The sequence below is a fragment of the Gallinula chloropus genome (assembly GCF_964237585.1).
Source record: "Gallinula chloropus genome assembly, chromosome: 6".
NCBI lineage: Eukaryota > Metazoa > Chordata > Aves > Gruiformes > Rallidae > Gallinula > Gallinula chloropus.
Window position 1 is genome coordinate 13,338,895 of NC_140091.1, and position 144,179 is coordinate 13,483,073.

The 144,179-nt window shown below is 39.0% G+C and overlaps 1 protein-coding gene across 1 annotated transcript; it reads right to left on the reverse strand.

Annotated features, from left to right (window-relative positions):
• Positions 1-27,641: 27,641 nt before the first annotated feature.
• On the reverse strand, positions 27,642-103,040 carry ADGRL4 (adhesion G protein-coupled receptor L4; the record flags this gene model as incomplete). The annotated part of the gene is given in 18 exon segments (XM_084265909.1): positions 27,642-28,018; positions 28,530-28,698; positions 30,255-30,346; positions 45,669-45,735; positions 45,830-46,050; positions 47,039-47,242; positions 48,748-48,918; positions 50,183-50,376; positions 51,473-51,589; positions 53,793-53,976; positions 54,064-54,237; positions 55,947-56,017; positions 56,531-56,686; positions 62,978-63,130; positions 100,761-100,910; positions 102,432-102,471; positions 102,475-102,492; positions 102,999-103,040. Coding segments are annotated over 18 exon segments (2,286 nt in total). The 3' UTR covers positions 27,642-27,955.
• Positions 103,041-144,179: the final 41,139 nt, after the last annotated feature.

Consider the following 144,179-nt stretch of genomic DNA (forward strand, 5'->3'; position numbering starts at 1 on the left):
AATAAGGTGCCAATGACCATGGTTGGAGGCAAAACAAGACAACATGCTCCAGAAACAGCAGCAAGAATAGTTGTTGAAGTGGGCCTGAGCTGCCTGCAACGAAAGGTGGTACAAGGGGTGAGGAGGAGACTTTTGAGAACTGTATGAAAGGGCAGGTTCAGGGAAGCAGCCAGGTTTTTCATGAGGGTATTGCCTGGCCATGAGAGATACAGGGAGTGTGCTTTGCTAAGGACTGTGAGGCACACAAGAAGCTGACAACAGCTTCAGATTGATCTGGAGAAAGGGAAGAGACGCCGGACTTCCCAGGGAGTCAGTTGTTCGATTTCTCGTCTTAGCACTTTGCCCTCACTGTCATTCATTATGCTCTGGAGCCTTATAAGATCTTCGACCCAAAACAGGTGTTTTTGTCCTACTAATGATACTTAATTGGAAACCTATTGTTTTTACATAGAGACTCTTAGGTCTCCTCAATAGGCAGACTGAAATAACATGAGGGAAAAAGGGATTTAAACTGAAACACACAGGTGATATTTTGTCCATTTTATTACCTCAGCATTAAGTAGTTTATTTTTGGCTGTCTTGGGGAAATGTGATTTGGATTTGCCTTTGTAAACAAAAGAAAAGAGTGGTTTAAAACAATTTAAATAAAAACACACACAAAATACTCTGGAAACAAATGAGAATAATTTGAAGCTGCATAATAATATATATATATATATAAATTCTACTTTCCCATTTTGAAGGCCATTTAAAATTCTTCAGATGAGAAGGCTGGAAAAAGGTGTCTACTTCACTCTCTTATCTGAAGCCAGGAGCAAGTGTACAATGCAGAAAAAAAGGGAACCAAAAATAAACTTTTTTTTCTCTTTGATCCCTCCCTGGCTCCTTCAGAACAATATAAGAGAGCTTCAGGTATTTTCTTTTTTTTTTTTTCCTCTTAGTCTTGCACTTCTGGAAGACCCCTGAATTTCATATATTCTGTTTTTCCCAGTTGACTTTTCTTTCTCATCTAGAAAAGTTATTCTAACATCTCTTACCATTTTCAGGCTGTCTCTTGCTTTGTGGCACTACAGACACAGAGACTGTCCCAAACTCAAAGCTGAATGAGAAGCATAGTGTAACAATACCCCTCAGATGGTCCCTTGATCTCTTAAACAGCCCATGCTGCAGCTCTCTAAACCTCTCACTAATTTACATTGCTTCACGGGGACTTAAACTCTACTGCCTACAAGTCAGACTGAACAAAACCAGGTACTCTAAACTGTCCAGAGAATGGAAAGGGAGCTCTCACTTAAACCATCCTTGAGGTGCTGCTGCCTCCTCGCGTGGTGCCCGGAATCTGCCAGTGACAGTTTGACATTCATCTTGCCCCTTCCCTCTTGTCTTCCCAAACTGCTTGTGAAACTGGCCTTGCATTTACCATAGGCATTGCTAATAATGAAATGAGCAAAAAAGCCCAACCCAACCCAACCACTCCAGAAGACCAAAGCAGGGTCCTTTGTATAAAATGCGCTCTGTCTTCCTTGTGCGCACGCTATGCTGAGTGCCACGCGTGCTAATGGCTGCCGCAGGGACTCTAAAAGGGGAAAAAGCCCAGCTTCGCCTCAGCATTACAGCACAAGGAAGAAAGAGAAAAGGAGAGACAAGAAACATCTAAGAAGACAGACTAAGGACCTGATTTCCTCACAGCAACTTACTTTGGCAGGAATCCTTGCGCTGTGGTGGGAGAAAGGCACTCCAGCAGGGATGTGAGGGGAGGGGAAGGAGTGCTTATGAGCTCCACTTGTACAAATGAATGTTACTGTTTGCTTGTCAAGTACAAGAGACAACACCACTTAAGTTAGATCTGCTTGAAAGAGGTTAGCAAGAATGCCATCTCTCTCCACATTCCTGTTTCTTTCTCTATTTTATTACGTACGAACTCTCCAGCAACAATTTATCTTAACCTCATTAACAATCTCTGACAAATGCTTTCTCTCCACCTTTGCTTCCCCCAAATTCTCATGATCAAGAAAGTTACAGTTCACAGTTTTCTCTTCCTCGATTTTATTCAGGGTTTTATTTTTTTACTCTTTTTTTTTATGAAAGCCTGCAGTATGTAATGAACGATTGCTGCCAGGAGCACACTGCAAAGTGTCTGTGTGACGATTATGTGAGAGGTTCATAGTCTTTCACGTTCCATAGTATAGAAGTGAGCCTTTGGGGCACCTCAAAAAGTTTTAAAACACTTGATTTCATTCAGGGAAGAATCAAAGAGTTTCACTAGAAGAAATTGTCTTTACACACATAAAAAAATGAAGGTTTCTAAAGGGATCTTTTAGTTAGATGACAGAAAACCTGCATTTTGTAATACCGCAGGGGTTCTTTTAATAAGTCACTGAAAAGTTCCATTTGACAAGTTAAACCTTGAATTTTTTTTCATACTTATTATAGCCAAGGAGGTGCTAACCTAATACAATGGGCAAAGGAGTGTTATCGCAATACAATAGACCAGACAGAGTTAGTACAATACTGGGCAATAAGGGATCTCACTATAATGAGTGAGAGAACCAGTGTCTGCAACATAAGAAGCATGCTTCAGAAAAGAGAAAAGACATCTGTTTGGTTTGTTATCGGTCATTTTATAGCTGCAATTGTAACCCAATGCAATGACCTCAAGATGCTTAAGAGTCTTCTTTAAAAAGTAAAATGATCATTTCAAAGGTTCACAGGCCAAAAGAGACCATTATGGTACCTAAACTAGGAGCCTCAGTAACACAAGTAATAGATTTTTGCACGTGTTGCTTGTATGTAACCTGATAATTTGGAATTACCTCAGTGGTGTTAGGCTGGGACTTATCTTGGCCCTCTGTATCGCTCACATCAATGCGCTATAAAAACTATGGAAGTATTTAGAGGATGAGATGAGAGAGTCAGTCCTGGCTTCCACTTAACTATATTTGACAAAAAGTTACCTAAATTAAGGCTGAAATAACTTATTTTTCCTATAGATTTTGCATCTTTTTCCATGATCTTTATTATATTCTTGTCCCTCAACTCATTTACTTCCATTTACACTCCCCAGCTCATGCTCAACTTTCAAGCAGCACTAGCTCTGGCATCAGAAGTGTCCTGTAGAAAATAAAAAGGGTGTTTTGCCAGAAGAGCATTCTCATCCACCACATCACTCTAAAGCATAACGTGGGCAAAGGATGCTCAGAGGAAATCCATACAATGCGCTATATGTAAATCTCCACAGGTATTCAGCAAACTACACTCTGCAAATTTATGTGACCTACTTTTTCAGATTGTTTAGCACCTAATAGTATCCTTGCTGCCAATCAAATGGCAACTGGAAATATAATATATGCACTTGATCTGGGAAGAACAGAATGATCTATGGATAACTTGAATAGAACTTGGGCGAGGTATAGGAGAAAATGACATGGGTATGAGTTCAAATTTATAGCACAGCTGTAGGAATGCTTGGCTGGAGAAAAAAATGCTGCTTGTTCATTTAAGTGGCCAGAATGAAATACGTGGGGAAGAATAGTGACATTAAGCATAGCTGTAATAACAGAGCTATAATTTGGATAGGTCAGATATGCATACAATAGGCATCTGAAAGTCCAAGTAGAGCCTTTCCTGATTAGCAAGAAGCTCTAGTACAAAGCTTCATACAAAGTAGTGGCATGCTTGAGAAATACCTGTCAGCAATCAGAACATATGATGCACTAACTTTTCCAATGTAGGTATGAAAAGGAGTCAAGTGAAGCACGTTGAATTTGATTTTTTTAACTTTTTTTTTTTTAATATTTTAGTACTAAAGAAAAGGGCATTCTTACCCAGCACAGAAATGCCGTAGTGGTATATAATCTTGAATTCAAACATGACAAAACATAGCAAGGTTGCAAACATCACTGGAATGAAACAAACCTTTTGGCTTCAGTAAGACCCAATTTACAGGTACTAAGAAAAAGAGACTGTGAAATATTTCTGAGTTCCAATTGCTAAATAGCCTGCTGGAGTCAGAAAACTTGGTTTTGTGGTTGAGGCAGAGGATACAGCCTGAGAAGAACTGGTTACAATTTATGGTTCCATGTTACTCTTGGAGCAAATCACTCTTAATACAAAATGTGGATAGTATGTCATGCCTATTGGACTATAAAAGTTTTAAGGCAGTGAAAATCTCTCACTAGGTGAAGACTTGGCATCTACCTCAAAGAAATATCTATCTCAACTGAGAAGTTGAGGCATCCCTATATCAGAAATACTGATCAATAACAAAAACAAATATTGCTGTCTCTTCCTAGCCTCCCTTGGTTGCTGAAGCTTATCTCAGATGTGAGATTGGGTACACAGATTTTCTTCTGCACTTAGCTTTGTTGTGATGCTGAGGACAGACAGCCCTAGCTAGCTGAAGATCAGGAAGGCTGGCAAAGAAGAAAATGAACCAGAGGATTGAGGGGAAAAAAGAAAGGAGGAGGAACTGATGGAAGAAAAAGAGTTGGTGATGATATTCTGGAAGGCAGATGGTGAAGAGCAGTTGCTCCTGAAGACCACTGTTGAGAGCAGAGAGTAATGGCTGAGCTAATGCTACTGAAACAGAAGCCAACATCCTGGCAGAATAGAAGCAAAGGCTCGTGTGAATCACACATGCTGTATGAAAGACATTTCCATGTTGACATGTTTATAAGCCAGGAAGAAGGGCTTTCCAGGTTTTGTTTTCTGGGGGTTTTTTTTTGCATAGTGTCAGTAAGGACCAATGCTTATCACAGCGATTTCTGCTTCGTGGAACTAGCTAGAAGAGTAAGTTCTCAGGGAAGTAGAAAATGCTGTCTTCATCTAAAAAAATAAACCCAGTATAGGGGTGATGTTTAAGGGGGATAAACCTGATTATATAGTCAAGTATCCACAGTTCAAAAAGAGGATACAAAGAATAAGAAACAGCAAGCATGAGAACTCTAAATCTTTTTCTAGGCAGCACTCAGTGCAAAACTAACCTGTGCTCTGAATTCTCTTCCTGTTCCTCTGTTGGTGCTTCACGCAGTCCTCATCATCCTGCTTCTCTCATCCTTTTCTTTCTCAAATCCCTGCACTGATAGCACTGCTGTGCCTTGGTTTGGGACATAACCTAGCACATGGGATGAGGGCTAATGGTTTCAAATAGACATATATGCTTTTTGTTCAGAATGGAGAGAGCAGAGGTTAGAGAATGAACTGACCCCTCTCTATCAGCCTTACTCTCTTCCTTCTCTAAGGGACATTTGGGGTATAATGTGGTGGAAAGACGTTACAGATGGATAAAGCATGGTGAGAAGTGGGTTTTATCTGCCTCAAATTACGCATCAAGATAGAAAGGACAGCAATTTCTGGATATTAGAAGGAAGGTTTGTTTGGCAGGGGTTTTGAAACTCAGTCACATATTTTTTGTTTAACAGTTTACAACATAACATATAATAAGACTGAGTGAGTGTTTATGATCTGTGCTGGGATGAAGGTTGCTGGTGAAAGACGCTTCAGCTTATGTCTGAAAAGGCTGGCATGGATGAAGGAGGCAATGTTTTGCTGGCCCCTTAAGCCAGGAGAACCAGATGCTGACCACCCTACTTCTGCTCCATGGCTTCTCCTGAGGCAGGACAATAGTCATTACCATTTCACCCTGAGAATTCGGCACACAGTAATCACTACACTCCCCTGATTTTGGAGGAGGACAGCAACTCCCTTCAGTTTATACAGGCACAGACATTTATTGCTAAGGGAATCTAGTTTCCCATTAAGTGCCTCTCAACTCAAATAGCTCCGATTGTTCTGTCTTATAGATGCGAGACATGCTTTTTTTGTGAAAGCATGTAGAAAAAGAACTACACTACCAAAGACAACTTTTCTTGCTTCTTACCCTTTAAAGGCTTTGCAAAATGTTCCTATTTAATAATAGTTATCTTTATGTAGTAGCTGAATCTTTTCATAAGCTAATAGTTGTAAAGCACTGTCTACTTTACTTAATGATACTATTTTCCCAATATAAAACAGGGCTAATGGGTGTCAAATGTGAAAGCAATATTCCTGCAATTTATCACTTAAGTCTTCTTTCACTCTTTTGGGGTGAATTGTTGTATTTTTAAAGGGAAATTGATTGCCTTGAGTGAATTCTTTTATTCTTCTACATTAACAATTCATGAATGAAGCCAATAGCTGCAACATAATATTCAGTTCCTTGTCCCACCAATAACCTCAGCTGTGTCCTGGAGGGCAAACTCACACTGCATCAATCAACAGTCTTCCTGGTCTGCAGCATAGCCATGTGAACTTGTGGCTTACGCTATGTTCCCGTTTGCTCCCCTGACTTCTGGCAGTTGGGAACTGCACAAAAATGAATTAACTGTTACAAAGTTTCCTGGCATGCTGTACTTTACATGATTGGAAAGTTACATTACTAGAAAGAACAAAGAATATAGATATTTACTCTGAGGTTTGCAACCAAATGCCAACGGTCAAATGATCCTTGCACGGCTCTATTCTCTGCTCTCCTCCTCTCCTTGCCATTTTTAAGTCTTGGGCAAGTCCAGTTAAAAAGATTCTGGGAGATTAAAGATTCCCCAGTTAAGGGACATTTAAGTCTACTTATTAAAAAAACCCCAACAAACCAACCAAAAGAAAACACAAAAAGACCAAGCCCTAAACAGCATTATAAAACTGATCTGGGAAAGTCAGAGGCCAGCAGTTTAGGAATACATTAAGATTGCACCTGCAAATGAGTTCATTCACTTCTTTCCATGAGCGAACCTAGTGCTTCTATTCCCCAATGAGAAATAAACACAGAGTCTTGGGCAGGCAGACATCCAAGTGCCCAGACCTGGTGTAACTCTGTGCCTACAAAACAGATACGTAGAAAATGGAAGCTGTGAATGTGGATTTCAGCCTAACTTATGAAGCCAGAGGTGTTTTAGAGGTAAACCAATCAAAGCGAGCTGTAATGGCTCCTCACTGCTGCTGACTCCTGTCTTGAAAGCCACCTGTCCTTAAGCACGTTTTCCCCCATTCCCAGCTTTTTTTGGCTCAGTCTCCACACGTGCATGCATGTGCCTTTCATTGCTGTGGCTCCTCTCCAGCCATTTGTGGTCTCTCTAAGGCTTCAACCCATACCCACACCCGCACATACAGGTCCTGTACCAGTATGTTACTGGTCTGCACACCGCAAGCTTCAGCCAGGAGTAAAACCTTCGACTTTACAGACACCTGAGCACATTTACATGCTTGGCAAAACATCACCAGTGTCACAACACAAGAGGTTGCTTCTAAAACGTGGGGCTGATTTTCAGCTCATTTCTACAGGACCTATAGTAATTTAAACCTGTGAATTAATGAGTATCTTAAAAAGACACAGACACACACAAACTGTCTATTTATGATTTTTCATAATATTGTCATTAGTTTTCTATATTTCCCTACATATGCTGCTACCTCTTTTCATCAGACACTTATTTCTAGCTCAGTTTCATCACGACACTTGGTATGGCTGTTTATGCCACTCTGCACAGCAAAAAAATTAATACTAATACTGTTTAAAAAAAAAAAAGATAAAAATCTGAATGTCTTTCATTGGAAAAATATATTTTTGGTGACCAAAACCCAATAAAACTTAACAAACTGTTACTTTATTTTCTCAGGAAAACAACAAATGAAGATGCAAATAAGTAGCCCACCCTTGTCATTGAAACTATACTTAAGAGAAGCTGCTGAGGCTTCAGTTGTGAAGCATTTGACCTCCTTGGGATAGAGGAGATACAAAAGATTTTTAGTTATTTGCAGATTGTAAGATAACAAGCAGCACATCTGAGAATACAAACCCGAGATGACTCTTCTTACAAATGATCTTGGGAGAAGAGGAATAGGTACAAGAAAAGAAAAAAAAATTAAAGAGGCAGAGGAAAGAATGATATACGTGCAGGTTCTATGAATAAAGAGCTAAGAAAAGACCTGTGGAAATAATTGATTTTTGTGATTTAAAGGGACTTAAGCAGTACTGCTGAAATTGAAGAAAGAGAAGCAGCAGCAATGATGGTGCCTTTCACAAAACGAAGCAGGATCAAGGTCTGGGATGTGGAAAACCCAGGCTCAGATTTCACATCAACCAAAACTGCAGGACAAGCATTAATCTAGCTCCCCTGTTCTATTCTCATGTAATTTATTTAGACAAACATTCAATAAGATTTTGATTACATGTTCATTATTCAACATGCTACAACAATGTCTATAGATGCCAGCTGAGATAAGGGTCCCATATACACCAGGCAGTGTTAAAGAGGTGACCCTACTCCACAGAATGGAGAGAGAAGATCTGTACCCTGTTCTTTAGCTGTGGCAAGACACAGAAAGGCTAGAGGTTTCTTGTTTGTCCAAAGCAATCCCTGGAAACTGAGGTCAGAAATCCCAAGTCCTGGCTCAGAGGCTTTTCTGAAAAAAATATTCCAAAAGACCTGCTATAAAAGCTCTCTCTGATGACCCTCCACCCCTTTGCTCCATGAACTGGTAGTGCTGAGACTCCAGGAAAGCTCTGAGCAGATAACCTTGATTGACAAAACACTTTACATGGACAAGGGCAAGGTAAACTTCCCCAGACTAGTCTGCAGTGTCATAAATGTTTGCAGGATTGACTGTTCCCTCCAGAGGCAGCCCCATGCTTCACCATCCTTGCTGCATACAAATGAAGTCAGTCCACAGCACAACTGAGTGCACATGCTGCTGTGTGACCTCCTGTTTGGTGACATCCATCAGTGAAATGTTCTGTGGTAGTGGCTGTCTGAAAATCATCTGGTACATGAATTTTTACTCTGATTTCACTAAAACCCAATCAATAAGGGCACAGAGCTTTAGTGTTCTCATATACCTGCTCTGTGAATAAAGTAAATGGAATATTTGTGCAGACTTTTGTGATTCGCTTTGAAGGGCCTGACTAGAAACTGGAACATGTCAGGAGCTAGGAGGAGGGGACTACTGACAAGCAGCAGTGCATGCACATGAATTGCAAAATCCTCCCTTCTGGGTAGAGGATAAAGAAAATCAACCCGAATATGAATGAACATTTAGGAAAAAATTTGAAAGACTCATCTAGCCTAAGTTAGCATTGCACTCTCTGAACATGTAACTGTAGTTAAATTAAAGGAGCATTACAGACAGGGGTTTAAACAGAAGTCATTACCCCTGTTATACCTATATTTGCGGAGGAACTTGCACAAAAAGGTTATCTGGGCAAAATACCCATAAGTATATTATGGGGAAATTTTGTTCTTCCTATAAAAAGATAAACCATAAACCAGTCTGATTACTTTTAAAGCATGAAATTATTAGGTAGCAAGTGGAAACAATCACTCACTGTCATGTAATTTGAAATCTGGGGAAAATCAAAGTGCAAGTAGCAGCTTTGAAACAAAAGTAGATTCCTCTTTACTCAGTGTATCATTAAGCTCTGGGCTCCTCCTCACAAAGAGCCCTGCCTATTGAAAATTTGCATGGCTAACTAGAAAGCTTTTGAAACAAATAGCCATGAAGGCTAAAACAGAGCTATCACACTTGGATCAAAAAAGACCCAATGCCTCTGGTGGCAGGACTGAGAAAATATCATATGCGCTTGTTCTTTTTGGAAGCTCATAGCTGGTTCCTGTTAGTTACTCTCACAGACAGGACGTGTGAGTAAGAATAGTAGTGCCTACGTGAGGCAGGAGGGTTATTATTCCTAAACATTAGGTTGTTGTTCTTAAAATACTCTTCTGCTAAAAAAAACAATGCAACTAGATAAAAACAATACTCATATACTCAGAAGAAAAAATACCAAAACACTGTGGCTTTAAAAAACAACAGCTCTGGGAAACAGTGACTGTACAAAAGAGCTCTTCTAATTTAAAAAAAAAAATCAGGCAGGGTATTATGTTTTGCTTTGCAAGGGTTTACAGGGGACTGAACACACAAAATGGCTAAGAGAAGAGACCAGAGCATTTTAAATGAGAAATTCAGATGTTTACTGAATAGATACATGTCTTACATCAGGGACAGATGATAGTAACCCTTTCTCTCATCCAAGTTTTGATTCTGATAAAAGTGAGGATAAAAAGATAAAAAATATATGCTAAAGTTTATCACTGTGCTAGTGAAAGACATTTCATTAAAACAGTAATTTACTTTTCCAGCTGCAGAAGTTATATGGTAGTTTTCAGTGTTCAATTAGAGACTGTTATATGATCTCAGGCATTAAAACTGGCTGGCACCCTGTCTTAGTGTCCTTCATCTTCTCTCCAGTTTTCTTAAATTTTGCTCATAGCTTATTACCTGACTCCTTTTCCAGCTGTCCACAATTATAAAAGTAAATTAGTTCAATATGATGCAAAAGAGTAAACAAACCCTTACCCTGCAATTGTTCTAGGCACTGTGAAAGAACAAATAATAATTTTGACAGGTAGACAGGTCAAAGTGATCTGCTGAAAGTCTGCCTTCAAGAAAGGTCAGCAATGTAAAGCTTCTTTCTCCTTTCTTTTCTTCTACCTCCTTGTTTTCTTTCTTTTCTCCCCCTCTGAATTTCAGGGTGACCCAACAGCATTCACATGTACCGAACTAAAATAATCAGTGAATTTGTTCAAAGCAAACCATTGCTAAGGCAGGTGTTACAGAAATATACGCCCTTTCAGTTTTGGGTTGTTTTAAAAGTAGAAGTATGAGATCTTCTTGCTTTCCCATAATGTTATAAAAAGCCATTGCCACTCTATAAAAACATAATAATAAAATACACTCTGAACAGGAACTTCTTAGAGAGATGGAAATAAGTAACTTTCGTCTAAGATGAAAAGTTTGGACGCTGGAATGGGAAAAGTCCAGTTCACCAACTTTTTCCTTCTGCATCTCATTATTCCAGGAAGGTACATGCTTTGAAATAATGAACCAGAGCTCTAAAATATGGAGGGTAGCTTAAGAAAATCATGCTAAGATTGCAAAATATTTATATAAACATATGTATGTGTATATATATAAACTGCATTAATTTATACCTAAATGTCTTTAAGTACATGTGTATGCAGATATATAGACACTCTATTTTTATAAAATACGTACATATGCATGTATAGTTATGCACAGAAATATATATATGAGAATAGCATTTTTTGTTTTTCTTAAGTGCCTCCTGTCTCCCTTTCTGAAAATTAATGCATGTTCTCAAGCTTTTCCTCTGTCCCAGGCCATGAAGGTTAGACTTTCCTCCCCTCTAGCAGCTGGCATCACGCTGCAATCCTTGCTTTTCAGCAGCCTGCCTTTTTTGGCTGGCATGTGGACAGCCTTATCCTGATCTGGGGACAAAGGGCAGTTGGGACATTTGTTCTGTCACTCCTGGCCTTGTGTGATTCATGGGGGAGTGCAGGGGGAGCTGAGGCAGAGAAGAGGCAGTTCCTGGCCACTGTGTCCTGAGAGCAGCGGTAGCTGGAGGTCCTGCTGCCCCTCTGACCAGAGCAGCCACGTGGGGAACAGAGGTGTCAGGGTGCACTGAAGGCCTGATGCTGGGCACAAACGTGACACAGGCAGGATCCTTTTCTGTGGCTGTATGGAGATGGGTTCCAAGAGGTGACACCAACCCATGTTAAAGACCATTGTAGTCTGGTGGTCCTCAACTATACATTTTCTTGTGTTATTGTTTCTCATGCTAGCTGGCTTAAACTACCAAGGGTAATTCTAGGACAAGTTACAATTACAATTTCTTTGTACTGTGTAGACATGACCTTTGACTATTTGATTGCAACTGGCTTTGTATCAGGGCCCGTAGCCAAAGCTGTGTCGCTAACATAGCATGCAACACTCTCTGTAGAGCCTCCAAGCATAAGCCATCACCCCTCTGATCTAAACTACACATAATTGCAATAAGCTGGGAGATCCTCCAGCATTTCACAGCATATAGAAGAGATTTATTAACAAAGATTTTCTGTTTGCAGATACAGAAATATACAGAAGGCCAAATTCTTAGCTTGCATGAAGCAATGAAACCTTAATCTATGAACAAGGGATGAACTCTGGGGGGGGTGTGTGTGCAGACATAGGGACGCGTCATCTCCATGTACCACTTGGTAGACCTATCAGGATAGATCTGTGAAGGAGCTGAAAAAACCTTGCAAAATAGCTGCGACTTCTCAGTCCGGTTTAGGATAAAACACAGCTATGAAAAAAGGTGATTTGGCTATTCCACATTCTGTTGTTAGATAAATTTGGGGTCCTACCTTTTACATACAGCAAGATGATAAATTCCTATTTATAATTCATACGTACAACAGAATTACAGTTCTGAGTTTGCGGAGGAAATGGGGCTAAGACTAGTTCAGCAATCAGAAGTACAAGGGGTATGTCAGCGTCTCAGCTCTAGGCACAACATAGGGCTGTCCAGACTGGTAAAACTGCCTTCAGCTTTTCTACACTGCAAGCTGGGGACTAGCCCACTCCGACTCTAATGACATAGAGGCTCTGTCAGAGTAACACTGCAGCTGCTACGCACATTGAATATCATTGAAGCTATCAGCATCAAAACACCAAACCCGAAAATCTCTCAAAAGCAACTGCCCTGTCAACCTTTACATAATTTGCTTTCTCCGTCACACGTTTTGTAAAAGCATCAACCCATTAATTTCAACAGGGTCAACTTCACACTCAGTAAGAAGGGAATGGGACACAATGAATAGGTTTTGGTTGGCATGGAACAATATTTATGACCTTTTTTCCCCACTACAGTTATTCCACAAATGCATTTTATGTGAGTAGATCTCGTTAGACAAGCAGGCATTTGCAAAACATTGCAAATGCAACAGAGTATAATGAGTACACTTCCAGAGAGGATATTCTAGTACCCTCCAGGCCTTGATTGGGCAGCTCATTTAAACATCAGGTTAAATCCTGTTTAAGTGAAGTGCCTTATAGAAGTTTTTCAGCAGTGCACTTAATGGCTGCGAAAAAAATGACGGGAAACAGAATGAAGTCAGTTCTCATTTTCTTTCCCTTTTGCTGCTAACCACCCTAAGAAACCTTACTCTCTTTTTTTTTTTCATGCACATGAATTCTGCATAGACTTGGAGGGAAAGATTTGTTCCCCTCTCTCCCTCCCACCCAGCGCCACAGTGCTACACCACCACCATTTCCTTGCACGGCTCTTCGTGCCTCTGGGGGTAACGGGCTCAAAACTCGCTCCCCTCCCGCCTCCCCACTCGGCTTGGGGCGGGCTTCCATGTCGGGAATCCTGTGTCCTGCCGTTCCCTGCCGGGCTGGCACGGCTGGCCGGGAGCAGGCCGGCCCTGGCAGCAGGCGGGCCCCGGAGGCGGGCGGGCCCCGGCAGGGGGCACTCGGGCTCCGCCGCCGGCCCCGCCGGCAGCCGAGCTGGGAGCTGGCGGGCAGCGAGCGAGGGGCCCTCGCAAACACGATTTTCCTCCCTGGGATAGAGGCGAAGAGGCGCTTTCTGCGCCCAGGTCGTTAGCCGCACCCGTTGCGAGCGGCCGTGCCGTGGGGTGGAGGAGAAGTCACGCCGCGCTGCCAGGGACAGCCCGGGCTGGCTTTGGCCGGGGGAGCTGCAAGGTGCACCCCGCCTGGCAGGAGCCCGGGTTTGTGTCTAAGCATATGTAATATCACAGCAAACCGTCATGGAAAGAGAATTTAAAACGTAGTTATTATCCTCGGGGGGAAATCTCTGCATCAAGAGGGGAATATATGTGCATACTGTAACTCCTATTAGTGTTAATGGGAATTATGTGTGTAAATCCCCAAATCCCAGTGTACAAAGATGAGAGTGTCCCCGTAAGGGTCTGAAATATGCATTTGAATTAAGCCTGACTGTTGGGAAACTCATAATGCTGTGGCTGTTATTATAAATTTATACTTACTAGGACTAAGTTTCACCTGAAACAACAGAGCCTGAAGTGTTATTTGTTCCAGCAAATTATTTTGTTAGATGTGATAATCAGTTCACAGCAGGACTGCGGGAGGCTACTCAGATTGTTGACAATTCTGGGTCTCATCCAGCTTCAAGCAGCTTCTGAAGCATCTCCAAAGGCTACAGAGGGGACTTCCAAACCCGGTTCCTCAGGGAGACGTGGCCAGGGCAAGGCTGATTATCCACAGCCACTTCCAGGTCAACGTTTTCCCAGGGGCAGTGTTACCTGTTCCACCAAGCACACCCCTACCCCAAAGCACAAACGACAGGCGAGAGTCTGCAGAGGTGCTGCTGTTCCCACCCCCCTGTATTTTGCCAGGTGCATGAGATTTTTTTCTTATGAGCTAAGTGCCTAAGACACAGTCTGAGGGGAGGAGGAGCTGCAAATCAGTTCTCCCTGACTTACTGGACTACTCTGTAGGGTATTTCAGGAATTAAGTGACCTAAGGATATGCCTTCCACTAGCATCACCTTTGAATTAGGAAGGTAGCGTTCACAGGAGCTTCTGTCCCAGATTCATCATCTTAACCTCAGATCAGATTTAATCCCAGAATCTGCCTCCCCTCAAAGCTGCATATTCTCCCTCAGGACTGGGAGGAAGAAAACCCCATCCTGACCCTCAAGTGCCAGCAGCTGCACTGGTGTCTAACTAATGTGTCACAGGGGTGCAGCTGTGCTGGGTGCCAAGCATGAACTTTGGGTCCTCTATGTACAGGGACTGCCACAATCATGGTGAGAAACACCTGCCAAACAGCCCCTCAACCCCTCCCACACTGCCATGTTTACTCCTCCTTCCTGTCTCTTTTTGTACCCAGTCCCAGAGTCTTAATTTCCCTTGATCAGTCCACTCGAGAGCAGCCATGTGTGCCCTTTACTCCTGTGTGGTCCCAAGGTTAGGCTGAAGCAGACCTGCCTGTAACACCACCCTAGACTTAAATACCATTCATCAAGACAGGGACTTACTTCATTCTGAATGATTCCTTAATCTCTCGAACTGCATTATTTCAAATAACTCATTAGTTTTAAACCCCACTCTCCCACTTTAGGTCTGGGGGTGACACCAACAAATTCACTTTCAAATCCGGTAACGGAACAGAAGTATTGCCAGTCATTAAAAACACTGCAAGAGCCACGGCAGCAGCTCTGCGTTCCTTGTAATGATTTGTTTCACTGATAGATCAAACGGCCTGTTGACAATGGTTGACTGCAACCGACAGCCTCTTCTAATAAGATAAAGAAGTTGTACATTTTATTGATTATAAAGCAAATTGGTTTTTTGTCCCTTTAAATATTTTATTGGCTACAAAATGGAGGACTTATGCCTTTGAAACTGCAGCTTGCCGTGACATTACAATGAATTATAATCCTAACCTATTCGTGCTTCCTCAAAGGCCTAACCCATTTGCCTGCCTCACAAGCATGTTGTAAAATGTCCTGCATTTACATATATATTTTGAGGAGCTTTTTATTCAAGAATTGCAGCAGAGTTGAGAAAGAGAAAGGAACTGAATGGGCAAGAATTCTCAAGATCCTGGAATTTTAAGAATCTTGCAATATCTAATCCCAAACCTACGAGCTTGAGGCAGACATTTTTGGATAAGGTTCTTAGTTTTCTGTTACACTGGAAAGGAAGTTTTTAATCCCTTTTGCCACTGAAGATCTATGTTCCTGAACATCCTGCGAATGGAGCTCAGATTGACAAAATAAATCTAACACTTTCTAGATCAATATTTAGGGTCAGATCTCATAGAAGCTCAAGGCACACCAGGGAGCTCTTTAAAGGCCAACCACCAAATTCAGGACCCCCAAATCTGCTCTCAGTGTCTCTCTTGCAACCTTAGATATCTTTGTGCCTGACCTCAAGCTGCGAAGGCACCTCCAGCTCTGCCTGTGCCTTTGTGCAGAGCAGGTACACAGGGATCTGTGGCAGCACAGTGCCCAAATGGTACCTGTGCTCTGCTCATCATTCAAAGGGAAAGGCTAGCAAACACCTACAAATATTGGGGTAGAGTGCCTTAAAACCACCATAGCATCAACTTTACTCTCCTAGCATAATGAGGGAAAGGCAGAAGAAAGCAGTTGCTTGTCCTTTCCTGACTCATCTTTGTGTATGAGAAAGCGAGAGCACTTCACTCTGGTAGTAAAACTGCACAGTTGAGACAGTGGCAGGGAGCAGTCCTGACTTCTGGTCTCTCACTATTCTACTCATCTATAGCAGCTGGACACTAAAATGGGAAGGCAAAAAATACAAACACCAAACACAAAACAGAAAAAAAAAAGAGGAAAAAAGGCTTGGAAGGAGCTGTCAGAGCACAGGCTTCCCCCTCCTGCCCTTCTGAAGGGAGAAATGGTCAGGCTGCTCTTGGATTTTTGCTTTTTGTAGCTGCTTTTTGTAGCTGAGATTTGTCAGGTAGACATGCCCATCCTCTGCTGAGCCTCAGCTCATGGGCAGGTGTCTGGCAAATGGACACGATGAGTAAAAGATGTAGATCTTTACAGGAGCTAGAGCATGCCTTACCCAAATCCGCTGCTCCCAGCTACTAGGCATTGAAGTGGATCAGCATCACCATTGCTTTTGACCGTGAATTAGGAGAGGAAAACACAGCCCTTACTCTGTTATTAAGCAACTGGATGTAGGTTATATCTCAGAGACACTGGATCCTGCACGCACAATGGCAGCTGTCTTCCAAGCAATCACATCCAGGTTGAGAGGACAGACTGTCCCCATGCCCCTCCTTTTTCAACCTTGTTCTTACAAATTATAAAATAGTATAGAATGTCAGATACTGCACCACCCTGAAAAGCATCACTCTGGACTGAGCATTTTATCTCTATGACCCCTTGCATATTTTCATCTGCAGCCTCTTTCAGTAAGAAGAAAAGCACACACAAACACAATGAGACACACACAGACACCTCAGCAGGTGTCAAGGAAAACTCTGTATTAGAAACTCAGTTTCCAGCTGCTTTAGGGTGGGCAATTCATGAGCTGCTGCCTGCAAAGTGACAAGGCACCACAAACAGATGCTACTATCCTGCAACAACGGTGTAGCTTTCACCTCCCTGGGACATCCATCCCCATCATGGAGACCAGCTGCCAGTGTGTCTAGTCTGTTGGTCAGGAAACTGGATCTGAAATACAGCTCTTCAACGTGACAGTATTTCCACGAGTGATGACCAACTGATTAAGCACAGAATTTGGCACTTACTTATATACCTAACTCTTCTTTTAAGATCAGTGTCTGAAGTGATTTAGTAACTCCACCATTGATTTCAGTGCCCATGTTTGAGCTTAGGAGACCTGTTTGAAAATTTTGGCCAGGGTACAAGGGTTATTACCAGGTAACACACATTCACTGAAAGAGGATCGGTTTAAAGAAGCTTGCATTGCAACAGTTCATCCTGTCTCTGTCCTACAGGGATTGAAAATTTTTTGGTTTCCTGTTTGTTGATTGGGTGCTTTAACCAGTGCTCAAGTCAGTCAAAGGGAGAAAGAAAAAAAAAATTAACAGTGCTTCACAGAAATATTGCATTCTTTCCTAGAGTGGAGGCAAAACAAACAGAAATTTAAAGTAAACAGTCTCTACCAACAGAGCTTTTCCCCTTTTATTGCATGAATTACAATGCCCTTCAGCCAGCAGAAGGCAGAGAAAGTTCTGCCAGGAAAAAGAGTTATTTGAAAAAGTTTACTTTAAACTTTTGTTTGCTTTGCTGTGTATACATAGACACAAAAAGAAGGAAAAAGAGACACCCTTTCTTCTTCCACTTTAGTACTAGGTAGAAAGAAAATGGATTTCTCTTTATTGACTGGTGTTCAGCTGGCAGAAGTAAAGGCAAGTTTCCTCATAGTCATACCTCTGTGCTCAACCATGATCTGGAAGAACATTGTGAGAGATAACACAGGCCTGCCCTGTTTACCTAGGACATGCAGGCCAGTGGAAAAAACAAGCATCTCTGATCATTCCACTGATACAAACAAGCACAGAGCTCTAAAGCCAAACAGCATCTGATCTGCCTGAGGGTAGGGAGGCTCTTCAGAGGGATCTGAACAGACTAAGCTGATGGGCTGAGACCAGTGGGATGAAGTTTGACAATGCCAAGTGTAGAGTGCTGCACATGGGACATAACAACCCCATGCAGCGCTACAGGCTTGGGGGAGACTGGCTGGAGAGCTGTCAGGCAGAGAAGGACCTGGCTGACTGCAGGCTGAATATGAGTCAGCAGTGTGCCTAGGCACCCATGAAAGCCAATGGCATCCTGGCTTGTATCAAATATAGTGTGGTCAGTAGGTCTAGGGAGGTGATTGTGCCCCTGCACTCAGCACTGGTGAGGCTGCACCTTGAGTACTGTGTCCAGTTCTGGGCTCCTCACCATAAGGACATTGAGGTCCTTGAACGAGTCCAGAGAAGGGCAACCAGGCTGGTGAAGGGGCTGGAGGGCAAATCATGAGAAGCAGCTGAGGGAGCTGGGGCTGTTTAGCTTGGAGAAGAGGAGGCTGAGGGGAGACCTTATCACCACCTACAATTACCTGAAGGGAGGTTGTAGAGAGGTGGGTGATGGTCTCTTCAGCCAGGTGACAGGAGATAGGACAAGGGGAAATGGCATGAAGCTGTGCCAGGGCAGGTTCAGATTAGATGTTAGAAAAAATTTTTTTACTGAAAGAATTGTCAGGGCCTGGAACAGGCTGCCCAGGGAGGTGGTTGAGTCACTTTCTCTGGATGCGTTAAAAAAAAGGGTGAATCAGGTACTTGGGGACATGGTTTAGCATAGGATGGGAACAGTTGGACCTGATGATCTTAAAGGTCTTTTCCAACCTTGTGATTCTGTGATTATTCTATTCGATTAAAACTGTTCATCTTTTTCTTCTAAATCTCTGTCTCTTTGTTACAAAGACGAAAGTTGTGTTCTGTTTTCATTCACACTCCCATAAATCTAGAGTAACTGGAAGAGAGCTAAAAAATCTCTGCAGTTGGTTAGGACAGAAATTCTGCCTAAAAAGTAAAGCGGTCTCAAAACAACCACCATCAGCTTTTGTGAAAAATGTTCCCATTTCTGATCAGTTCTAATGTTTTCATTTGAAACAGACTCTTTGATCAGGAGTTAATAAAAATATGCCATGTGAAATACACAGAGCACTTCATAAAACATATAAGAAAAATAGGGTTGTGTCTCAAAAACTTTATAACAGGCAGAAAGTGAGACAAAGGAAGATAAAAAGAGATTTCTAGCAACGCAAAGGCAAGGGGGGATAAAGCTGAATAGCAGCTGGATTAGTGCAACATGAGTTTGTTTTTAAAGTACATCCCTTCTCTGCACTTCCACCCTCTCCCGTCTGCCCCATGGCCCTGACCTTGTTCCTCCCCATTTCAAAAGAGCCTCTCCTCCTTATTTCCCTTCTGACCCACATTCCTCACTGCTGGCTGTAATGTGTCGATAAAGGCACCAGTAAACCCAGCCAGCTTGCCTAAGATCAGAAGATACAGAGGGCGATGTTAGCAAATTAACTGATTGGTATAAAACAAAAGCGCAAAGAAAAAAAAGTTGTCAGGAAGCTGAGAACTTTTGAACCCGTTTAAACAAATACATGGCAGAGGAACGGGCTTGTCTGTCACAGTAATGTTGTCTGCAAGAGCCAAGCCAGAGCTTAGAAGTTACAACAGCCAGGTGCAGCCTCCAAGAGCAGCCCCTGGTAGGGGAACAGCGGTGTCCCTGCCTTGCACAAGGCAGGACACAACAGGATGCTGCCCACTGCCATGGCAGACCTGTGCTTGATACCTGCAGGTTGCTCCAGGCTGCAACACGTGCCAAGAGACAATGGAGTCTCTTTGTGCACAGCCCTTATGATTATGCTTTCAAGGGCCCTGGGCTGCTAAAGAAAGCGGGCTTTACTAAAAATAATTGCAGTAAGGCTTTGAGATACACAGAGACTCATTTATTTAGAAAAATTAATTGGCTTTCCTGCTTTTCTGTCAGTGCTAAGAGGGTTAATACCTTCCTCCTGGGCTGGCCTCCAGAGATTTTGCTCTCTGTGGCTCCAGATGGCTTTCAGAAATCTCTAAAGTTTTTCTGCCCTCATTAGTGACAGATGTGGGAGTTCTAATCTGAAATTTAGGTTCACTAAGTTTCACTAAAGCATTGTGAAATCCCAGGAACTCACAGAAGCGCTCTTAAATGCACCGGCGGTACAGATCACAGAAAACATGCTCTCATGTAATGTTGAATGAGAGACTTGATTACCAATAACATCACTTCCCTTTTCCCTCTCCACTTTATCTCAGACTGCCAGCACAGGCTTCCCTGGGAGCCTCCTGTTTGGCTCTTTGCTGCTCCCCTGAAGCAGCAGCCCCCAGTCTCGCAGCAGGGTGGCTCCCTGTGGCACGCACACAAGCCTGGCACTGCTTCTCCTGGGCCCACTCTTACATGCCTCCCACCATCCCTGATGGCTGATGCTTACTTCCTCATACAGCCAGAGCCATGCACTAATTCTTTACTGGCATCAGCCCTGGTGTTCCAGTAAATGTAGTTCAACAGACAATTTTTTAATGGATACAGAGAGCCAAGAGTGGGTACGTCACATCCCCTACCATGCACTAGCCTCTGGGAAAACAAAATGATACAATGGACTGTTAAAGATTACACCAGGAGCAATGGACCTTCAGTAAGCTGAACCAGAACCCATCTCAACCATGCAGCACACTTGAAAACCATTGGCACTGTACAAGGCCTGGAGAAGACACTACTGCTTCATTGCCACTACATGACAGCAGCAACTCTTGTACACAGAAGAGACAGCACACAACTGTCACTTGCAACAACAAGTCACTTGAAAAGCCAAGTTGAACTTTAACCTGAGGGAAGAGGCCTAAAATTCAACTTGTAATCATTTCTGAATGGCCTTGAAGTAGATCGCATATAGTTAAGAAAATGTAACATCTTGGTCAAGATAACATCGACCACTTGGAAGGACAGCTTACTTTAAAGTGTTTTTTACGTAAATATTGTGCACTATATATGTATACAGAGCTCATCCTTCTCAAAGCAGACACACCACAACACATACAGAGAAGAATAGCTCCAAGATGGGCCCCATCTGAGGTTGCCAAATCCAGAATGGTACTACCAGTTTCTGGCTTTTAGCATATGTACTCTGTGTACACAATTTCTCTCTGAAGAAAGCAGTATTTTTAAAGGAGAAACATGCCAAATAAAGAAGACCGTTCAAGCCATGTGATGGTATAAAGAACTCTTATAGGATTATGTCATTTTATACAAACTGAGCAGAACCACAAGATCTTTCCCTTTTCCTCTCTTTTTCCTGTTGTTTCTGCAGGATTCATTGTCCTGTAATATTTTTAGCTTAGAAGTGTTGTGGTGGATGCCCCATCCCTGGAGGTGTTCAAGGCCAGGTTGGATGGGGCCCTGGACAACCTTGTGTAGATCCAGGCTGGAGGTTGGTGGCCCTGCCTGTGGCAGGGGCGTTGGAGCTCTATGATCCTTGGGGTCCCTTCCAACCCATGCCACTCTATGATTCTATGATTTAGAAGGTAGCATAGAGGTTATCATTGGGAGTTGCTTTAAGATTCAGTTGTTTCTTTTCACTTTTGTTTAGCTTCAGGTGTGGCATCCTTGCAAACTGCTACTATTTTTCCAAATTTTTTCCCCCTTTTCCTCCTTCCTTTAAATGCCACTGTTTTCTCTTCCTCATCTTTTTACAAAATTCAAATATTCAGAAGGTAAGAATGTGGTTTTCCAGATGGCAGCTTTTCACTTTGTCCCAAAATGTATTATTCTGTCCTATTCCACCCCCTGCCCCCCTCCCCCCCAAACCCCCCCCCCCAAAAAAACCAAAACCCACAACTCCAAAAAAACAATAACCAACTTTACATACCCAGGCTAGGAGATACTCATGGCTTTGTTCTGTCACCCACAAAGTATTGTTGTTTATACCTTTGTATCCCAGTTGTCTGACTTTTTGCCTCCCTGTTGCTGCACTGAGATCCCCTACTTACTGCCAAGCTGAGTTACACTCCATCCTCCTCAGCTGTGTACTGAGCCTGGAGCTGGAAGGCACCTGGAGATTGGCTGTGGGTCCTGGGAGGGTCTCTGGATAAGCATGTCCTCATTAGTAACTGCCAGAGGAGGGTGGGTACACAGGTCTACCCCATCCATTCAGAGAAGGACTGTATGCACCACTGCTTCTTCTCTACTTGGCTCTTCTCTGCTTCAATATGACCCACCTGCCAGAGAGGTGCAGAAGATGCCTCTCCCTTAGCTGGCATCTATACTGAATGGGTTACAGCTGCTACTCATTTCATTTAGGGCCTAGCCCTTTGATGACAGCAGTCATGACTTGTGCACAGGACTTTGATGAGTACTAGCTGGGTTTTTGCACATGGTATTTCTGCAGCTCTCTTACACAGCAAGGAACATATTTTCAGCTTAAGAAGTGCGACCTGATCTTTCATCACTAACATAAATGAGCAGATACTAACATGGTTAAGGTGGGTACTTGTAAGTTTGTCAACAGGAGGGAAAAGCCCCCACATACTTTAAGGAGAGCAGAGATGAAATCAACAATAGCTCAGGAATGGTAAGAAAAGCAACGCTGAATTCACTTCAAAAATAAAAGTAAAAAGGCTGATAAAAATCGGTGAATGAAGTACAGCTAAACAAGTTTTGCTATTGATAATGAGCAGGAAAGCCAGTGCTTGGGATTGTGAGTTTATGCAAATCTGTTATTACTGCAAATTGGCATCCAAAGACCCTGGTCATGCAACACTTGCACATATGCTTAACTTTATGCACATGAGCAGTCTCATTAACGCCAGAGACTTAGTTGTGCATAAAACTGAACAAATGCATGAGTGTTTGTAAGACTGGGATTTAAACACAAGGGATAGAAAACAAATTTACTGTATCATCAACAATTATTTCTGAAACCCATCAGAAGCCAAGGTGGTGCCAGAAGTCTGTTTAGTGTTGAAACATTAAAAGAGAGAGAGGAATGGGATTTTAAAGATTGCTGCCTTTAACCCAATCTGTTATGCCATATAATGGTGGATCAAACACAGGAGGAAGACATCTCTGCCCAGATTAAAATATAACCGATTACAGGTATGGGAGGCATAGTATTTCCCATCATATTTTACAGGATAAATTGGATTGACTCTTGAAAACACAGATTTAAAACTTAGTTATTGTAAAGAAGAACTGGTTATAATCAACTAGACTTTGACTAAATTATTCAGCACTGTCTCACAATAGTCTTACAAAATTAATTTAAGTGGCATTAGGTTTATGTGGATTCAGAGCTGACTGCAGCATTTATATAAATAGTTACAATAAATACAAAGGCTTACATTGAAGGGAGGTGCCTATTACACTGCAGGAAAGACTGATGGCTAGTCTTAGAGCTAGTTTTAATTAGAATATTCATCAATGCTTCAAAAAACAGAAGAGCTCCCTTATGTTATGAAACCTGATGAAAATATGCTATTTCCTTGGGAATCCAAAAGAGTAAATACAATAAAATTCAAGTACTTACCAGCAAGATAAGAAAAAACAGAGCTGTAAAACTTCTGTAGAAGCAAAGCTTCTGTCAAATTTGAAGGGATAGGTCTGGAAAAGGAATTCTGGGAAAAGTGCAGCCCTATATTGTGAAGATGTAAAAGTAAGGCCTCTACAAAAAATACAGTGATGTTATCATAAATAGAATCAATCAAAAATCACATTTCTGGTTCATAATAATTTCTGTATGTTTTTTAAGCTTTTTTTCAGATTAAAAAAATAATACATTCTTGGCAGTCAGTTTTTCTGCTACTTTTTGTGGTGGGGTGAGGTTTTTGTGTTATGTTTTCTTTTGCTTTTTTCCCCCATCCTTTCTGTTCTTTTCACCCAGTAGAACTGATGCTGTCAATTTTCCTTTGTACCAGTAATGTTGACAGAATTATGGTACTTTCCATTCATCACATCTTGCAGCTTGTTTTGAAGCAGCAGTTCCAGGACCTCCAGGTACCGTGCCTGGCCATGTATCTGACTCCTGAGGAAGCCTGGGTATTACAAGGGCTCTTGGTTCTTTGTAGGGTTTGTTCGGGAGGGTTGTCATGGAGATACAGAGTCTGAAAAAGGCAGTATGGTCTTTCACGTGGCTGTAGCCTATATGGACATGATGCCCACAGCAAGGGCCGTGAGAGCTGAGCTGGCAGGGAGCCAGGCAACTTGTGAAAATGCTTTAGCACATTTGCACTTGACATTTTGGTTGTGGTTAAATGAAGTATTCGTGCCTTGATGGACAGCTGTTTTCAAGTCTGCATCCATCTTTGATTTTATATAATAATAGTTTTTGAGGATGACTTTGGCGAGGTAGCATCTTCACTTCTGTAATCTCGCAGCACAGTAATGCTGTGTGTCCTGAATGTATGAGAAAAAAGTGAAGAGTAACACAGGTTGGAGCAGGTTGCTGGCCAGGACCCCTCCTTGCACTATCTCTTTCCCAGAGGAAGTATAATTTTAACTTTTTTCATGGGTCAAATTTTGGCTTTTTTTATTTTACCGAGTAAGGTTTCAAAGAAGAAAGTAGTCACTCCTGTGACTAACTGGCATCTGGCAGGAGTGTGATTCTGAACAGAGCTTTAAGGGTCTGTCATGACTAATATCTAAAAAGCAGTATTATTGGTGAGGAAAGAAATGCTGGAAGTGTAGCAGCCACAGGGATCAGACCTGCAAATATTTCTTTGTTCTGCTAATATCACGATGTGCAGTATTGCTTCATAGGGCTGGTCACTAAGATGCACAAGTTTGCAAATTCCTGGCTTCAGGGCACCACCATGTTCTGAGTTGAAGGGCTATTACAACTGGAGAGTGGAGGAAGGTCTGACATGAATTTGAGCAGCACTTAACGGTGTTTTCAATGCCTACTGTCTTCATTCCAGTGGGTAAAGAGTGCAGAAGGTCTATTCATCAGCATAGCTCTGGCAGGCTGAACCTCCCAAAGGCTGTGATGATAATTAACTCCTAAATGTTGCGGTTTCTTTGAAATACACTTCCAATTCTTTGAGGAAATAATTATTTCAGAATAAACGAGTCTTTCTTAATCCAGACCTTATTTATTATATTCTGAAGCACACCTTGAAATGCAACACTGAACACAAATTTCTCTTTGATTGGTTTAATAGAAACAATTTCTCTCTTCAGCAAGCACTTGCTTTCAGAGTGAAGCCTTAACATTTTACTTTTATCTGTCTTGTCAATCACTGATTTTTTTATTTTTATTTTTTCCTGCTGTCCCCACATGGAGATGTCATATATCTCTCAGAAGCATATAATCTGAAAAGATGCTGAACAAAGTTTTTCTTCTTCCAACCAGTCAACTAGTTACCAGTTGATCTGACAAATGTGTCACACATTTATTTTTGGAAAAACAGTTTGCTCAGCTGATGCACAGCACTGGAGTGCAGGTTTTCTTAACAAAATCATAACTAATGCCCAACTGTTATTTTTCTGATTTGATATTTCATATCATAGACTTGTAGAATAATTCAGGCTGGAAGGCACCTCAGAGGGTCATCTCATCCACCTTCCTACTCAAAGCAGGGTCAGGTGTGAGATGGGGTTGCTGGGGGCTTTATACAGCCTTAAAATCCTCCAAAGATTTTAATACAACTGTACAACCTCTTTGGACAACCATTTCCAATGCTTGGCTATCCTCATGGTGAAAAGGTTTTTCCTCATATCTCGCTCTCATATCTTCCTCTCTTTTTTTCAGTTTATATATATTTTTCAGTTTGTATCTATAGTCTCTCCTCCTCTGTCTCTGCTGGCTTGGAGTCATGTTACTAAGGTTTGTGACAAATAGAGCCTTTTATTTCTAGTCAGTATTTCTGCATGCATTTGGGATGACAATTGCAATATCCTTCAGGCTCTAAGGCAATGAATCTAAACAAAATTTTTCTGCTCCTCATGTGCTGTATTAAAAGATGAAAACTCATCCTTGCATGTAAGTAAAACAGGTTTTCAATGAAGATCTGACCCAGAGACTGGAGAGCAGAGTTTTCCCATAAAAGATGTTCTTTCATTAGAAAGACCATTGTAACCTAAACACTTTATGATATATTTTCTTTACAAGGAACTTTTTCAATCTCACTGAGCATGCTGAAGCCATTATACATTTACCAGAGATGCTTCTTTGTCCAGACAGACTTACTATAGGTTACATTTCTGCAGGAGATAAAAAATGATGTATTAGTAGATATTCTTCTAAAAATACTCTTTTAAGTAATATGCATCTGCATTTTCCCAAACCTGGAAGAACATACACAGCAGCAAAGAAAACACAGCAAATAATTCAGGGCAAATAATATATAACCATGAGAACTTTTAACATCATATTTATTTAAATGAAGGGAAACATGTTGAAATGTGAAAGCTAAGTACTTTGGTTTATTAACATATTTTACATTCAAAGGACCAAAAGATTTTTATTTTTTTCAGGAAAAAAGATTCCTCTTGTGTCTTCCAAAATTTTGACAGAGACATGGAATATACCTAATGAAGCACGCCACGGCACTGCATACAACAAAAGCCTTGTGTATGTGGAGAAAAAGATAAAAACCAAAGAAATTTGACCACTAGCAAAGAAGGTTTCCTTTCATATAAATAAAATTCAGAGTAGTGCTTTATTTTAATGACAACACAACAGTGGGATTTATTATTAACAACTAAATATTTACAGTGCCTCACTGGTAAAAATACTCTTCATCTGAGATCCTAGACACCTCCTGAGAAGGCAAAGTGGGCTGAGGATTGCTCAGCACTTCAGATAAGCTAGGTGCTAAAAGGGTGAAATTAAAGCATACTTTGAAAATAAGTAAGATGGGAAAGGTTGAACTGCTGATGCATCGTATTTATGCCCTGATCCAGCAAAACTTGCACCTCAAGTACTCCTTTTGATTTCAGTAGATCTATGTATGCTCCTAAGGTTAAACACAGGACAAGTGTTTCAAAACCAGGAGCCTCAGAGGAAGACAACTGCTTGACTGAAAGAGCTGTGAGTAGAGAAAACTGCTGCAATTACAATTTTACATGGTATGGAGGCATATGACCTTGCATGAAATCCATATTCTTCTGTGTGAGTGATTTCTACCACTTTTAATTTGAACCTACAAGGTCTGGATTCCAAATTTCTCCATCAAGTGACAAAGTTGTGAAAGCATCTTCTCCCCACAGCCTTCAGAATCATAGTGCCAGTTTAGCAGATCTCAGTCTTTTTGATAATTAAATAAAACAAGAACCAGATCTTTTTGAAAGTATTCACAAAATAATCTTTCACTTATAAAATGGCTGTCCCACCATTCTCATATCAGATCTGACCTCAACTCTTTAAATCTAAACAATTCTTTAAAAGTTATAAAAATAAAGAATTGATTAATATACAAATACATATTTCAGAGTGATAAGAGAATAATATTAAACAAATTCCTTTTTTAATCTACTTTAAATTAAAAGAAGAGTTTTTCAAAAGTCTGAGCTGAAGCAGATCTTTATCTAGTGACTCTTTAATGGAACCCATTCCCTGCAGATGGCCACATACAACTTAGTATAAGCAGCTCATTACTACAAAAAAGGAATTGAACATGTTTCAACTAGCAAAGCTATTCACAAAGTCTGCTCTGCCAGTTGGTTTTTGGTATCTTGCTTTCAAGAACTGCAGATATTTCTAATATTAGAAAGGAAACCTAAGTCATGAAAAGTCTTGAGCTTCTTTGGAAATTTGCTTCTTTCCTTCGTCTTTACTAGTATCTGTTTTCCAATAATCAGTTTGCTTTGTACAGTGTATACAGCATAAAATAAATGCTCTGCATGAATGCACACATATGTACAAAACCAGTCAGCAATTCAGTCAGTAGACACGCCTGCTCACCAGGTCACTTCATACTTTCACAATATAATATTTTTCTGTAATATCTATAAAGACATCGTCCAGGTGGGTCCCTTCTTCTACTGAGATGCTCATGCATGTTTTCATTCCATTTATCTCAAGCAGCCGAAACAGCAAGGAACATTTTTGAACAACCTGTAATACTCTTCCTGAATCTGAAATAAAAATACAGAATGAAGATATGAAATAATTATACTAATAGATCTGTATGTCTTTTAGTTTATTTTGTAGTCTTCTGGTTACTAGATGATTTAAGGTAGGGCCAAGTTTTGATATTAGGACAGGATACTAAAGAAAGTATTGTCTCAGAATAGTGTGGTTAATGTGAATTTTGCTGCTAGCTGGAAAGACTGAAAGTGAGTTTTATTGAACGCAGTGCATTATTTCATTGGGTTAATGGCACTATAATGAGTTTCACAATTTAAAATCCCCACATTTTTCAGTGTTAAAACTGTGAGGAAGTATGTGAGAAGGTAAAAATTGGGCAGAGGGTCTGTCTGGGCAACAGCAAAACTTCCCTTCTTCCCTCCTCTTCTCCATCAATGGCACAAGGAATTCCTGCCTTGCTCTGGCAATACAGTCACACCACAACACCACTGCAGGGCTGGGTGCCTGGATGCATAGGTACACAAAATTGTCACTTCCCACAAGGAGTTGGACACCTACCTTCCTAGACAACACGCAAAGGAAAATGAAGATGAACATCCCCTGGAATGCGTTGAAGATTGTAAAAAGATATGCAGTAACCACGGATCCCTGTACAACATGGAGGACCCCGAAGATCCAGGTAGCTCCAAGGAGGAACAGGAGAGCAAGAGCACCTCGGGCACAGGACCTAGACAGGAAGAAAACATTGCAAACAACATACAGGTGCGTGCTATTTCCTTTCACTGTTTTGGATGGTGAGTGCTGCCTTTGCAATTTTTTCTCAGCTGCAAAGATGGGTGAATGCATGGGCTGCTCTTTAGGGTGTGCTGTAACACTATGGCATGAATAGGCTCATGTAATCACTGCAGAAGAGCAAAGGAGTGAAACTGAAGGGCCTTAAAACACTGGCTTCTTTAATCTTTAGATATGTTTTCTCTGGTGTACTGCAGCACCATATGATTTGATTTAAATCTACTGTTAGTGTAATTCCCCAAGGAAAAACATATGTCTGTTATGAAGCATTCCCCCACTTTTCCTCCTCCCCCTTATCCTCCTCAAAAAAATAACCCAGAAAAATGTACAGTATGCTCTTAGGTCAGTCAGTACATGTGCATGACATCAAAGGGTTCTCAGGCTGTCTCTCAGGTTCACTGCAGAAGACAGTGCCAGTTGTAAAACCAGACTTTCTTTCACTCCCCTTTAAAAAAAAAAAAAAATTAAAAATTTGTTTTTAGAACACAAATATCCTCAAACAGTTCCTGGGTCAGCATATTGATGCTTTAAAATTATAGGGACTGATTGGCTATGTTTTTTTTCCCAAACATGCTGTAGAGCCCTGCTCGCAGACTCAAGCAAATTACAGCATGTTGTCTTGGAAATGAAGCCACTGATTACTTTCTTATTCATTCTCAGCCCAGTCATTGCAGGACTTCCTTTGAACAACAGACATTTTTAGCAATGTTCCTCTGAAAATGAATAATTTTCAACTTCATTAAAACCAGCTCACCACATGAAGCTATGACGGGTGAGGAATAAGAGAAAGTAATCAATCAAACAATTGCTAAATCCTAACTATAAATCTAGTGCAATGCATTGAAACTGCAGGAGTGTTCCTAAGCAACACAAACAGTAAGTTGTTTTCAATGTTCCCTGTAGTACACTTCAGCTTTTCCTGCACAAACGGTTTTCAAGGTTCCTATAAATCAGTTTTAAAGAGAGTGAGTTGATGGAAAAATCATAGCAGCATGCAAAGTAAAAATCCTGGAGAGAACCCTCTCCACCCCTCCCCCGCCAGAGGAGCACAATGTCCTACTATAGACTTTTTACAAATAACATGAATGCCTTGATTCTCTTATCACTGAATTACTTGTTACTTCAAGGCAAATATTTTGGTCCCAATTCAGGCATAAGTTTTGGTTTGGCTTGTGTAGAGGCCGTGGAAAGTCCTTAAAAAAGAGGACAAATACTTCTTTAACCTTGCTATCAGGCTTTACCCTCTGGTTGATACAGGCTGTAGACCTCCTACACGTCTCACACAACCCCAGCGTTACTGCAAAAGGTATTGCTCAAGGGGAGTAAGAATGCAAAATCTGCCTCCAAATCTGTATAAGGAGATAACAGGAAAAAACCTAAATCTTTTTTTTTTTTTTCTACAAATCTTCTGCTAATTTTGAATGCTCCCTTTCATCACTGTCTGTATTTAAATGTGCAGAAAGTAGAGTTTGTATTAAAAGGAAAACTTACCGTATATTTTCATAACAACTAACTTCTGGCTTTAACATTGCAGTGTGTCGAAATACTTTATAAATAATCACTCCAAAAGCCAACAAATTAACCTGAAGGGGAACGAAGAAAGGAACTTTTAGTTCAAATCAAGATGCTTTTGGATTTCAGCAACTGTCATATATTTAAATGAAACAAGTCAAATAAAGTTTCTGTGTATGTGAAACCTACAAAAACCTCACCCTTTTCTGATCCACTCTATTAAAAAATATGATTTCTGAAATAAACAGTGAGCAAACAGGGCTGTAACTTTACCTTATCTCAACAGTATCACTACCAACAGTCTGCAAAGGTTTATTGATTTTATTGGTAAATCTCTTTGATTTCCTGCTGAGATTTTTTTCTAAGTAGAGATATTTAAGAAAGAAGAAAAGAAGAGGAAAGAAAAAAGAAAAGAAGAAAAAAAAAGAAAGGAAGGGGAAAGAAAGGAATGAGAAAAGAAAAAGAAAAAGAAAAGAGAAAAGAAAAGAAAAGAAAAGAAAAGAAAAGAAAAGAAAAGAAAAGAAAAGAAAAGAAAAGAAAAGAAAAGAAAAGAAAAGAAAAGAAAAGAAAAGAAAAGAAAAGAGAAAAGAAAAGAAAAGAAAAGAAGAGAAGAGAAGAGAAGAGAAGAGAAGAGAAGAGAAGAGAAGAGAAGAGAAAAGAAAAGAAAAGAAAAGAAAAGAAAAGAAAAGAAAAGAAAAGAAAAGAAAAGAAAAGAAAAGAAAAGAAAAGAAAAGAAAAGAAAAGAAGAGAAGAGAAAAGAAAAGAAGAGAAAAGAAAAGAAAAGAAAAGAAAAAAGAAAAGAAAAGGAAAAGAGAAAAGAGAAAAGAGAAGAGGAGAAAAGGAAAAAGAAAAGGAGAAAAGAAAATAGAAAAAGAAGACAACCAAAAGAGCCCCTTCCCCTCACGGTTTTTCTATTGTGCTGAATTGAGTAGATCTTGACAAAATGTGTGTCTTTTGTTGCTGAATAACATTAATAGCATCTTATGTTCTGAGGTCTTTGGGGTGTGAAAACTTTCAAGTGGCACAAAAAAACTTTGAGGTTTACACAAAGAACTTTTAAAAAACTAACTGGTTGAAAGGCTCCTTGCTGCGTATTCTCTCATATGTTATATTTGTTTCATAGGTGAATAATTTCAGTATGTTTTATTTCCTGCCTTCTCTACAATGGCATCACTTTATTGGAGCTTGAAACAGTAAAAAAGCAACAAAAAGAAGTGGTTTTGCAAATGATGCTCAATTATGGTTCTGAAACTCTGCTCGGCTAGGCTTCACTGGTCTTTCATTTAAATTTATACTATATTCCTTTAACAATGTAGATGGGTTTGCGTTCTTCCTTTTTTTAATTATTTTGCTTTGCAGCATTTAATATCAGAATCTATTAAAAATATTTGTAAATGAATGAAATTTTAGCTGGATCTCATCCAGATCCTATTTGTAGATCCTTGGTTATAATCCCTTGGTTGGTTCCTGTGGGCTTCCAGCTGTAGAAGGAATAGAATTAATGTCTTCCCCAACTTGTTTCTCCAGAAAGACTGTGTGGCTTTCCTTCCTCCTCTTTTTTTCTTTAACCCCCCCCCCCCCACCAAAACCCCTCTGAAATGAAAACAAAAGGCTGCTGTCGGAGCACAGCATCACTGTAAAAAGAATCATTTTCATTTGTTAACACTTGTTATGTACGTCCTTAGAACATTTTTGTTGTGTCAAGGGGGGAGTATCTGATATTAAATGCAGGCTCTGCTCTAATTAGCTGCATGCTCATACTTTAATATGGCATAATGTATTTACAATTTGATAAGACAGGAGATAGAGCTGATTAGCAGTTTAGGGAATTAATCCTTCACTGAATACCTTGTACGTGCACTGATCGTGAGAGCTATTCTGAAGCTCCTTATATTTAAAATTGTAATCTATAATATCTCCTAAACCAGCAATTTTTCAAAGTTAATTATAAGTCAGTCAGCAGTTGTGGGTAATTATATGCAGACTTACTTTTTATCTTATATTTGTTGGTGAATAATGTATCAAATAACGCACACACTGTAATCTGCATAACCCACATAATGTATTTATTAATTTGAAAAGAGTAGGGTGAAATGTGATCAAAGTACCACAAGGACGGAGAATACACACCGCTACTTCTTCAGAAGCAGTTATCAAGATTGCAGGCACAAACCACGCCACCAATCTTCCTCTCTGCTGGCCCGCCACCAAGATCACTAGTGTCAATGAGAGCCTTCCTATTGCCATTAATAGGCTCTGTCAGAAGCTCAGTGGGCCCAACCCCATTATCCTTCCACCACAAAAACCAGCTGCAGAACCTGAGAGGTTTTGCTGAGCCAGGGTGGGGTGGGCTATTGGCAGATGTGGGGCCTCGCAGCAGCATATTCCATTTCTCTTTGTCCCAGCGGGGCTCCTTTACACAAATACTATTTACACTGTCCGTTGCACAGGATAATAGGATTTGGCCCTCTGCATTATAGTAATACCCATTAACTATGATCTTTTCATTCATCAATTCATCCTAATGGGAATAATCTGTACGTATCGGGGGAGCGGGAAAGGTTAACGCCGGCTTCTTGGAGTCAGCTGCCAGAACACAATTATTGTACAATACGTCTCAGGTAGCCTCGCAGGAGGTAGTGTTACAGGGTAATGAGGGTGAGCTTAACTTCTGCAATACCTGCTCATTTCCAAGATTTATTGAAGTCTTACGTCGGTTTTTGCCCTGTTTTGAAGCACTCCATTAATAAAAAATATCTATAGCAAAGTGCATAGACTGACTTTACGCAATGCTCAGCATCTCAAACCAGCAGCTTGTAGGCAACCTTGCAGGTTTCTTTTCAGCCTAAGTTAGAGGCCTCTGGAACTGCATTTTGTCCCTTGTGGATCAAAGTAGGTACCAAGAAAGTAGTCATAACTGTCCTGTGACACTAAAATGCAGCAAAACTTGAGGGAAAACAGTAACAGGAACTCATAGGTAAACCCAGGAGAACAAACTAGCTACTGTTAATAATGCGCCATGTGTGGCCTTTAGAGAGAACTGGTAATCCAATGGGTATCCTAAATTTAACATATTCTGCTTCAACCTGAATTTCTGCATGTTCTTTGCTATGAGCACACCAGTAATCTCAGCAGTTTCTGGGAAATGTGAAGTAAAAAGGTTCACATTCAACAGTTGGACTGGGTAGGACTGAAGGGGAAATGGCCTTTATATAACTGATATTCCCACAGAGCCATAAGGACTTCAACAAATAGGACGGGAAGTCAAATCACCCAAAATGCTTGGCCAAAGATTCAGCCACTTAAGAAATTTGAATTTTTATCCAAAATTGAGCTTCAAATGAGAAGAAACAGAGGCTGTGAAAGTAATCGAAAATATAGATAAGCACTAAGTGTCTTGGACCCACAGGATTTGTCCATCTTTAAACAGAGGGACTTCTGGATGAGACACATTCAAGCATCTAAAAAGGCTTCAGCTGCTACTTATAGCCAAATATTGTGTTTTACACCTACTTGGGTTGTAATCACATGTTTTCATTTTTGTAATTAAATCACAATCTTCAGATCTGGTTGAATAAACCTTCGATGACGTTATAATTAAGGGTGCCTTAAGGTGACAGGCAAGGTGAATGAGAACGAAATGGAAAACATAAGGCATGATGTCTCCAGAGAGGCAGCAAGCTGAAGTAGAGCAAGATGTGCAGGCAAGTGTGAAACCAAACTCAGGACTGGCTTTGCACAGGCCTGGAAAGGGCCAGCCTGGGGACTGCTGCTGCTGCCACACGCTGGCTTTGGGGAGAAGTTACCTGTATAATGAGCATAGCTACTCTGCAGCTTTGGGCAAACCCAAAGCATGAAACGTTGTGGCATGGCCACAGTTTTATCAAGTGAATAATGACATTACAGTGTGACACTGTAAGTTCTTGTGCCTTTGTTTTCAGTGTTATTACATGGCTCAGCAGTCAGAGAAACTGCTGCACGTCCTGAGAGGGGCTTCTCAGCAAGTCTAATAGGCTAAAGGGGAATTGCATTGATTCCAAGCCCAGAACTGAATCCTTGTTCTTATTATTTTTATTTTTTATTTAAAAAAACACCCCAAACTGCTATTGGGCAAACACCACACTCAGCCCTTACTGTTTCACAAAGGAGACCTTTGACTTTCTCCCTGCAAGCCCTGTTCTGTGTGGTGCTGAACACATTCAGCCCTCCCTCCCCCTGAGATTCAGTGGAAATCAGGTTTTACTCAGTGTGCTCAGGTGCACTGTAGGACTAATTTTAATAATTAATCTATTCCTTTTTTTTTTTAACTGGTTAATCAAAGACAAGGGCTGATATAGGAACAGCCTCCACTCATAGCATCTTCAGGGAATAATTTCTCCTTAAAGATATTTGTAAAAGCCTAAAATTATTTTTAGCTTTCTTAAATTCTTGAAGTGTTGTGGTATATTTATGAACAAATGCTCCAAAACCTAAAATATATTTATGTGAAATAGACATTAAATAAGGGCAATTATTAAGATCTCGTGAAGTCAGGATTCTGTAGACATAGGCAACTACATTTATGTGCCTGTATAACCCAGGAGAGTCTCTAAGGAACCATGAATCTGGATGCACCAGTTTTTACTGTGTATTGGTCACTGAGTTTAAAGAGACAATGGTAGGTATTTTGTATGTCTTGGGGAGATTGCCTGTGTGAAGCATCATGAGGATTTAGGGATTTGGAGGAACTTCTGTCCTGATTAAACCAATAGCAGAACTCCTGCTAAATGGTGAAACTCCCATTGGCTCCAATATTGTTGAGGCTTTACTTCTACATGTGATTGAGAGCAGCAGTCTCAAAGGATTCATGGGCAACATTGGGCACTGCTGTGGGTTTCACTCTGGGTGGCACACTTGGGTGTGCCATGTATGCACAATGTGGTAAAAAAGCAGAACCTGCTTTCCTGCTGATGTGTTTTGGGGATTTCCATGGCATAGTTCCCATGTTTTGCGACTGTGGTGTTGGTGGATAAGATACAGTAGGCACACAAAGACAAGTTCAGAGCTGTCTAGAGTGGTGCAAGTCCTAGATTGGATCTGATCCATAGCCACAGCATTGGTCTGGATAATTTCCTCTGGTAAAGAAATTCACAGGAGAGAAAAAGCAATTGCAAATTCAAAGAAATTTCCTGGTGCTTTCCTAATCATCTTGTCAACAATAAGGAGGTTTTGCCAAAGGAATTAGCCTGGGGAGATCTGTTCAGTCAATCAATCATATGTATTTTAGGATAGAATGGAAAAAAACTGTGTGTGGTGTTAACCTACATCCATCTAGAGCTGATGGCTCTGTAAACGTTTGCAGATTTGCATCACTCCCTCTGTCTCAATACTACCACAGCTGACTGAACTGATACGTCTGCATAGGTTTCTGAAAGGAAGGCAGACTGCCCAATGGATCAAGATACTGCTGCTTTGTACTCCTAGGACTTGTAGTCCTAGCAGTTCTGGGACCACTGCAGCAGAATTTCACCCATCTGCAGTTAGCAGAAGAAAATAATAGAGTTGTATGCATATCAAGACATAATAATATTTACTTGGTTCTTTTTCCTAAGATAAGGATACAGAAGAACACTGAGAAACAATCTCGTCTGTTGCCTAAGCAAATTACAAACTTCTCTGTTGATTACTAACTGTATTTTGCAAACTAAGTAATAATATAAAAATGAGCACGTAGGTCCTAAAATGCTAAATGTTCCAAGCTGTTGGAGCTCTGCTAATAGCATATTGCTTAGCAACTGCTATATTTAAAATAGGTCCTTAATTCCACTGTTAAATGTACGTATTTTACATACTGGAAGAGAAACATAATGTTCTATCCTCAAGTAAATATGATGTTAGTGCTTCACACTGCATGAAACTCTCTCTGTGTAGGTACACAATGATAGTTATTTTTAGTTGAGCACTGAATGGTATGAAATGCACAAAATTTAATAAAGCATGCAAAACATCTGCCTGCAAATAAAAATATTTGCACTCATGTTGAAGAGTTGTAGTTTCTTTCATAATTAATTACAATTAAAATCTAAGATACTGAGTGAAGTGATATATATCATCATTTTACCCCATCAAGGTAGCTGACAGCTGTCAAATTTGGCAACTAACAAATCTTCCCCACACACACACTCTTTCTAAGCAAGACAAAAGAGGACTTGAAAGCTCAGAGGGAAGTGGTCCATCTTTCATGGACGTAGCTCAGTTAGCACCTGGACATCTGGCAAAATGAACCATCAGGATGAGAGGCATTCAAGAAAATTTTGTCTGACATTTTTTTGTTGAAAAATGTCAGTTCATTAGCACTAAAGGACATTTACTGTTTTAGAACATACTTTGACCAGGAAGGCTTCCTGACTTGGGTAGCTTTTCTGATTAAAACCAGAAAGGACACTCCTGAACAATGAAAATCCCTGTGGACAGGGCATTTATCCAGGATGTTGGAGACACGGGCACAATTTTCTGTTGTACTTAATATTCAGACGAGGCTATGACCCTTCCTTTCTCCAGCCTCTGTACTAGCTATTCACTGCTATTCCTCCATCAGCCCTGCTGGATCCATTCCATGCCATATAAATAATTAAATATTCACTGGAGCAGGGAGAGATGGATCTCCTTCACCCCCCAGTTCCTTATCCAGGACTATCTAAAGACAGTTCTTTTTTTTAACAGTGGAATAATTGTTTAATGTGAGACTGAGTTTTTGATGCTGTTTCCAATATACAAGTATTTATAGAATGAAAAACGAATTGGTAATTTCATATATGATATCCTTGTGTAAAAGATACTCTCCAGCCTTTCAAAAGTCATTAAAACAGTTTAAATACTGGCCTTTTAAGGCTCTCTAGTGTTACAAAGAAGAGAAGGCATAAGAAAGAGGCAGCTAATTCTAAAGATTCAGACATACTAGTTCTGATTCAATCTGAGCACTTTACATTCAAACTTCAAAAACGAACCCCCCAAATCATTCTCTTCTCCTTTCTTAGTCTCTGTCTCAATAATTGATGAAACCATCTATATGCTGATGTCAGATCTCACAAAAAAGAATGAGAAAATTTCTCCTGCTGCTCTCTTAGGCATATACTTGAATTTTTTACATATATCATATTGAATTTGGCTCTTTCAAAAAATGTCTGAAGTTCAGAGCAGCTGTATCTGTCTCAGTCTTTACAATGACCCTCATTATGAGTGTTTGAATTAATGAGCTTGTGATGGTCTGAATTCTGCCACAGAGAGCAATACATTTCTGTCTTTCTGGCTGTATGGCTAATGGCTGGGTAAAATGACAACATTCAGTGGGTCATCGTTATTTCAGTCAGGGGAGAATGGAATTAAGCTATTAACAATACAACAGTTTAAGCTTCAAAATGAAAATGTATGCCATTTTAATTGCATAAAATTGGACACAAGCTGGCAGTCAAACAGTCTGGGTTTGTCTCCTGACTGATTTATCTCATTATCATGTCCCCGGTGAATATACCTTCTCGAATGCTTTAGGTATACAACAGCAGCCTTATCAAGGAGTAGAACATGTGACAAAGACATTAGCAACCCCCCTCTAGGCTATATTTTTGGGAAGTGTTTTTAATACTGCAGGGGTAGAATTTTACAATTCTAAAATTTTAATAATTTCACTTGTTTTAAAAGTTAAAACATGGCTAAATTTATTTCAAACCCCGTCTCAGAAAATACATAATTTTGTCACAGGGTTGCTCTTTATATATGAACACTTCAAAGTTGTTTTTATACATACCTCAAGCTGCACATTTAGACTAAATTAAATGTCTCCTTTATATTTTTAGAACACTTACAGCAAGCTGTAAATAAATATATAAATACATTTGGTTTCTATATTTTTCATCAAAGAAAACAGCTTCTCAGACTTCTGGATTCAGTGTTGTTTCTTATTGGATTGCAAAGCTAAACACATACTGACCTGAATTTGTTTGTTTAACCTCAGTCCTGCAGCCAAAGGCAGGAGGCATGAGCCAATAGATCTTATCTGACCTCAGCCAGAAACGTAAGCCCAACGAGATCCAGTGGTAGGAATGGCGTCTAACTTGCTCTCAGGGCAATTAATTACTGGATTTATCCTTCCCCTTTTCAAGAAGCTTTTGAGAAGGTGTGTTTAACTGGGAGTTGGTGATGACAGAAATCAGGCTGTTTAATGAACTGATTTGAGGTGCATCAAAGACTTTAGACTGCATGCTACACCTCTCATACCATTTCTTTTCATTAATGCAGTCTGAGGCTGCATCTGGAGTCTTAGCAGGAGCCCTGCAGAAGTATTTTTACCTGGCAAAGAGGAGCGAAATAGTTGCAAATGACCTTTTAGCACAACTAGCTTCCCTAAATGCATGAGATACCAGGAGGGAGGCAGCATCAGGAGCATGACTGTGATGTCTGACAACAGGCTATATTTGCCATTTTGGAGGTATGAATAGTTGGCAGAATGCTGTCCATGCCTTCTACAGTTTCCCAAATCCTTTAAAGGATTTGGCTCTTTGGTTTTTAGAAATATTCACAATTCTGCTGTGCATGCGGTCGCAAAATCCCACGCTGTGGCTTATGATCTTACTCAAAGCCACAAAAACCTCTTTCAATGACCAAGTGACAGTTCCAAATGGAGTATTTACATGGAATTACTAGTGTGAATTTAAATTTGCTTTTCTAAATGTCTGCAAATGATGAATAAAAGGGGCCAGGAGAATAGTGGAAGAAAATCTAATTTGAGTGAGAAAATATATAGTAGGGATGTAGTCATTATAGAATTATTAAGAAGGTCCAAAAGACATCATCTGTCTATGTTATGGTGTCCATTCAATGAACAGTTTAAGGTAAGCACATCTGTTTGCAGTCATTGTGCTTACACCAAGGCAATGTAAAGAATCACCAAGAGACTATTAAGCAATTAAAAAAAAAGTCTGAATCGGAGAGTTGTGTGTTTTTCCTAAAAAGAATCCACTGAGGCTTAATAGGCCTGGGGCCATTAGAACAGTGGGCACAGCGTCTTGCTAGAAGAGAAGGATGGCTGGGACATTAACCTGCACTGAGCTGTGGATGTCTCGTGAAACCTGCACAGCCAGCTGGCACCTGTGGGTGTTCTTTCCCTTCCCCTTGGCATCCACCTGGACTCCCTCACCTGCTGTTTCTGCTTGCCTCACCCTTGACAGCAGAGGACGTGCTTGGCTTTTAAAGTCTTACGTGCTTTCAAATGAATCTGAGAGAGACCTTCTTCTCATGCTTTTACTTGTAATACTGCTAAGTCGATATTTAGAAAACCCCAACTAAGCAAACCCTTTTATATGGAACTTCCTTCTAGGAGTTTTGAGCCTTATGTGATGAATTTGTCTCTATGTAACATCACAGAAAGCAATTTTCATGTTGTAGACTAATGTCCACAGTCTCTTTTTCCAAGAATTTCCAGGGACTTTGGAAGGGGGGCTTTATTGATGCAGGAAAGAAAAAAAACCTTAATTTCATGTCAAAGTCCTGATCTAGTCAAGAAACTTTATCTACTTGGTATGGCACTATGGAAGCTAAAGCTTGGAGATTGAAGCTGGTCCTGGACGCCAAACAGGGCAAGTACTTTGCGACTCAGTCAGTATTTAGCACAGCGTGTATTGTTGTTGCTGAACAACATTGCGGTTTGAACTCATCTGTTTCAACCAAAGTTGCAGAGTCAGTCTCTAATGCCACTATATAATTAATTATCTCCACTTTATCCACAATGGCATAAGAAATGCAACAGAGACACCTTTAACTGAAGCCACAGAGGGGATAATGAAAAGGGGACTATTATTCTTTCATAAAGAATAATAAAGCCATTGCCAGTCCCTGCAGGAAATTTATTTCCACTAAAAAGGCAGACTGAGGAAAAAGAATGGACAGAAAAAAATGTTTAAAACAGTTATTTTCTGAAAAAAATGTACAATAAATGGTACAGAGGATACTTTTCTCATCTATCCAAGAAACATAACTAGGCATTTATCACAAATAACCCTTTGGAAAAAAAACCCACAGAATTTTCCAAAGCATAAATATTCATTAAAAGTGTGAGATGGTGCTACGGTTTGTTGTGATGGGGGTCAGAGGTTAAATTTCAAAAGTAATCCTTAGAATATCAAGAAATATCAAGAGTAACGAACACAAACTGCTTCACTGATGAACAGGAATAATAATGTGAAGGAGCTCAAAGAGGCAGTGTACTTGATTACACCAGTGTGGTGTGACAGATCTCAGGAGGGATGTGGTTTTTTTGTTTTGGTTTGGTTTTTTCTCTTTTCTTTTTTTTTTTTTTTTGAGTGGGAGCAATGGATTGTCAGATCATGCTCAATATTGAAACCTAGGAAAACGTAAAGCTTTAAACCCTTTGAATATTTACTTTTCTACAAGAAAGATGTTCCGTTTGAATGGCCTAGATTAAATACATGAAATTTGTGAGTATATGAGAAAACAGCAGAGTAATGGATTTGCCAGGACATTTTTCTGCATTGATTGCAGCAGTATTACTAATCCTGAATCAACCTAAATGTACAGAACTGAATAAGTATTAGAGCTGTCCAATAAGATTTGATGAATGCACTATTCCATTAATTTTACCTTTTTTGTTGAATAAATTATTTGACAAATAATGGTAAAATTCATCAAATAAATTAACTGATGAATATATTTTTTAAGTAATCGACTAGCTCTAATGAATATGCAGGCAGTTCCTTAATGAAAAGCATTACTCTACTGTTAGCCTGCTTTCATCACTCATATGTCACTTTTTTTGTATTTTGCAACTGCAATCTGTATATTTTATTCATTTACCCATTCATTTATACATGGGAAGTTCAAAACAGTATGGTTAATCAATCACTGCAGTTCTTAGAATATTTTTGCTTTCCAGTTGATTGTTCATTACATTTATTACATACAGGAATGCTTAATAAAAAGAGCTTGGCTTTTCTGAGGACACCTCTCCCAAGAACTATTTGTGGCTTGTGTGTTCCAAGTCAAGTTTACAACAGTGCTCTGAAAATTGCAGGGTCCATTTATAAGCCACTTTTGTAGTTGCAAACACTACAATTACCAATTGTTTCAAGAAACTGGAGCCTGAAGCCAAGCCAGACACCTTCAAAGGCCCTGAAAACACACATTAGAGGAGTAAAACAAGGAAGAGCGTACAGGAGCCACCTCCTCACTGCACAGATGAGGATGTTTGGATAAAAGCCACAGAGAGGATTATTTGGATGATGTTCAATTTTGGAAATGTTCCAACCTCTAAGAGCAAGTCTGTATTTTGTTATTACAGAGGGGATCTCAACAAATGATACTGATGGATTTATACTGTTAAACGGCAAATTGTGCCTGTTACTGTTACAACATGTCAGATGTCTGAGCCCCGGTTCCTCACAGAGGTATGCCAATTTATTGTGACAGTGGGTACAATAGTCAAGCCTGCATGACTCTGTCAATACTGCATAGGTGCGAATCATGTTCTCATGGGTGACTTTGAACTTGCTGCACGAAGCTCAACTTTACAGATTTAATGGAGAAGATTGTGTGAGAGAAGTATATTAGAAAGGTTGCCTATTGTTGCCCTTGGAGTAGCAGCAATTCTCTTCCAAACTTTCCTTGTAATAGCTTGCAGACTTCCATAAGTAGAGTGTTAAATAGACTTCGCCCAACCCTTCCAAATGACATCATTTCTATTGCTTGTTGGACATCTAAAATATAGCTGACCCTCACAAGTGGTACAAGTGGAGGGATTTATCCTGTGTCCACAGAGTTTAAAAGGTGAATTTTCTGAAGACACCAGTGATGCAGAATAAAGCCCTTACATAGGTTTACTCCCACTCAACACAGTGTGAACTGTCATGCCAGAGATGGGGGAGGCCATGTAGAAGTCCTCCACAGTGGTATGGAGCTTGTTGCTGGCTGACATTAAAGGCTCATCAAAACTGCAGCTGTGTGACCCTGCAGACAAATGGCTATTTCCATTCTACACACTTCTTATTACAGGAAGATTATTATTGTAAGAGTGTATTACAAAAGAAAAGTTAATGTTCTAGGCATTTTTTTCCCCTTCATTTTCATACCTTTTATCTCTGGAGCTTATATTTGTATTTGCCTCAATCAGGCATGGGTTGTGGTGTGTGTGAATGTTTGTCCCTTAAAGCTTGTGATAAACTCACTTTTCTATTAAAAAGTTTAAATACTTATTACAAATAATTTCTCCATACTTGTATGCTTTGATCTAATCTACTGCATAGTTTTAGCTAAAATGGTTGTGGTTCTAAAGATTACAAGTATTAGGAGGAAGAAATAAGTTGTAGGAATTATCTTCAGCTTGCAGCTTGCTTTACAAAGGTTTAAAATGCCCTTTCTTTGCTAACTCCATCTAAAGAGCTCCTGACCCACTCCTTTTCATGTACAGTCACCAATCTAATAATAATAATAATTTTCAGATGAGATCAATAAGGCCATTGCTTTGCACTTAACAATTCTTACAGAACCCTAATATTAATAAGCAAACACCTTCAGAAGTATTATTTCTGCTTAGGCAATCAGAGGAGAACTTAGTTTGTACCCCTGATAAACATTTCAGCTCCTTATGCTTCGCTGTTACAGCAGATTTGAAATCTAAGGATAAGTTTGTAACAATGCTCTCTGAGACAGAAAATCCACTGGTACAGAACCAGTTCCATTCTATACATGCCATCTTAAAGGCATATTACAGTACAGTCCAAACCACAAATCTCCGGGGTCACCATTCACAGAAACTAAAAGCACCGTTTGGGTAGATGGACATTGGTGCTGACAGTGAGTTTAAAGTTGTAGTCCAAGAATCAGATTTGCGGTGAGAGAGGGTCCCCTGGGATTTGGTATCCAAACTCTCCAGGCTACCTTGGAAAACCTGCAGACTCAATGCTATTAGTGGAAGAAGCTCAGGATCAAAGGTAAATTTGAAGGTCCCAGATTTTGCAACTTTCTATATGAGGGTTGTGGTGCCCTATCTGATTACCCAAAACAAAAATAGCATTACCTTTTTAGGCCCCTAATTAAGAATTTTTATTTTTGTTTCTTTAATTAGCTATGGGCAGAATTAAAATCTTGGAAAGAGATCAGCTTCTGTAATTAAAGACTTCCAGAGTGGCCCTACTTTGGGAAGATTTTAAACTTTGTTGGGGTGGTGCCCGTGCAGTATTCTCAACAGGAAGACTGGACAATGGAAACAGAATTACAGCTACCAACATGCTTTCCACAGAGCAGATATCTAAACACCATCTTCATCTAGAGTCAGTACCTATTTTTAAAAGGTTTTCCATATTTTCTTCAGACAATAACCTGGGTAGAGTGCAAGCAAATTACCTAGCTCCCTGCACTCTTTGAAAACATCCCTCTTGCCGTTCAGGCTTCAATTTACTATCACCACATCAAAACAAGCTGTCCAAATGCTCAAAAAAAAATCACACAGCAGATGAAGCAGCTTGCAGAAAGTGGGTTGCCTTTTCTTCTAGGTCTAGTAGTGCAGAAGAGACAATAATAAAGGTATGTGAATACTGTGAAAACATGTTGCCACAAAAGAGTTCCATAACACAAAAAATAGCAAACCAACCTCATGCTATTTGCTCTACGGCTACAGCTCCTTTGTGGAGCTTCACTTAGCCAAAGGATTCAGGTGAAAAAATTCTCTGTATTGCTGCTATCCTCATCCATGGAGGTCTGCATTGGTGCATAGGGCCTATTTCAACTGCTATCACCCATGTTCTTCATTTTCAAGCATTGCTTGAAGATCTTGAGCACTCAAAGAACAGCAGTGGGCCTGATTTGCCTCTGTGGCCAGCTAAACTTCTATCAAAGCCACTGCAGACCTTTTCTGCACCTGTGCTGTGTACTTAAGATTTTGCACAGCTCAGACGGAGATGAAAACAAGCTTACAGATGCACAAATTTGGGACATTTTGTATATTTTGATAATGCAGTGCTAACAGTGCAGTGATACATCACTTGAAGGCAGCCGAGGCAAAGGAATGAGAGCAACAAAAAGTCCCAACAGTGTTGCCTTCATGCAAGAGAGAGATAAGGTCCAAAGAAGAAACTGTCAACTTAAACCTAAGAATGGTAAGAATTTTCAACTAAACAATGGTCTCCCCCAATGATTTTGGTTTACTGTAGTAATCTGTTGGCCATCAGGTCCATCTGACCCCAGAAGCACTCAGCAAAGGCGTGTGGTGGTGCTTTGCCTCTCTCAAAGTCTGCTGTGTTCACCACGGGGGTGACGCTGGGAGGCATCACCCTGCAGTTGCATCTGTCAAGATGCTTTAAGCCTATCCCCAAGCTACAGAGGGAATTTGAGGTGGAATTTGACCAGAATTATACCTGATACTTTATTCAGCTTTGAAATGCCTAATGCATTGAAATAAAGCTGGTTTACTATCATCTTGTGTGTGTTTGGCCCTGCCACTTCTTTTTTACAAATCCTCCTATTTATCACTAAATAGCTTAAAAAGCAACAAAGGGTTATAACTCACTTGACCATAGATGTCATGAGGCTTTGCCATTGTACCTTCTCCTCCTGTTAGCTCTAGCGATTGCTGGATCACTGTCAGCCCCGTCATACACAATAATGCCCCATTACATTTGGAATGGTTTGTTAAACTTTATAGCACTTAGAAATGCTCCTGAGGCACCAAAAATGTCTCGATTCAGAACTGAACATATAATACCTGCCAAATTTGCAGGTTTGAAACCACTTCCAATAAGAATTAAAAAGGCCCTCTTCACAGCTGAAATAGGGCTATCAATACTTGACTTGTCTGCCCATGTGAAATAGCGGGTTCTTTTCTCTGACGTCGCAATTTAGTTTAAAATAGCTTTGATGATGACAGGGTACACACGAGTGATAAAAACATAAAGATGACAGTCTAATCTTACAAAGATGACCGATCACTGATAAGAGATTAAGTCACACAACATTTGAAAAACCAGATTATCTGTCTGCTAGGATTGTGTCTGTGTACACCTCCTGCTGAGCCATGCTGAGATGCCAACGACATACGAAGATGCTACTTCTTGAAAACCAGAAATGCTTCATAGTATTTCTCAAACCATCGGGATAAAAGAAAGCAAGCAAGAAAGGAAAAAGCTCGGATCTTATACTGTGCTTTTTTCGTCAAACAGTCATTTTTCAGGCTAGTAAAGTATTTAGATGTACAGCATATAAATAATTTAGAGACACTATAAAAAGGTCTAAATTAGCCAATTCTGCCCTATAATTAGCACTCACAGCTATGCTGGCAATGGGTGGGTGATTATTAAACACCTTTTATTATTGGTTTTATGAACTACAATAAAAAATGAAAATTATACTTACAAGAATTATTAGACATGCTGGTCCTATAAAACTCCATATAAAGTTATTCTTTGTGCTGAGCCAACATCTGAAAAGCAAACAGCAGAAAATGCCTTGAAATGTGCTATTGTGACTGTTGCATCCTTGTGTGTGTTGGTTTAGACACAGAAACAGAGACTTACACTTCTGTGGTGCCATAGTACTTGTATCCCAGTGCGGCAGAGATTCCAACGACCACCGCTGGACTGACGTAGCCAAAGACATAGAAATTCTTGTGCAAGAACCCCTTGTTGTAGATTACTCCCACAACTATAAGGTAGAGGTGAATACCTTCAATGCACATCCATGCAAAAGCAGCTAGAAGGAAATAATGGAGTAATCCAGCAGTAATTGAGCAGAAGAGCTAGAAATTCAATCAGAGAAAGCAAGAGTCATAATTTTATTAATATGTCTTTGCTAATATAACAGCATATACACAGCAACTTTGAAGTGGTGATCCAGCAGCCCAGGTGTACTGCTAAGTGACAAGAATGTGGCCTGCACCCACCAACACACTTGTTTGTTAGTTTTTTCTGTAGCAACCGGAAAATAAAGAGTCCATTCAGCTTTTAAGACAGGTGCCCGTCTTCCCAGAAAAACTCTATAAACAAATTGACAATTACAGCTAAGTAGTTTATATTCCCGATCTAGATAAAGTTCATTTTTATGATTTTGATAACAATGTAATTAGGCCTAGCAAGGAATTATTTCCAAAATAACTTTGTTATTACAAAATGTTTGTAAAATGGTATACTGATCAATCAGTCAGTACCTGGACTGCTACCTCAGGGATAGCAGCTCATAATTTTTCAAGTAATTTTAAATCCTCCTCAGCCACTTATAGTAGGACAATATTTGATTATTTATGCATAATTTAATTTCCTAAAACTGATGAGAGATGTAAAAATCAACAGCCCAACTTTTATGAAAAGCAACAGGGACAGGTCAACTCACATGTAGAAAGGGAAAGGGTCCTTTATCCAACAGCACAGTATGTTAAATCCCAGCTAGGGACTACGGCTATGACCTGGGTTTTAGGGGAAATTGTCACTCAGAGAGCCAACAACATGGCTTTGTACAGCATCAAAATAGATGTTGAAATGTTAAAGAGATGGACCACAGTCTTGGTTAAGATGACAAAGTTTAAATGTTATCTGTGGAGCAAAATCAATACACACCAGCCCAGGTGTAGGCCCTGTAAGTGACCATTTTATATTTCCTGTTACTAGACCAGGAGGTCAGTGCCACTAAAATATTCATACATACTAGGAAATACTGGAACTAGATGCAAGATCATATCTTATACTGTTCATTTACTTTACAAAATCAAGATGCAATTAAAAACTACCCACCTTATTGTTGTTCATATTAATTCCAATCAGAAAAATAAGTTCCGCCAGGAAAAGGCTGCAGCAGAGGTTTTTGTGAATTGTCGTTCTAGTGCTTTGAATTTCACTGAAGAACCAGAATGTAAAAATGCACATGGAGAGGCAAATCAACGAAATAATTATTCCTAGCTGAGTGATTCTTGTAAGAATGTTATAATTTGTAACACCCTGGGGGAAAATTATAATATAATATTTAAAAGAATAGCTTTGTACCTTCTCAAGAAAGACCTCATTCTATAATACTGTTCTTTTCTTCTTTTCTACAAAATATTAATCAAAACTGTTTGTAGAGTTTCACTGCAAATGTACACTTTAGATAATCTAAAAAGTATTGTTTTTTTGTGAGACAGATATAATTCCAGGGGAAATTAGCAATGAACTGTATGTAACCCTACTCTTGCATTTTCTGATATTTCTTAACAAAACTTTTTATTAACATCAGTATCTCCCAACATGATTTTAAAAATCAGATCATTTTAGTGAGTGACAAATACACTGGCAGTAGGACATATATTAATATGACATGAACATTTTCTAATATAAAAGGACTTATCACAGCGGTGACTTAGATAAGCAAAATTGAATAACCGTCTTACTGAATTTGCAACATGATCAAAACAAGACTTTGAAATAACGATCACTTCAAACAAATGCTATTCCAGATATGTAACATGAACATTCTCCAAAGAAACACAGACTATTTTAATACTGGATGTAAATATTTTTCTCTATAGGAATATAGTTACATTTGCTGCTTGGTATTTGCACAAAGAATCTCTGAAATGCATGACAGTGCATCGGCATAAGGATAGTATTCAACTGACCATAAAATGTATCTAAGTATTTTTTTTTTCTAAATAAAGGACCAGAGATTATTCTCCTCCCAGCCTTCCTTTTCAAAATAACTATATAAGTACCTGGAAAGGTTTTAAATTTGAACTGAAGAGTTAGGATGCTATTTAGCAACCAGGAAACAGCCTCTATCAGCATGAAATTCACAGTGTGAGAGAACTGTCTCAATACAGTATATTCATGCTAATATTCTGCTTGCTGTCAGTTCTGATTCCTTATAAAGCTGCCTCCTGAGGCAGGACCTGAGCTCCTGCAGACCTGGAAATCCCTGGGGCCTCTTAATATAAGGAGGACATAAATTGAATGGTCATTCGCACAATTTTGTACTGGTCATGAGTGTCCATGTTTAATAGTCATAAATTTCAAATTGATTATGCTGTTGTAAACTCTCAGGAGAGAATTTAAAGCAGGTTTTTAGATGCCAAGGTTAGACAAATGGGTGGCAAAGTTTTGAGAGACAGAAATTCAGGGCCATATGGTTACTGACCACCAATGAATGCCAGTTAAATCCCACAGCAGTCCTAAAGTGGGATTTAAAATTAAAAGCAATGCACCAAAAATAAGCACAACAGACTGTGTATTTGGAACAAGATACTTTGCTGCATCACTGCTCTGTAATACTGCAGAAAAGACATAAGGAAATTCAAACACATATGGGAGGAATTTTGTTTGCTCTGTGCACAATAAATTGTGTGTTTGCTGAACAAAAACAAGAGACAACCTAAAGGGGGAAAAGAACGTAAGTTGTACTGAAATAAAAACATAAGGAATGAAGACAGCAGAAAGTATCAGGTAAAACACTAAATTAAAATAGCACTTACAACAGAGCCACCTGAGGACATCAAAACAGCAAAATGAGTCAGATGATTACATTTGCATGAGATATGAGTGGAGTTGGAATGTGTCAGCTCACAGCCTTCTGTAGCCCAGTTGCCATTCATTGTGTCTACTGAGTAGTTCCAAAACGCACATTTAATATCTTTATCCGCAGTCTGGAACAGAAACAAGATGTTTTACTGATGGCAAAAGGCAGGATATTTCCCATTGAGAGACCTTTCTTACGTTAGCCAGTGCAATTCATTAAAAATTGCTTGTTGCCACTGGAAGGTAGGGAAACAAATGGCACATTCTGCAAGGCCTATTTCAAGCAATGAAAACATCACTGGGGATAGAAGCATTTTATCCACACAGCTAACACCCCTCCCAACATGTAGGCTAATCAGATTACTGAGCCCTTCTGGCACTTACAAAGGTGTTGGTATATTTTATCTTCTGAAAGCATTGTTATATATACCCCTGCACCTGCCGAACATGGACTGAACTCCAAGGTTACAGCCACATTGCTTGTGCTGCCCATAGTCCCTTCCAAATGAGCAGTTCAAAAACTGAGGCGTATTCTGTGTGCTTTACACAGTAATCTGGGATAAAGCCAGGGTCATACTGCACCTGCTACGTCAGGTGCAGTGACAGCAATGAATAAGACCATCAGTATTATTTATTACAGATCATGCTTCATGCCACTAGTCAAAGATAAGGTTCCTGCAGTACTAGAGGCTGTATAAATATATGCAGATCTATGTAAAGGTGATCTTTAGCTCATATATTAGAAGGCAAGTAACAAATTTAAAAGCTGCATAACCAAGGTTAGCACCTTGTCCCACTGTCCAGCTCCCTACAGAGTCACTTTCTTGCTATGTTTGTGCCATGTAAGGTGACTCTTCACACACAATTGAAGTCAGCAAATTTGACAGGTACTGGAAGCGAAACTGAAGTTTTAAATAAACATGTTCAAATTTCAGCAGTACCAAAGTTGCAACACTCTAGGTTACTCTGTTACCTCCTAGCTTCAGGTTATCTTTCTGCATTAACCTTAAAGCATTTCCTCACTTTTTGTAGTATGCGAGCTAACCATGTGATAAACTTTCAGAAAAAACCACACACCTAAATACAGACTAGTCAAGAACCTGTAATACTCTCTGGTTCAGGCATTTACATTTTGTTCATACTACAACTGTGCAAAGTTGGCATTGTTCCCCTTGCTTTAGTTCCATAGCAGTTTTCAGCTGTATCAAATTTAGCATTAGGCTGTCATATTTGAGATTATTCTTTTTAGAGGAATAAATGGCAAACATCATCAAGCAATAGAATTGTTTCTCAATATACCATACACTGGCAGGTATGTTTACATCACATTAAATGATTAGCTATTGTTTTGCTTTATTCAAATTTGATAATAATAAAAAAAACAACCCTTACCTTGGCATACTTTAAGGTAAATATTATTTTCTCGAGCTCATAGAGTGTAGGTGGATTTGAGTTAATTGCAACAGCTATAACTGATGAGCTTACTGTCTGTCTCTGCTCTGAAGTATCTTTTGAGGAGCGGTTTTTAGGCGATGAAAGCAGAGAACCAATATTGCTATACCGCAGAAAGACAACTGCAACGGTGCCTATCAATCAAACAGACCATGTTTAGTAGTTTGTAGGTTTTTTATAGAAGAACAAAATTGAAGACATTAAGGAAACAATAAACAATCGACATTATTACTGCTATTGCATAAAATATGCAAAACAGATGGAATCTTTGTGGAATACTTATAAAAATGTTTTAGAGACAATGAAATATAGCTTTATTTAAAACAATGTAACTGCCATTAGAAATAAAAATGTGTGTTCACATTGGAAATTCTAATTAGATATAAGCGTATATTTTTTTTCTAGAGTAATATATGTTTGCTGCTGTACTGCAATTGGCTGCACATGTGGTGTCAGGTCCCATAAACTAAAATGGCTCAGACCTGAGGTAAATATCGTGCCTCGCTGAAGTGCCTTGTTTTGACTTCCATTATACTGGAGCCAGGATGGAAGACACACAGGGAAAAAGAAAGCAAAAGGTGTTTTAAGATACAAAGCTGATCTGAAAAACTGTCATGATTTTTCTTCCTGGTACCAAGATAAAACATATTTTTAGATACTAAGGTACACATTAAATTACAAAAAAAAATAAATTCCCATGTTTATTAGGTTAGGCAGTTTAATTCTGGAGCTCTTTTTTAGTGATGACTGTAGTTATAAGCCATTTCTGTATTTTTAGTGATGATGGCAGTTGTAAGCTGTTTCTGTAGTGCTCTGAGGTCCAAGCCAAGATCTGGACTCTGCTGGTTTTGGTACTGAGGAATACATGGTCCTATCCTAGTGAACTACCCTTTAAACAAGGTGCACTGATTTTTGGAGAAGTGACATGGAGAGTTGAAGGGTCCAGTCCAAGGTCACACAGCCGAGAAAAGGATAAACCTCAGGTCTCTACTACCAAGACCAGTAACTTACTGGATGCTCTCTGTGCCACTGGAAATATTAGATATATCAGCCTTGAGACAAAAAAGAGGTAAAATGATGAAAAAAAAGAGTTGGTAAAAATACTTTGACTCCTCTGTAGTTAGCAAGGCTGGAGCTCAGTCTTGGCAAACTCCACATTTATTTACTACTGGGTACAAGTCTATCCAAGGTGTTTATTAACCCACCTACTCTCTAATCATTTTTCCTTACCGTTAGGATGAGATTCTTGTCTCTTCTTTGGAGAGATCTTTATGTAGTCTTCCCCCATGTATACATGAGGGTGAATGTGTTTCATGTGGTGTGAATCAAAAGAAAAAACCTTGAGTGCTGCAAAAGAAGAAAAATACTGTAGAAATCACAGCTCCATTATGGTCTACCATAATTTACAGTTGAGTTAATAAATGTGCTATTGGATTGCATAATTACTGTGAATTTTAAGAATATATCATTGTGTCAAATATTTCAAGAAAAATACTATTAATATAGCATGTTTGCTTAAACCTCTATGCTTTGTTATTTTCATGCATACATTTTGCTCTCATACTTTTTACTCTTTCCATGAAAAATATAGTCTTTTATTTACCTTGCATTAAATTAGGCACTGGAAAGAATAATGTAGGTTACTTTAGGAAGAGCTATTGCTTTATTAAAAATGCATTTCTGAAAGGGACTACAAATCACAATTATAAAAAGCAAAGCATAAAATTCTCTACTGAATAGTAACATTTGATAAAAGCCAATTTTTGAAAAGTATATATTTTATAGTTATCTATCCATGCTACCAAATGCACATTGCACCATGAAATAATGATGTGTCTTGTCAAAAAGCAAACAAACAAGTATCACCCCTCAGGACAAAAACTACATTAGAGGACATTGAGATCTTTACTTGGTTCATTATAGTGCTGAGTTTCAATCACCCAGGATGGGAACAAAAAAAGTCAATCAGGCCTTTTTTTAAAAACAAAAGCAAAACAACAACAAACAAATCTAAAACTTGACTGATGGAGGAATATCACTAAGCTAGACCATCTGCATTGCTTATAGCACAGCACACAAAAATAATATGAGCTATTCAATAGACCAGCTGTCAGAAAATGTTTGTCGGGACGTAAGAAATAGTTTTCTGTGGCTGGAGTTCTGAAAAGCTTGTAGCTCAAGAGCTTGCACCATAAAAACAGTGGAGAGAAGGGTAATACTGTGGGTCCCAAAAGAGATGTATGGGGCACGTATAAGCCCTGTGGAAAATATATTCATGGTGAGAAACAATATCAAAAGAAATACCGTGCTTAGGGCCAGTTTGGGAAAGAGTTCATAGAATTTCCCAATCTGGAACAAAAGCAAGAAAAAAATGATCAGTCTTTCAAGATGGAAATTCCCTCCCATTCTCTTTTTCAGCATTTTTTGTTCACACTGACACCAGAGGCTGCACCCAAACCCTCTCTCTTTTTGACCTTTATGGCCTCAGCTGTGTGACCATGAGAGTATTGCTGTCAGATGGAATGGTGTGGGAAGAAGACCTATAAAGCCAGCTCCTGGCACCGCTCTGGATCTGTCGCACACTCACAGGTGCTCTGCACTAACATAAATCTGGTTCTACAGAGTTTATGTCATGGAACAAATCCCTCCCTATTTTTTCATCACTCTTGTTAATTTAGTTTCAGAAAGGTGAGGGAAGAACAGATGGTTTGACCTGCCTCAGGGCCAAAGGAGGAATTGTTCTCATCAAGTCATTTTATAAAACAGCAAACCAGTAAGAGGCACTGAAGGACTGCACTGAATCTAAAATAAGAAATTAGGTCACATACAGTTTGACTACATTCAGGAAAAGAAAAAAAAAAAGAAAAAAGAAAGAATGACCCTTGCAAAAGGAATCAACAATGCTTTATTAGGATTTTCAAAAGCAGCCAGTATTACCCTTATTCTGTTCCTGATGAAGGAATGGTAAAACTATCATTGTTGCAGGAAAATCAGTAGGAATTGGTGTGAAGACACCAGCACACAGGGACAAAGTCACAGACCAAACAATGCAGTTGAAAATAACCCATTTTTCTCCTCTGAAATTCCTCTGAAAATGAGAAACTTCCCTGAAGATAAATCCAGGTAAGATTGGACTCAGTAGGTACAATCCTTATTCCAAATTCATTTACAATATCTTCACTGTATAGAGGAAATCCAATTTTCTTTCCACTGCTGTTTTTACGCATATAAGATGCACAGGATAATTATGTGGATTTAAGATGCGTTCAGGTTCATGGTGTGAGCATGACTATGATGGGAAATGGAAAGAGACTCTATAAGGACAACTTTTCATAGCCACACAAGTTTCTTCTGGACTCTGGGATCAAATGTTCAGTCTTTGAAAATTACGGTACCTACACTGAAAGTCAGGTGTTAGTTATGAAACTCAGACAAATTAACACCTGCATGTTTCACATAACACCATTTCTAATCTTCATAATTGTGCTGAAAAACTCCTCAGTGTAATCCACATCTAAAGTATACCTTAGATTAGTTTTCTTTATCTTACCTATGTCACTTGCGTTAGCATCTAGCTGTGTTGTCTTTTTGAAGTCCTGTGACATGAGAAGCGTCGCTTGTTCTGCAGTATGCAGCAGCTTGGTCAGGCTCTGTTGCTGTTTATCCACAGGAAGAGCTTCCCAGGCTGTAATTTTGTCTTTTTGTAAAAAATTGTTCACAGTGTTGACAAAAACCTGTAAATAAAAGAATAGTTTTAAGCCCAAGAGCCATACAGTATTTGTAAAATAAGAAAACACAACTTTAAGGTGGGATCCACTCACATTAATGGTTGTATTACGGAGTGCTTCATTGTCAGAAACAGGGTAATGCATGGTATTCAGCGATGAATAAGATAGTGCTTCAACATATGAAATCACATCTACAGGTAAAAGTGGTCCCAAAGTATTCTTATTAATTTCTTGCAGCATCTCCAGGGGTGTTTTTAGATGACTAATCTGAAAAATACAAGAACTCACATCTTAATGAAACAGGTAAAGTCTTCAAGTGAAAATAAACCCATTGTGAATGACTGATCTCTCTGAATTAACATACTGGCTTTTAAGATGCTTGTGCCTAAAAGGAGGCTCTAATTAAATCAACAGGGCGACCTATAAAATAATAGTGTTACACATCTCATATAATCCTAACAAGAAACTGATTAAAAAAGTCATGCGCTATCATTATACTTTTTGGTTTTTTTAAATGACTGCAATTTGGTTGTTTAATGTTCCAAAATGAATTAATAAATGTTCTGTAAAAATAATTAATTATCAATGATAGAGTTACTCTGTTGACTTTTTTCTATTAAACTTTAGCTGAAGAGGTGGGAGCAGATGGGCAGTATTTTGTGGGGTTTTTTTTCAAGTGCAGATTATAAAGCAACCGTACTGCTTATTTCACCTTCCTTGCTTTAGGTTATGAACTGCTAAATGCACTTATGTAAAACAATTAGCTTAAAAAGTAATAGGCTAGAGAGGGTGAGATGATTAAGATTGCAAGTTTCAGTCTCGTGGTTGAATAAGAAAATAATTCTTTCTTCACAATACTGAAATCTAATGAGATTTTATCCATCAAAAACTCCCGTTAACAGCTGATTTTGTAAGATCTGTAGTCTCTGCTGCTGAACAGCTTTTATGGGGCTTGCTTCATCTTTGCAGCTGAATAGAACTAGAACACAGGCTAAAAAATAGGCTAAAATTTGACATGCTGTTATTTATGGAAAATTGAGGTATTTTGAATCATTACTTTGATTTAAGTTTGGTTTGACTTCATATTTAAAAAAATATCTCACTCTAAGATCCTGCTGTGGCATTTACCATGTCTTTGCACGTAAATGTGGTAAGTATGTATTATATTTAATATAATGTGTTACATTGCAGGTTAACACAGAAAGCATGTTAATGCAAGGTACATCTTACACTAGGTAAATAAAAGCCTTTAAAATATCTTTCTGAATCGTGTAACCAGCAAACTGCTTAATAGAAAATGTAAACATATACAATTGGCTTTAATTTATTTATGCTTATGTTTCATTTATCCTTTTAAATTAGACAATGCTATTGTTCTAGACTAATGAATAGTGCATTCATTAATAGTTTGTGGGTTTTTTTTTAAATTTGCTTCAGGAATTTCTGCTTCCGGTGGAAAAAAAAAAAATAATCATAAGTCCAGGGTCTCGGAGTCTATAAATTCAATACCACTTTACATACTATGCTTTGAGGAGTAAATCTACTAGTGTACCAGGATGCTATTTCTCCATTTTCTATTTTGTCACTTGTTGACATTACTTTTGTAAGCTATCTTGCTGCCTTTGACTCTGAACAAGCAAATAATTGCACATCAGTAAATGCAGCAATGTGTAACTTTGGAAATTACAGAAACAGTTGAGTGATTATCACACTTCTGAATTTTTCATGCATCATGACTCACTTTGCTGGAAACAGAACATACAGATTCCCAGCAAGTTATTATCATGATTTGAACATACAACCCAGTTCAAATAATTTGAAATTATTAAAAAGACTTCTGTAAACATGCTTAAGTTCAATTGTATGCTTCAAGCATTTGTTAAAAGCTCCTTAAGATCTATTATAATTGAAATAACAGTTTAAAACAGAAACAATTAAAGGATTTGGAATTTAATCTATAAACCAATGCTACTTACTCCAGCTAAAGTTCTATTAATATGTTCAGTTATGCAGTCTTTGTATAACTCACACTTGGCCTTTGGATTTTCTGTAGAAATTGAAAAGAAACTAATTATATATTGCAGTTTAATCAATATTGAATATATACACATTGTGAGAGCTCTTGTCTAAGCAATTCCCCAAACCACCAGTGTTCTGAATTTATGCACATGAGATACAGCCCTTCATTCTCAAACTTCAATTACTAAGACTTTATCTCGGCCAAAGTAACAGCACTGGATGATTTTGTTTTGCGCAGGTAGAGAGTTTGGCCCCTTTCCTTGGGTCTTCCAGAGCTGAAGTTAAGAGGCACCTCAAATTTACAGCGGAGTACAGATATGACAACTGTGAGGAGGCATCCATTATTTCAAACAGATTTCATCACACTGGTTAGCAAAAATACGTTTACAAAATGATTCTATTCTCAGGAAATGTAGATGCTGCTGCCTTGCCTCTTTTTCATGTCTCACTGATTAATCTAACTGAAGATAAAGAGGCACTGGTGGGTTTCTCAGAAGATGTAGCTCTATAATAACACATAAACCTTTATAATATCATGTACCTTGGCAGGAAGTGCCATCATTTGGCTTAAACCGCAATTTTCCTGTGGATGGTTGATAACCTTCCTTACAGGAGCAGCTAAACCCTCCATCCACGTTTTCACATTTTGCATGATCTCCACAGGCAACAGTTCCTTCATTGCTGCACTCATCTACATCTGCAAATATCGTGAGAAATTGAATTTTTTATTAAGTATTTACAGACTAACACCTTGCTGCTTTGTTGATAATAGCCCCGCACAGTGCAAGCAGTTTCATAATAACATCTCATGGAAGAAAAAAAAAAGCAAAAACTAGAAAGGCAAACTTAATGGCAAAACACCTCCCAATTATAATACTTAGGGATTAGAAGGATAAATCATAATTGATCATATTTTTATACCACCACTTCTATTACTATATAATACTGCATTGTTCATGTTTTAAAACCATGAGTTTAAATATTAATTCTATCATAACAAAATGCTCGGCATGATGCAAATCATCTGAAATCCATTTTCCAGAGATTAAAGTAAATAGATTTTCTCAGCCTTATGATTCACTTAGAAAAGAGAAAGAAAACTGCAGCTTTCTCTTCTAAGTCACGGCTTTAAAAAGATGCTACAAAAGATTACTCTATCCATCTCGTTAATCTAAGATTTAAACTCGGTGCTCTTTAAAGTGCTTGGCATGTCTTCTTTTTTTTTCTTAATTCAAATTCAAATTACATTTACCTAAAGTGGCTTTTTTGCTTCTAAATAATTTGCCATTAGGTAGACAGGTTCAGTAACTGGGTGGGGCACAGAGAGTAAAACCAATGAATTCCGGTAAGGGAATCCATGAACTGATCAATTTAGGAGAGCTGGGTATTAGCTCTCTGGCTGGAGTAGGGATTATTTTGCATTATTTGGTTGGCTGAGGATAAAGATCAAATAATTCAACTGAGAAAGTAAACTGGGAACAATACCAAATAATTCTGAAGAATGAGGTAATGGACTGTGAAATGCTGTGCTAGAAAGGAAAAAAGAGTGAACCACTTTGGGACAGGTACATCTGATGAGAAGAGTTGAAAAATGAAGTGACACATGAGCACATTTAAAGGTACAGCCTGAGAGGAGAAGAGGCTGGGAAGTGAAGGACAGTAAAGGTAGAGGGAGGGAATGGATGAACCAGAGGGGACAACAACCTAAGTTAAGAACTAACATGACAATGAATTTGGGAAAGAAATTGGTGAAGAACTACTGATTAACCAATTAGCGGAGGAGAATAGTTACCTGAATGTATAGGATGCCTTTGTGCAGACAGAGCGGTTTTAAGAACAGGGAGAAAGCAGATATAGGCGGCTGGAAATGCACTATTAGCATATAGGAGCTATTTTTGCACTCTTATTTTGATACATTATTGCCGGTGGTTTTCAAAAAGGAACGTGACAAAAAATGAGAAAAAAATCCCCCGTACGTGGAATAAGGTTGCTAGAGAAACGGAAATTGTTGAAGAAGAGAAAAATGCACCACATATCTGTGGATATAGCTAGGGAATGCAGAAACATGTCTGAAGGATAGCTGGGGGCCATCTGCCTATCTGGACAGCATTTTTGGTAACTTTGTAGAACATTCTTTACTAATGGCAAGAAAGCCTCTGTGAGATGAAAAATGAGATGAATGCTGCTACTTTTTTCTCCTTTTTTTAAATACAAGGCAAAATACATTTAAGCTTTTAATGGAATATCTCGATAGTTTCTGCATCCACACAACATTTGCTGTTTCATGCCTAACTTCCCAGCTCCTTTTTTGCTGCTTGTTATCCTAAAGGTCTTCCTGGGGTTCAAGGAGATAGTTAACGTCCCACATCACTATCATATCTCTATTTTCCTAGCTGAGAAGTGGCTCTGATTTGCACCCAAAACGCTGTACTTTAAGCTTGATGTTTGAAGCTCCATTGAAAAGCCTCTCAGTCTTGCACAGGAAAGAGGTGTAGGGGCTGGGTGCAGATTTGCCTTCCTAGCGCAATCACCTCTGCTCTGCTGGGAGAGCTTCCAAGGATGCTATGTGTTTGCATGGGTTGGCACAAGTGCTGAAGTTTAAAGAATGAAGCTAAATTATAATTATTTGCATAGTGTGTTTCCATATTTAATGCCTCAAACTGCAAATGTTTTGCATTATCTGTATTTGTAGGGTTTCTCTGACCTCAGTATTCATAGTTACGGAGCTAACCACATTATACATCAATGAATCTGGCAAAAGTGAAGAAAAGGGAGGGAAAAAAGCGTTATATAGTGCTACAAATGGGCTACCTCATAATTAAATGCTGTCATTTAAAGACATAAGGCTAAAGTTCTTACTCTTGGCATTTAAATAACCTCTCACATCAGTAAATTATAAAGCTCTTTTTGAAGCAAGTGGGTGCCTGTCAGTGCCCTGTTGTGTGACTCCATGCAAGACAGACAAACTTTGAATGAATTGAAGTGGCAAGGGTGAAAACCATGACAATGCCAGTTTGTATAGCAAGAATACACATCAGCCTTATACCAAAGATTTCTTTGGCCTTGTCAGCTACATGGAGAAGGACGTGTACATCTTAACAAGATATTCAGCATGCAATGCAGTGCTAAAACACCAGCAAATGACAACAAGCTTTGCTAAAACTTACAATGACTTAGAAATAAATAAATATCTGAATACTTTCCAGACTCCCAATGCTACCTATCACATTTCCATGTGATTTACTGATGCAAATATTTTAAAATTATTATGGCATTTGGTTTTCGTTAAACCATAGTCTGGTAAATTAATTATTTGTCATTATTAGGCAGTCACAAAAATTATCCCTCCTTTTTGTAATTATGTCAGATATCAAGTGTAATGGAGATTTTCATGAGGAGTCAGGATTATCCAACACATCAGCAGAAACTCAAGGACCAAGACACATCTCTGGCACAGGGTGGTTATTTAAAGTCTGATAGAGACACCCTGTCGAGTATATGCAAATAGACTTTCTGCAGTTGAGTTGCCCATATGGAATGAGTCCATATCACGCCTATCTAATTTACTGTTTCTTGCAGAAAAAAAAAAATCTCCTGGATGACAAAATTAAAAGGCAATATGCCTGATTTTGCAAGGTACTAATCAGCTTCATGTCCCTTTTAAATCAATGAGATTGTCGGGGCAGCCAACAATTTGTGACAGTTGCAAGAATGCTGCTTTTAAGTTCCTGCTTTGAAATACTGTGTGCAGTAACTGTAGGTTTTTGTTTCTTTACGTTTTGCAGTTATGCGTTTTTAACCGAATATGTAATCTGTTGGACCGCACACGGACAACAGCTTGTCAGTGCTTTCAGCAGTCCAATTTTACTAGAGCTCTGGGACAAGGATCTCAAACTGTCCCCCTTAATATACTATGGGAGCGTATTAAGGACTGGGCTGCCGAGGCTTGCATGAGCAGTCTTCACAGACAACATTCCTGAGCAAAGGTTGAAGAACTGCAGCTTTTTAAACAGGAGAGCATTTGTCATAGTTCTGCAAAAAAGCATTGGCCTTTTAGTAAATATTCAAAACAAATCCTGGAGCTGAACTTTGAAGCTTTTATAATAGCTCCGATCAGAAAAATAATATTGCCAACACCACGTAGGCTAGTGTGAAAATAGATTTATAACCTTTTATTTTATTTCTGTGCTTTGTCACTCCTCATTTACTGCAGCAGGCAAGGAAATTCCAATTAAATTAAAAGTACTGAGAACAGTTATTATGTTCAGTCTTGCCAATTACTGGATTGTACCTACATCGCTTTGATTCTTCACCAGTCAGTCAAGACAGCTTGATGTCTACATTATACCTTCTGCTTATTAGTAGCTTGCAAGTGATTGAAAAGTCCAATTGCAAAGGACTAGATGTTCCCTCCCCATGTCTCCATACTGTGGAAGACAGCAGCACACACAAAGTAGAAATGAAAAAGCCTACGAATGGCAGAGGTAAAAGTAAAGTTAGCAATGTGGCATAATGCCATATCCCATCCACTGTAAAACTCCCCTGTCACAGAAAAGGATGTGATGGAGAATGGGTGCCTTCCCAGTGCTCTCAGAAATACCCGAAGAAAACTAATAGCATGTTCCTGGAAAAGGCAGAGTGGCACGAATGTCACTGTCATTTTACAGATGGCCATTTTCACGTTTTTACTCTGTTGACCGGGGTGAAAAAAGTAGGTTTATATTTCACCTTTTTTATCTGCAGCCGAACATTCAATAAAATGTGAAGTCTAAGGAAAAAGCAAGGCTTTTACACAGTAAATAGATTTTAATAGCTCACATTCAAGACAGCAGAAAAATATCATCTTCAGAAATATCACAGTTCTGCATTCCTCTTTTTTCCTTCTCCATTTTTTCTCTTTTTCTCTTTCCACCTTCCTACCCCCCTCTATCGGCATGTTTCATTGTCATATCTTCATTAATTTTGCCTGATAACATTTTCACGGCTGAAATACTGCTGATCCTCAATTCAAAACTCAACATTCTGGTCAGATTAAGGGTGAACTGGTGTTTTCCAAAGCCATGGTCCCAAATTTTCTTGATTCATACCTTGAATTACTTTGTATCCAGAAGTTTAGTATAGGATGCAAAGGGAAGAACACGCATGCATGCATGTATGCACCACGACCTTTGAAAGGCACACCCACACACAGAGGGATGTGACCTACTTGCATCACTGGACACTCCAGATTTGATGGCATAAACAAATAGTTTGCATAATGGCATACTCTCCAAAATTCAACCACTATTTTAAAGTTACTGCCACATACATTATACACATATATTAAAAAGAAAACTTAAGACTATGGGATTTAAAAAAACTTTGGGACCCTAAAAACTTGGGTAGGACAAATGCTTGGTGTCTCTGTCCTCTGATGTGTAGTGGATAACTTGCACTATATTTACAGTGACAGCTTTTGTGTTTGCTTCAGTTGTATTACACCCCAAATACACTACTGTCAGCTGCTCCCGTGCAAGTCATCTAACTACCTGTAGCAGCAGATCCGCTGGGTGCAAAATATCCTATTATGGTTTCCCTGACAGATAAAGTAGAAAATTAATTGTGGATCAAAAGGTTGTCTTTAGGACTCACTGCTTGGTAAAGTAATTGGTACACTTGTTTAATGAGAAAAGGTGCCCACAGGTAATTTTTTATTTCAGTGTGAATTTTGGAAGCTCTCAGCTACTTCCATATGGATTTACAAAAAGGAAAAGAAAGTGGCAAGCTAAGCCCCAGTAGAGGATAAAAAACGATCAGTCTGCCCAGTAAAGAAAAGAGGGCACAAAAAAAAAAAAAAAGAAGAAAAAGAAATTAGCAAGATAATGGTAGAAAGCTAAAGTGACACAAGAACAGAGAAATAACTTTGAAGACAAAACTTCTGAAGCTGAGGAAATGTCGTAACGTAAAAATCAAAGCCTGGACCAGAAACAGTGAGAATATTTACAGCTCAATGTGCTAACAGTCTCAGTCCCAGCTAATTTAAGAACGATTCATAGCAACTGGATAAAACAGAGCGCTTTTAGATGGATGTGAGCAATGGGCAAGAAATGTTGATTAGATCACTTTCTGGCTTAATATGCAGCCATTCTGCTGATATTAAGAGCAGTAAGAAGAGAGGTTGTCAGCACTTACAAGCTCACAGGAGACATATCTAGAATGAGACACAGTCAGCATAAAGGTGTAAAGGGCAATAGATTTATTTCTCATTTTCCCATTCCCTGAGGACTCTTGCAACATACAGAGAAAATTACCAGGAGTTTGAAAAAAGAGAAATAGTTACAGTTCTTCCATTCAAAGAAAATCCTAAAGGATTGCATAGTTGTTCAGAAATAACATTTTTCCAGAGAACTTTTCCTCCCCTGTAATCTTGAACATGTTCCATCCAACTGCTACAGAAACAGAGGTTGATGGATGACACAGGAGGTACGATAAGTACTGATATTGCTCATTGCTTTTGATCAGACTTGAAAAATTACCAAAAATATCCCAACCAAACCCCCCAGACAGAATATGTTTGGAGCATAGTAGGTCAAATGTATAGGGAATTTTGTTGGTCCAGAATAACCTGAATAGAGAATACTTAGTCACTCTGCTTTGCTTTAAGAATATGACCAATTTGCTCACAGACTAGTGAAAGTGGCATAAATAGGTGGATTGGAGATCTCTGTGGTACCTTAACTACATATTCATTGTCTAAAACCGTGACATGTGGATGAAAAACCTTGCAAGCAGACTCAGGTTTGAAGTATTACTGAAAGCAATGACAGCTGCCATGAGAAGTGTGGGCCTGAACTGGAATACTAATTCTGTACCAGTCCAGATTGTGGGAATTTTATACCCAGAGTCCAAACTTCACAAATCCAAAAGCATTTTTCTAGGTTTCTATAATTAACAGAAGCAAAAAGAAGAGTGACAATGTAAAGCTAGCTGGCAGACATTAATAACTTACCCACGCAGGAGGTTCCATCATTAGGTACAAAAGTTTGTTGACCATTGCTGGATTTGAAACCAGGCACACACATGCAAAAATAACTTCCCACTGTGTTTGTGCAATTGGCATGCTCTCCACAAGGCTGAGTAGCATTTTCACATTCATTATCATCTGTCAAGACATAAATTATGGAGAAATATATTTGCATTTGCCGATTGAAGAAAACAGTAAAGTAAAAGCTTAATTTGGCCTCTAGTATTTTATTTATACAAGTCCTGAATGCTGAGCTGGCACTCTTGGTGTTTGTCTATATAGTTTTTCCATTGCCAAGGATGTAATCAGATGTTCAGCAGCACTCTTCTGCCCTCATCCTGCATGAGTCAACAAATGAGAAAACCAGCAGGATACTGAAGTGAATGGTTTAATTGTATATTCGCTTGGAATAAAGGATTGAGAAAAGTACATGTTCTGCCAGAGTTGTATTTGATAATATTTTTTGCTACCCAAAGTTCTACACATAGAGAGTCACCCCAAGGATGCACCTGGGAATTTGAATCATAGACAATGAAGCTCAAAAGGATATCAAGAAGTCACACACTTTATTCCTTAACATCAAAGCAGGATCAAAATAGCTAAACTGACTGGTTTTCTTTTCGGTGGGATTTCTCAGCAGTACCAGAAAATAAACTTACAAAATTTGTCCTACTGGCTGACCTGAGACTTCAAGTATATTGCTTTTCTTAACCCAAAGAGATACCCAAACAGATGAGCAAGATTCATGACTTGACTTTTACCTGTTAGCTTTACTTGCTGTGCAAGTCATCATTTTTTACCTGCAAATTTACATGATGTATCTTACAGGGCTGATCCCATGCCTCCAAAGATACATGGAAAAAGAACTATTCACACAACTTTTAAGACTACTTAATTTCTATAGAGAATCTGCAGTGTTATCATTGTGAGCACAGGTATCCAACTGTCTAGATCAAAGGTCAAATGAAATAATAAACTCATGCTTTGAAATGTGTAGTTGATCATCTACAATGACTCAATAAAACTGTTTCCTCTCCGGAATCCTCCAAGGTCCTCATTGTCTATTAAACCATTTTCAGACCCAACTTGGGAAAAATTTCATAAAATTCCTTACCCAGACACTCTCCTTATCGAACAGAGTAACACTTACAATACTGATTACTCCATTTTTCCAAATAGCCTGTTTTCTCACAAAACAACCCAAAACTCTCTCAAAGATGACGACACTTCTGAGTGGAGTTCTCCAGTTTCTACATAGTGAGAAAGGCAAAGAGTTAAAGGCTTCCTGAAGTCTGCTGGGAATTTGTTCCTTTTCTCAAGCAAAAAGGTACACATAACATGATGAATGACAGGAAAGAATTCTAACAAGGAGAGAAATAACAATTTATTTCAGAAGAAGGATGATTAAGGAATGTGACAGTGAGAAGAAATATGGTTTCAGAAAAAGATGTCAGGGGATGAGTTTCAGAAAGGTGTTTCTGCTTCCTGATGGTCAGTGTTCTCATAAGGTGTTTGCAGAGATAGGATACAGATAAGTAAAGTGTCACATAAGCTAGGGAAGTGGCAAGATTAAAGCACACCAAGAGCTGTAAAGTGCTGCAAACCCTAGAATAAGGAAAAGGATATTTTTCAGATTTGAAGTCTGACGTGATTTTGAATGTTACTCAGTTGACTCACAGATGCAAATACAAATTCAGAACTTCAGCTTTCCTCAGGGGAATTTGGGTCAGCAGTATCAAATGGATTATCCTCATTATAACTAAATTTGAATGTAATTTAATGAGAAATCCAAGTATAAAAGCACTTTGCCAACACACATCAACAATATTTATTCTCTTGAATACTAAAGCTGTAGAATTCAGCAGAGAAGGTGCATGATTTGGATCTCATTTAAAGAATGCCAAAGTAAAACCAAACTAGGTAGGGAGAAAAAAAACACAACGTGGTGTAAACCCAAGCTATGTGTGAGACCATGTAAAATTGCTTGGCACGTGGCAATGTGGAGACTAAGCTGCAGAACACTCTACAAATCTTGTTGGCAAGGTCCACTTGTTTGAATATCATAAGTCTGTCTTGTGTGTTCGGCCATTTGCATTCCCATTTTACTCTCAGACCTTGGCATTTCATGACAAAAAAAAGCCAATGGAGTGGACTACCCTATTTAACTACCAAGTAAACTTGATCTTTGGAAAGCATTATAGAGCCTAGAAAACAACATATGTTGAGTTTGGAAAGCTCATGGTACAATAGTCATGGAAGATGAGAAGCAGAAGGACACTGATGAGTGCAGGAGTTCATTCAAAGCAGAGGGATAACAGAGCTCACAAAATAAAAGCTACATTTAAGAACTTTTGGATTTGTTTTCTAGGAGCTCAATGATAGTCCTCAAAATCCAGCACTAGTCCCTTTTTCAGTTGGAAAGAGTTCATGAGTAGTATTAAAACCACTTATGCAATAAGCATCAATAAATTCTTTACAGTTATGTCTAGTTAACTCTACTGGATTATTAGTGGTTTGTAAGGAGCTTAATGGTTACAATTGTCTTAGAAGGCTTACCTATTAGGAGAAAATTTTTGATAATTTGGGAAATTTTTATAAGAATAGTAGTAACATACATGGCAAGTGAATGGATGTTTTAGAGTTAAATTCAGAAGGAGCTTCACTTTTCACTTTCTTTTCATGGTTTAATGTAATACTGAGTAGACCATGCTGGGGGATAATTTACTGGACCACATCCTGCTTCCATTGAAATTAATGACATAAAAGTCACTGACGTAAGGAGGCCCAGGGTGGTGCTTGCTATGGAAAACTACTGGGTTAATGAGAAAGGCGAGTGAGAAAAAACTTTTCAAGAAAAAAGGAGTTTCATAGAGAGTTTGACTAGAAGTGTTTTAATAATCTGCCTAATTTAACATAAAATATTTTACAAGATCAACAATGACGGCAAAAGAAATCTTCTATTTCTCAGTGTAAAAAAAAATCTGAATTTTTAAAATCAGATAGCAGTTCAATGTGAAGAACAGGGGCTTTAAGTAGTTTTTCCAAATTTTACATGATTTATAATATTATTGAATTTGTGATTTAAAGGATATCAGGAAAAAATGCAACTGATTTAATAGGTGGAAAAACGTTTTTTTGGGTTTTAAAACTATGGTTTTTAAGTAAATTTTCTGTCTATATAGAGGGAACGGTTTAAATGACAGGAAGCGCATAATTGACCTTCTTTGTTGCTACTTAATTATGTGATTGCTGGCACAGATAACCATTGAATACTAAAGGCAGTATTTTAGCAATGCACATTCCTTTAAAGATTTTTTTCTTTTTTTCCAGTAACTGATGAAAAGTAGAAGTTTAGAACCAAGATTGGCCAAATGTTAATGTTAACTCTTGTAGCTAAATGGTAATACTGCATTCAAGTCCATTTGATAGACAAATGGTACAGCTGAACCATCTTGAGAATTTTTATTTTGGGGGTAGTTGGAGAACAGGTGGCTGTTTGATTATTTTTTGTCATTGTTTTGAGCTTGTTTTGTTTTTTTTTACACAGTATCCTCTGTTATTTGGATTGTTTAAAATACTTATAACTAAAAAAAAAACCCAAACCAAAACCAAAACACATTGTGAGGCAGGTTGGAGTTTTCCAGGAAATGTGTTAAATACCCAGCTATGGGTGGATACAGGAATGTGTATGGATGTGCTCCTAAATATTGGTAGGATGCTTGCATGACAGGTGTAAAACAAAACTAACACTCCATTTCCACGTTAAAAATGTATCTCTGATATTTTACTGTACATAACTGTAATTATGGTTAGAGGGAATCAGTTGCTTGCATGTAATAATTTCTCTACTAGTCTTGTGAAAAAGTATATGGATCTTCAGAAGAGCTGATATATCCCTTTCAAACTCAATTTGAATCAAGGATGGTAATTCTGTATTAAAACTGCATGTGTTCATTAATATGAGAACACCATTGGTTTAGGATTGAGTAACCCTAGGCAGAAGTTCAGGCAGTGATGGAAGACTTCCCCTGTCACAGAGGACTATAAACTGGATCCAGTGTTTGAACAATCACTCTTTTACATCAGGTAAAATGCATATGAACTTTATTTAGTGTTGATATAATACATCTTTGTACAAAGAACATCCAATTCTTTTAGAAATTTTAACACACAAAATACAAAAATGAAGAATGATTTGTAGATTTTAAGGCTATGAAGTTGGAAGGTAGAGGAATCTGGTAAGATTTTAGGAAAAAAGGATAGATGTAGTTTCTTCTATCATATGCCATATACTTTCTAAAGTGAAAGTTTTACCTTGTCATGTATCCTGCTTTAATAAAGGGTGGTTATAAAATTATGATCTACAGTAGAAAAACACCAGGGCAGCTACAGCTACAAAATGACATAATTTGTTATTATTGCAACAAGCATGAGAAAATACTTTGAATTATCAATTTATATATAAAAAATTAATCCTGTTTACATATTTTACATGAAAATAGTCACGGGGGAATGTCTTATGGCAGCAGATTTATCAAAACAGCTTAAAAAGGTTTTCATTGCACTGAGCAAAATCTCCATGACAGACTTTTTGATGATATGATGACATATAATATGAAGAGTTAGTTTTGGGGAGAAACTTGTCATATTGATTCACAATCACACAGAAGTTTTGCTGGTTTGTTTAGGTTTGTTCTCCTTTTATAAATTTTTAAATAAACTGTTTCTCCCTTCACTTCAAGTAACAAACAAATGAGGTTGAAACTACCCAAGTTAAACAGAATGATCTGTGCTTATTCAATCCTCACCAATCCACGAAAAATGAGATTTTTGTAGAAGTGAAACTTTGTATTATGGAATATATTCTGTGCTCTCTGGCACTGAATTAAACTGATATCAGTCAGGCTGACACCCTTTATAAATTGCTAAATGATCAGATTGGAAAAACACTGATACTGAGTTGAACTTGGAGTTTGTTCACTGGCGATGGCCATCTGGAAGACTCCTGTGGTGGGACGGCCCATGGCTGAAGGAGCTTGCTGCCTGGGAGCTCACCACATGGTAAGCCTGCCCTGCAGCTGCACAGCCCATGAGCTCAGCCCTTGACTTCCATGTTTCCAGCTCTTCTGAAGAAAAGCTGTAACTTCCAAAGTCTTAGATCAAAAATCTGCCAGTTCGACCTGCATCTCCCAAGGCTTTCTACTCAGGTCTTGCTAGAGGCAGAGCACTATAAGCTCATGTTCCTTTGATTCTTTGGCAGAGCCCACAATCCTGGCTGTCCACACAAGGTAATCTGCACTGTGGCCAGGGTGCTTTGTGGGCTCTGACCTGGACATTAAGCAAATCTGGTCAGAGAGACAACAGACTTCCCAGGGCAGCAGTAATCTGGCTGCTGCAGAACAACACTTGACACCTTGAAACTCCAGAGAAGTATTTAATGAGTTAAGAATTCCTGACCAGAACTTGAGTTTGATAATCAAAGTTTTCCCAAAGCCACCCCAGAACAGGCAAAGGCATGATGGTGTGATTTTCACAAGTTAACAAATGATTGTTGTTAATGAGGACCACAAGCAGCTGTACCAAGTCTATTACTGTATGCTACAATGTATTCACATCCTATTCAGTGTATTCCCCAGATAACAAGAAAAGAAGCAATTAAACTAGCAAAAATTAATTTTGCCCAAATCTAGGCCTTTTGAAACCAAAGTTGAAGGACTCTGGGGCATACCCATCTATCAAGAACAGCAGTGGCAGCACAGGGCTAGGGACCAGCATCAGGCACAGTAGTCTGAAAAGTGGACAGCACTGGGTAGGAAGGAAACACAGCTGGAGCAGCTAGGGAATACATTGATATACTGCATCCGGCTGTTCTCTTTCGACAGCAGCCTCTGCTGCCAAAGCTGCTATGGAGCCCCTGGGGAAACTAAAACTACCCTTCCCTAGTGTAACCCTCATGGGAGAACAGTACTTGAAGTGCCTCACTTAACCCCTCAAAAGCAAGGAAATGAAAGGCTTCCTGTAAAACAAATTCCAGTGCTACTCACCCCGCTGTGCTTAGCTTGTCTGGAGGTCTCAGAACAGTGGGCGATCTTACATACATTACTTCTGTGCTGCAGGACTGTGTGTCTACAGCCATCACAGCCCGAGTTACGAACAGCAATACCATTAACAACCTTGCCTTTCCTTCCTTGTGATGTGTTGCCATTAATGGTAATTTAACACAATTTGTTTATGATTCTCCAAAGATTCAGCATTCAAATTTGGTCTAAATCAGCATGAAAGAGCAGATGCTTAGAAAAAACACTTGAGACTGCAGAACTGGGCTGGAAATCTCATTTAAATATGAATTGCTTTCATAATGGGCCCGATTCATCTTTGTCCTACACTGGGGCAGGGGACCGTACAGTTGCTGCATAGGAAATCTTGCCACTGCAAGCTTTGTCTTGCTAAAACTTCCTAATGCTCTACCTCTACGCAAGAGATTTTCACAGTGCCTTCTCAGGATGTCTTCATAGCTTGGCAGGAGCTTAACTGGTTTGAACTTGATGGCTCTGCAGCTAGCTGGACTCCTGAAAGTCCTTAGTTCAGCGAACAAATATTCCTTTTGCATTCCTCACAGGCTGTGTGTATACATAGAGATGATTTTGGATCAAGCATTTCTTTCATGTCTCGCTGAACTCAAGGGCCTCACAACAAAAAGTTCCCTTAGTCCTAGTTTAGGAATAAGGCAGAACAGTTTAAAAGGAGGAAAAGCATGTTCCTACATATTCAAAAACACACTCAGGTTGAGTTTCAGAGAAAGGATGAGGTTTGGAGAGGTTAATATTGTATCTAAACTGCTTCCCTCATCTCTTGTGGTATTTTCATATGCTACAAATTAAACATGAAAAGCATTTATTGTTGAGTAAGTGCCAGTGATGAAATTGTCATTTGTTTAGCCATAGGAAACGACCTGCCTTTTCAGCACTTGTGAAGTGAAAGAGAGAAATCTGTAACTTGTGATCACTCCTATGTGAAGAATGGCAGGGGGGGTAAGTTTGGGGGGTGGGGAGAGGGGAAGGAATCTTTAAAAGTGCTAGTCCTTGACTGGAAACAAATCATTTACCAAGATAAGCATCTACAGGAATTTGAGAATAAAAGGAACAGAGTGCTCAGGTTAGGGGAACAGGAGGAGAGGGGTGAATAAATTGCTGTGGAGGTGCCCTATCCTACTGTTTCCCCAGCACTGCCTCCTCTCCTCCTCTGGAGAGCAGAGGTCTAGATGTACTGCAGACAGCAGCAAGGTGTCCCCACCACTGCCCTCTGAAGAAACCTCAAAGCTACACTGACCAGCAAGGAAGCTTCAGAGCTCTGCAGCTGCAAGTGGGGAGCTTCAGCTGGGCGTCTAAACCCCACATTAGTTATTGTCTGACTGACACCTCTTCACTGACCAGATCACAAGGGGAAGCCCTGCGAGTTCTAAGAAGATTCACCCTTTCTATTACAGGCAAAACTCTGAGATGTTCAGGCATCTCCTGCTGAGGTGGTGAGCGGGGTCTCAAGGCACCTGTCAGGGGTCAGGTGAAGAGCACAACCCACATTGCAGCTTGGGCACAAGGGACCTGGAGCTGCCACTCACTCTTCAGGGAAGCAGACCTTGACCTCCTTCCACCTGGAGCACTCCAGGCTCCCTTTCTGCCATCCTCCCAGGAACCTGGCATTAATTCACCAGCTGAGCACCTGGCCTGATGAGCTGTTAAAATGCAAGCTAAAGAAGGAGAGAGGCTGTAGCAGAGTAATGTCAGAGACAGTTAAATGGAAAAAAATGAAGTCCAGGATGAAGATTATCTGCTGGAGTTCTCAGACTGGCTTTGGAAGTAAGGAGTGATGGCCAGATGATTTCTCTGGAAAAGTGGATTATAGACACTGAGTAGGAGGCGATAAAACAATAATCCTATTTTCAGTTCCAGTCACAGGCAGGTCTCAGTTAGCCATATCATGAACATAAATAATCCAAGGCTCCCATCTGATGGGATGCGAAGTGAGACATCACCACTCAAATCTAAACACTTTAGTTCCAAACAAGAGATAAGACAGAAGGAAAACAACTTAGCAAACAGTTTGATGAAGGGGGGAAGAAAAATTTCCAGCAGCACTTTCCCAAATTTCAAAACAATACCCAAAAATATTTATTCAGAAGATGCAGCTAGGAAACGCATCACCACTTTACAGTTTATATATGAAAGCCACTTTGGCAACATTGTGGCATGGGTGAGCCAGCTGTGGAAAAAAGGGGTGAGAGACAACACAGCTTCAACAAGGCAGAGGAACATTAAGCATTATCTGTTGAACTTTATCAAACTCACTACAAAGGTTGTGATAATAACAAACTTAGCCTTCAGTCACACAGTGCTAAATCCTAGGGCTCTGAAAACAACACAGCAATAGCAGCACCACATTCCCACTGTGCAGGGGAGCTGGGGCTGGAAATACCCAGATGCTCATGCAGAATCATTATTGTGCTGCTCTGGGAACCCTCTGCAGAGCACGGTGGGCAGTTTCAAGCAGTTAATATTGGTGATGCCAGCTAAGTGAGTTCCAGGTATGTGAGCACTTGATCAAGGCAGAGCTAGTTGGATGTTAAAGGTACTTTTAATTGGTGTTTATGGGAACTATTAACTGTCATTTTGTTTGAGGTTGTTGATATCTTTTGGGAGCCATAAATTAAGATGCAGTTGTTGAATTTCTCCCTGGAGTGGGCAGATAGATATGTATGAATTAAAGGGCAAATTCAGGTTAACCTCTAATTGTGAAGAAGGCTTTCCCTCAGTTGATGACAGGCTCCATCACTCCTTCTTGTGGCAGGCTCTGAAACAGCAGGATTGTTTCTGCATTTGTTTCAGTGAATGGAACAGCAGCAACAGGCTAGTGTTTAGTTTAAGTGTGTGAAAAATCTGTTCCCATAACAGAGCCTGACCTCAGACTCACTGAAGTCCAAGGAGTGGCTCCCATTAACCTTCATCTTTGCTGTTATAGAAGAAAAGGGGCAAACTTTCCAAGATCAGAAGTCTGGAATGAAGACTACATTGCTCCTCCTTTCCTCACCCTACACAGATCTAAGTACCAAGATCCAGCTTCAACATCCTGGTAGGTACCCTGTGTCAAGGTTACCACTCAAGGATTAGACAGAACGTGAGGCATATCACAAAAGTTTCTTGGTTTGCCTCCTTCAAAAATATGTAATTAAAACAAGGTAGAGTGCAGCTGAATGGGAACATGCTGGATTCAAACAGCCAGCAGTGTGCAGGTGTCAATATTCTTCTCAATGCTACCAGCAGAAAGGTTTTAGAAACTTTCCTGTTATTAAATTACAGCATTTCCAATCCAGCTTTCACTTTTGGTGCTAGTTTGCTTGTTTTCACTGAAAGTCATTCTTTAACTGAAATGTAAAGCAGCACATGAACAATCAGAATATTTTTGCTTGAAAGAAAGAGCAGCACAGTGGCCCCTTACAGAGAGGGATTTGCCAGTGGATAACTATGTTCCCTGCAGAACTGGACGGGTTACCCAAGCAGAGGTTCTGTTTCAGCACTACAAATAGAAAAATATTTTAAAAGACCAAAACACATCCAAAAAAACACCTCTAGCCAGACATCTGCAGTATAATTTCGTGCACATTTCCCACTGGCCTAGAATCAGCACCATGAACGATGTAACAGAATGTAAGGCTGAAATCTTGATTACATGATTTAACCCTTTCTTCAGTTTATGTAAGTAAATGCCAAGATTTATTTATGCTGTGTATACATTATTCTTCTCCCCCCTCCCCCCCCCCCCCCCCCCTCTCCAGTAGCCACTGTATAATAGCATTCAGGAAAATGAAACTCAAAGTTGTTCAATTTCCAACACACCTGATTCTTCTTATTTCCAACATTAATTTCTGAAAATTCTGCTGAACTTCCTAAACCAGAATACATAAACTCAGTATGGCATATTCAGGATTTGTCTAAATCCAAACTTTTGCAGGCTGCACTGGAATCTGTAAGCACCCTTCTTGCAGAGGAAAAAGTTCCCCAGTAGATTGCATGCTACCATGCACCAAATCTTGGGATCCACCTGAACTGCATCCAGCAGAAGTTCAATGCATCTGAAGACAGACAGTATGACCATATCAGGGTTAATCTGTCCATATCTAATTCCCAACAGCTACTAGATGGATGTCTCCTACAGCCAGTTACACAAGGGCCATCGCTCAGCTGTCATGATCTGTCTTCTTCAACAATGGTCCATCTAATGGCAAGTGAAACACACGGCTGCAAGTCAGGATGAACAGAAATCCTATGTCTCAGATTACCAGACTATGTCCCTGGCCCTTGAGAGATAAACTCAGTTTACTTTTTCTACTTCAACAGCATTTTTGGAAGGGAAAAGAAACTGAACTCTAACAAAAGGATTTTGCTAAATCATGATATAACATGATTTAAGAGCTTTGCCTTTATTTGGCCAACAAGGACAGATCTGTATGTAGAAAGGACAACCAGGCTCATCAGTGTTTAACTGGCAATCCCTCTTCATGCTTTTGAATCCGCTACTAAAAAATTGGTACATTATAAAGTGCAGGTGTCATTGTACTAAATTATCTTCAATAAATTTTGTCCTTTGAAAAATAATTCACTACAACATATCTGAAACAGTACTAAAAAAATATCTTGCTTTTACCTTTGAGATCTGTATTATGTTCCATTTTGGACTTAAAAAGCAGAACACAATAAAAGATGTGGTAAAATTGCTTTGAGGGTAGTAATAGCTCAAATAACATGGAAGACCATAAAACAGTGGGAAAAAAAAAGCGCTTCTCCTGTAGTCATTGTGGAACAGTATTCATTGATTTCTGAAACCACAGGCTAATTATGCTCTGAGTGGACAAAGTACTTTAAACAGTTTAGTCTGGGCATCAGAGACATTCAGTTCACTATGTACTTTTGTCAAACCCAAGTTACAGTACTCAAGACAAGGGTAGCTTGATGAAATTTGATTGCCAGTACTATTCAGGAGGTTAGATGAGGTGAGCTAATGCTAGTCTGAGATGCATGGAGCTATATTGCTCTAAGTTAATATTAAGGTTAGGTCATTAGAAGATAGCACCAATAGCAAAAAATAGAATTTTTTTTTTTTAAAGTCAATACTGTTTTATTCTTGTCAAAGATTACATGAGAATTAAGCATCATCTACAGTAGCCCACATAGCTTTCATGAGGCTTGGTAACAGCATGTTTTTTTATACTAGCTCTATTTGTAAGGTATCCCATTTAAATGCTCTGGAATTCAATAGCTTCACTACTGGATAATAGACTAATTCACAAAAGGAAATAATTTCAATCTATAACTGAGAAAAGCCATTAATTACTGGAAATCATCCAGTCTCCAAACCTGAAGATATCAAGTATGGTCTGGCAAGGAGGAGACAATTAGACTGAGGAATTCTACCCAGAGGGAAAACATGCCAGCATTACTTCAGCTAGACTAATGACTTCAACAATAACCACTGAAGTATTTCCAGCTACTGTCAGTGCTGTAAGTATTTAACTCCATGGTGAAAATGTCTTAACTACTGACAGTCATTTTCTTCAAGACTGACCCGAGCAGTTCATTTCTGATAACAAAGGTCACTGTAAAGACATACAGTATTTGGTTCCCTCCCTACTTACTCTCAGCTTTTCTTCTGATGTGAGTTAAAGCTAAATATAATGATGCAAGTGGAATTAGAAGTTACAAAATGTGAGAGAAATGAGGTCTATGGCACTGCTTAGGTTCAGTTAAAAGGTTACAGCTTTTTGGGCTATCATCATCATTTTCCTCTACCATAGCCAAATATCACAATTTGAAAAGTACATAGCCCTCCTTTCTGGAGCAGCCTCTTCCAAAAAAACCAAAGTGCTCCAAAGGTCATGTTTCTTTTTTCATGTCTCCCTCCTGAACCTTACAGCTTTGAAGTGATGGCACCTGTGGTCTCCTCACACCAAATGGTCTTGATGGCTCTTTTTTGGACATTTCTTTCTAAGATGTACAGTCTGGAAACTGTTCATGACAGAACAAGTCAAACCACTCACATCCCTTAATCAGTTTTGAATGTGAGTGGAGTATATGGTCTCCTAATTCAATCTAATGTGACCCTTCCATTGCTGACTACATCAACAACGCTGTTCTCCAATAGTTTTATATGCTAGGTTGAAATAGTCTGTCTATTCAAAATCACTGTTGTCTACATGACTGTCATTTTCTAGTGAGAGTGTTTGTCCTTAGATACAGGAGCTAAGGACTTTATTATCCCAAAGTTGTGAAACACACTTTGTAGGCAAAAATATACTAGTTCCATTAAAAATACATCAACACTTTGGATAGAAGTAGTACTTATAACAGGTAATAATTCTGAAATGTGGCACAATTCAGAACCAAAAGCACTTTCAAGTTTACCTGCCATAATAGAGTCTGCCACAAAGTGTTATTATGTGCGTTTTATACCGAGGTCTACTGACATGCAGGAGGGTGCAGATGTGTTGTGTAAACCCTGTGTCCCTTCTAGCAACTGGAGATATGCCTGTATGCCACACTGGAGGGCTGTGTAGAGCTCAGAGGTAGGTGGTACTGCAGGCAGCAAGTGCTGCATTAGTGCTGCTCCCTATCCAGGCTAATTAGCTTCATAAATGCAGTCTCCAATAGCCTGGACACACCGCTTGCTATCGCTTCACTTGCTTTATCCAGTGCTGCACTGTGTCAGCTCAGCAGACACTTGGAGACAAAGTCCCAATTACAAAACACAGAGAAAACACTGCTGCCACTGATTAAATTGAGGGGTATAATTTACATACTAAGAAGGCAGAAGCCACAGAAAAGGAAGATTGTCATAAGGTACCGAATAAAAGCATGTAAGACATAACATATTTCCACAGACTGGCATGCTGGGGATCTGTCAGAGAGGGAGGCACTGCAGAAACCTTCACTAGTATTTTTCTAATAATTACTCAGCAGCAAAATTCTCAGTTGGGAATGTTAAAAAACTTCTTTTCCAAGCAAAACACTCAAAACCCAGAAAAGGAATGTAGCTTCTCTTCATTTATTGAGATAAACCTCTCAAATTAAGTGCCTAAATCTAAGTTCAAGCAAGCATAATCAAGATAAACATCTTGATTATCAAATAAACTGAACTCACAGAAGCATTGGGTAGATTTCTACAGCTTGTTAAAGATCCTTGAGAATTGGGCCATTTATTAGATACGTGGCAAAACATTGCAAGCTTCTTTTTTGAAAGTGTTGGACAAACTGTATTATCAAAAAGCAATAATAAAGATTGTTATTTCATTTTTAATCCAGGAAAACTATTACATCATGGATTGAATGCTTGTTAATTAGAAAACATCATTGCCTTTTGTCCTCCACATCTTCTCTGGCTGTACCAGCACAGGCAGTTCTACAGAATATCATTAGTATTTCTTCAAATGTTTCAGTTCAGTCAAGATACTGAAGAACCCAGAATAGTTTTTTTGGGAAAGGTCTTTGCTTGGATTTGTTGCTGACTTTGTTATAAGCATTAGACACTTCTTTATTCAGTCAAGTGGAGTAGGTTTACATCTCAAATGTAAATACAGACTATGCACAGAGCAAGAAGTAGTGCTTAAAACATTTATTTTCAAATGGTCAAGATACCAAATATGAAAATACTGGATTAGAGCTTAAATTCTTGCTCCAGCTACCTTGGCTCCAGATCAGGCACTGTAAAGTCAACCTCCAGGATCTACTTCAGAGATACACTGAAATATATGGGATAGGGGAAAACTGGATCTGGGGAAAAGGGCACGCTGGGGATGGGACTGTAGCACCCACTGTTCCAAAAATGGTAATGCTGTGCTTTGGAAAGGCTGACATTTTACAGAGGGCTGACTACTGTTCATAGGAGTGCTTTACTAGTCCTCAAAACCAACCAGGAATTTGAAGAAGGAAGGGGCATCACTTTCCTCTTGATCGGTAACATCCATGCTATATCTGTTGGAGGCAAGTGGTAGAGTCACCCTGTGAATTAAGGCCTAGGAAAGAAGGAAAAAATGTTTTTCAAGCAGGTCCACTTTAAGGCCATTACACTGCAAGATAATGATGGGTTTCTTGAGGAGCAACAAATTTCATTATAACTTCATTTGGTGCCTATTTTAGCCAAAGGCTGCACTGTTTTGTTATTTTATGTTTAAACATACCCTACTCTGACAAGCCAGTGAAGTCTTTAAAGTCTTCTCATCTTTACTGCAGACAGTACTTTGATCTCAATGCCAGAAAAGGTCAATGCAAAAACTTCAGAATTAGACTTGTTTACATCCAACATACAATACAAATAAGTGAATGTGGCAAGGACATCCCAGGCAGATTAAATGAGGCTGTGTTTTCCTAGTTCTACATAAAGTGTTTTTGTTTTTGCCAACCATTGTGCAAGCTATGTCATCATCAAATCCAATGAAATTCACTTATTGAAGTGCTTTCCCCCTCAAAATATTTCATCAATCATAGCCCAGAAGGGCTCTGTCATAGAATAATTGCAACTTGGCGTACCAACAAAGAGCATCCAAACGTCCTCAGCTTCCTTATCTATACAATGGGCAGGAATGACAGCCATTTTATTAGCTGAGATATTGTTACCCCCATCAGATAAAATAGTGTGTTTTGTTGCTTTGATGTTTTCTGTCACCATAGCAGAGATTTCTTTTTCAACTGCATGTTTAAAGAATGACTACAGTGGCAGCTTATGTTCCTTCACAATAACAGTGCCTACAAGCATCTCACTGAAAGAGGCAAGTGTACTAATTGCACTTTATCAGAAAGAGATGGAAAAAGCAAATGGAGTTTCTGCTGCATTTATTTCTGGTCGACATAATTGTGGAGTCATCTCTCCTGTCTACATTTGTTTCCTTGAGGAAGAAAAGATCACCAGAGTGTGAAGTCCCTCTGAAAAGATCACCAGAGAGTGAATTCCTTCTAAAAGGACATCCAATTGAGAATCCACCCAAAAAATAATTTCAGCTATTCCTGTTCTGCCTCCACATACTGTATTACTAATCTACTGAGTATTTAGTGATTAAAAATAACATTTGGGATAACTGCTTCTATTTAACACCTCTCCACAATAACTACAACTATTACAGCACTCAGAAATATGTATCTTACTTCCACATGCTTGGTTAGATCATGCAGACTTTGAAGGCTAACAAAAAATCTGTCATGCAGAGCAATATGCAAACCCATTTAATTTTCTATTTAAATCCTTCCTGACAGAGTGGACTTTTCTTGAATTTCAAAACAGCAAGCCTGTTAACCAAACTCCAAAGGTGGAAAAGTCTGCTTGTCGACACCAGGCTTATCTCACTGTACTATCACTTGGGCAATAATTATATGAAGTGCTGTAGACACAATTTAATAATTCAACATTTCCCAGCTGCTACTGAAGACTTCCCATCTATACTAAGTATGAGGAAGGTCTGCGGACTAGCCAATGGACTGCATGACAAATACTGTCCACATCTTATATCAGCAGTGCTTTAGCACACTGATTTCTGCTGAGGGATGTTGTTGGGATGATAATGGGAACAGCACAATTAGAAGTCATCAGCACAACAGGAAATCTCATCTTTGGTGGCTACTCAGCAAGATGCTGCCCCTTGCAAATAAAAGGCAAAGTAGACAGATGTAAACTGTTCTGGTGCATATGGGCATCTTTGCTGAGTTTCATAATTCTGTATATACAATGCGCTTCTAGAGAGTCAAGAAACATTTTCATTGATGCTGAATCCAACAGCCCTGACATAACACCCCCACCATCACTTACACACTTTCCTCCCTGTAGTTTCCCGGATATAAAAGGTGGGTTCTGCCTTGTTTTCCCAGCTCTATGTTCTCTTTCTTCTGGAAGGCAAACCCTGCTCCTTCCTTTACACAGTAACCTCCTTTCATGATTTTCGCCTCTATCCATGCTCTTGAAGCTAATACTGTAACTGGATGTTGTGAGCATGATGGACCCTTGGAGGGGTGACCTTGAGAGACTTACAGCTTTCACTTTAATTTATTGACTTTCCTATAGACAGTGGGTAGAAGTCTGGGGAATAACTTAACCTGCCTTTATCTCACTTCCCCATCTACAAAATCCTTTCTTCTAGCTTGTCTGTTTTGATTTAAACAAATCAGACCCAAACTCCTAAAGGTCACATATGCTTCAATAGCAGTATGAAGTCATTTAGCACCTTGCTCCTGTTTGGGTAAGTGTAAACCAAATAATGAATCCTAAGAAATTAAACAAAGTGAAACTTCCTTTCAAGCACTGGTCTCCAGAAGGGTTTTACTTTGAGTAAAGGATGGTGCAAGAATAAATTGCATAGATAGAAAGGTACCATGTTTTCCCACAAACAGGCAGAGCTAAAAAGGAAATTCTATCTTGGATTCAAGTCGCTGGGAGATTTAACCTTGAATACCCTTTTGATGTCACAAAGAAGTTACACATCACATGTACTTGTTCCTAAGCCCGGTGCTGATGTTCCCATTCCCAAGCACTTGAGATGGCCTGGAGGCACAGAGGGGAGGCACTCCAGCCCAGTCAACAGATGGTCTCCTTGGAGTAACTGAGTAACACATCTCTCAAGCAGACCAACCCTTTCCCATTTTCTTCACCCATGGAAACTCAATGTTCTTGCATGGAATAAAAGATAGAAATTGATACCAAAAAAACAGGTGTGTGATAATCTATTTTGAAGATAATTTCTTGTTATTTTTAAGCATCAATGGACACCTGAAGACTACAGTGCTCAGTGCTTTCGAAAAGCCTTAAGTATATGAAACTAATAGTTTCAAAATAATCAGTATTTCTTTTACTTAGAGTTTGAAGTCCTGAAGGCACATTAACAACTCAAATAAGCAAAACTTACAAAGGACAAAACAAAAACCTTACTATTAAGCTCCCTAGCAAGAGAAACCTTCTATTTTAAATAAAACCAGATATGGAATACCACATTGGAAGGGACTTCAAGGATCAACTGGCCCAACCTTTCTTGCCAAGAGAAAAATCAAATATTTTCCGGTTTCCTGGTTTACAAGTTACATGCATACATGAGATCCAATTCATGGTTATGTAACTTGACAACAAAGCTTCTACAAATCCATCACCCTCACCATTTCTCTAATGAAATTCTTTGGTTTTCCAATTTTGTGTACACACTCTGAGCATACCACCTTGAAAATTAATACAATGTTAAGGATTACATAATTGCACTGAGCCATTTTCCTGGTACAATTTTGACATCCTCCCCACAAGAATTTGACTAACATTAAGGAGAACAGAAACAAGCAAATAGTTACTGGGAAAGTCAAGGGCAGAGAATTACTCATTTCATTATCTGTATGCATCCCTTCAAACAACAGCTTCTACCACACTTCAGATTCACAGCTCTGACTAACACCTATTGACAGGCTTAGCTCCAGCCTGCCTGCTTCTTTCACAGAGAAAGCAACCATATAAGGGTCCCACCTTGCTGTCTGCACTTAAAAACATGGAAGGGCTTACCCTTTATCTGCTTTTTTTTCTTCTGCTGCTCATCACCATGATGCCCACCTATATCCTGAATCAGACTGTCAGTGGAAATCACCATGCTGTTTCCACTTCCTTCCCTTTTAATAGCTAGCTCAAGAAAGAGGCAGTAAATTGGCATCTGGAGCATTGGGGCCCAGAAACTACTCAGCTGCAATTGAAATCTGGTGCCTGTCAGGTGTGATGAGTTCTGGGAAAAAGTCAGAAACTTCCACAAACAAACTGCACCTGCCAGAATTACAGCACAGTGATGAAAGGGGCTCTTCAATGAACAGTGTGCTACTTGGTCACTTATAAAGGATTATTCAATTATCTAATAATTAAACCTTTAGATAATGAATTTATTTTTGTTTTAAAGGAGGAGGGGAAAAAAACAGGAACAAGGACTTTGCTTGAGCAGATGTAAAACTGACACATCTGCCTCCCTGGATACTAGCAAATTGGCTCTTTCAATATGTTTCATTTGTTCTCCTGCCAATTGCTGATCTCTTGTCAATTTACTCTCAAACTTGGAAGAAAATTAAATGGTTTGATGACATATTGGTTTCTGTATTTTATCTTTGAAATGCAAAATATATATTTCAGCGATCTTAGAAATGTTTCACGTCTTTGAAATCTTTGCAATTGTAAGATGTTGGGCTTGATCCCCATCTGGAACATAAGGGCATAACTCCATCTAACTAAATTAAGCTCGGCAGTTTATCACAGCTGGTGATCTTGTCCATAGTTTTTCTGCAGATTAACACAGAACATGTCATATACATGTTTGGAAATATGCAGTGTGAAAGGAGGTGACCCTCTATATGCTTTAGGTATGCCTGGAAGTACCTATGTTAGGTGATTGCCTAAAAAATGCTTCCTAATAGCCTTAAATACTCAAAATGAAACGACAGAACTGTCACCACAGCAAATCACACAAGGAAAGAAAAATGATAGCAGCCTTAACTGCATCAGCCACCTGCTCTATAAAGGTTATTAAAATGATGGAAACAGTATGTTGGCTATGCCATACATGCAGGCTAAAACCCCCAGCAGGTCCAGTATCCCATGCTACAAGTTGTAATTTATATGCCTATAATTTGTACTATACTGTAATTTATACAACATTTATCAAAATGCTGGCTGGAAAAGACAGGCTACTGATGGGGGTATTCTAATTCCTTGCTCTGTGGCTACTTACTTCTTTAATCACAACTTGACAAAAGGATTTTGGCACCAAATGCAGGTCTTTGACAAATGCCTGTGTTGTGGTCCTTTAATGTGCTCTGCCAGCAACAGGCATCCTAATCGCTATTTTTTAGCGATGCCTCAATTCCACTGGGAACTCTTTGCCAAGGGACCTATAAACATAATATGTCTAACACACACGTGGGAATCTGCGCTGTGCTCAATGTATCTGCAGTCACTTTTATTCAAACACAGGAAGAAGAAAAGGAGAAAGAGAAGGAGGTAGTGGCAATGCCTGCTTGATAAGCAGGATTTTAGCACGCAGGAGTTTAAAGGCAGTCTTAAACAAACCTGCTCTCCGCTGGTCCTGAAAAGCACCCTGATCAACCGGCTGTAGGGAGTACCTGAGCAGAAATGCACCCTGTCCCTCTTACTGAAGCTACTCCAGTTGGCAAAAGCAATTCAATCACCCCAAGTCCGTGAGCACATCCCCCCAGCTGGGCAGGCAACATCTTCATGTGGGAGTCTTGATTTCAAGTTCTTGCCCTAAGGATGCCCAATGTATTTCATCCAAGAATTGTTTCAAGTAAAATAATCTGTCATATAAATGAATGGAAAAAGGCTCATTTTCAGAGCTGCTGCCACTATGGATGGCCAATATAGATAAAAGTGCTTACATTTAGGCATTCTTGACTGAAAACAATGGCTTCCCTCTCTTTATGCTAAGTTTACCCATCTGTAAAGCAGACATATTACAGTTTACCTAACTCAGAGAAATGGGATAATACAACTTTGGCAAAAGAAAGGCTCCATCACATTGCTTTACTAGACATAAAAAGGTAATATGAATATATGATTTTAAATCAGCATTAAGATAGTGTAGACTCCGGGACATTTCTGATATTGCTTCAGCTGGATAATGTAATTCATTTTCTAACAAGTCTCTTGCCGTGCTTGATATTCCACAGAGCCAGGCTATGTTACAAGATGTACATAGCTAATCTGCTGAGAAAAGAAATCATAAACAACACTTTATCCTGCATTATTTTATTCATGAGAGCATTATTCCAATCACTGCGATCTTGAAGTATGGATTGGATCCTGGGATCATATAGCCATGCTCACATATCCCAAGTTAGTCTGCTTTAAAAGTTCTTTAATTCCAGAGGAGGAAGGTGGTGCAAAATCTTTAAGGCTGTCATATCTGGTTTAAAATATCATTATCAACCCTCCCCACCCCACTTTTTTTTTTGTTTTTCTTTCTTCTTTTGCTTTTGCATAGTTGTATAAAGAAAAATCTCATTACACTAATACCCATAACTTCCTAGGTGCATACTCTGAGTAAGGTATTAACTGCATTAACAGTTAGTTTCCAGGGTGGAAGTGACAGCATCTGCCTCTCCGATTGTTGCCAGTGCAGGAAGTTTTGCTTTTGAGAGCTCTCAGAGCATGGACTCGGCATTGCAAGAAACAGGAATCTTTTGAGCAAATTTATGTTGTTTTTTTTCCAGGAGCTAGACTGAAATTTTTGTAACATGTATGAAGTGTCCATGCATTCCTTACAAGTCAGCCATCACATATTTTCAGTAGCATTGTTTTCACAGGATAATCCTTAGTTATATACAAAGTGAAACCTGTTATCTCATTGATGAATGCATTTTAAAGTCCAAGGATAAGCGTGGGTACGCGACACAAAGAAGACAGTGAATATTCACAGAGCGGTGACAAAAGCTGGCAGAAAGGAAAAGTACTTTCTTTAGAAGTGGTTTCCCAGGGATCATCTCCCAACATAACTTAACTGTACGAATCTACACTTCTGCAGTATATATAAATTAGTACTAAAACTTCATTAGACCTCATCCCTAGAAATTATGTTAGAGGCATGGATCACAAGGTCGTGCAGAAATTGGCCAAAAGATCTCGATAGATCAGATGCTGAGAGCTGTCTTCCATGACAGTCCTGGTTACTAAGCCACTGTTAAATGTCTGTCTTGTCACAGATTTATTCTGTATGTGCTTGAAACTGAACCATGTCACATATTTGGCAGGAAATGTAATCCCTCCACAAAGAGGATTTGATCCTTGGTGTGATCCTGCTGTTCTCAGGCAAGAATAGCTCTTGGTAAAGCCAGTACAAGGTCTGTCCATGTATTTCTGTTCTGAGAAAGGGACAAGCCCCTAATATGGGGTTATGAGAGCAAAAGCTCCTGCCCCAAATAATCCACGTGGCCCAGAGGGCATGAGAAGAGATGGCCTGCAGACACAAACTACACAGTGCATGAACATGAGGCCTACAACTGAATTCATACAGAGAAAATAGACTATTTAATTTTTTTTTCAAAGCCCCATGTGGCGTGTGACACAAACAGCAGCACAAGAATGCCTACGAAAGAGAGCAAGGTGTGACTCCTAGTTTGAACAGCACAGACAAAACAAGACAATTCAGGGGTCCTTCCCTAGACCCAAGAGCTCCAGAATTACCCTTCAATTTGACTCCAAGTTTTGAGATTGTATTTTACTTCCCCTGCTCCTTTCTTCTGTTCAGACCACCTTGGCAGTCCTCCACCTAAATGCCCTGCCATGCCTTCCTGTCTTTTCTCTTTGACTGTATCACCTAAGTTACAGTTAGTCCCATCTCTCTGCCACTCTATGGCTCAAGGGTATGCATTTGGGACATCCTGCTCCCTTTGCCTCAAAACCCTAGGTGTGAATCTCAGCAAATGCTGAAAGACTTTCAAGAAAAAGAGTGGGGGAGTAAACCTATCATCTTCTGGTATGATTGTTCACAATCTCTAGAAGAATAAAATAAATATTATGAGCATAAAAAAAATCATCTGGAACAACAGAAGGAGCATGACCAATAAGTAGTTTGTATTTTCAAAGAAGAGATCATGCCAGACAAATATAATTGCTTCTTCATCATTTTCTGTGTTAGTGTACAGAAGGAACAGAGTGGCTGCAATGTATCTGGACTGCAGTATAGCATTTGATACAGTGGCTCACAATATCTTATTAGAAAAATAATTTATAATGTCTTGGATAAGAGTGCTGTCATGTGGATTGAAAACTGGCTGAAGGAATGTAAACAAAGGATAATGAGTCATGACAAACAGCACTGCGCTGAGCTGTGAAGAGGTATCCAGTTGGGTTGCCACAGGAGTTGGTGCTAAGCCCAGTTTTATTTTACATATTTATTAATGCTCTGGAAAAAGAGATGAACAGACTGAGAATTAAATTCACAGATGATGCTAAATTACTAGATGTTGTTAACACCAATCAGGACAGAGATATTACATAGAGGGAAAGCAGAGAGGATGGGAGTGGGAAGAGTCAGTGACTAGATTTACCTATACAACCATGTGAGGAAGGTTTCTATGTCCCAACTGATCATAACGGGAGTCCGCTGACAGACCAGCAACAAGCAGTTTATATCTGGTCTGTCAAAGGCTAATTATAATATTTAAAAAAAAAATTCCCAGAAAAGTCTTCTTGTCTCACTAAATTTCAATATTTGAGATTTTCCAAGATTTCATCTGGTTGCATGCTACAGAGTAGCATATAGCAATGTAATACAAAGTAACCTGTCTCCACAGCATTATATGATGTCCCTTTTCCTGAGGAGAAATCAGTGGTAAAAATCTCTGCATTTTCTTTGTACACCTTGTTTACCTATATTATTAACATAAAGAGAATAGAAGTAGTAAAAGTGAGCTCTTTCAGGAATTTCACTGCCCACAAGCAGTGCACCCCCCCCCCCCCCAAATTAAATCTTCTTAGAGGTGTAAAAGCAGAAATAAATCCTCTAGCTATTTGTAGCAGCTGCCTAATAGGTCCCACATTACAGAATGAAAATGAAAGAAAGACTACTTTTTTTCAGGCACTATGCTTGGTGTGTTATAGCAAAACCTGTGAAAGTGTTCCATTGCCCTAATCTTTTAGTGAAAATATCTGCAGAGTACTTAACTACAGCACATTTTTATTTTCTTCTTATCCATTTATAGAGCACATTTGTATGATGAATTGGATATTGATCTAAATTTTGTGAATTAGGGTTTTGGAATTTTTAAATAGATTAAAGGAATTCAAAGAGTTTCAATGCCTTTTAAAAGTACACATACACTATGGTTGCAGTTATAAAAACATCTTTCCCTACTGCTTAATAGCCCAAGGAGTATAAAAATCTAAATACTCTGTAGGTTTAACCAGAATCCTCAGTTCAAATAAAATTTTGCCTCTTAAGATAACATAATACTCAAAATGAAGCCAAGTAAGACATCTCACATAAAAATGCTTTTGAATACTTGCAGCAAACAAAATATTCCATGAGGCCTACAGCTGTTGAGACCTGGCTTCCTACCATTCTGTCTTGACTTAGGTTGACTTTGGTGGCTAGGGAAATGCAAGATCAAGGTCAAATTACTTTCACAGCTCAATCTGAAGTAAAATTACCTTTCCATGTGGATTCTCCAGTATGTGTGAGTTTACAGAATAACTTTTCACAGGAGATTATTTGCACAAAACTTTCAACTTAAAAAAAACGTTTCTTTTTTTTTTTTTTCCAATGTAGTGGAAGACAACTGAATTCAAAAGGTACTGAAGATAATCACACTTCAATGTCACTCCCAGAGAAAACCTGAACACTTCAGCTAAAGTAAAACCATCCATTAAAGATTTCATTATTCCCATTTCCTTCCTGGCTGGTAAAGATTGATATTGGAAAACTGGAGAAAAATCAACCTGAGTGTGTGTAAGTAATGCACATGACTTCAGGTTGCTTCAACTTATGATAGAGAATGACTTCAGCAAAAAGGGAAAAACCATGCCTGGCTCCAAGTACAAACCCTGAATGCTTGAGGATCTGATTTCAGACACAGCATGGCACAGAGCAGAGTCCATCAGTGTCTGCTATAAGAGATGAAATGAATCAGCCTTCTGAAATATCCATCACTGACAGTGACCACTATTTTCTCATATAAGTATCCCCAAAGTGACTACTAAGGGAGCAAGGTTAAAAATTTCCAGGAGGAGTTTACCTGTAGTAGTATCCAAGTAAATATAAATTTTGGTTTTATACAATACTATTACTTGCATGACATAAAACAGTAGTGTGTGAATACTTTATTTTTTAAGGGAATGTTACATCTCATAAAATCCTTAAGACTAGCAAGGGACTTGCAGCCTTGATGAGGGAATAGCATCGACCCTCAGCAAGTACGCCGATGATACAAAGCTGGGAGGGGTGGCTGACACGCAGGAACACTGCGCTGCCATTCAGTGAGACCTGGACAGGCTGGAGAGCTGGGCAGGGAGAAACCAGATGAGATTCAACAAAAGCAAGTGTAGAAGAGCTCTGTGGAGAAGGACCTGGGTGTCCTGGTTGATGACAGGTTGGTCATGAGCCAGCAGTGTGCCCTGGTGGTTAAGAGAGCCAATGGGATCACGTGGTGCATCAGGAGGAGTGTGGCCAGCAGGTCGAAGGAGGTGATCCTCCCCTCTACTCTGCCCTGGTCAGGCCCCACCTGGAGTATTGTGTCCAGTTTTGTGCTCCCTGATATAAAAAGGACAGGGATCTCCTGGAGAGAGTCCAGACAAGGGCTACAAAGATGATTAAGGGCCTGGAGCATCTCCCCTATGAGGAAAGGCTGAGTGAGGTGGGACTGTTCAGCTTAGAGAAAAGAAGACTAAGGGGGGATCTTATTAATGTTTATAAATATCTTAAGTATGGGATGCAAGGGGAAATGGCCAGCTCTGTGGTGACAGGACAAGGGGCAATGGCCTCAAGTTAGAGCACAGGAAGTTCTGCACCAACATGCAGAAGAACTTTTTCACAGTGAGGGTGACAGAGCCCTGGGACAGGCTGCCCAGGGAGGTGGTGGAGTCTCCTTCTCTGGAGATATTCAAGACCCGTCTGGATGCCTGTCTGTGCAATATGAGCTGGGGAGCTGCTTTGGCAGGGGGGTTGGACTCAATGATCTCTCGAGGTCCCTTCCAACCCCTATGATTCTATGAAAAATCCCTGGGCCTGAATCTCATTGGATGAAAACTGGTATAGTTACTTTGAATTCAGTGAATGCTTTTCAAAGATGATAAAATGTCATTTCAGTGGGTTCTATTATATTATCATTTTCTCCTTTGTCTCAAGAACTGAACACACCTTTTCTGTGGAATATTAGCAGAGACTTTTCCTTCCACCAAAATTTGTACAGAAGTTATGTTCAGCTGGTTTCTGGCAGCAATCTGGCAGCATCATTTTATCTGCACAGCATTGTGATTATCTCACAAATTTACAATACTTTAATTCTGAATCGTACTATTTTCCATAGAGGCAATATCCTCAGTGCTAGTCTGAATGCTCTGAATGTTAAGTGTCTGGCTCTGGCTTGATTCTCCATATTTTCTGTCTGTGAACACGTAGCACATGGCCCTTGATTACTACTTTTAAATTGATCTGTGTCTGCTATGAAAATATATTGCTTCATAAAAGTCTTTCGGAGTATCAGCTTCCAAATTAATGATTTTTCTCTCAAGCTCTGACTTTGAGAGCTTACAGTACAGAATCATGCAGTCCAGCTACTTGAATCAAATTGAAATCCATCCATCTGCAATTCAGATCCAAATTCTTTCAGTGCTGTTGGCTCATCTCTAGGTAAAGAGCAGCTGTTGTCCTGTTAAAGTGACTGTAAATAATTCTAACTTCAAGCTTCAAGAGCGAAATTCACCCTGCTTCACTGGGGACCACTTAATCCCCAGGATGTTCCTGGGTCTGCTCTTCAGCTGATGGGAGCTGCATAACTCTGCTGTAATCGACAGAACCGTACTGCTTTACACCAAGTAAAGATCTGGCCCCCGCAGTCATTGCACCATAGTGCAGTGCTGCAGGTTATCCTCTCAGCCAACAGGCAGCATGCCCTTGCTGGGTACAGAGGGATGTAGGGTCATTGCGCTGAGCCAGAATACCTGAGCAACTCGTTATGCTAATTGCACAGGGCGCTTGCACTCCTGAGCTCCAGGTGAGGAGGTGAAAAAGGCTAGGGTTTCTTTTCATGCTGTGACTCTCTCTCATTTTCCATCCCTGATGAGCCTGTTCCTGTGGTTTTAGAGGGGGGTTACATGCATTCTGTCACACTAACGGTGCCACACCAGAGAAAGACTTGTTTACAGTAGAGATTCAATAAAGTGTCTAAAGGAAGAATTTTCCAATGAAAAGAGATGGGCCCTTACTAAGAAGGAAGGTACTTGCTGTTAAAGCAACTATATCAGAATAGCAGATGAATCATGATGTGATAGCACCATTTGAAAGGATGTTTTGAATGGAGCTGTCAGCAAGTATTTTAATAGCAAGTCTTCAATTTCTGCTTGGGGTTTTTAACCACCAAGAAGAAAACATAAGTAACAGGGAGGGATTTAGGAATTGTTTAGTGTTTCGCTCTTCAAAGAAAGAAAAAGAGCCCTCCACATGCATTGCAGCTAATGAAAATTGCCATTATGGGTTTTTCCTCCATTTGCGGATGTTAAACACTGTAATAATGCAAAGTCCTTATGATTTTCTAAATCTTCTCAATAAGGAGGATATTATCTACTTATTTAATTACCAAATCTCCGACGGCAAGGAGCTGCTACCACCAGCAGCTCCATCTCATTCACATAGTTCCCCTCCCTAATTAAAGGGTCTTTGCAGTTAAAAATAAAGTAACAAATCAATCAAAAGCCCAAACTGCCAACAGATGATAGGGGAAAAAAAGCACTTCAGGGACAGATTTTCAATTGCTCAGCACCCACAACTGGGATTATTCTTTTGAAACAGCTCAGTCCTCCTTTAGGCACCTAGGATAGAGCTAGACAGTTCAAAAGTGCTCAACATACATTTCTTTGGAAAATCCACCCCTAACTGTGGCTTTGTGTCCTACAGCCATTGTGGCTTGCACGAGTCAATTGCAAGTCACCTCCCTGTCATAGGAAAGTCATCAGCATCGCCCCTTCTGCAGGAAACTATAATAAAAGACATTACTATACTCCTTAGAGCTCTTGCTGTTGCTTACCGCCAACGAGAGCAAAGGCAGCAGGTATATCAAGAGACTATTTTTACCATTCTGCCGGTGAAAGCAGTAATAGCCCTGAACTTGGATTTCTTGCCACACTCAAACCCAGATGTCCATATTGCAGCACAGACCCCTTACTAGTCTGAATATCAAGCTGAAAGTTGAATGCTGCCACCTGCACAGCATTCCTTGAGGGTAATGTGCCATCATCAGCTTAAAAGTTTTCTGAATGTTCATCAGTCTAAGGCCAAAACTTGAGCAATAATTCAAGAGCACTTTACAGCTAATAAAAGCTGCAACTGCTTTCTCTGAGAACAGAGAATACAGCCCAGAGGCCTTTTAGCACATCCCTTCTCTCCAACAAGAAGAATTTGGTGGTGTTAGCATACTACCTGTTTATTCAAGAGGATGTACAAAAAGTTCAGTTAACAGTTCTTTGCAGCCCACAGCTGTGTAAATATTATCTCAGTCTCTCCTTTGACATCAGTGTAAGCTTCAGACGTCATGTTCAAAATGATACCAGTGGAGGTCAACACTTCTGTAGCCCACCACTGTGACCTGACACACCTAGGACTGGATACTTAGCTTCTCCTGTGAGAGCACTGATGCTGCATGATGCACTTCTGAAGCAACCTCATTTCCTAAAGACAGCTTTAGTAAGAATTTCCTATATTTTAAACATGGAGCTGAGTATGATGAAAGCTTTCTGGAATCAATGTACCAAGATTTGCATGACAACCCTAAAAAAACAGTCAAATCACAGCTCTGCATTATTTACAACTGCAACCCTGCACAGTTTCTATTTTGATTGGCCCGGGTGAAAAGCTGTGTTAAGTTTTAGGAACTTCTCATCTCTGCTTTCAAGTCACTACACTTTTGAAGCCTATTTGCCTTACCCATTTTCTCTGTGGTTGTTAAGGAGAGGATTTTTTTCCTGTATGCACCAGATATTCCTTACACAATACAACAGAAATATTGATATTTTTCATATTGTCCAGTATGTCATATTTATGAATTGATGCATGCTTCATCAGAGCTCTAAATAATGAAATGTTTTGGATAGGTACAAAGGGCCCGAACCTGTCCGCATGAGCACCTCCAGCTTCCACTGATCTCCCTTCTGAACTTCTCACAGGCTGATTTTGAAAAGGTAGAGCTTCCTCAGGATCAATGCTACACACCAAAATGATTTATTCAAGACAAAAAGAAAGTCAAAGCCTTCAGTGCAGTATGATTTTCCACCTACTCCTTTCCCATCACCACAGAGAAGTAATGCAAAGCTCAGAGCTCCTCTTTAGGTCCACAGAGCTTAGCTGAACTTCTCTTTCAGTTCACGCAAACATCCTGAAGAGTTTTTCTGGCATTTTTTTAAGGCCTCTGATGATGCAGAGATCAGTGATGAAGACCTCCCTGTGATGCCAAGATCACTGCTGTGATACCCCTCTGCCCCCATGGCACTCCTGATGCAAGCTGTGAGCCAGGGCTGTGCTGCCCTCAGCCCCTTTGAATTCCAAGGATACCCAAAAACCATTACAACATTAAGAGGGCAGTGAGAATCATTGGGCTTTCTCCCAACCTGGGATGGAATCTGAGAAGGCAGGGCAATGGTCGTGGGAACTGACCCGTGGCCCCTCTGCTCAGACAGGGCAGGAGAGAAGCAGTGGTCAGCTGGTGTAGGATCAATTCACGTTTTCTTCTCCTTTGGTAAATTTGCGGGATTGAAAACTGAAATACCTCAGCTTAATTTCACATTCTTTAAAACTGAGACTCAGACACTTTGCCACGAATAAATATTAAATATATAAACATGCAAGGCACCATCTATGCTTATGTTCTCCCTCACTGTAACTTATGTAGATTGCTGCCTATGTGCATAGCTTTCATTACAAATAAAACATAAAAGCCAATGCATATCCTGAAGAGCTATTTTTCTTTATTGCAACACCATTACATGAAGCCTACGAACATAAACAAAGATTGGACTCGGCTGTTTTTGAACAAATAACCATTTATTGTCAAGGCTTTTCAGGAGCTTTCATTTTCTTTTTTGAAAAACATGATCCTGTGCCAACCTAACAAATGTGTAACATTAAGTAATAAGCAAAATAATGGGACACCCTGCCACACTAGTTTATAGACAGCTTTAGACTGTCACAGTTGTACAAGTCTAAGCTAAGACAGAAATCTAGTTAAACAAAGCAGACACATTAAATCAAAACCCCACCAGCGGAGTCCCTTGGGGCATGGCTTCCATTTCTTAACGCTACAACTGGACTTTCAAGCAGGAGGATGCACAGGAATAGCAGTCCTAGGGCAGAGCAGCCCATGTGCTGGGCTCTCCCCCCATCGCTGGAGCAGCATGCAGAGAGCGAACCCCGAGAGCCTTTTCCCTGCATCATCTGCTGGCACAGTGGCAGAGAGCACAGGACAGAGCTGTCTCAGCCCCCAGCTGAGCAGCCACGCTTGCGGTGGGCAGATCAAAGAACACCCTGCGCCTCTGCCATGCTGGCGGCCTGCTCACTCTATCCGCTGCACGGCAGCAGGTGAAGCTCTGGGCCCTGGTGCTCACTGAATGTTAATTCCACCAGAAGTCTCCATTTTGAAGTTATCGTGAATCTCTTAAGCTTAGCCCGAAGTAATCACACAATAACCTATCCATTAGACAATGAACAGAGATTATTCAGCTTCCTTGTACCACAGCGAAACAGCAGCTTCCTTCCTGCCAGTGATTGTGGCTGTGATTAACTGCGCAGTTCAAGGTGAAAGAAGAATGCGTTTCCAGGCATATATGGCTTCCTTTAACCTCAGCAAAACACAGTGCCAGATATTTCAATTAGTGTGTACCAAGGTCACAAAATCAATTTCTTATCGCCGAAAAACACACATACTGTAAATTTCATTTTCAAGCCATAATCTCTAAATTAAATCTGTGTACCTAAAAAATATACAGTACAAAATTGCAGTCCTTCAGCCCCCTCCTCCTCCTGCAGCCGAGCAGCATTTTCACAAACATCACCTGGCTTTGTGCTCTATATTTAGAGCACAATGTTTGGTTAGATTCTAATCTTCTTGGAGAACGTCATTATCTCTTTCTTTGGCAAATAGAGGCCCAAAGTGTCAATTACCTTCTTAAACTCTTTCATACACACAGGGCTGAGCAGGGTTTGATATTCTGTCTGCCAACAGCTCAGTCGGCAATTTTTCACAGTCATACGCAGAAAAATTGTGCACCAGCATATCATCCTAGATAAATTACACATTTCAAATGAGGTTACAGCCAACTTCACCACTCCTAGCCAGTTTATTCTGGAAGAGGAAAACAAACAAACAAACAAAAGCAAAAATAATCCTAGAGAGAACACTTTTCTACTATTGAACTCTATGAGCTATTGAACAGAGACAAAAGTAAAATGACTAATGCAGATGGGTGGGATACTACATGTAAATCAATGTAGCTGTGCAGAAAAGACATCATTGTTTCTTATTTGTCTAAGTCTTTATGTTACTTCCCTTGTTAGGTGGGTATCACTAACGTCATAGCCCCAAAGGCAGCTGCAAAATCTGATAGCTGTAGTAGTCTCTGTCACGTGCAAACCAAGATACAGAAGATGTCTCAAGGAAGTGGAATTATGGAAGTGATTTATTTCCAATATACACCAGTCTTCCCTTAACAAAAGCTAATTTCATCTATACAACCACAGAATGAGTAAAACTGACAATTTGGAGACTGCTTTATATTTTTTCATGTAAAAGGTTGCTTTTTATTCACATAGCTAAGTATACTTAGGTGCCTGCATACACAGTTGTGTATATTTAATACACATAGAATCAGAATACCCCGAGCTGCAAGGGACCCCTAAGGATCATCAAGTCCAACTCCTGACTCCACACAGGGCCAGCCAAGTAAGAGCGTGACTGAGTGCAGTATCTTCCATCCCTTTTCTTCAAACCAGCAAGTGAAAAGAGTGAATTGTTACTGTTGGACCTCTGGGGACCACTTCAGGTGTTAGAGATACAGGAAGTGGATCGTGTCTCTGGTAAACACAAAGTAAGCCAATTCTGAAATAGTAAGTTTAAAGCTCCTTAAATGAATTTTCCTACATCCTCTAAACATGTACCATATTGATTGATTCTTATACCATAAAGCAGGATGAAAAGAACATTTTCTCAAGGAAGGAAATTAGCATTATTTGGCAAAAGTTAAAACATATTTTGAATTAAACAAATAAGAAGCCATCCATGTGCAGCTGATCAGCTTGAAAGTTTGGATATCATTTTGAGAGAGACAAATAACTTTCTCTACCACATCATCTATGTACATTTTAAAAACCCTTTTTACGTGCAAACATGACTATTTTAAAAGAGAGACTGGATACGATTAAATATACAAGAAGAGGAAGTTTTGTTTGTTCCTGGCCCATCAAGAAGTACATTACTGTATTTTAGTCATGCTCAAAAGCAAGTAAACAAAAAACATGGAAAAAAGGATAGAGCTGAGTTGCCTTTTTTTTTCTTTCTTTCTTCTTTTTTTTGTTTATATTTGTGAATGTAACGAGTTTATTATTGGCCTGGTCCAAGGCTTATGAAAGCCAGGATCAGTCTTACAAATGGTTCTAGTGGGTTGTATCTCTGGCTGAGGCAAACTGTGTTTTCTGGCAGTAGGAAGGAGATCTAACCCCCTGAAGATTTCCCTCTAGCCTATTCAATTGAGAAACTAGGAGGGATTTTTTCATATGAGAAAACCAGATTTGGCACTTTGAATGCATAAAATACTTTGAGTCAAAATTTTATGGACTCAGCCATTTACAGAGGTAAGACAATTGCAGTAAGACACCTTACGCTGTGTCTTACTCAGCCAGACCATATTGTTACTTCAAACATCCTGCATTGTTTTCCATCTGACTAATGTTCTCATGCATCACCAGGCACTTCTGTAACACACTTTCACCTTTCAAATTCCCAGTCTACTCTTAAAAGTGTCAACTAAAACATACTTTCAATAGTGGCTACTTGCAGTAAGCAATTTCAGTTATAAAAAGTAAAGTCTACTCTACAAAATCTGTTTTGACTAACAATGTTAGCCAAAGGTATGGCTGTTTTCAGGAACATAAACTTAACTCCAACCTCTGCAACTGGAAGGCAACCATGCAACAGCTGGTTAGTCCCTAGCAGCCTACACATATCGTAGTCATCAAACCCTTCCTGAATTCACAGAAAAGTGTAACATCTTGCACATGAAAAGGCAAAAGCCGTGCATAAATCCGTAGGTTCCTAAATGGCCAGGAATCTGCTATGGTAACCTGTACCTGTACACAGGCAAGTGGACTGTCATGCACCAGAATATCAAATCCTCTTGGCTAATTTGTTCAGGTTTTCAATTCTCATGATCTGCTTATAGGTTTAATCTGGAATGTGGGGTCAAGATACCTCAGCTAGGTCATATCACACAGCTCAGTGGTCAATCTCTGCACTTCAAGAAAAGATGTCAAGAAAAGGTGAAAAACATTCAGCTACATTATGATTGATGAAGACATGGAAGGGAAAAAAACCTTCTCTGTGGCACTGGAGAGGAGTCCTGAAGGCATGGGATAGTTAAATATAATGCCTCCATATGCAACACACAGGATGATGCTTTCTAACACTTAGGATCACCAAAAAGCCAGACACATACACCTGTAGTAGGAATTTTGAATTCAAAGATGACTTCTGCCCTTTCATACAGCCATGCCCTGGTTTTATAACATTCCACCCTGAAACTCTATAAAAGTTCCAGCAGAATCTGAAGCCAAAACAGCAGAGATTGGGAGACACGGGAGTAAAGGGGGTGGAAGCAGTGGAGAGAAAGGGTAAGACAAAGTGCAAGATGACCTCAGAGGCCATTAGGAGCATGTCAAAAGGTCTACGAATTGGTGGTCTGCTTTGGACTTCTGTCTAGCACATCCCACGTTTTCCAAGCTGTCACCCACTGTGTTGAGCCCTGTTATTTGTTTTTGGCTAAGGCATATCTTTCTCCTGCTGTGCTATGCTAGAGCAGCTGCAATTTGCCTTTTTATAGCTTGTGGTAACTGATAGCAGTGAAATGAATTTAGGAAGTGTGTGGATTGGATCTTCCGTATCAGTGATTTCAGACTATTTGGTAAACACAGAAGTGACACCCAATGAGGTACGCCTGCTGGTAACAAAAAAACCCCCACCCAAAAACCCAACAAAAACCCAAACAACCTCTCCTCCACTTCAAAAAACCCCCCAAAAGCATAATCCTCCTCTGGTGACCCAGCATTTGGATTAGATTTTTGATTGAAGGACACTTCTGGATAGAATGAAATGATCACAGACAATGGTTTTAGAGGGTCATGTTAATTTGAAAGGTAAGAATTTCTTGAAAAGTATACATTAATTGGGTTCTGCAGAATGGCATGAAATCAAATTCAGTGATTACAATGCAAGTTGGTAGTGGGACACAACGACATCACCTTAGAGCAGGGAGCTGATGTCTCACAGGAAAGCTGCTTTTACAGCTGGCAAAAGCCAGACTTGATAGCCTGACCCTCAGTAAAACAAGAAAATTGTTTGTGTTCAGATCTTGAGTAGGCTTTCAATTTGATTCAGCTGGTTTTACACAAATTGCCCTGTGTTCTAACAGGGATTCTGTATTTTGATATAAAATACCTCTTTGCACTGATGTATCTTTTGCCTCTGGAAAATGATAAACGCTTCTGCACTACACTTCAGAGAGAGTCAGTGCCTCGCTTCAGTATAAAGTTACCCTGACAGCCCAAGTCCCTGCTCACTATTTCTGGAAGTGCTGTAACTATTTTACAAGTACGACTGATTAATTTTGCAGTATAATTTGCAAGTGACATTTACAAGGGAATATTGTGCAGGGATATCTGGGAGGGATATTGTGTTCAGACTTTTCCTGCTTGCCTGCCTACCCTCCTGGAACAAACAGCACTGCTTCATTTTCCTTCCGTATTTTGCAAAGTTAAAGTAAACACTGTGATCACACTGTTTACTTTAATTTCCTGCAGTGTGCCAGCAAAGCAGCAAATTGGCAGTCAGCAATCAAGAAGCAGCCAGTATTGAAACAGCAGAGCTGCTTAGGAAAGCATCAATGATGCCAACTCATTTTTCCCTCTGTTTTAAAAATAAAATATTGGCTTCTATGAAGTTTTACTTCCACCCCAATCTTCTCTAAAGGACCTGAACATTTGTTTCTTTCCTTTAATTTTCTTTTGGAAGAAAGCTGGGATTCTGAGCAACACCTAATTTATATGGACTACTCTTTTTATATAAAGAAATGTATTTTAAAAAGTGGCAAATATGCACTCTTTTCTGATAAAAAAAACCATGGCATTTTTGCACATGAGGAAGTTAATTTCTCTATAAATCAGTCTTATCTGGATATATTTTTCTTTTTATGCCAAGAGCTCTAGCTGTGCTACTTCAATTAGGTGTATGATAATGTGAATCTAAAGTCTCATGCATTACATTCAGAATACGCATCTGTCCAAGAAAAGAGTCCTAAAAGGCAAATAGTTATATTTTCAGAGGTGGTTCTCTCTCATATTACATAAAGCCAGGAATATATATATATATATATATATATATATATACACAAAAGAAGTAGTAAGAAGAAGAGGATAGTATTTTGTACCTCAGATGTGTAAAGCTTGACAAGGTGACTCATTTATAGCTTTCTGGAAGATACTGTACAGAAGGAATTTATTACTATGTAACTTATAATTCCAATATATAAAAGAGGCCAGATCCTACAATCAGTCATTATCCTGACTATGTGCATTCCTGCACATATTCCTACTGAAGACAATGAGATTATGAAGAGGATTAGCTTTTTGTTAGACTGGCCAACGTATGCTTTTGGAAAGTCCAAAACATGACCTAATTTAAAGTGCTTGAAATCTTGTGGGAAAGATTGTAAGAGGATAATTATTTTAAAAGCCATGACTTTGACACCAGGAAATTAAATTCATATCTATATGTCTTTATCTATACACAGCAAATCCAATAATCTTGAGCTCTCTGCAGTCACTTAGCCAGCTGGCAAAGGGAGCAAAGTAAAAACTAACAAACCCCATTCCTAAGGTATGCTGACATCAGTGATTCATGATTCATCAATAATGGTGCTAGGAAAGAAATGTAACAGGGCATTATTGCCTTTTCCAGCACAGTAAACTCAAGGGAAAATGTCTAAGTGTATCACATTGAAAAGACAGAGCTAGCAAAGAAATAACTTTTACAAGTATTTAAGAGGTGTTACAAGCAAGTGAAAGTAGTGAAACAAATGTAAACCTCTTAAATACAGTGAGAATGTATACCTATAAATAAAAGGAACAGTTTTCCAGCTACAGAAGCTTAAGAGGACCAACCTGAGAATGAGCATTTTTTGCTCAACATTTTTACAAGGAGAAAGAATTTCAATTGCTTCCTCCAGAATAAACTCTCAAAACAAGCCCAGTTTTGGTTTAACAGTCTACCAGGATAAGCAGAGTCAAGAAGTTGGTTTTACGCTATGCAAAGTTACTAATGTTGTTGACAGTAATTATGACTCTCACAACCTATCTAAATAACTGAAAGAGACAATATGTAAACACGAAGTACCATATATACTCTTTAGAAAATGCCCATATTACCACATAATCAGTGGTCTCCTTTGAAGGTTACTGCACTGTCATGGTAAAAGCCCAAGATTAATAACTGAAGACAAATGGGTAGCTATCTCTGCAACAGCAGATACACCTGCCACTTGCGCCACACAGAACAGCAAGATCTAACACATCATTAGACAACTGAGGCTTTGCTTTATGTTTTTGTAGCTTTAAACTATTTCTGATAGGGTTTAGCTTACATTTCTCATCCTTTTTAGAGCCTACCCAATTAAAATACAGGTTACTTGTTTATGCTATTAGAGGAATACTGCACAATATTAATAATGCACTGTGTAACATGCTGCCCTAGAGGAACGTCTTGTCTCTTTCAGGGACAACAGCCACCTAGTTCTGATACAAGCTTTGCTGCTTAGCTGGAGGGTAAGTGACTTTGGTAGTTGTTGAGGTATTTTACCAGAGAAAATGTTGGTCCCCTGACATAAGGCTTCGCTCAAACCATTGCCACTTAACTGCAAAGCTCTGCAAATACATCTAGTAGCCAGTTTACCTGGAAAATTTATTTTCAAGATTGAGTTTCCAAACAGTTATTATAATTGTTAATAAATAATGAATTCACAAGATTCATTAATGTAAATTTCACTGCACTGTTTTCCTTAAACGAACAATAACTGTTTTTATGATTTTTGAATGTAGGTTTCCCAATGAAAATACAGGAGAAAAAGAAAGCAAGAAGACGATGCTGTGTGAGAAAAAGAAACATGGAAATTAAGACAAATCCATCCTCACACAAATAGATGGATTTAAGAATGTCAGTAATGTCTGTGAAGAACAACAGGTATTTTTACTATAATTTAATGTTGTTAATTCATAACAACAACTTTCTAGAAAAGTACAGACAATGTAGTGGATACCAGATCATGGTAGATAAGTGAGTGATGGTTTGATTTGTTCCAGCTAGTATTGTTAAAAATTGACTTGGTTTTCTTCCTGCTCTGCATTATTCCCAAGCATAGGCCCTTGACTCTGCAAACATAATGTGCACTTACTTTCAAATCAACCACCTTACTCATGGTAGTAATATTGAAATAGTGCAAATACAATATTAGTGTGGTGAAGGTCATTTCTTCTTGCTTTCATTTGACCAGCTTCATAGACAAATAATAACTGACCTATATGGCAAGGTTAGCATTGAATTGAAGAAATACATTTAGTGACTACACAACATGGGATGCAAAGAAGGTGCTGAGAGGACAGTGTTTGTTCGGGCTTAAGAAGAGAAGGCAAAGGGGAAATCATACTGCTGTCTACAAGTACCTAATGGGGGGTCACGGGAGCTTATAGAGGAGATGAAGCTAAACTACTATTAGAAATGTACAGAGGTAAGAGCACAAGAAGCAAATGTTACCAGCTGCATCAAAAGAAACTGCAACTGGATATCAGGAAAAAGTTTTCAAAATTATGGTAGTCACACACTCAAACAGGCGCCTAGAGAGGTGTGCAGTCTTCATCCTTGGAGGTACTAGAAATGTGCTCAAACTAAAGCGCTTCCGTTACTGCTAGATTTCTGAAGATGAATGAAACACAACACCTGACCAAATAGATGGTTAACATTCATAAGCACTTCTCAGGACCCTACAAGCTGACAAGTTTTGTGTGAATTTCAGTCTGCTTGCACTGGGCATAGCTACATCTAACAGTGGAAATAAGTACTTGAGCTATTCATACTGGAGGACAACTCAAAAATGAAGGCAGGGAAAATATCCCTTTTTTTTGGATGGAAAATAAAGGCAAGAGGCAGACGCCTGGCTAGGATTCCCTCACAAGCAGCTGTAGTGGAAAAATTAACATTGGCTTCACATGCAGGCATGTCTTTGAGACACACACATCTCCTCAGTCTTCTAGAGTAGCCCAGGAGATGTATTATTTGATCATGATCAGCTGCTGGGAAGAGTGGCCTAACATGATGTGTGTGTGTATGAGATGTGAGTGCTGTAAAGTAGAAGTCATGCCAACCTCAAGCTTCAGAAGTACTGAGTCACAAGGGAAATTGCTGAAGCTCAATTGGAGAAGTTACAGCAGCGTTTCTCATGGAAAAGGAAAGCACCAAAAATGAAGCTGGAAAACGGGTTGTACCCAACAGAGATGCATGGTGCACTGTATTCAAGTACTACGGTTTACAGTAAAGTTGTAGAATTTCTCAGAATCTGCCAAAGTCCTTTGCTATGAGAAGATATTGGTGTAAGCTGTCATGACATAAAGTTTAATCCTTGAGCTAATGGGTTCTTGAGTAAGTTTTTCAAGCAAGTTTGCACAGAACAGAAATAGATAAAATCTGCTTACCGTAACAGAATGTTATGCCATTTCCCGTATATCCTTGGGAGCAATAGCAGCCTGTTGTCCCACCCTGAACTTCACACCTGGCATCTTTGTGGCATGTCATATTGCAGCTTGCAGATGTGCAGCGATAGTCCAGCAGACTGGAAATCAGAACTGGAACAAAGGAAAAATCCGACCCGTGTCTTATCTAAAAACTCTATTCTGACCTCTAAAATCATATCTGCAAAAAAGGTATCAATGAAATTGGTATATTCTAGTAAACTTAGCATCATCAGATTCAGTTGTATTACAAGATAGGGCAAGGGTCATCAACTACAGGGACTTCTTTGGTAAAACTATCCAGAGGCTAGAAACAGCAGACACTGTGATTAAGAACTTGTATATGTGCTCAGCCAGTATAAAATTGGTAAACAATGTAGAAGTTACTCAGTGGTCTGGGAAAAAATATTTGAAAGGTTTTAAAGTTTTCTAGTACATTCCAGTAAAGCACTGATTTTTCTTTGCACTCTGAATTATGTATTGAGTGCAATCCAAACTGCTCTGCATGTATCAAGTGAAAAACAATTGCCCATTAAAAATAAATAAATAAATAAATTAAAGCACTTCCACACTTTTGTAGATAACACACATGCATGGTTTCAGAGATTAAATTGACATGTCAGGCTCTTTCCTGCACTACACCATTAGAATTTGAAAGTTTCTCCAGATTATTTAATGTTAATCTCATAAAATACCATTTCCATGTTATGAAAGCACTGTCTTCTTTTTTCCACCCACCAAATGATTCCTAGACATTATAACTACTTTCCCATTGTATGACCGCATATGGTTTTCAGCACAAAGAAGAAAGGAATCTCTCCCTTTGAGAAAACTAACAGCTCACTAGATAATTATACACACCCTGTAACAGGTTAGAAATGAGGCAGTTAACTCAGAAGGGAAAGTAAGTTTTTTACTTTGTACTTTATAAATTGTTAGCAGGATATAATGAAAGTTGCAGAACACAAAGCCCCTTTTAGATGCTGTCTTCTTGTCCCCTGCCATTCTGCTTTTGCTGTACTCAAACATTATTTTGGATATTTGCTAGCCTAGCATTACAATTATAGGTTTCATTGCTTCAGGAAATCTCACTGAGGCATTGTTTTCTTCGAAAAATTAAAAGTTCATGAAAAATGAAAAAGACTAAAAATTAAACCAGGGGTTTTTTTTAACAATTATATATAATCCAAATCAATTTAGGTATCACCAAGTTCCATCTTCTTTCTCTGTTTTTGAGAGGACACCATCTTCCACAGATTAAAACAGAAACCTGTGGGATTCTGTTGTCATTTTGCTGTTCATAACATGTGAAATCTAAAAACCTCCCAAGCAGATGGAGAGAGAGGAACCCCCCCTGCCCAAAACCACCAAATCCACAGAAACCCACAGTGTTTCTGTTTTTTTGCAGAACAAAACCCACAGTGAGATAAAGACTGGCATTTGTGGGATTTGTTTTGGGGATGATCCTAACCATGCAATTACCAAATCCGGTAGCAGCATTAACAAAATCACAGGGACAGTCAGTCCTGTGTACCCGGCAGCTTTCCACCATCACCAATACACTCATTTCTCCTTGCCAGACCCCACTCCTTTCCCACCCGTTCCTCAATCCCTGGGGAAGAAGATGTCACCTACCTAGGAATGGAAGCAGTTTCATTGGTGCTGCTGTTGCTGTTCAGTGCCCAGTGCAGAGCCCCTGTGCCACAGAAAAAGCTCCCTGCCTTAAAGCATATGACCATGTGCAAAATACACACACATGCCTGTCAGGAAAGCGACGTCTTGGTGCAGGCGTAGCCCTGACTCTGCCCTTTGTCCGGTGCTTCACGTTTCCAAAAGCTCCCGAGACTCACAGGCAGGACAGGAAAGGTCAGGAAGGGCTGAGGATATGGTCTTCTGGCAAGTAGGGAGTAAAGGAGAAGGAAGTTAATTGAGAAAGTAAAAGAGAAGCAGGAGTGTGGGTCTTGCAGGGGGTACCAGAGAAGATTCAGGGGTGAGTGGGTTAGATGTCGGTTAAAGGAGCTGCCTGGGAGTGTGCCTGGCACAGGGGAAGGGTGAAGAGCCAAGGGGTGCAGCCTGCAGCGGGAGTAAAGGAGCAGCAGAAGGATGGTGAAGCAGATGAAGGAGGGTGAGGAAGACGTGGAGATTAGTTACTAGCTCAGAGTTTATGAGCTCAGAGGTAACAGTCTACATGCTTCCTTCCACCTTTTCCTGGTAAGCTGAGTATCCGTGAGCCCTGAGACACATTTTTTTGGACACAATCATTCTTCCTACTGCTTTCTTTGGATTTGAGATAGATCCTTGCTGCAGTCAAGCAGTGTTGCTTTAAGGGTAGTAGCCTGTGAGTATGTACAGGAAATTCACCGAACTCTGCTTTGTGAGGAAAACAAAGACATATAGGCAAGGAGGAAAGCGGCAGGAAGGCAATTGTGTGGCTGGGAATCTCAGGAGCTGAAGAAGCTGAAGTTTCTATGCGTTTGTGGGACTGAAGCAGGGTGTTGTGTGACAGGACATATTCAATATAGCCAATTTGGTAAAAAGTTTGCCTTGTCTTTGTGTTAAACATGAGAGCAGTTCTATCCTCATTATAGCATCCTAATCAACGAGACTTCAGTGTGTACTTATATTATGCATGAATATGGCAATATTTTCTCTAATCTTGTTACAGATGACGTGCATACCGTCATTTCCCAGCTTCCTGGAGATGATGACTCACATATTGAAGCACTGTAAAACAGAAAAACTGCTGTATGCCTGCCGTTATAGATGGAAACAGAGGGGCATGCAGAAACAGACATGCTGCTGGAAGAACAGAGAATATCTCTAATCTAAATAAAACAGACATAAGGCTGTGGACTGTCATTGTGACAAAACAGCTCATGTCTGATTAGAGGGTTTTGAAGTTGGGACTTTCGTAGGGAGCATATGTGAATGTGGCAAAACTCTCTCTAAACTTGTTAGGAACTGTTTGCTTACCATCATTTTCCAGCTTCGTGATTGCTGATGGCTGGACTTCAATGGGTTAAACTATACTCAGGCCAGGGAGGTATGAAGCATGTAGAAATAGCACATAGGTGTCTGGTTGCCACACAGTACTACTGCAGCACCTTGGCAAAGAGAGAGGAAGCTCCACTAACCGGATGTTGATTTTCGATGAACCACAGAATAATGAACAAAGAGTCCAGGTGTAGGAAGATTGTTTTTCTACTGTTTGATTTTGTGAGGGTGGGGGGAGGACTTAAAGGGGAAGAGAGGAAGGGGCTAGGAGTTAGTTTGTTTTGTTAAGTTTCCCGTAATCTAATGCGTGGAGACAGAGAGGAACAGAAAGTCAGATGAACTAAGGGAAGCTTTGATCTGCATGTCCTGTCCTTCGTGCTGACATGCACCCTATTGTAAACTTGGTTTGTCTGTACTAACTTACTGATCCTCCTTCTGGATTTCAGCTGACTGCTAAGGGCTTGGTTTAAAAGCCTATAATGCAGAAATTTTATCTTATTGCGCTGGGTCTTTTTACTTGCTAAAATGAAGATACAAGATGTGTAATATCAAGTGAGTGGAGAGCAAAAAGTCAGAATGCAAAATTCTGGTCTTAAGAGCTGGAAACATTCTTTGAAAAGTCAAAAAGGTACATTTCAATTTCGTCTAGACATCACCTTTCTGCAAGGAGTGTTTCGGTAGACTGGTTGGAGACCAGTTTGATGAGTCATAGTGATAGTAATTTTATAGTAAAAGCTTTAATTCCTTTTCTGATTCAAGGCCTAAGAATACAGGAGAAATTGTGGATGACTCAGAAAACACCCAAAATCTCACCATAAGAGACAAATGCCTCCTTTCTGCTAGAAAAGCATATGATAACTTGCTGTTTGATAGTCAATGGATTAAACCTATCAAGGGGACTATTCCAGTCAGATCAGGATACTTTACATATAGAATGGTATAGCTGAAGTACTTGACTCACATGTATAGTGGACAACATCAAAGGTTGTCCATAGGTCTAACTGGCAAATGGTTTACACTGTGACCAGCAATGACTGAGGAGGGAGAACATAAAGAAGATGTGGAAGAACAGAACAAGGACGGAAGAAGGAAGGTTAGGTCAAGAGGAACTTTGGGTGATAAAAGGAACTTCGATCAGATTTAAAAGGCAACAGGGAGACAGTGAAGAGGAGGGATTTAGGAATATCTTAATGAGATCTCAATACTGGGAGCAGTGGATTACTTTTGCATTAGACTACTTTACAAACTGGCTAATGTGAGTGTCAGTTAGAGGCTGAAGACAGCAAGGTCGCAATAGGCATGGATGTGGAGAAGGATGGACTTGACAGAGATTTTATGGGGAGAATGAAGAGGAAAGGGGAGATTTCTGAGACATTTTGGAGATTAAACCAGGAGGATTTACTGATAGTATCTATTGGCATATAGGGATAAGGATTTAAACAAGTGGCGATGAGCAGGTGAACACATGAGAAAGCAGGCACTTTCAAATTTGTGCTGTCAAAATTTTCAAAATATGCTGAGAAAAAAATATTGAGGTGTCATAAAACTGGAGTATTGATGGGCGCCTGTCTTTATAAGCAGGGAGGAGGGACAGGCACAAACATGCATATTTCTGGAAGACTGGAATATCTAAATTAAATGTCTAAGCTAAATGAAAAAGGTACAAAAATGTGAAATGTCAGTACTGCAGAATCCATCCCTGCTTGCCTCAAAATAAAGAAGCATTAAAAATAAATGGCTTGTGGAAATACTCCAAAAGACAGCCTTTCCATTTTTACACATGGGAAGCAAAGCCCCAATTCTATACTTAAAATGTGTTGTTCATTTTATAAATGGGCTCATTTGTCTTTGTAAGACTGAGTTAGGAGAGCATAAGTAAATGAATATACACAGGTTAACATGCTTGACTTCAAAACACACGTTTTTGATTACTGATCACCGTGATCACAATATCTTATGTGTGACTGTAGAATTCTCCAGTTGGGCTTTTTTTGATTTGTTTTTCTTTTTCTTTTTTTTTTTGCTGGTGAGCTGATAGGAAGACATCAACCTGCTCTTAGAAATTATTGGATATTTTCCAAGTTTTGCATCATGAAGAAGAGAATTTATTCACAGTGGTTTTATAGGTAATTGGGATGCTGATTGTGTAGACAATGCTATGAAACCAACACCCTCAGCTGATGAGGGAGGAAAGTTAACACTTCCTAGAGCTTGGTCTTAAGGTACCTTTCGAAAGATAAATATAGATAAGTATAGAACAACTGCTTTTGTTCCAGAAACTGCCTACAGTACTGACAAAGGAGCTAGAATTAAGTATTTTTCCTTTAAATGCACATAAGCACAATCTGCTGCATTAAAGATATTTATTCCTTTGCTGTGATCAGATTTGGACTGCTAGATTTTCACCACATTTGCAGTTTTGTATATCAGTGGTTTATCAGGATACATATTTAGTTCTCAAGTTACAAGCTAAGTATGCTAGCAGATACACGGCAAAATCCAAAAGATGTCATCTAATGGGCATCTCACAGAAGTATCTGCCATAGGTTGCAAACCCCCTTTCTGAACACTAGGGATCATCCCAAGAGGGGATGCTTAGGTATGTATCAGGCTGAGAGAATCGGGTAGGTTCATACATCTTTAGCCTACTTGCTATTGAGTTCCACATATATTCAGCACCCTCAGACTCTGGTATCTAACCTATCAACAGTGTACTCTGATATAATCCACTTGGTATGTGCAGAACAGTCACATGCATGTGCATGCACACCCACATTTATTTCTATCACATAAGCACATATATATTATTGAATTGAGCTGATAAATGTTTAATGCCAATAATAAAAAGATTATCGTGATCTTTCCTCACAGCTTTTGCTTTTCTTTGACAAATGAGTGTTCACTTGAATCACCGACTTTGCTGCCAAAAGGAAAATGGGATGTAAACCAGACTGAGGATGCACAAATGCCTTGGATAAAGATTTTTCTCTGATGCTTGCTTTTTTTTTAATTTTAGTTTTATAAATATCAAATTAATGTATTGGTTTCAAACCAAATCCTGTCACTTCGAGATTTTAGATGGTCTTTATGCTATTCCAGGAACATTTCAGTTATCCTAGTCACTAGAGCAATCACAGGGGTTTTTTTCCCTAGTCAATAAAATCTGGATACAATTGAAAAGAGACTTAAAAGTCAGATCAAAATAATGAATTTCCATGGTTGGTTAAAATTATTTTAAAATTTAAAAATGCAGGGAAAACATTTTTAGAACACAGACCAGTCTATTATAGAGCAACCTACCTCAGAGGACTCTAGCCCACAAGTAGTGTTAGCATCTGTTTTATAACTGCCTCACCTCACCTTCCTGTCTGAGTGGCTCACGAATCCTTATCGGTTTATGTGCAAACATCATATTCCATCTGAGCAAACAGGGCTGAATATATCTCTTGGGATGATGTAATTCTAGTCAATTCTGAAGCAATAAACACACAAATACACATAAACATATGCATGCACACATCTTACTAAATCTGCGTAGCTATGTCCACCTGAAAGAAACTGCACATTTCAGTGTTCAGAGCCAGTTTCTTTCTGCTCTTTGCTTTGCCTTGCATGAAGTCATGAAATGAGGGATTTTAAAGTGAATGCAATGTTTCTGAAAGCCAGATTAACTACCCTGAAACTGGGCTCTGTTTCTGCATCTGCTATAATACACAAGAGTTGTACAGACTGAGTATAAAGATCCTCACAGCTAAAAGGGATAAGGTAATTCAGTTTCCATGTCTGTTTATGTTCTCCTGGGACTGGTCATGCTATGGTAGTGCTAGTGAAAGTTGCATCTCTGCAGGAGGAATAGAGTGAACTACGTAAGTAATTACACCAATGAAACGCCAGGTTACCAGTTGCTTTTAATCCACATTCATTTTGTACCAGAGCATTAGATGTGAAGGCTCTTACAGAGCAATGCTAATATGTTAACCACCAGGTAACCAGCCTAGCCCCAAGAAGACCACAATTGCCTCTACTTAGTTTTATTTACATGGGACAAGAGTTCTGACACTTCTCATTTACCTATCATACAGTCTTAGACTTGAAGGAGTGGCAATCACTGTCCACTATGTCCAGCTGTTACCCTCACAACACTCCAGTCAATATTCCAGCTGGCCAAAATCCTGTAAAGCCATACTGGATTTTTTTCTCCTTAGGTAACAGGCTGAAAAATGGCTAAATTATGACATAGGTTTTATTTGTTATTGAATTAACCTCTATGTCTGTTGAGGAATGACAAGATCCTAAATGATGATCTTGGGATTTGGACCTACACTTCCCAGGAACCTCCAGCTGCTGTAGGGTTGTGTCTTGCAGAGATGCAGGCTCAGAGGGACCAGAGAAGTAGGTGTGACCAGCTAGATGTGGCCACAGGGATGGAGAGGACTGTGGTCAGATGAGTTACACACAATGCTGTAATAGAAGACAGTCTTTTCCATCTGCTCACAGTTACAAATATCCTGATTATCAGATCCTAGAAGTGCTGGTGCTCTGCTGCTTTTGTGCTCTGCCAGAGCACTCTTTCCCCTGCCTCCATTCCTTCTTCAGCACCTTACCCCAGCTGCATCCCTTCCTCCTTTCTCCCAGTGATTCCTCAGGAATTTGTCCATTTCCGATCTGAGAAGTCCTGTAGAAGGAAAAACGCTTGAGGAATGTAGTGGGGAACAAAATAACACTCCAAAGAGAAAAATATTGGACAATTATTTAGAACTTAGAGCGGAAAGTTCATCCTATGAACTGCCAAGAGTGCTGTCAGTCACAACAAAGCACCTGCATTAAAATGAACAATTGCAGAAGTTAGTGATGAACCATCCTAGGCAGAAAGTTCTCCCTGATGCATGGGCCAAGAAACCAATATTTTTGTAATATTCTCTCTCTGTGATATCATCTTCTTCATTCAAGGTTTCAGGAACATGGTAGTTTAGTGGGAAGTTGTACAGTTTGGAAAAAAATTTGGCAGTATCCCACAGAGCACAAGTGAAGTCCCTGCACTCAGTGACAAGCATGGGCAATGCTATGACAGAGAGAAGATCAGCAGGAATGGGAGGGACAGGTCCTCAGGCATCCCCACTACTATCTGGTTGCCTTTCTAGCATCCCAGTCACTTGGAAAACCACTTTATTCATGAGGACTGACTCCAGAAAAAGCTTCCTCTGGACCCCAGTACTACATAGCAGAGAGTTTGTAGCAGCCTCAGAAAAGTTCATTCTTTGTTGCTGCCTGTGACAGTGACTTGAAGGTTTATTCTCACACAATTCTTCATGCTAAGGGCTCATGTTCCTGCAATGTTACAGCAATGATGGTTAAGTTCTGGCAAGTTCTGTTGAAGCAACAAAAAAAAGCCTGCAATATGCTAGTTTGGCCCTCTGCTAGAGACCACTGCTACAATAATTTGTCTTAGTTGCTTCAAGCAAAATCGTAGCATCTTAATTTAAACCTAATTACTTCCTGCTAAACTTTACTGTTTGTTCTCTAATGCTAGCTGCTGGGTTGTGACATGTCTCAAAGAAACTCAAAATATGCCCATCAAAGGATTTCATATTATTTAGTATGATTATAAAGTTATTTTGACTCTGAAAGTAAACTGTCATTTGCATCCTTCAGGCCACTGTTAATATGTATCTGCTCTCTCCTCTGGACTAGTTTATTTTGACTGTGTACTTTCAGAGTTGCCTTTTACCTTGAGTTGGTGTAATTCTATCCCAGGTATGAGCACAGAGGTCTAGAGGTCACTATTTCCATTTTACGTTATACCTGCTTATAGCTGAAGTAGGACTGAATAGATCCTTCTGATCTGGACTCACCCCTTACCAGGAATGGACTGAACATTTTTTTCTTTCCTCATTGTCACTGTACAGTATGCCCATCCTAACCAAGAGAGGTTAAATCTAATTCACACCCCATCAATATATACAAGTAGTTCAAATGATTTCTTCCAATGTTCATTATCTTGTACTTGTCTGCATTGAACTTCATCTGGTATCTTGTTATTCAGTCACTCGGGTTTTATTAGCTCCTCCTGAAATTCCTTACTTTCTCCTTGGTTTATATTAACTTAAATAATTGTGTATTGTCAGCAAATTTCAGCACCTTGTTATTCATCCCATTTCCCATATCATTAAATATGAGTGGTGAGCAAATAGTGGAGGAAATTATTCATGAATATTCATTTGAAGTTAAAAGCAAATTCCATTTTGATGGCATTTGTGACTACTCCTTGTTCACTTTCTGCAGACAGTTGAGTGCTGAAGATTTACTAGTGCAAATGCATACAGGAAATTCACATTTTACTCCCATATACAAATAATCCCTCCATACAAAATTCAACCTGCACATTTCTAGCCAAATCCCACATTTCAGGGAAAGACAGGGTATCTCTGGAAAGGGGATAAGTCCCCAAAACTAAGAGTATATTTTGGAAGACCCCTCCCCTTCTCGCACAGAGACAATCTGACACAAGAAAAGTAAGAATTGCATTTCTGACACATCCCATCCACCATCTGTAATCCTCACCAACCCAATGCCAACACAAAACTGCAGTCCTGACCAGCTCTCCATTGCCATCTGCACTGGCCCCTGACCAACCCCATATTTCTGACTGGTTTGGCTTATGGATTGGCCGTTCCATGCGTCCTGGCATTCTAGTTCAGTCCCATCTGGTAAGGGGTTATGGGCATGCAGGTTTGGTTGTACAGGTCATACCTGCTATCAGTCAAATGAACCATTCACAGCTCTCTTTAACAGGCTGTTGGCCACAACATCACTGCTCTCCTCTGCAGCTTTACACCCTGGCGAAATGCAAGGCAGATGACTGGCCTTTGAGGGCCCCTGCCGATCTTAGCCATTTCAAGAAGTAACAGCCTCCCTCACCCATACAATAGAGATTCACTGCTTACAGGAGGCACAGCTTCTCCTCAAACATGACCCCTTGTATTTCTAAAACAACGTCATAAGATAGATAAGTCATAAATCAAGCTCATAAAAGAGAGATATTTTATAACAGCAGTTAAGAACCAGTCTAGTCTGTTACCGCTTCTGTTATGCATTGCACAGCAGCACTAACAGATCAAGGTTATCTTTGAAATCCATGCAAATGCTAGAAAGGAAAAACTGAGAAGCAAAGCCTGTGAATAAAGCAGGGAATTTGCAATACTGTGACACAATTTATGAGAAACATTGCTATAGCAGAGAGATTAAATTGATTTGACTTCTGTATACCAAGAAGAGGTTGAACGGAGGTAGCTGGTGAGCAGTTTAATTTGATTCTCCCCATCCTTTATTCCTTATTATTTTTAAGTAGCATTGATACTGTATTAAGTGTGCATACAAGGACAAGAAGCCTCTTCAGTCACTTCAGTAAATTCAAATCTATGCTCCACATTAAGCTCTGCATGAACACAATGTCAAAGTTCTCACACACACGCTCACAGAGAACCATTTGGCCTTTGGGATGATTAACCTAAATTGTTTTAAGGTCTGTTCTGACATTAGTACAGCGACAAACCCAGAATGAAATATAGTCTTCAATGCTCAAAAACCAGCAAGAAATATGTGTTTGCCTCTGTTACATACAGTTCACTATGTGAAAACCCAGGTATGGAAGGCAGTGCCTGAATACATTCCTGCCTGCAAACTAAATTTAGTGGAAATTTTGCTTATGAACAGGACTTGTTCTGTAAAAGAACTGAAATACCATGGTTCCATTTGTGCACCACTTGTACGAGTACACTGAAGTCTTTGCTTACTAATTCTGATTTTTCAGATTGACTATTTTAAGTCTTTTCAAAATACACTGCAGCTATACATATGTGGCATAGTCAGTGCTGATGATCCCATACGATACAGCATTTTTCATAATGTGCAGGAAAGGAGACGTGCAGATACTCATATGCAACTTCCTTTGCAGAAATGCCTGCACTTAAAGTAAAAGGAAATTAAAACAAGATTCCATTGTTTAGATGAGAAAGTGCAAAGGTTCATGACTAAATTAATGTAATCCTGATTTTGACCTTTTGACAAAACATTTAAAAGCTTTCCAATAATGGCATTGTATTTAACTGGTGCCTATGCCTTAGTTTACAATACTTTAATTACTTACGGAATACAACAACTACAGATTTATACTATATGCATGAAACACTAGATACATTATAACCCTAACATGGATCACAGTTGCTTTAATTCAAATGAGGATATGCTGGACTTTAGCTCACAAATCCACTCCCTACAGCCTCACAAACATGATCCCAGAAACATCTGGGCAGACAAATAGATGTGTGTGAGAAGATCCCGTGTGCTTCAGGGAACTACAGGGATGTGGAAGATGCACATGTACATTTGCTATTCTGTATTTCGCATTGTTTGCCAATCTCCATTCTTTAAAGGTCTCCCCTAGGTATCTTGAATTATCTTTTATTTCAGTATTTTCAAAGCCTTCCTATCAAGAATAGGGTTTCCTTGGAGATTTTGAGCAGATTTTGAGCTCACTGAAGTCAAGGGAACTATGCTGCTTTATGCAAGCTGAGGATCTAGTTTGATAGTCTCATCTTTGTGAATACAGAGCAGAATGAATTTATTCAAACTTCTGAAAGCCACATGAATAACTTTGTTTGAACAATTCTGTTGTATCCCCTCTGCATTTACAGTGTAATTTAGCAGACCAAAATTAATTTTTCTTCCCTGATTATGTTTTCTACAGACACTGGAAAGGTTGATGAGTACAATATAGTTTTAAATTATGTGCCTTGTTTATGCTTTTTTCTTTATGGTCCATTACTGTAGGATTTGAGTGGAACCATATGATTATAGTCTTAGGTTGTCATGCAAATGGACTCATTTTGTTCCATTTCCCATTCCCCTTACCGTCCTTGTCAATGCGATGGATAAATCTTGCTCTGTGTTCTGTTCCTCATAGACTTGCAAGGCTGTCATCAGGGTGGATTAATCTTCTGCCTGTGTTATCACAAAATTCTCTGTCCTAACAATGACTTATCACTAAATTTAAAGCCTGATATATTTTATACTCAATCTGTAGACTTGGTCTTGCAACAAAAATTGTAATGAGAGCTAAAAATAGTACAAAACTAATCCATTCTTATCAGAGTCTTTGAATTGTAATTTTATGGATTTCCTTGAATACAGCATTTCACTGAACAATACTAAGAGTGAACATGGTAGAATAACATACTTGAAATTTCAATTTTAAATGTCACCTAAAGTAAACTTCCAAATTAAGTGACCATAATTGTATTAGAGGTTATTGCCAGCACAACTGCTGCACAAGCAGTTCCTTCAATAAAAGCCAGGATGTGGACAAACTATTACTCAAGAGCACGTAAGAACACCATTAAAAATAATGATAATGGAGGGACTTAAACCTAGAATAATATAAATTTTAGAGTTTCCACATTTTTATGCTTCTGCATACAATCCCTTAACTCTCCCTTTCATGTTTAACTATTGCATGGTTTTTAAACTGATGTGTGGTTGTTATGCATGCTTGTGATTTGTTCTTTTCTCAGGGTTCTCACATTGGCCTACGTTACAAGAAAAATATGTTTTAAGCATTTCTTTTAAATATATATTTATGTGTGCGCTCAAGATGATAGAAGAAATAAGAAATGTTTAACATTTCTTGCTGTCTGATGCAATGTATAAAAGGTCAAAAGAAGCTGATTTAAGCTACTCTGGATGAAAATAAAGTCTTCTAAACTTTAAGCTTTATTGATGTTTTATGAGCATATTAGTCCTGTCTACATGAGGATTTTAACATGAGGAAAAGAAGTCAGTGTAGGCTATGTTAAACGGAAGTAAGGGCTTCCACACCACTTCCTAAAGCTGATTTATAGAAATTCCCATGTTAACCATTTCATTTACAGATTCTGTTTGTTTGACTTCATAGACGGCAATTTTGGCCAGGAACCCACAGCAAACTTTTGCATGTTAGCTCTGTGATTTTTCTCACCATGCTTTATGAGATGCCTCCTAGAACTGGCAGGAGGCCTGAGCCTTGCTGTCTTAAACTGCCATGATGCTTCTCCCATAACTCAGCTGTGTTTTGCCAGCTTCACTTCTAAACTGCCGTGAGAGAAGCCTGGAAGACACACTGCTCACTTGCAGCAGTCTTTAATATAAACGGGATAATGTCTTGTATTGGCACGCACACAGTCAGATGGATTTGGCTTTGTAGCTTTGGAGGAGTAGCATTATGGTTTCATGAGAAGGAAATCTGGAGGATGAAGTAAAAAGCAGTGTGTGGTTTGGTAGCGTCATTTTTTTTTCTTTCCCTTAGAGGCATTTCTCTGCAAATGCTTTCACAAAGTGCTACATTGCTGCTTTACTCGGCGAGCTGTGAATGCCTGCTAGGATGTGATGCTGGGAGGAAAGACAGCGCTGAAGAATTTTATGCTGTAGAAGGTGATGATCCTGCTAAGCTGTTTGGTACTCATTTGAAGTGGCAGAATATCCACATGAAAACCCTTTTTCTCCCCAAAGTTTAAAGCAGTGGGATACCTTGTTGTCTACAATACTGAAGAAGGAAAAATGTGAAAGGCAGCATCAATAAGCAGGGAATGTACAGGGTAGTTTTGGTGCTTCCTATGGACATTGGGCAAATGGAGCTTGGCCTGTAATATACAGTGCTGCCCCTGGGAGAGAAGTGACTGCCTCAGAAGCAGAAGTTGTTTCTTAAAAAGGGTTCCCTGTTCAAACATGACCCCACATGTATATGTTCTGATTTGTGGATGCCATGCAGCTTTTCACCCAAAGCTCTCTCTCCACTATAGTGTAGGTCTTGGGATCCAGCTTCATTCCTGGCTTTTACAAACCCTGCAGCACAGACTCAGAAATGCCTGTGCACAAAGAGCCCTCACCTGTCTGCTGTGTCATATAGTTTATGAGTCAGACCTCAGCATGTATGTAGAAAGGGCTGTTTTCTTCCCTTTATGGTATTTTGGGAGCCTGGCACCTTTGTATTGGGTGTCTTTCAGGGTACAGCAATTTGTGAGGAACCTTGCAGTGTGTTGGTAAACACTCTGTACATGTGCCTTGGTAGAACAGCTTGCCAATAACTCTCAATTTCCCAAGAAAGCAGGCAGGTGTTGTGAGCAGTGACCAAGGCTTGGTCCTGTCCTGTCACAGAATCACAGAACATTAGGAGTTGGAAGGGACCTCGAAAGATCATCTAGTCCGTTCCCCTTGCCAGAGCAGGATCACCTGTCTTCAGTTACTGTCACAGAGCATTTTTCCTTTGACTTGGCACTGGGAATAGGAGCAGGAATTGTCATCTCAGTTTTATTTACTCCAACAACATCTTGTAGATGTTTTCTTTTGTGACACTTCTCCAGATGGGACTGAGCATGCAGCTCTTTGAGTCCCAGAGCTCTACAGATGTCCAGATGGAAGACTAGGGAGCACAGCAATCAGTGTGTAATTGGGTAAGTGATAGACCTGCTGTAAAGCAGCATTACCTCAACCCTAAGGAGGATTAATTACAAAAGACCTATGATGCCAATTAATTCTCTTTAAAAAGTTGTGTATGGATTCAAGGCATTTTAAGTCAAAGAAGCTGTAGTTAATTCAACATAATGTGCCTACATAAATAAGCAAGTGTTGCAAGATATTAAGCATGCTATAGATCACACACATGGAAGTATCTCAGTTATTGTTTTGTAAACGTATTCAGTAAGAAACTGATTCCCCCTGCTACCAGAGATGGTCTTCCTAAAGCAGTCTGTAACCTCCAGTTTTGTTTCACATGCAGCACCCAGTGCTGAATACTGAATGTGAAGTTTGATCCCAAAGTGCTGATAAAATACAGCTGATTTCTCAGCTTAGTCTGACAAGATTTGTTCATGCTTAAAAAATAACATCTCAAGTGACAAGCCCTCAAGATTTCAAAGGAAGCCTAAGAGAGTTTTGTTCAGTCAGAAGGTAACAGAGATGCTCTTCCTGACACATCGCTGCAGTCTCACCGGAATAAGATAGACACCGAGGAGGGGGAAATACTACTGATCAGGTTAACATGAAAACTTTCTTTGCAAGCGCTAATTGGAATGCAAATCTTTGTAGCATAAAAAACCTGAGCTATGAATAGAGCATTAGAGTTTAATTGATTAAATCTGTCAGTTTCTAAAAAAGCAGGAGATACATGTTCTGATCTACTTGACTTGGAACAGTTTTATTAATAGGTATGTGGCACTTCAGCTTCCCTAAAGATGCAGGTATAACACACTGCGTATTTTTACACTAAGGTGGATTTCCTGGGAAATGCTCACAAGAAAGAGGCTGATTCACAAGGTGAGCTGGAACGTGCCTGGCAACGGGTTGCTGGCCCTGCCACCACCAGATCAACTCTTGAGGCAGCAGAGATGCACAACAGCGAGAGGTGGGGCTGGCAGCGACCCAGTGTCTTTGAAGTACAGAGGTTTGCCATTGTTCCATGAAAAACATTACAATAAAATGCATTATACATAAGCTTGTGGAATACCGGGAAATCAAAGAGAAATTGAAAAAACTTCCTTAGGCTAATTGTTGTTTTATTGTCACTGCCAAATACATTTTAGCACTAGTATGATGATACTTTTTTCCAAATTTTCTGCTGTAAGAAGCTAACAAATGTATGAACCTTGTCCTGATGCACTCACCTTTGGATGAGTATGACAGAGTGCATGGGTGCATGTGTGCAAGGAGAACACTGGCCCATCTGCACAGTGCTTATCAGTATGCAATGTGACAACTTCCCCCACAGCTGCTTTCTCATAACTCAGGTGGGTTAGTTGCAGAAATCATATATCCTGTAAGTCATTCTACAGATGTTCACTTTCACCCTATGAATCCTCTCCCTTCCTTCCTCAAAGTAAATTATATTTTTCTCAATTCCTGGCCCAACATTTATCAGAGCGTGAATCGGAACTTTTCAAAATTACTGTAATTAATGGAAAGCTTGTAAAATCCTTACCTATCCAAGGGCAAGTATAAAATTTTGCAATGAAGTGTCATTAAAAATGATGGTAGAAATTAAAGCTGAACAAGAATGCATCTTTTAATCTTGCCTCCAACCCCCAACTGGAAAGAAATAAAAGAAAAAAAGACTTCATGATCCTGTAATCCAAAATAACAAAACTCAGGCATATAGCATGATGCATGGTATCATGCTGTTTCATTAATATGACTACTATATGACTTGTGCTTTATTACTGGAATAATATTTAATAGATTATGCTTGCATTTTGTGTTGCATACCTGGTCTCACATTATAGCTCAGAGATTTATTCTTTAAAGAAGAGAATATGAAAAGAGGAAATAAAAAAAGTAAATCAATAGGCTTATGTTTGCACTCTGTGTGTAACCACATGAAGCTTTTCTGATTTTCCAGCAATTCCAAAAAGCCTGAAACAGTTCCAAAAAACCTGAGTCAAAATGAGAAAGCATGAGCTGCTTGACCATATCATTTTAAAAATTAAAATAGTAAAGAAAAAATCTTCAAATAGAAAAATCCTTTCAATTTAAAATACTGAAATATCAAGATATTGAATCAGAGCGTCTTGACTTCTCTTTCAGTTTTTATTTATATTTCCATCCATCTCTTCTTGACACAAACAATTCAGAGAAATTGAAAGGGAACCAAGAAAAAACTCATTGCTACCCAATCAGTGTTTTCCAAGAAAATTTGACCTACACTTAGCTTTCTCCTGGTACTTGGCAAGGAGATTAATTTACGAAATTTTCAAGTTTATTTTTTATGTTTTTATTGGAAAAAAAACCAACCATGATTGGGGAAGAAATGCCAGCATAAATATATTTGACAGCTCATGGAGTGATAACTTGCTGATATTAATCGTGTTGGCTAATAACAGCATAAATTTACCCTGCACAGTGTCTTCCTTCTCAGGGTATCCACAGTTAGGTTTGGAGAGATTAAGTAAAAACTGAGTGACTTGTTATCATGGAGGCTTTGAGGGTGTGGGGAAGGTGTGGGCAAGGTCTTGGGGACCAAAGCCTAAAGCAGTGGTGGGACTGTGGCGCCCAAGGGTGGGTGATGATGGGCTGGCCCCAGCCATTGTTTCATAGCGAAAGGAAACACAGGAATGAGACTTCTCTGAATGGCCACGCACCCAACGGTGCATCACCAACCTCATAGAAAATGAGTCCCACGGGGGGAGGCATTGAACCTGTCTGCCTTTGCGGGACAACTCACATTCAGCAGGGACAGGCAAGCCAGAAATGTGATATGTGAACCTTCCTTTGAGCTTTAGGGGAATCTGGGCCCGAAACTTGTGCAGTGTGACTCTGTTGAAAATGTCATAGCAGCCAGTTTCAGGACTCAAAGCATTTCAGTAGAGGAGCAGAGAGTATAAATATTGCCATTTAATTAACATTATACAATATGTTTCCTATACAAGCTGACATGACTGTCTATATTTCAAGTGGTAGGTTTATACATCAATGGTTGGAAACGAGCAGATTTACTGCAAATACTACCATAAATAAGCTTTCCCAAACCAACATTGGTAACACAAACAAACCATTATGTCTGTTGTCTGAAGCACAGCAAAATGCAAAATTGTGGCAGGTGTGACACCTGATAGCTAAATTGAAATTTATAGAATGCATATGGCAGAATTTCATTTTTCTTTTTCATTTAGTGATCAAAAACTAGATGACAGACAGTGTAAAATGAAAACAGATGAAATGAATTTCCGCATGGATCCTGCCAAGTTTCATTTTCTCCACAAGTTCTTGGAAAGCCCAGAACCTATTCCCACGTGCATGGCCAGAATTTGCAGATTCTGCGCTTTACCTCTTCATCCTGCCATCTGACAGTTTGCCAAGTCCTGTGTGCTGCAGAGCGATTGCGAAGGCAAGTCTGCTTATTATGGTACCAAGATCTTTCTGTCAGACTCGATAGCCTAATTTTTATACGGAGTATAAATAAAATATAATAATATATAAATATATATACACACACACACATACATTAGTTATAAAACTTTTCAAAGTCACAGTCATTATAATGCTTTCTCTGATGAAAGTAGAAAGGCTGGATAATAAATGAAGTGTAATGGAAATTTGATCTGAGTTTTTAAATGTGTGCGGAGGTAAAAGGTGAACCTAGTTAACTAAGCAACAGATCCTTTTACTCGTCCGATATGAAACAAGATTCTCTGTGGAATAAGTTTCAGACAGGCATGGAGAATTTATTTTTAATCAGCTTTAAAATACAGTCTATAATAAGCATGCCCTTAGGCAGTTATACTGTGCATGCCATCATAAAAAGGAAAAAAGAAAGCTTATAATAAGGCTTAAGAAAAATGGTCAACTGGATGCTAGTTTTTTTAAACCCATGGTTGTCTTTGCCCCTGCTGAGGATTCCTATATCTTTTCATCAGGAGAGTCTGGCAAAGCCACTCCATGGGTGCTGTACGTTGGGACCCACAAAAATCAATATAGGGAATATGAAGGCAATTTTTAAAAGCTAATGTGTGAAACATTAAAAATCCGTGCAGTATAAACCATGTATAATCTTACCAACTCCACAGCTCAGATGGATCAAACACAGCAGAAATTGTGGTATATTGCGCAGTAAAGTGAAATAACCTTTAAGGCTGAAGATTGATTCTTTTGGGAAAGTTTTTACAATACAATATATTAAGCACTTCAGATAAAAATAACATGTCTTCTCATAACAGGGAAATACACTTTTGAAAGAAAGCAACTGGTCAGTGATCTTATGGACTAAATGGAGGGAATGAAGTTTCGGAGGGAAAGTTCAAAATGTATGCTTCTGGTACAAAGGGTAAGAAAATCATTAGATAGTTTTCTTTTTAGGCCATAGCAAGATTCAACTCCAGCTTTGTAATTAAGAAGTCTGAGTTAGAAAAATGTTTACTGTATTCTTGAAGATAATGTAATTCATACAGCATTAAAATTATTTTGGTTAAAGCTTTATATACTACTTCAAAACAGCTGATGGGTGCTAGTGCTAGATAAAAAATAACCTCTGATGGAGTTTTCGTGCACTGAAGTTATCCCAGTAGAATCAAGGTGACCATTTGGGGGAAAATCAAGCAAAAGTCATAAGAATCATGCAAGCTCCACCCCAAAAATTTAATATGGGGAGTTTTGCTGTCTTGGCTGGGTAGCTGGGAACTTGGAGAACAGAGAGATGATGGGACATACCAAGGTTATGTAGGAAGTCTTTTTGTCAAGGCAGGATGTAAATATACAACTTGAGAGTCCTAGAGGGCACAACAACATTTTGTTTTGAATCTAAGTACTCTGTCTAATTCAGAGCAATCTTCCAAAACAATTATAGCCTACAGCATACACACAATATCCTTGAAAAAAATTAACATGTATTTTGTATACAATTCTAGCATAATTATCCGCCTAGTACACTAGCATGAAAACAATAATAAATAAAGAGGTAGGTAAAAGGAATCAGTAATACACATGAAACATAAAAAATGGAAAATCTTCACCAAACCCCAATCAGAGGATTCAAGCTGCCATTCATGCACTCAGCCCTACCACTTTGTCCCCTTACACTGGCTGACTGGATTAATGGGAAAAAGAATCAAAATATAAGCCTACTTGTAAATTATCTGTTTCTGTACAAATATATACACAATGCCTCAAAAGAGATGTACCTTGTAAGTTTGCCATAGGAATAATATATTTCACAGTTCCTTTCTTAATTATTTCATCGAGACCTAAGGAAGTCCCCTGTTAAAACTTTTTCTCTGATGTGAAGTCACACTTTTCATTATTTAACATTTTAGCATTGTGGATTTTGTATTTGAAGAATTTCAACTAAAACATTAAAACCCTTCTCCTTCAGAACAGAAATGTATTAAGTACAGAATGGATTTGCATAAGACTTTTTTGGAGAGAGAGAGAGTGATTAAAAAGACCCTAACACACCTAAAGTACATGCTAGCAGTCAGGAACTGAAGGAGGAAAATGAGATGCATAAAAATATAACAAACTCCTGTGAGTTGTACTACTAATAAAAAAAAGATGATAATTTCCAAAACTGTCCAGGGGAAAGAAAAACAAAAGACCAAGAAAAAATTTTGAATAACAAAGATGGAGAAACAGTCACCAAGGGCTTAGGTATGGCAACATTCCTGTGTAAATCCTTCTCTTCAGCCTTTTAATGGTAAAGAATCATCAGCAGAGATGCATTGGGAGCACAATCCAAGAAACCAAAGGGAAAATGTAAAACTAATCTTCAGTAAAGAGAATGTAAACGTATACTTAAGTAACTAAAAAGGACTTCAGGATCTGAAAGGCTTTGTTCCTTGGGGACAAAGAACTAGAAGAGCCATTAGCAGGGGTCATCTGACAAATTTTGCAGACCAGGTTCCACCATCCAAATGTTGAACAGAATGCAGTGTTCCAGTTCAAACAGAGACAAAGGATGAGTGACCAGGACATGTAAACTTTTAACCTGGCTTTTGTTCCAGGTGAAGAACTTGAAAGGATCACAGAGGAATTAATTTATGAGAACTGATGGAGTGGAAAGTATCTCAGCAGAGTCAGCCTGGGTTTGCTGAACTCAGGCTAACATTACTGATCGACTTTTTCCACATACTAAATTGGGCAAAAAAGGATGAGGTAAAATTAATCTGGACTTCAGCAAGATGTTTTGATCTAGTTGCAATCAGAAGAGCCACTGAGATAATGGAGATGAATTGCTGGCTCAAGATGATGTTATGGTGGATGGTGATTAGTTTTCAGATAGAGTATTATCAGGCTGAGTCATGGTTCAGCTCAGCCAACACTGTACTACATAACCTCTAATGATTTTAAGGCAGTGATTAATTTGGTCTTGATCAAATCTGTTGTTGGAATTGGGAGCAGCAATAAATAATTATTTCCTTAGAATTGATGTCATATACATTAAATGCATCTGAGGAGGATTCTGGGTCTTGATGTAGCAGCAGTTATGAGCTCTTATGTCAAGAAAGGGAAGAGTTGGTGAGTCACAATTTATAAATCCATTTTTTAAATGTTATTTAGAAAATTATGACAAAGATAGCAGCAGGGGAAAAGCAGTGGATAAAGTAGTGGAAGAATACACATAAGAAGGCCATTGAAAACCTGGGTTTCTCCTGGGATGAACACACGGGGACATAAGTTATGTTTATTGCATAGTAATGTGTACTTGTGTGAGCTGAGTACAAACCACTGCCAAGCAGGACTGCCTGCAGTTTCTCACCACTTTCAGGGGTGTGACAGACTGCTTGTGATAGTGAGTGGGATAATTCAGGTCAGTAACATTCCTGATCCAGAAAGAAGCTTCAAAGCAATTCTAAATTGCCTCAATTATATTTCGAATACCAGAAACTATGCATTTTATGTCCAAGATTTTTTAAATGACGTCACAAAGGGAGAAACAGTTCTTGAAATGGAAATTTAACATGAAATACAGATTTCCTGAGTCGAGATGGAATTGAGCCTCCTTCTCCACAACAGCTATACAAAAGCTCTATTCTGCCTGCCAATAACACCATTCCACATAGCCCCATCCATTATCCTCCATCACAATGCCCAGGCTGGGATTTAGAGAAGATCAAAGTGTTATTGCTACTTGGAGAGTAAAATAATTAATTTGCACTTGTGTAGGGGGAAGATTCAATATTGCCTCTTGCAATACCCAGACGTTGTTACTGCTGCAGTTGGTTCCAGATGCTTCTGTTCAGGTAGGGAACAGCTTTCTGACCTGTTGGTCTTAACCGTTTCCCATGTTGGTCACTTTTCTGCCATGCAGGATACCCCCAGAAGAGCAGATAACTCACAGGAGACACTGATCACTATATGAATACTCTGAACCAGCCCTGATTTCTTGCAGCTGGATTAGTTTGATTGGGGACCAGGGAAGGAACCTTTTCAAACCCGGAAATGCTGGTAGTAGTAAAGTTATGCTGATTTGCCTCAACGGGCTTCTACAGAAATCAGTCATTCTGGTTCCAGTTATGATTTGCTGAACCGGAATGTTAATTTTTGTTGTTTGATGTTTTCTTGAATTTTTCTTTGTATGTAAAAAATTTTGTACTCCCATCCCTCTAACAGGATGCATTTTTAGTTTTCCCAGTCCTTCTTCCTGGCAGGAAACCACACCAACCTCTCTGTATTTAGTGTAAAAAGAGATTAAAGAGTAAATACTGCGGCTTTGGCCAATATTTTGCCATGACTTATACTCTCAGAGGTTGCTACTCAACGGTAGGTACCATTTCCAGAGTATTTATGTCTGCTTTTTCAGTGTCTTTTCTCCAGGAAAAGGAAGAAAAATAACATTTTCTTTTGGAGTGTCTGCCATCCTGACAACAAAAGAGAAAGAAACCAAGCTGGCTTCATTTTAGCAAATTAACCATATGCCTGGCATCAGTGGGAGATGTGCCCTGTTGAGAGAAAAGAATAGCCACTGATTTTATGGAGATCATTGCCAGGTTATGGGCTTGGCTTCTGATCTGCACTCAAAACTTCTATCAATGCTTACAGGTTTGTTGGAACTTTTCCTCTATGCTTATGCTGATAAATACCAAAGCAGATGAGAAAAAGAAGCAGAATTGGTTTAGCCTTACCTCCACAGAAAGAGCATATAATATAAATACTAATATAAATGGAAGAACATAGTAAAAACATAATATTACTGGATTATGGTCCAAAACATGGTGACACTCAATATTTCTTAATACCGTTGAAAGACAGAAATATCTTTTCCTACCATTACAATAGGCAATCCAAAGATTCTGACCCCAGAAAAATTTGTGTATGTTTAACACCTATTGCTAGTAGTAATCAAACCTTGCCACCGGCCTCATCATGTGTTTAAAGTTGAATATTAGATCTAAGAATTCACAAGGCCAAAAATATGAGTCAGAGATTACAAGGAGAGAGCTGAGATCCAGAGGAATTGAGTTGCAGGAAGTGACTATATATCAGAAGTAAAGTTGAATTCAGACCTCTGAGACCCAGTCATCCAACTAAATCACAAGAGCACATTTCCTCTACTTAATCATTAGACAAAAAGCAATATTGAAGAAAAACTTGATTTTGATTTGATTGGGAACATTTTTCCCTCCATCTTTGGGATGTTCAAGGGTAGTATCTTTTTTCTATACCTAGACCTATCAAATTCAGCAGGGTAAATGCCCATGGGAAGTGCTGACGGAAGACTCTGTCTTTCTGTTTGCTTGTAGGTTTCTTTGGTTTTTCCCTTCCTCTAATAATAATTCCTAAAATAATCTAAAATGTCTGCTGTTTATATCTTGAGTAGGCAACAGTTTGAAATATGTATACCTGTTTCTAGTGAGTTGGAATCACAATGTAACTGTGATTTTATTACCATATCTTTTGTTCTCTGGGTTTCTATTTCAAGGGGTTGATCAAAATTAATGTGGTCTCTCTACCCAATGGCATTTATTTTGGTTATAAGATTAGAAATGTAAATTTGCAATAAAAGAAGAAAATAGGAAGCTGTTTTTAATGAATATTTTACACATGACTAATTAACAGAATCCCCTACAGGAATTTGGAAGTAATAAGGAATTGACTGAAAATAAATTAAAAATTAATAAAGGGGTCTCCAAACAACTTTGTTTATGAGCATTACCAGTTGCATTCTTAGCTATGAATATTTCAAGCTGCTTTGCTATTCAGGATGTTTTATTTTTGGAGTGTTCATAATTTTAGAGGTGATTAGACAAAAAAAGAAGTACAACACAAAACAAAATGTCTTGAAATGATAAAACCTACCTGGGGAAAACTTGCTAATGTACAAATAATGGCTTAATATCCATTGTTTTTGTCTAATAATACCTGCAAGTATGATGTTCCTCTTAATCTTCAGCTTCTAAATGGAGTGAACAGGACCGCTCACTAATTCATTGAGTAAAATGAAAAACTTTTCCACAATATTATCTTAAAGACAAGAACTGCAGACATGCAGCTAAGCAGCGTCATTAATAATTGTTAGCAGAGCCTGGAGAGGGGCTTTGGTGTATGTGCAGGCTATTGAGGCAATCAGAGCTGGTCCAGCAGCGTTTTGTGTTTACAAGTGCAGCATCAGAGCAGGGATGCCAGGCACTGGTGGACCAAACTTGCACAAATGTACTTTACTGACAGTCAAAAGCATGGCAACCACTTATCTATTCTCTTTCCATTTTCTCTACTAAATATATACATCAAAATGTATTGCAAGACAACGGGACCAAAAAACAGTCAATCCTTGTTAACAGTATATCTTAACTTATATCAGCATAGCAGAAATGTTAGAGAGGGGGAAAAAACACATGAATTCCAAGTGTTCTCATATATCCAATAGTTTAGCTTGCTAAAACTCTTTGAAATAAAAATGAAGCAATTCGAGTTTTGTGGTATTGCCTCTGATATAAAAACTGATATAAAAACTTCTTCAAAGAACTTAAGCTAAACCTCAGCACCTTTAGCTGTTGAAAGTCAGTACATAAACCTGAAGAATGGAAAAGAAAATGAAATAAATGACCACTTCAAAATAAATAAATAGATCCACTTCACTGTCAGATGACCTGAGATTATCTGCTCAATCTAGGTATCCTAATGCCAAAGGCAAATTACAGTAAAAGTATGATAGAGTAATAAGCATTGAGTAAGGTTTTTGTTGTTTCTTTTAAATTCAAACAAAAAGCGAACCATGGCAGATTTTTCACAGCTCCTCAGTTCCTTCTGTCTAATCTGTGAAGACTTCATGAAGGTGCCTTAATGAGAACTTGAAGTTTACTGTCCAGAATAAAATTATTTGCATAGTATTTTTCTGATTTTATCTCCCATACCAGATGAAGCATTAGTAAAAAATGTTTTGGTCATCATTGTTGTTGTCATTGTAGTACTATTACTATTTCTACTACCACCACTGTTTACGTACAAAAAAAGAATAGTGTCACCCACTTCAATGTAAGAAATTCTAACTCTTTACAAGTGGCAGTTTCTCTGTAAAACAGGTACAATATCTTACTCAGCTAAGTCCCTGTGAAGAGTTTGGACATGTATCTCTTCCATTTTGCTTCAGATTACAGGCAAACAGGTCTGCCAGAGGATGCACGTCACTAGTGTTTTACAGCTTCAAAAGCTGTATCAGACAAAATGTAGAGGTCATCTCAGCATTTCCTCCCCTGCCCAGGTAGATAGATGAATAGGAAGAGGATGATGCTACCTCCCCTGACATAATTATCTTACTAGAAAACAAGGTTTAAAAAACAAACAAAAAAAAAGAGAGAGAGAAAAAAAAAATCCGACTTTGTCCAATTCACTAATTGCTTTTACACATTCTCTGGCACCTGAAAAGTCTAAGGTAGCTTAAAAAATGAACTAGCAGACAGGATGCGAGCTCCTTCCTTGCAAGAAATTTGCAGATGTCTTGAAAATAAGGAAGATCATGACTACATCATGGTCAAATGCAAAACTACCCTTAAAGTCATCAAGAACCCATCACAATTTCAGGCATGGCAGCTATCATAAAATTACAAGTTTCTGCTCCAATGCATGGAGGCACTAGAACTTGTCCATCACAGAGAAGACCACCATATACCTTCTTGGTCAATTGGGAATTTCTGAAATAGAGGAACTTCCCTATGTCCTTCACGATGAAACATACAAAAATCATAGATGTTTTGAAATAAAAGTTTGGCTTTGGCATATTCAGATGAAACCTGGGAAAGATCCTAAGCCTCTGAATTCCTATCTGAGAGTCACAGTCTTCAGATATCCTTTGTGTTACTAGTTTAAAATAATACTATGTACTCTTGAAAAGCCAAGGAATTCTCTCCAAGCGTGAAGACACTGGTTAGTCTGTGATCTCTTTTTCCAGTACCCTCATCGAACAAAGAACCAAATAAAGGTTCAAACAGTTTTCACCAATCTGTAAATGTGTGTCTTAATAAGTAACTGATTACGCTGATTTAACTATCACTAAAAGCTTTTAAATAAAACCTAAAATGTATCCTCATTGTGAGAAGAAATTGCGGTTTCTGAGGTTTATTGATAAGACCATTTATTAAAAACTTCTGAGCTGATTTGCACTTTTGAAGATAAGCTCCGAACAACATACATTGGGTATTCATTATATTCTTCGCAGCCTCTAGTTCATTTTCCCCCTTCCTAATGGAAATACTTTTTTTTTCTTTTTTCTTTCTTTTTTTTTTTTTAAGGTAGAAAATCAGCAGGAATGTTTCTGACTGGTTTGCAAAGACTAGACCAAAAAACGGTTGAAATTTAAATATCAACTGCCAGTAAACATTGGCGAGGACTCCAACCATTGGCAAGAACTTTTTATTGAAAGAAATAACACTCGTTGTCTTGTTGGGAATTAACGCCTGTGGCTGCAGTAAGAGCGGAGCCGTGTGGCAGGAGCTCACCGGGAGTGCGGTGTAACCATCAGCATTAATAGGGCTGCGGTGCTGGAGGAGTCGGCAGGTAGCGAATGAACAGCTGGGGAACAGTTTGATTCACAGATGCTTCAATATTGCTAGAAAGGCCTGTGGTGAAATTCATGGATGTTTTACAAATAACAAACCCATAGCTATTCCAGCTGTGAATAGTCAAGTTGCAAATAATAGTTTGAGGGTCCAGGCCAATTTTCCCCAGAGCTACAACATATTGTAGTGGATCACTGTGCGGCTCTGCAATACATTTTCCCCACAGGAGCGGTGGAAGGAAGGAGGTGCAGCCTCTCCTCCCTCCCTTTAGCACCTCAGACCATGCATGGTTCCCACCACGTGGCAAGGAAGCACCAAGTTCAGCCCCGTCTGTACCCAACCAGCTGCCAGCTTGTAAAAACATTGGACATCAGACCTTTCAAATCATTTCACCAAGGAAGTAAGCTTTGCCTAAAAGTAAAGGGAAAGCCAAATGAAAAGATCAGACAAGTTCCACACTGACACTTTTGCAAGTCCTTTAGAAAAAAGCCCAAATCTAACAAAAGAACCAAAAAACAAAAGAACAATTTGTATATATTTTCCAAGGTTTTGACGTATAAATTCCTGAGAAAACTCTGGCAAAACTTTATCACAACACATATGTATCAGGGAAATAAACAATAAAGCAGACTTCTCAGGTCATATTGTTTAGTGCAAGAAAACTGGAAACAAACAGAACAAACACTGAAAAGCAAATGAAATTTTTTATGTGTCTCAGGTTCTCATCTTATAATGAATCTGCATAGCAGGTATTAATACTAGAATTAGTATTAATAAAACAGAAGCAAGCAGATAATCTGTAGAGGTAGTAATAATTTGCACTAGCTATTGTGGAAATACTTGAAAATTATAATTCCAACGTTCTCCCATGCTTAAATAAGAAAAATTATTAAATGTTGGAAAATGGCATGCAAAACAGGCTTATAAGAACATACTAACCATATATATACTGAGTCATGCTCTAAGGAAGCAACATAGTTCCTTTCCTAAAAAGGATAAAAATAAGGACTAGCAATGATTTGAAAAGCAGAAGTCCATCCATGTATAAAGAGCTAGAGATTGTAAAAAACAGATTGAAAAATGTGTTTAATTGACATTTCTAGCATCTGTTTTATTTTCATCTTCAATTAGGAGCCAAATCAAAAGAAAGGAAGTGTTTTGGCTCTGAATCAAGTTAGATTTTTCTGGCCTTAGTTCATTTTTATCAAATGCAATTTTACTGATTTCTATTTATTTATTTATTTTTATGGCCAAGTGTTTTCATAGCACATTTTTATTTCGCATATGTGGGTGAATTTTATGTAAGTAATATGCATTAATATTTCCCCTAAAAGTTATAGGAATGCCATGAAACCCTGACATGCCTCCTTCCCCCCACCTTCCCCAACCCAGCAGTAATTTATGGCAATTATTTGGGTCCATTGTCTCTCCAATGAACAGTCTTGAGTCCTGGCACAAGCAGTGATCAGAAATTTAGTCTCCAGAAGAACTCTGCTAACAAAATGAACATGACTTCCTGCTCTATCATGAATCTAACCCTTAATGTGTTTATCTCTCTGTAGACACTGTCTACCCTATCTTCCATCCTTTCCTCAGGCTTCCTACTTGCATGCTGTCAAGACCAACACCTCAGGTTATTTTTGATCTGGTTTTCTGAAGATTTGTCCACTCATTGCCATTCCTCTTGAAATTTCATGGATGCAGGTGACCACAATGTTGTCTATGGTGGTTCCTGCATCTTATTAGAAATATTTCCAACTCTCTGGAGTTCTAGAGATCAAAATTCACACCCTAAATCAACTCAGAGGCCACAAGAAACCAGTGTTGATTGTCTACTTACTACCTGGAACCCACTTGAAATGGGCATCCTTGTGTATACAAGAAGTTAACTGCAGCTTTGTGTCAGTTCTCTGCAGAATTAAGGTTGGGATCCAAGAAACAGAATCTTTATTTAAATAGAAAAGGTCTTAAGATGTGAGTAAGTGTCAAACAATTTTTGTCTTTAATGACAGTACAGTGACAAGGACAGAGCTGTTTAAAAACACACCACAACTATTCACTGTAGCAGTGAGTTCAAATAAGGTGTATTTTATTGCTTATTGTCCTTGTTGCATTACCCAGGGACTGTAATGTAATTTGCTAGTGCCACCTGCCCTATTCAAATACATGAAAATAAGGATTCTTTGCTGTTTTCTGAAGAACATAGTCACTTTGTCCTTTGATCTCAAACTTTTATTAAAAATCGTGTTTGGATGTTTGATTTGTTTTTACAATGAGTAGGCAGGCAGTGTTTTGCTGTGGGTTTCCATAATCAGATATTCACTTCTATCATTCACTTTTAAATAAAGTATAAAGTGCTGGCATGGAAAGAAACTACAAAGCTATTTTAAAATGAAGCACACTGATTAAAAATGAATAAATATGTTCAAATAATGAATCTGACTATAAAAGAAGCCAAAAATCTACATTCCAGTGCTGGCAATGTATTAGGAACAGAAACATTTACCTTAAAGTTTCTATTTAACTCTACAGACAGCCATTCTCAGTAGCACTGAAATAATGATATACCCCTTTAATTTTTTTCCCCTTATATAAGTACATATATATATATGTGTGTGTGTGCATTATATTACAGCTACTAGCACTGGTGTTTCTTCTGAAAACTTCCCTCTGTTTCAAACCTCAACCCAGCAGCCTGGGAGACTGAGTTACATCCTCTCAGTGTTTTCAGTGAACGGCATTTTGGTGCTCACAAGAGTGAGTTCCAGGAATTAAACTGAGAGTGAGGTTAAGTGCTTGTACCTCTCTTGCCTGGGATCACCCTCCTTTGGTACCATATTTATCTTTTATAGGAGATAATTATGCCCTAAAAGCTCTTTCATGGGAGAACTTTGAGCATTCATGTACATCAGATAAGGGCTGGAACGTGTCACTTGCTGATCAAGTCTCTTTCTCTTACAACATTAAAGCATTTTTATTTTTTTTTTTATTTCATGTACAGCCCTTGAAGCTACTCCTCTATCCAGTAAAAACTATAGCAGAGTCCATTAGACTGTCATATGAAATTGATTGGGCATTAAACTGAAAAATCTATGTTTAAAGTCTTGCCTTCATGCAAGCTGGCTTTACACCTGGACTGACCTATAGCAAATAGTCAAGAGCTTCAGAAATGGTATGATGGACCATTGTATAAATGGAAACTTGCAATCGATCAGAAGAGTTTGCACTTCATTGATCAGCTAAGATGAGAAAAAAAGATCTGTAAGTGCAATTCTGAAAGTCAGGGGAATTCTTACACGTCTTGTTTACCTGGAGCAGAAACTAAAATGCCTGGAGTCCTCAAGACTGTAGAGCTGAATTTAAATATTCAGCAGACCACTGAAACACTGCACTAAAACAATCTGTAGCCAAAAGCTCAGACAAAAGAAAGAGTCATGAGCATTTCTGAACCCTTAACATGCTGTAGAAAAACCAGCTTGCATTTCACACAGAGAAGTCTATTACTTTTTGCATAAATATTGGCAAATCTAAGGGTACACAGTAGGTATAAATGGAACACACTTGCCAGCATGAATTATGCCATCAGACACATATAGTAGTTAAAAAGATATCTATCAGAAGAAACAGGAGAATTTCACGTAAAACCTGTATAAACAATAGGGTTGGATTTTGGACAGTGGCATCTTTTATCCAGTGCCTTATCAAGTCGAAAGCTCTCATTCCTGGTGAATGGTACACTGAAGGAGGAATGATGGCAGGAAAACTGAGCACTTTAAATACAGTGACTGGTTTCTTTTAGAATGGTGTGTGGCTAATGACTCCCAAATTAAGACTGGATTGAGATTTGCATTTAAATCAAGGCTGAAATCCCCTTGTTTCACACTTTAATGGTTGAGTAGTCTCTAAATTTGGCATAGTAAACTTCAGAGGAAAATTTTCCTTGTTATTTTCTTTAGTAAATATTTACTACATAGTTATTAAATATTTGCAAAGGAAAGTTGCAAAGGAAACAGCTTTTCTTTTGTGTCTCATGTTCTTGGGTTTTACAGTCCTCAAGCTCAGCTAACTTCACAAATACGTAAGTGCATATATATATGTTTATGTACATATCTTACATTCTTTCATGGATCTTTTACCTGGTAACTTACTGTCAGCATAGACCATTTGAGAAGTCCTGAATTCTGCATAAACCGCTGTTTTGCTAAAACAGCCAAGCTACTGGAGTTGCACGTAGAGGAGACCCTTCATTGAGGTTCTTATTCTGGTGAATGTGAAGTCCCTTGTCCCTTGGGTTCACTAGCCTTTTTTCCCCCCTTGTATGGAAGCAGATAGCACATCACCTATGTAATATTATTATTTTGTATTAAAGCTTGCTGTTAATATACTGAATTTTTACTATTGCATACTTTGATCCATTAAAATGGCACAATCATAACAGTTAGGGCAAAATGCCACTCTGTTCGGTTGGAGAGATGCATAGCAAGGTGACAGAACTAGAGAACTGACCCATAGCTAATTTTAAGGACTGGAAAAGTGGGTTGTGAAATTGGATAAAATCTGAGTCAATTATGCAGTCCATTCATTCTTGCTATGAAGCTTTTCTTTGCAGACCTGCTGCTAGCCTCATAACTCCTTCACTTAGTCCCCATTTTATTCCAATAGCTAAACTCCCCACTGCAGGACAGCCTCTCTCCAATAGGCTTCATCACTCTGATGGGAGTTGTTTCCTTTACACTAAACCAGGAGGGATTCACCAGACACAATCCAGGCAAGAGGTAAGGACTTGAGTTAGACTAGGTCAAGAAATCTAAGGTTTAAGGTGGGGAGAATTAAGGATAAGGCCAAGGAGAGAAATAATAAATCAAATGCTAGCAGAATATTAGGTAACTTCTGAGCTTATTTGCCTTTCACGGCTGTGTTACTGGGATGCACAATCTAATAACCCCCATCCATGGAAAAGAAAACAAACAACAAGCCTGTATGAACTTCATACATTATAGTGAATATTTTGCTTAATGTATAATATTACAATTGGATTATGAATAAATGGTGGAATTTCCCTTTGATTAGGTAAAGCTGGATTAGTAAGAGAGAAGACTCAGTTCAAACAGCTTGTGGAAAGAATTAACACACTTCTTGAAAACTGCAGTGACTAGGAAAAATGACAGAAGAACATTTAAAAAGCACAACAAATAGTTCCCAACTTTAGAGAGAAAGACTGCCAGCCTCCAAAATGCAATGAACTAGGGTGCAAGTGAGAGGTTGCTGCATCCTGCCCCATGAGAAGCAGCACAGAAAAGCCATCTGCCACAGGGATTTTCCCCTATGTCCATCATATTTCCTCCAGTTCCTCCACTGTTCTTCTCTATAAAAGACCCTTTTTTTTTCAATTACACAAAAGGACAAGAAGAGATAAAAGCTGGGTTCAGGAAGTTATGCTGCCCAGATAATGACCCTTTCTTTGTTAAAATTCCTAAATGTGAAATCCCAAAGAGAACAAATTCAGCCTCTCATCTTCTATTTCCCTTCCTCCTTTTGTTCATGTTGCTGTCAGTCTCTTTGACACATTCCTCTTCAAACACTCCCTATCAACTCTAATATTTCCCAAGAAGGAGACTCTTTTATGTTCTTCATCATCATGGAGACACCATACATTTCTTCAGGTCAATGAACAACTTTCTCTATGACCATTCAACCTGACAAATAAATTACACTCAGACTTCAGAAGAAAATAATACATCTATGACCAAGATCAAACAAAAATCATACTAACAGGGTACGATTCACCATGGGCCCTTTACTCATTTCAGCGTTACTAGATATGGAGCTTATCAATGTTACTAACCTAAATATTTTTGTGCTTTTAAAATCAAATAGTAATTTTAAGATATTGGCAATCTCTACTGTAGAAAGCCTTTGATTACTCATCATAGCTTCAACTAATACAACATTTAAAGAGAAAAGTTTCCAGGCCAAGTGTAGACCAAATAGATAACACATGTAAATTATCCATCCAAGAGCCCTAACTAGCTGCAAAAGAGAAACCACTGGTGTACTTTATGTGAGTGTAAATGACAAAGAAGTGCTGAAGGTCATGGAAAAGAAAGCAAGTCAGAAAAAAGCCCAACGATACAGTGTAGGCAAAGTAGCAGACAATTGAAACAGTGAATACTTACACCCTGGACTGTCAAATATTTCCATGTTGAATGAATTTAAAATTTTTGATGGGAACATTTGAAAATAATTAGGGTTTCAACAAAAAAAACCACACTACAGGTTTGTCCTGAATAATTTATTTAGGTAAGGGTTCAGAATTTAATTCCTGTCCTGTATCAGAGAGACAGCTAAAAGAAACAAATGTCCCATAGTTGTCTTTGTATTTGAAGGATTAGGGCCACAAAGGGTGTGGCATACACAGGTAGATAAATAATATGAATTGAAGAGACAGAAGATGTGGGATATTACATGCTGAAGAACATGTCGGAGATGTGTGTAGTGTACCCAGCTATTGCCTAGTATGTGCAGCAAAAAAGTAGAAGTTTGAAAGAGATAGGAAGTTACCTATGAACAAACAGGAAAGTCAGTGTCTCTTCGAAAGTACCTAACAACTAAACAAATTTTTAGATTTTATTTTTCATAGTCTTACATAATATTACTGACAAATAAACATTTTTGTTTGTTCTTCAAGAACAACTGTGTTCGCCTATAACCTGAAAAAGATATTATTAAATAATATTATAAAATTCCTGAGCTGATCCAGAATAAACTGTCAATTAAATACAGGCATTTCACACAGCTAAAAATAGGGAAGTGTAATTCTTAAAATACTAGAAAAGACAGCATCAAATATTGCATCTTCACTCAATAAAAACAAAACCAAAACAATACTAGTAGTTCATAGTCATGCAGAGAGATGCTCAGGGGCTGAAACATGCTTTCTTGGACCCCCATAAATACTTTTAAGATTTAAATCTTCACGGCACTTTTTAAACCCCCAGGAATGTTTGAGTAATTAGTACTTTAAGGATTTATTTTTGAAATTATTTTTTCTAATGTCTTCCAAATTCTAGAATATTTGTTTTTCTTTTTTGCACAGAAACACTAGCATGTTATAGAATATGTGGGGTAGAAATAGTGTATAAAATATATATACCTTTTGTGGGCAACTTTGGAACTACTGAGAGTTGAAAATTCAAGCTTGTAAAAGATTTAGACATCTAATAATATATACAAAACAGTTTGTGCTCATACTTCAATAAATCATTCCATTAGCATATTCCATATTGTCTTTTTCAGATCAAACTTTCTACCTTGTGATAGTATACTTTTGCCTTAAGTAAAATAATATCTTCAACACCAAAGCCCACATACATCAAATCAAATCTTTAGATGCAAAAACTTGTTGAATAATAAATTTGCTAAAAAAAACACCAAACAAAAATCCCAAGCCCTTCTTGAGTGGGAGGAGAGGCATATGAAAATACTTTCAGCCAAAAAATGAAACAATTTGTTTTGACATCTTTTGAAACTGAAATATTCCATTTTGGAAGTGCCAAAAGCTTCCACTTTGACATTTTGCTAAGTGAACCTTTATGAATTTTTATTTTGAAATTAATTTCTCATTTGAATCAGACTCAAATGCAAATGGATTAAATCAGCTGCAAGAGGAGTAGAACATGTTGATCAGGGAAAAATAAAAGAAATTTTACTGCTTTTCTTAAAGAAAATAAATGGAATATTTTTCAGTTTTCAACATTCCCAGGCCTATACTTTTTTTCTAATCTTTAGTTTGCAATTAAAACTATGGTGTACTCAGTTATAGTCAGAACCTAAAATAAATACTATGGTCCATTCACTTTCACTAGGCTCTATCGCTATTTCAGCTGGACCACAGTATTTACAGAATGAGCAAAACTTGGGATCCTCTGAATTCTCTGTTTAAAACCGAGAAGACTTTAGGGAGAGAAAAGGAATGCCATTATCAATTGTGCACGTGCGTCCCTGACTGTCCATCCATCCCTCCCTCATAGCTGATTCCCCATTTTCCATCTGTTTAATTTACTTAAGCAGTTAATTAATTTATAGGCAGCTTCTGTCAATACGTTTGGTTATCAAGTAGCTGTCACAGGAGTATCCCATCTTACTAAAGAAGCCAAGGCAGCCACAGACTAGTGGGAAGATGATTATTACTTGTCAGATGAAATGCGAATTTAAAGATGTAAATGTTAGCATTTTGTCAGAAATCCTGATTTACACCACGGGAAGAGGCACAGAACATCGTATCTGCTGTTTGCCTGTAGTGAAAGGAGAGTTAGTCACATCCTCGTGCAAACTGCCCACCAGAGAGGGGAAGGGCAATTTGCTCCAGCATTTGCGAGGGCTGGCCACTCAAAAAAGCCATACCCCAGCAGGTTTTCTGCTGTCTACACTTTTTAGAGAAAAGTTCCAGAAACTGTCAATGTCCCTATAAACTATGAGTTGTTTATCTTTTTACAGCAAAAGAGAAATTCCCTCATTGATTCTCTTAAGACCTTTACTCACGCTGAACTCTGGTCGCATTTGATATTCCATAGTTTCCTATTTCATAGGTACTTTTGGTTCTCTCTCTAGAGTGGGCCATTCATGCATGGAGACATTTATTGCCAAATCAGGCTTGAAATGCCACTGAGCTTTTGCTTTTATTAACCGCCTTAACATGATGATCATCTTGCTTGCTGTGACTCAGCACTGAGCATTAGCTATCTATGTGCAGCAGATCACTGCAGTTGGTGAAAGATTTAGGCTTTTTCCCCTCCTCCCTGATAATTGTGGCTTCACTTAGATGAAGGGAAAGAAAATATTAACACCTGGAAACGAAGGGAAAACAAACAGAGCATTGTTGAGCTTCATTATAACTAAGAGCTTTAGTAAAGGGAACATCAGTGCAATTAGGGTGTAATCCAAAACCCATTAAAGTCATTGGGAATCAGTCCACTGACTTAAACAGGCTTTGGATCAGGCCCACATTGCATATCAGAAGGCAGTGCTATCCGAGGGAGATTGCATTTCGAAGTGTGAATAACACTGCTGCACACAGCTTTGCTGTTAGAAATTCCAGCTCTGTCACATTTTCTGTTGCTGGCATCCTCTTTTCATCAACATTTGTCTTGTAGCAGATTGTGGTTATTATTCTAAATCCAAAGTGCTCTTTGAAAAAGCATCATCATCATCTGGGCAGATCTGTTGAACAGTTCTGTAACACAGTGGGCATGGCCATGGCCGACACAGCACAGTAATAAAAAGACACCCTGGAAACATGTCATTATAATGTCCTATCAATTTTATAGACTTTTAAAATGTCTTGTAGTTCTGACCACAACAGGCCCTATTAAGGAATAAAAAAAGGAAAATTGGGGTCAGTTGCTCAGAATGTCTGAATATTTTGTACAAGAGCAGTGCCAAAGGACTCAAATTAACCATTTCCCCCCACGATGCTACTAAGACAGGGAAGGTAGCAAAAAGTATTCTAATCGATATTAACATTGTCCCTAAATTCATTCCTAGTACGGACTCCTGGCCCAGAGAGTTACAGTGAGTCAGAACAAAACAGAATGTTACCGAATTTAGGATGAAAGCAAAGGAAGAGAGCTGAGGGAGCTGGTGGTAAACACACTGGGGCCATGGCTTTCTTCTTTGTGTTTCAAAGTGGATAAACTTCCTTGTAATGATTATGCCCTCTACCTGCCAGCTACACTTACCCTGCAGAGGATAGAGGACCTCTGCAGAACCATCATGCCCAAGAGGTGCTCAAGGCACCACAGTCCTGTTGTGCTGGGGAACTTGGCTTTTTGCTATGTCCCTCTATTCTACTTTGAATGTCAGAGTCATTGTGGGAAAGAAAATCTAAGTTTAGATTGATCAGAAGGAATGGGTTTTCTGAGTACTTTCTATGTTCCTACCTTAGTTGCAGGACAGTTGTTTCCTGATTTCCCTGTGCTAGGCACATTACCAGGACATCTGCAGAAGCTGTGTTTGTAGGACAGGTGACATAAGAGAATGATGCTTAACCAGGGACTAGGGGACAAATAAAAAACATTTATGAAAGAGAAGGGGGAGGAAAAATCAAATAAGGTTCTTTCTTAGGTTGACATAGGAGCCTGAGAAAATATAGTTTACGTTATATCACTCAGTCTAACACGGAAGCAAAGGTAGTGGCTCTCTGAGGTTAAGGAAGGCAATGAGTGGAAGAGCCTATCAGGAAATTGATGCAGCTCCCAAGAATAAAATGTTTTCTTCTGGGGGAGGTTGTACAAAGCCTTGAACAAACTAGCCTTGATATTTTAAGCCAAATGAGGTGATATTAATACTGCCAACTAATTTTTATTGTTGTCTTTTTTCATTAGCAGCTTTCAAAGAGATTTACAAGAGAGGTCTGTATCAATATCTGACATACAGACAAAGCAAAGAAACAGAACATGCACTATGCTTGAAGAGCCCAGACACACTTTAAAGAAGCCAGGAAGAACAGATAGAAATAATCAGGAATAGTGGATGCATTTAATTCTTTTACCACCCATTTATTGCACAGTTCAAGGTAACAATTAATTTATAAACCCAAGAGAATATTTCTTTATCAAATTTTGTGATTATACTATTAAATCTTGAATATGAGAGTTTAAAAAATCCACAAAAAACAAGCCACAAAAAACCCTCTAGAAATGTTGTTGATGAGAGCATGAAGTTTCTCTACTGGTAGCAAGTAATAAAATATGTGAAGCCAGGATGTAGAGAGTTTGCTATTCATGTTATAAATATGCATCCTCCTTCACCCGGCAGAGGAGATAAATTTAAATTCTCAGTTCTTCAATCCAGCTGCATCATTTGGAATTAATTTCCCTGAAGAAAAAGCAAGGGATCAAACAAGGTTGATCTCTGTTACAGTCACTGAATAAAATTGAACTTGATGCCAAATATTAATAATCCTTGGGCATAACCAATGGTAGCAACAGCAAATTTCTGACTCAAGGCAAAATGTGTTAGCTCTTATAAAAAAGCTTGGATTAAGTTTATGATCTGATTTGCAGATGAAGCATCTAACACAATTATATTCTGATGAACTCACATGTCAGAAACAGGCCATCTTTTCTTTTACCAAATTGTTTTGTCATGACACCCAGTGTCCTTCTTGGAAAAAGATAAGAGTTTTCACTTCTGTAGCTACTTTCTTTCTGAAGTCACCAGAGTGACTTAAAACATTACTTAACTTACTCCAACAAATGAAGACTGGATAATTACAAGCTGAAATAAAACTGTCCCTGGTGTGAAACTCAGAAACAACACAGTCAAATGTAATCATGCGGGAAGATTATTCTCCAGTGGAAACAGCAAGTGAGGAGATACAGTCTGGTCATACTTCCTTTTATGCAAAGTGGTCAAGACCTTAATTTCACATTTTGTATTAAGATTCACATTCAATAGCTTATTACACCAAATACTTTCCTGTATCTTCAATTTAATGATAACAAAATGCTAAATAACTTGTGCCACTTCCTTCAGAATATCTCTTCTCCCATTTAGAAGGTCTGATAGGATTACAGTAGGAAATGGCATAACAAAGTGTTATCATATTGTGAAGTGCAGGAAATCAAGTCAAATTAACACCAATTTAATATTGAATACAAGTGTCCACAATAAGTTCTTTAAGTGATTCAGCTCCACTATTTTACTGGCTAATTCAAATTAATTTTCTGGTAATCATGTAGATAAGCACTTATCCAATAGCAGTTGATTGACAACCTTCTCACTTCTGGGAAAGGGTTTCAATGACAATTTAGAAACAGGGAAAGGTGTTCATTACAAATGTGACACATGAAGAAAGTTTGGTTATGGTAAAGCTTTGGAAAGAACTCCATTTTGTTATTAATATAAAGAATAAATCAGGAATTCTTTGTCAAGCCTGTATGTTTTTGCTCGTAAATATCAGATAAATCACTAGGGAGTGAACAAAGCATTTTGTTTCTATTGATATAGCATTTCTTATTCTCTTTTTTTTTTATTAAGATTTTTTTCCTACTTCAGAATACTGACATATTATTTTGAAAGAAAAAAAGTGAATTGATACAGCTTTCCTAGAATTCTCCTCTTCTCTGAACACAGAAAATGACATTGCCAAATAGTTTGGGTTGAATCTGCAACTTTGGAAGAAAAAAACCCTCCAGCCCCCAAAAAAGTGCCCAGGTCCAAGTTGTGAAAGAAAGGCAAATAAGAATGAGCAAGGTTTGCACCAGTTACCTGCTTTATCTATTAACTGGATAGTTTAACTAATAAATTAACTAGGAAATGGCAACAATAAGAGTGCATCCAAATCACTTTAAACTGATACAAAGTTCAACAGTCACGGGCACTAGAGGAGAAAGCAAGTGAATTATCACAAGCTTCTTGAACTTCGAATAAAAATAAAGGCAAGAACTAAATGTATCAACATGCAAAGCTTTGAAGTATATTCGAGTCAGAGTGTGATCATTTTGCAATTTTAAACAGTTTTGATTTCCATTAAGGGCAACTTTCATCTTCTATTTTATCCACTCTGAAACAAGCTGTTTGCATCACAGTGCCAGGCATTGCCCTTTTAGAAATGAAATTTTATCTGTCAGCTATTAGTGGAATATTAGTATGTACCCACATTCTCATACCACACCACACCACACACATACTGGCAGTCCTGAAACGATTTTGCAAAGAAAATATTTTAAGCCATGCTTAAACAGAACCAAACAAAACCAGCTTGTATCTATTTTGTGTATAACAAATTGATTTGAATGTTACTTCGAATCACGTACATCACCTCTGCACACCGCTTCCTTTGGATTATCTGCAAACACCTTCTCCTTTTAGCAAGGCCAACAAATACAGAATATTGCAACCCGAAAGAATAAGGATCATAAAATGTTGTGTGTGATGGATACAGGTATCATGTGTTGAATGGCTGAATTGGCATCGTTCCATAAGCTGGTTTGGGTAAAGCCTTTTATTTGCTGTGCTTTGCTATTGGCATCTTTGAGTTTCCTGTCCTCCTGGTATTTTGGTTTTAACATTAAGAGACCTGAGTTAATTTACCTAAAGACATGGTAAAGGGACTAAGATGGAATTGGAGGAAAAAACCAAATGAGGAACCTTTCATTTCTTGTTCCCCTGCATTTCAATTTAAGAGGTCTTCACCGTGTGTTAAAAAGGCAGTACTCTCACAAGCACATACAAAAAGACAACTTCACCTTCTTGCTTTCTTAAAATGTTTTCCCAAGGCAGCTGGAGGAAACCAGTAAAGATAGAAATATAATTGTTTTGATTTCAATAAAAGTAACCAATTTCACCTCTCAGGTCAGGTGTTATGGTGCGATAATGCCATTTAGATGCAGAGTCATTTGTAAAGCAACAAGCATTTTTGTAGCCTAAGGAACAGTGGTCCAGCTCTTTAGCTGCCATAAATCAGCACAATTTCACTGAAGCAAATGGAGCAACTCTGATTTACATAAGCCAAAGACATGGCCCTTTATTTCTCAGAACCACATTTTGTAATATCCCGAGGATATGTTTTGAAATAAATAAATAATTCAGGGCTGTGCTATTCACCTGGCAAACTCAGCTCGCTTTGTTGAGCTAACACTCTGGTGTACCCCTTACAGTAGGCAGGCACTGTTAGCTCACAATTTCACAGCAATATCAGCAATCAGTTGGACTCAAAAATATTATGGAAACCATTTTCCTACCCCAGATCTCTCTCATGGAAGATAATCAAATTGATACTTAACGCAAGAGTTTCTTTTGAAGAAATTGGCCATTAGATCAACATCTCATGCTTGCAGAGAGCATGAGACTCAAAATCCTACTGTAATTAGCGTTTGATGAAGACGAAACACCCAAAGCAAGGCAAAAGCAAAGGAAAACAGAAGAGCAGTGTTATAAATAAAACTGGTTTACGCTGGTTATCAAGTGCTATAATTTAACAATATGAGAATTTTCTATATTAAACACCAGGATGTGGGAGCCCTTAGTAATTCCCCTCGGGCCCACCTGTATCCCATACTTTAAATTAAGGAGAGAGAAAAATACATTGGTTTAAATTTTACAACAATTTTGGCCTGAAGCAAACCACACATTTTCCCCAACACAAATCAGCTGCATTTAATTCCCCAGACAGCTGGCATGAACACAGCCTCTCCACAGGACACCTGAATTACAAAATTAGCACATTCAGAACTCTAAATCACATTCCATTACATTAAGCCCTAAGGTCCAACATTACGGAGAACGAGAATAAATTGCAGAACTTCTCCTGAATTAACCCTCTTAGCACACTCTCAAAGTTAAATTGCCCTTTCCTCCCCTTTAAAGAGACATGGAAACTTAAACACTCCCTCCTGCCCTTTCTCATCTATTTCTCTTCTTGCCAAGTGGCACAGTTTATGGGACGTAAATTGAATGTCTTGTCAGAAACTCACATTTGTAAATTAGCCCATCACAAGCTGTTTTGACTCACTTAGGAAATTTGCAGGTTAATGTTTATGCCTGGTCCTTCAGACAACACTGACCCATCTACCTCTCCTTAGCAGCACACTTTATTGCAGTAGGAGGACATGCCTTGCTGAAACAAACGCGTACCGATCGGTTTCTTCTTGTGTGCAAGCTGCTGCCAGCAAAGTACTAATTCCTGGGAGAAGCGATGTGAGTTTGTAAGACAGTTCTGCTTACAGCTATACAGCGCTGACCTGATCTGATTAATGCAAATTTGCCAGTTCTTGCTATGTTATGATTATGTTATTGTTCTGTTGCAATTAGTATGAATTTTGATGTTAGTTATTGCGCACTTAAAGACTAGTGTTTTACAAGCTCGGCTTTTAAGCCAATAGATGTAGATGATTAAAAAGATAAGTAGCAGCAGGCCTTCAAGGAGGAGGAATAGGATCATTAAAAATGACAGTCGTGTGCTTTTGAGCAGGCACAATATTATAGATGAAAAAGAACATTTTAGGGATTCTTAACATTAATTACTGAATATCAATGTAACACTAAGGTATCTCAAACAGGTATAAAAATGTGTGTATTTACATCTGCATTAACGAAACACTGATGTGTGGAATTTGATGCTTTCACCCTTTCACCTCACAACAGCTACTGGGCAATTCTGCACATGTCCACAGCAGCCAAGCTACCTTCAAGGACTCAGCACATTCACAAGTCTGAATGTGCCTTGGGATGAAAGTATAACAGAAATTAACTGATAGATGCAGTGAAATTTTGTCACTTGTCCATTCCCATGACATCATGTAGCAGTGTGGTAGGAAAGGGACTGAGTTAAATCATTACTGGCACACCCAGTACTTGCTGCTTGAAATTACCTCACCTCAAAACATTAGCAATATCTGCACGGAAACACCTCTCTGCTCTTGAATCTGCTCTCTTCCAATTTTTTTTTTTTTTACACTGAATTTCCATTCATACTTTGTTGACAGTTACACAGAAGATAATTTTTTAATGGTGACATTCATTATTTATCTAACTGAGACGACTTGAGCTGTGCTAACCCCAGCCAGTCAATGCTGGCTCCGCTCCCAAGCAAGATAAAGCTATGCATCGCTATTGCACTCTTAACTCATTTAATCACTTAAACCAATTATTTCTGAGGCATTTTTGACTACATGTACATACAGCACACCTTTGCTTCTTGTTTCTTGTAACAGATATTAAATTAGAATGATATTGCATGCCAGAAATCCAGTGACAGCGATAGGTGCTGTACCTCACAAAGTTTTAGCGCTTGAAGAATGAGAATAAACAGTGACCCAGTATTTATCACTGCAGTTTTCCAGGATCCACCATTGCAAAATGTATTTTATAAGTAAATAACCTGTGTAGTTTAAATTCTGTTTTAAATCGTTGATGTAAAGCTTGTGATAAGCAGACTGAAACAAATTGGTTATGCTAAGAAAAAACCCTGGCAGCTAAGCTGGGAATTTTTATCTTTTGTAAGATTAGAAAGGGAGTTGCAATAGTTAGTGGAGTAATTTGTTTATAGATGTCTCATTTGAGGAATGAGCTCTCGTGTGAATGCAGCCTGGCCTGGAGACACTCCTGCTTAAGCAGTGAGCAGGTGGCCTGCTAGGACCCTGGTCTTGCACTAGTTGAAGAAGGCGAGACATCAAATTCTAGAAATCATGGCTTATTGAGACAGAGACCTTTGCAGGTAGGCAGCAGGTGTACAAAAGCCCCCTGTACTTTTAAAGCAGAGGGAGCAGTCTGCATAGATACAGCCATTCAGGTGCCAGCACTCAGAAAACTCACCTAAGGGAAGGGGACAGCCACAAACAGCCACAAAGGCTGATGTCTCACACATCTGGGGAAAAGCAGAAGACCCAGGGTTCTTTCTACATGGGTATTGGGCATGATGTGTGGTGAGCTCAGAAGGGATATTACTTTGCTTAAAGGTCTTCTGTTGCCTTTTGGAGCAGGGTTTATGGCTGAAGCCCACATCTGTATTTCCCTGCTAAGGCAACCAGATGAATTTCTTTAGGCTCACACCACATTGTAAGCTAGAGGAAGGTAGGCAACTCCTTCGCCCTCAGTGTTGTTTAAGGAAAATAGCTGCTGGGTATTACTTTTTAGAATAGATGAATTAAATCATGTTGTCATTTGGGCTGTGTTTTTTGCAGTGAAAACTAAAGGCACAGAATAACTAGTGAAAACAGACTTAGTATAAATGTGTGCATTGCTGGATATTCCAAGAAAGGATTCATAGAATTCAAAGAACTTAATGGAAAATAATAACAACAAAAGAGAACAATTTACAATAAGTGGAACAAATAGAAAATAATGAAAGCAAACTGGATTCAGTATAATCTACTGAAAC